At 43.0% G+C, this 144179-nt stretch overlaps 2 protein-coding genes and 1 long non-coding RNA gene across 17 annotated transcripts in view; 1 reads left to right on the forward strand and 2 right to left on the reverse strand.

The window, feature by feature from the left end:
* The first annotated feature begins 11313 nt into the window (after positions 1–11313).
* Positions 11314–80277, forward strand: LOC109867834 (inositol hexakisphosphate and diphosphoinositol-pentakisphosphate kinase 1). 14 transcript variants are annotated; one of them, XR_004204787.1, is made up of 31 exons: positions 11314–11439; positions 17017–17694; positions 18002–18209; positions 18628–18718; positions 18819–18904; positions 20269–20423; positions 20719–20820; positions 21953–22114; positions 22742–22863; positions 23073–23174; positions 28308–28394; positions 28672–28747; positions 29009–29118; positions 36152–36237; positions 39159–39284; positions 43696–43817; positions 44004–44186; positions 44952–45093; positions 46838–47061; positions 47467–47594; positions 50276–50399; positions 50677–50784; positions 50957–51073; positions 51164–51301; positions 54470–54560; positions 56048–56176; positions 61175–61363; positions 71440–71577; positions 72762–72881; positions 77481–79736; positions 79826–80277. XR_004204787.1 is itself a non-coding variant. In XM_020457156.2 (30 exons), the coding sequence occupies exons 2-30, from the start codon at positions 17527–17529 to the stop codon at positions 77579–77581; spliced, it is 3735 nt and encodes a 1244-aa protein (XP_020312745.1). In that variant the 5' UTR covers positions 11314–11439; positions 17017–17526; the 3' UTR covers positions 77582–80277. The 14 variants fall into 14 exon arrangements, 13 of the variants coding, with proteins under 13 accessions (XP_020312745.1, XP_031657025.1, XP_020312746.1 ...); XM_020457156.2 differs by having other exon boundaries at positions 77481–80277; XM_031801165.1 differs by having other exon boundaries at positions 50285–50399; positions 77481–80277.
* A 1996-nt stretch (positions 80278–82273) lies between these two features.
* Positions 82274–83222, reverse strand: LOC109867759 (uncharacterized). The gene is made up of 2 exons (XR_002251848.2): positions 83113–83222; positions 82274–82889 (listed from the first exon to the last, which is right to left on the reverse strand). It is a non-coding gene; the product is annotated as an uncharacterized LOC109867759 (long non-coding RNA).
* Positions 83223–85577: 2355 nt separating this feature from the next.
* Positions 85578–144179, reverse strand: part of LOC109866919 (microtubule-associated protein 1B) — a 66327-nt gene continuing 7725 nt past the window's right edge. The window contains exons 2-7 of one of the 2 annotated variants that reach the window (XM_020455829.2): positions 139318–139419; positions 104098–104180; positions 103658–103795; positions 92905–103411; positions 92363–92595; positions 85578–90888 (exon numbers count right to left, since the gene is read on the reverse strand). In XM_020455829.2, coding sequence (XP_020311418.1) covers positions 90733–90888; positions 92363–92595; positions 92905–103411; positions 103658–103795; positions 104098–104180; positions 139318–139419 — 11219 coding nt within the window. In that variant the 3' untranslated portion in view covers positions 85578–90732. Of the gene's footprint in view, positions 90889–92362; positions 92596–92904; positions 103412–103657; positions 103796–104097; positions 104181–124545; positions 124755–139317; positions 139420–144179 lie in introns of those variants that run through there. The other variant, XM_031801496.1, reaches the window with a different exon arrangement.

Here is a 144179-nt window from a genome sequence, read left to right on the forward strand (position 1 = left end):
CCAGTTCTCTGACCTCCTCCCTATAGGCCATCTCATCGTTGTTGGTGATCGTCAGCAAACTTAATGATGGTGTTGGAATCGTGTTTGGCCACGCAGTCGTGGGTGAACAGGGACTAAGTACACACCCCTGAGGGGCCCCAGTGTTAATAAGGATAAGTGTGGCAGACATGTTGTTGCCTTCTCTTACCACCTGGGGGCGGCCCGTCAGGAAGTCGAGGATCCAATTGCAGAGGGTGTTTAGTCCCAGAGTTCTTAGCTTAGTGATGAGCCTCATGGGCACTATGGTGTTGAACACTGAGCTGTAGTCATTGAACAGCATTCTCACATAGGTGTTCCTTTTGCCCAGGTGAGAAAGGGCAGTGTGGAGTGTGATTGAGATTGTGTCATCTGTGGAGCTGCTGGGGCGGTATGCGAATTGGAGTGGGTCTAGGGTGTCTGGGAGGATGCTGTTAATGTGAGCCATGACCAGCCTTTCAAAGCACTTCATGGCTACCGCCGTGAGTGCCATGGGGCGGTAATCATTTACGCAGGTTACCTTCGCTTCCTTGGGCACAGGGACTGAAACATGTAGGTATTACAGACTCGGTCAGGGCGAGGTTGAAAATGTCAGTGAAGACACTTGACAGTTGGTCCGCGCATGCTTTAAGTACACATCCTGGTAATCCGTCTGGCCCAGCGGCTTTGTGAATGTTGACCTGTTTGAAGGTTTTGTTCACATCGGCTACCGAGAGCGTTATCACACAGTCATCCAGAACAGCTGGTGATCTTGTGCATGCTTCAGTTTTACTTTCCTCGAAGTGAGCATAAAAGGCATTTAGCTCGTCTGGTAGGCTTGTGTCACTGGGCAGCTCGCGTCTGGGTTTCCCTTTGTAATCCGTAATAGTTTTCAGGCCCTGCCACATCCGACGAGCATCAGAGCCGGTGTAATAGGATTCAATCTTAATCCTCTAGTGACGGTTTGCTTGTTTGATGGTTCGTCTGAGGGCATAGCAGGATTTCTTATAAGTGTCCGGATTAGTCTCCTGCTCCTTGAAAGCGGCAGCTCTAGCCTTTAGCTCGATGCGGATGTTGCCTGTAATCCATGGCTTCTGGTTGGGATATGTACGTACAGTTACTGTGAGGACGACGTCATCGATGCACTTACTAACGAAGCCGATGACTGAGGTGGTGCACTCCTCAATGCCATTGGATGAATCCCGGAACATATTCCAGTCTGTGCTAGCAAAACAGTCCTGTAGTGTAGCATCCGCGTCATCTGACCACTTCTGTATTGAGCGAGTCACTGGTACTTCTTGCTTTAGTTTTTGCTTGTAAGCAGGAATCAGGAGGATAGAATTTTGGTCAGATTTGCCAAATGGAGGGTGGGGGAGAGCTTTGTATGCATCTCTGTGTGTGGAGTAAAGGTGGTCTAGGATTTCTTTCAATGGTTGCACATGTAACATGCTGGTAAAAATTTGGTAAAACTGATTTAAGTATGCCTGCATTAAAATCCCCGGCCACTAGGAGCGCTGCTTCTGGGTGCGCATTTTCTTCTTTGCTTATGGCCTTATAGAGTTGGTTGAGAGCGGTCTTAGTGCCAGCTTCGTTCTGTGGTGGTAAATAGACGGCTACGAATAATATAGATGAGAACTCTCTTGGTAGATAGTGTGGTCTACAGCTTATCATAATGTACTCCCCCTCAGGGAAGCAATACCTCAAGACTTCTTTAATATTAGACATCGCGCACCAGCTGTCATTGACAAATAGACACACACCCCCACCCCTCGTCTTACCAGAGGTAGCGTCACTGTTCTGCCAGTGCATGGAAAATCCCGCCAGCTCTATATTGTCTGTATCGTCGTTCAGCCAAGTCTCTGAGAAACATAAGATGTAACAGTTTTTGATGTCCCATTGGTAGAATAATCTTAATCGTAGGTCTTTTAATTTTATTTTCCAATGATTGCACGTTAGCAAGAAAAATGGATTCTCCGAAGGCTGCCCGATCTGCGGCCCCTTTTCCTGCGTCTTTTCTTCACGCAAAAGGTGTGGATCTGGGGCTGTTCCAGTGAAAGCAAGATATCCTTCTCATCGGACTCGTTAAATGAAAACGTTTATTCCAGTCCGCGGTGAGTAATCCCTGTAATCAAAGTTATTTTCGGTCATAAGAGATGGTAGCAGCAACATTATGTACACAATATTTAAAAAATAAGTTACACAAAACACACAAAAAATTACAAAATTAGCACAATCGGTTGGGAGAATGTAAAACGTCAGCCATGTTCTTTGGAACCATGTTTTCCACATAACATATATAGTTCAAACAAGTATGCACTCAATCCTGGTCCTGGAAACCCACAGGCTTATGTTCCAGTCTAGCACTGACACACAGGATTCAAATAGTCAAGGGTTTGATTTAGTTGATTCATGTAATCAGGTGTGTTAGTGCTGGGACATAACAACAGCCTTCACACCTCATAGGACCAACAATATCACAAATTAAATCTAAGAATAAAAACTGGAATTGTACATAATAACACAAAGTGAATTTCAATCAATGTCATGCACTCCAGACGGTAGATGGCAGTGACAAACCCCTTTGATTTTAAAGAACAAATCCTTTAAAAAAAGAATTAAACATACCCAGACCCACCTGCTCACACCCCCATCTCCAGCGACCGGATCACTCTCCGCCACATGACTTCAAACTGCACCATTTTGTTTCTCTCCATTGCCCTTTCAACAACTAGATAATAAACAAACATAATAATAATAATAATAAACATTAGACCTTTTTATTGTGTTAACGATGGAAGATTGGTTAATTTCCCATTTTAAATGTTTTTCAATACGATTGATAAGAAAAAGTATTGTCCAACCCATCAGGTACAGTTGAAGTGGGAAGTTTACATACACCTTAGCCAAATACATTTAAACTTAGTTTTTCACAATTTCTGACATTTAATCCTCATTAAAAAAATCCCCATCTTAGGTCAGTTAGGATCACCACTTTATTTTAAGAATGTGAAATGTCAGAATAATAGTAGAGAGAATGATTTATTTCAGCTTTTATTTCTTTCATCACATTCCCAGTGGGTCATAAGTTTACATACACTCAATTAGTATTCGGTAGCATTGCCTTTAAATTGTTTAACTTGGGTCAAACATTTTGGGTAGCCTTCCACAAGCTTCCCACAATAAGTTGGGTGAATTTTGGCCCATTCCTCCTGACAGAGCTGGTGTAACTGATTCAGGTTTGTAGCCCTCCTTGCTCGCACACACTTGATCTGTTCTGCCCACCAATTTTCTATAGGATTGAGGTCAGGGCTTTGTGATGGCCACTCCAATACCTTCACTTTGTTGTCCTTAAACCATTTTCGGCTTGCAAGCCTCCCCCTTTATCCTCCAAACATAACAATGGCCATTATGGCCAAACAGTTCTATTTTTGTTTCATCAGACCAAAAAGTACAATCTTTGTCCCCATGTGCAGTTGTAAACCGTAGTCTGGCTTTTTTTATGGTGGTTTTGGGGCAGTGGCTTCTTCCTTGCTGAGCGACCTTTCAGGTTATGTTAATATAAGGACTCATTTTACTGTGGATATAGATAATTTTGTACCTGTTTCCTCCAGCATCTTCACAAGTTAATTTGCTGTTGTTCTGGGATTGATTTGCACTTTTCGCACCAAAGTACGTTCATCTCTAGGAGACAGAACGCGTCTCCTTCCTGAGCGGTGTGACGGCTGTGTGGTTGCGTACTTGTGTACTATTGCTTGTACAGATGAATGTGGTACCTTCAGGCGTTTGGAAATTGCTCCCAAGGATGAACCAGACTTGTGGAGGTCTCCAATGTTTTCTGAGGTCTTGGCTGATTTCTTTTGATTTTCCCATGATGTCAAGCAAAGAGGCACTGAGTTTGAAGGTAGGCCTTGAAATACATCCACAGGTACACCTCCAATTTACTCAAATTATGTCAATTAGTCTATCAGAAGCTTCTAAAGCCATAAAATCATTTTCTGGAATTTTCCAAGTTGTTTAAAGGCACAGTCAACTTAGTGTATGTAAACTTCTGACCCACTGGAATTGTGATACAATGAATTATATGTGAAATAATCTGTCTGTGAACAATTGTTGGAAAAATTACTTGTGTCATTGTCACACCCTGGCCTTAGTATTCTTTGTTTTCTTTATTATTTTGGTTAGGCCAGGGTGTGACATGGGTGATTTATGTGTTTGTCTTGTCTAGGGGTTTTTGTAGATTTATGGGGTTGTGTTCTTTTAGGTGTCTAGGTAAGTCTATTGTTGCCTGGATTGGTTCTCAATCAGAGGCAGGTGTTTATCGTTGTCTCTGATTGGGAGCCATATTTAGGCAGCCATATTCTTTGGGTATTTTATGGGTGATTGTTTCCTGTCTTTGTGTTTTATGCACCAGTTAGGACTGTTTCGGTTTTCACGTTTATTGTTTTGTAGTTAGTTCATGTTAAGTGTTTCTGATTAAAGAACCATGAACTATAACCAAGCTGCGTTTTGGTCCGCCTCTCCTTCCCAGGAAGAAAGCCGTGACAGTCATGCACAAAGTAGATGTCCTAACCGACTTGCCAAAACTATAGCTTGTTAACAGGAAATTTGTGAAGTGGTTGAAAAATGAGTTTTAATGACTCCAACCTAAGTGCATGTAAACTTCCAACTGCATCTCACTGCACCCTCATATGCCATATCTTGAAATATGCAGACAGATGGATTCAAAGTACATTTACATTGTAATACTTCTGACAGACAACTTTCTAACTCTGCCCATCACTTTTGGATGTTATAGCATCCCAAAAGGCATGGATTATTGAGTAATTTTCACACTTTAGACATGAGTCTGCCATGATGCTGTAGAATTTGTGAATTTTGTCTCTTGTATAATAAAATCTATGCATTAGTTTATACTGGATTAGGCGTACATTTTCGTTAACTGTAATTTCGTTATTTATGTTCCAACATTCCCTCAATCTTGTGCCAATATCAGTTATTTTAAAGTTTTCGTTCCAGTAGGTTATATATATTTTTTCTAAGAGATTGTCAGTTGGATAGGCTCTCTGCAAGGTTTTGTATATCTTACCTATCATACCTATATCCTCTTCTGACTGAAATAGGATTCCCGCTGATGTCCAAAAGATTTATATCTTTTACCCCCTTTTTCTCCCCAATTTCGTGATATCCAATTGGTAGCAACAGTATTTTCCCATCGCTGCAATTTCCCTACGGACTCGTGAGAGGCAACAGTCGAGAGTCATTCGTCCTCCGAAACGCGACCCTGCTTCTTGACACACTGCTCGCTTAACCTGGAAGCCAGCCGCCCCAACGTGTCGGAGGAAACACTGGCCAGCTGGCGACCGAAGTCACTTTTTCTTTAGAAAATAAACACATAAAAAACTTCTGGGGATGAGCATAAGCTTCTACAATGTGTACCCATTGTTCCTCTTTAGTGCATTTAACTATATTTCACAAGTAAAAGACCTGGGTGGTGAGTTGATGCAATTCCAAGTCTGGAAGGTTAAAACCACCCTCAGACTTAGGAAGATGTAAAACTTTCCTTTTTATTCTATGACTTTTATTTGCCCATATAAAGTCTCCTCTGAACTAGTATACTTAAAAAAAAATATCTTTGGTGGGGTAATCAGTATTACTGAGAATAAATATATAAACTTTATAGTAGCCATGCCATTCTGAAGGGTTTATTTGACCTTTATTTAACCAGGTAGGCCAGTTGAGAACAAATTCTCATTTACAACTGTGACCTGGCCAAGATAAAGCAAAGCAGTGCGACAAAAAACAACCACACAGAGTTACACATGGAATAAACAAAAGTACAGTCAATAACACAATAGAAAAATCTATATACAGTGTGTGCAAATGGAGTAAGGAGGTAAGGCAATAAATAGGCAATAGTAGCGAAGTAATTACAATTTAGCAAATTAACACTGGAGTGATGATGATGATGTGCAAGTAGAAATACTGGTGTGCAAAAGAGCAAAAAAAGTAAATAAAAACAATATGGGGATGAGGGAGGCAGTTGGATGGGCTATTTACAGATTGGCTATGTACAGCTGCAGTGATCGGTAAGCTGCTCAGATAGCTGATGTTTAAAGTTAGTGAGGGAGATATAAGTCTCCAACTTCAGCGATTTTTGCAATTCGTTCCAGTCATTGGCAGCAGAGAACTGGAAGGAAAGGCGGCCAAAAGAGGTGTTGGCTATGGGGATGACCAGTGAGAGATACCTGCTGGAGCGTGTGCTACGGGTGGGTGTTGCTATGGTGACCAGTGAGCTGCGATAAGGCGGAGCTTCACCTAGCAAAGACTTATAGATGACCTGGAGCCAGTGGGTTTGGCAACGAATTTGTAGCAAGGGCCAGCCGACGAGAGCATACAGGTCGCAGTGGTGGTTGGTATATGGGGCTTTGGTGGCAAAACACATGGCACTGTGATAGACTGCATCCAGTTTGCTGAGTAGAGTGTTGGAGGCTATTTTGTAAATAACATCACCGAAGTCAAGGATCGGTAGGATAGTCAGTTTTACGAGTGTATGTTTGGCAACGTGAGTGAAGGAGGCTTTGTTGCGAAATAGGAAGCCAATTCTAGATTTAATTTTGGATTGGAGATGCTTAATATGAGTCTGGAAGGAGAGTTTACAGTCTAGTCAGACATCTAGGTATTTGTAGTTATCCACATATTCTAAGTCAGAACTGTCCAGAGTAGTGATGCTAGTCGGGCGGGCGGGTGCGGGCAGCGATCGGTTGAAGAGCATGCATTTAGCTTTACTAGCATTTAAGAGCAGTTGGAGGCCACAGACGGAGTGTTGTGTGGCATTGAAGCTCGTTTGGAGGTTTGTTAACACAGTGTCCAAAGAAGGGCCAGAGGTATACAGAATGGTGTCGTTTGCGTAGAGGTGGATCAAGGAATGACACGCAGCAAGAGCGACATCGTTGATATATACAGAGAAAAGAGTGAGCCCGAGAATTGAACCCTGTGGTACCCCCATAGAGACTGCCAGAGGTCTGGACAACAGGCCCTCTGATTTGACACACTGAACTCTATCTGAGAAGTAGTTGGCAGTCATTTGAGAAACCAAGGCTGTTGAGTCTGCCGATAAGAATGCGGCGATTGACAGAGTCGAATGCCTTGGCCAGGTCGATGAAGACGGCTGCACAGTACTGTCTTTTATCGATGGTTTATGGTGGTTTATTGGTTATGATATCATTTAGTACCTTGAGTGTGGCTGAGGTGCACCCGTGACCAGCACGGAAACCGGATTGCATTGCGGAGAAGGTACGGTGGGATTCGAAATGGTCAGTGATCTGTTTGTTAACTTGGCTTTCGAAGACTTTAGAAACAGTTCAGTCTAGAGTGTCCCCCCCTTTGAAGAGGGGGATGACCGCGGCAGCTTTCCAATTTTTAGGAATCTCAGACAATACGAAAGAAAGTTTGAACAATGGCGGCAGATAATTTTAGAAAGAGAGGTTCCAGCTTGTCTACCCAGCTGATCTGTACGGGTCCAGGTTTTGCAGCTTTTTCAGAACATCAGCTATCTGGATTTGGGTGAAGGAGAAGCTGGGGAAGCTTGGGCAAGTAGCTGCAGGGGGTGCGGAGCTTTTGGCCGGGGTTGGGGTAGCCAGGAGGAAAGCATGGCCAGCCGTAGAGAAATGCTTATTGAAATTCTCGGTTATCGTGGATTTATCGGTGGTGACAGTGTTCCCTAGTGCAGTGGGCAGCTGGGAGGAGGTGCTCTTGTTCTCCATGGACTTTACAGTGTCCCAAAGCTTTTGGTAGTTAAAGCTACAGGATGCAAATTTCTATTTGAAAAAGCTAGCCTTTGCTTTCCTAACTGCCTGTGTTCCTGACTTCCCTGAAAAGTTGCATATCGCAGAGACTATTCGATGCTAGTGCAGTACGCCACAGGATGTTTTTGTGATGGTAGAGGGCAGTCAGGTCTGGAGTGAACCAAGGGCTATATCTGTTCTTAGTTCAACTTTTTTTGAAAGGGGCATGCTTATTTAAGATGGTGAGGAAATTACTTTTAAAGATCAACCAGGCATCCTCTACTGACCGGATGAGGTCAATATTCTTCGAGGATACCCGGGCCAGGACGATTAGAAAGGCCTGCTTGCAGGCAATGAGGCAGTGATCGCTGAGATCCTGATTGAAAACAACAGAGGTGTATTTGGAGGGCAAGTTGGTCAGGATAATATCTATGAGGGTGCCCATGTTTGCGGTTTAGGGTTGTACCTGGTGGGTTCCTTGATAATTTGGGTTGGATTGAAGACATCTAGCTTAGATTGTAGGATGGACGGGGTGTTAAGCATATCCCAGTTTAGTTCACCTAACAGAACAAACTCTGAAGATAGATGGGGGCAATCAATTCACATATGGTGTCCAGAGCAGAGCTGGGAGCTGAGGGGGTCTATAACAGGCGCCAACAGTGAGAGACTTATTTCTGGAGAAATTCATTTTTCAAATTAGAAGCTCGAACTGTTTTGGCATAGACCTGGAAAGTATGACAGAACTTTGCAGGCTATCTCTGCAGTAGATTGCAATTTTCCCCCCTTTGGCAGTTCTATCTTGACGGAAAATGTTGTTGTAGTTGGGGATGGAAATTTCAGAATTTTTGTTGGCCTTCCTAAGCCAGGATTCAGACATGGCAAGGACATCAGGGTTGGCCGAGTGTGCTAAAGCAGTGAGTAAAACAAACTTAGGGAGTAGGCTTCTGATGTTATCATGCATGAAACCAAAGCTTTTATGATTACAGAAGTCAACAAATGAGAGAGCCTGGGGACACAGGGCCTGGGTTAACCTCTACATCACCCGAGGAACAGAGGAGGAGTAGGATGAGGGTACGGCTAAAGTCTATCAGAACTGGTAATCTAGTGCGTTGGGAACAGAGAATAAAAGGAGCAGATTTCTGGGCGTGGTAGGATAGATTCAGGGCATAATGTACAGACAGGGGTATGGTAGGGTGCGGGTACAGTGGAGATAAACCTAGGCATTGAGTGACGATAAGAGAGGTTGTATCTCTGGAGGCACTAGTTATGCTAGGTGAGGTTACCGCATGTGTGGGAGGTGGGACAAAAGAGCTATCTGAGACATGTTGAGTGGGACTAAGGGCTCCGCAGTAAAATAAATCAATTATAACTACCCTAAACAACAGTATACAAGGCATTTTGACATTAGAGAAAGACATAAAGCGAGGCATAAAGCAATCACAGGTGTTGATTGGGAGAGCTAGCTAAGACAACAACGCGTAAGACAACAACAGCTAATCAGCAAAGAAAACAACAACAGGTAAAATGGCAATGAATGGGCAGAGAAGGTCAGTTAACTACACACAGTCCGAGGCCGGGGCCGACAGATAAACACAATAAACAAAATGGAGTACCGTGATTAATGAACAGTCCAACAGGCATCAACTATGTAGCCAAGTGATCATAGGGTCCAGTGAACAGCAATAGCACAGGGAAGCCGATAAGTAGTCGTTACTACGCTAGGCGAGCGGGAGACACGGCGTTCAGAAAGTTAGCAGGCCGGGGCTAGCAGAAGCGTCTTCACCAATTGCCAATTGGTCCAGGCCAGTTGGAAAAATAATAATTGTAGCTGGAAGATTCACCTGGCCCGAGGCTAACTGATGCTAGCTTCGTGACAAGGGCGTTAGCCACTATAGCCACTCGGTAGCAGCTAGCTAGCTGCAATGATCCGGTGCAAAGGTCCAGAGCTTACAGTAGCAACCTGGTGATGTAGTGGCTTCTAGTCGTGTTAGTGTAGAGTCCAGGAGGCATCAGCTGTGTAGCCGAGTAATAATAGGGTCCACTGAGCAGGCTGAGAGATGGGCCTGGCTCAAGGCTAGCTTCGGGCTGGGCCACTCGGTAGCAGCTAGCTAGCTGCGATGATCCCGTGTAATGGTCCAGAGCTTATGGCAGGAATCCAGTGATGTAGTGGAGAAATGCAGTCCGTTATACTCATGGTTGATATCGCGCTGTGCAGACTGGCAGGTATTATCCAGGCTAAAAGCGGCTGGTGTCTGAGCTAAAGGTAAAGGCCGCTAGCAGTGGCTAACAATGACTTAATAGCTAGTAGCTAATTAGCTGGTTAGCTTCTGATGGCTAGCTCCTGATAGAGATTCTAGCTGTAAGGTATAAAAATAGCATATTCGTATCACATTGGGTGAGACGGTTTGCTGGAAGGTATATTTAATTTAAAAATGGAAAAAGAGATTGAAATATATCCAAAATGATGAAGAAAACAACAAACACGTCCACACTGCAATGCCATCTTGGATTGAAGAATGGGAAGATTGTTCCATTTAATTAGATCTGCTTTCATATTGTTAAGTGGTGGGATAAAGTTATCTTTATACAGTATATTTGTTGTTTGTTGTCACTTATTAAGCGTCCTGCTTCAAAGGAAAGTGGAAGCCCATCAACAACATTGCCGGCTACGTAGACCTGGTGAAGAGAGTGGTGAGACAGAGAAGACATTGTCTGTTCTTCTGAGTTTTGATGCAGAGTCTTTACCCGACAGAGTTAGGTTAGGATGTGAGAGCTTTTGTTTTCCGAAGCCACATCAGTGTTTTAGGTGACAAGCTTACAGTATGGTCATGTTGCAGTATGGTCATGTTGCAGTAGTGTGTTATAGGGAGATTCCTATATGTGAGGAGTGTGCAGGAGGGCATGAGACAATGGATTGTGTAATACCGGTGGAAGAGGTTTGTGTGTTAACTGTACGGGTACCCGTGGTGCTGGAGATCAGCAGTGTCGGTTGAGAGAAACGTATGTTGAGGTTGCCAGGATCAGAGTAGTACAGAAGGTGTCATATACTGAGGCAATGAAGAGAGTGGTAGAGGAAGATGCGTCCAGGGTGAGGAAGCCTAAGAGGCAGAGAGCAATAAAATGTGATATGAATAACATGTGCTACAGTAATGTTGAATATTTAGCATTCATAGCAATGGTTATCAACTGTCCCACAGAAATGGAATGTAAAACACGTAAATTGCTGTGGTGCTGGAAGCTGCAGAGAAGTACTTGGGGCTATCAGGTTTAACTACACAATAGTTACAAGCTGTGTTGAGCGATAGTATCCTGTCGTCCCAGGCTGCCGCCCCTGGTGTAGGATCAGATAGGGCCAAGTAGTGGAAACGGGTGTAGGGTTAGTTGAGGGGGGCAATTTTTCTACGAAGTTTAATATAGTCACACTCTGGAACAGTAGGTGTAAACAGCGCTAGATAAGCTGAATTGATGAATAGGGAGGCCGTGGCCGGCATCACACGCCAGTACAGTAGGTGGTGGTGTATAGACCTCACGGTTGCGATCCGCCAATACAAGTTTAAGAAGAAGAAAAACATTGCGGTGCTCAACTTTCGCGGTTGCACAACAAAACAACTATCAAAGGACAAAGAACTTGACAGCTGGTTATAACTCAAATTATCAATAAGTAAGTAACTGTATTTTAAGACCGCAACACTTCTTACACTATTCTTAATCGATATTGCGGTTGGCTGTAATGTGAAGTGTACTTAGTTACGTTGTAACGAAGTATAGGCTGCAGTGGTCTACGTTATAATATGTATTGCCAGGCTAAATAATTAACGTTAGGCACTGAGGCGAGGTTGTCACAGTGTACACAGTAGAGTTCATTGAAAAGCGGCACACTTTCTTGACAGGAACATACACGAACCATTCGTGACAGACCGCTTCCGAAGCGTATTTCCAAACGATAAAAAAAAAAAAAAGTTAAACATTCGTGGCTATTTTGACTTCTGTTTCAGTGTTCGACAATTTCCTTGCTTTTCTCTTGTGTAATGTAGGTAGGTCACTTCCTCTCAGACTGGCTTTTGAAACTGCAGTAACCGCAGTCAACTGTGATATATTTTGAATGCAGATTAACTGCACTTGAAATGCAGATTAACTGCACTTGAAATGCAGATTAACTGCACTTGAAATGCAGTTAACTGCACTTGAAATGCAGTTATACTGCAAAACAAACTTGTTTCTCACAAGTGAAGCATAGCTTGTGCACTCTGCAAACAATATGTCCACTCAGGCAATGAGAACAGGAAGACTGGAATAATACATCTGAATGCCTTAAAAATAATTACCTTAATTAACCAAAGTAGCAAACATTGTAGATTAGAAATGATAGGAATTAGCAGTAAATGTACTACTGGTGATATATGTAATGGGGAATTGATATACAGTCCTTTCGGAAAGTATTCAGACCCATTTACTTTTTCCACATTTTGTTACATTACAGCCTCATTCTAAAATTTGATTTAAATTATTTTTTTCCCCTCATCAATCTACACACAATACTCCATAATGACCAAGCAAAAACAGGTTTTTAGAAATGTTTGCTAATTTATTATAAATAAAAACTGAAATACCTTTATATACATAAGTATTCAGACCCTTTGCAATGAGACTTGACATTGAGCTCAGGTGCATCCTGTTTCCATTGATCTTCCTTGAAATGTTTCTACAACTTGATTTGAGTCCACATGTGGTAAATTCAATTGATTGGACATGACTTGGAAAGGCACACAACTGTTTTAAATATGGTCCCTGTGCATGTCAGAGCATTTCTATAGCATTGAAGGTCCCCAAAACACAGTAGCCTCCATCATTCTTAAATGGAAGAAGTTCGTAACCACCAAGACTCTTCCTAGAGCTAGAGCCGCCCGGCCAAATTGAGCAGTCCCGCCGCTGCTACTTATTTTAGGTCTCCCGAGTGGCGCAGCAGTCTAAGCCACTGCATCTCAGTGTTAGAGGTATCACTACAGACCCTGGTTAGAATCCTGGCTGTATCACATCCGGCCATGATTGGGAGTCCCATATCGCGGTGCACAATTGGTCCGTTGTAGGCCGTCATTGTAAATAAGATTTTGTTCTTAAACTGACTTGCCTAGTTAAATAAAGGTACATATGTATATAAATAAATAAATAAATAATTGGGGGAAGAGGGTCTTTGTCAGGGAGGTGACCAAAAACCCGATGGTCACTCTGACATACCTCCAGAGTTCCTCTGTGGAGATGGGAGAACCTCCCTGAAGGACAACCATCTCTGCAGCATTCCACCAATCAGGCCTTTATGGTAGAGTGGCCAGACCGGATCCACTCCTCAGTAAAAGGCACATGACAGCCCACTTGGAGTTTGCCAAAAGGCACCTAAAGGACTCTCAGACCATGAGAAACAAGATTCTCTGGTCTGATGAAACCAAGATTTAACTCTTTGGCCTGATTGTCAAGTGTCACATCTGGAGGAAACCTGGCAACATCCCTGTGAAGCATGGTGGTGGCAGCATCATGCTGTGGGGATGTTTTTCAGCGGCAGGGACTTGGAGAATAGTCAGGCTAGAGGGAAAGATGAACGTAGCAAAGTACAGAGAGATCCTTGTTGAAAACCTGTTCCAGAGCGCTCAGAACCTCAGACTTGGGTGCAGGTTCACCTTCCAACAGGACAATGACCCTAAGCACACAACCAAGACAACACAGGAGTGGCTTCGGGACAAGTCTCTGAATGTCCTTGAGTGGCTCAGCTAGAGCCCGGACCTGAACCCGGTCGAACATCTCTGGAGAGACTTGAAAATAGCTGTGCAACGACGCTCTCCATCCAACCTGACAGAGCTTGAGCGGATCTACAGAGAAGAATGGGAGAAACTCCCCAAATACAGGTGTGCCAAGCTTGTAGCGTCATACCCAAGAGGACTCCGCTGTAATCACTGCCAAAGTTGGTTCAACAAAGTACTGAGTAAAGGGTCTGAATACTTATGTAAATGTGATATTTCAGTTTTTTTTGTTCAATACATCAGCAAACAAAACCTGTTTTGAATTCATGGGGTATTGTGTGTAGATTGAGATCTTTCTATGCGTGTGTGTATGTATGTATGTATGTGTTTTTATTTTATATAATGTATATATAATTATTTAAAAAAAATCCATTTTAGAATAAGGCTATAACGTAACAACATTTTGAAAAAGTCAAATGGTCTGAATACTTTCCGACTGCACTGTACACTAACAAATGCAAACAATTCACACAATGAAGTTATGAAAATAAAGAGAGTCATGAGATTGAATGACCCAGAGGGCATCTTTGTTTGTACAGTAATTATTTGTCATGCATTCCTCATGTATTGTCTGTCCTCTGCAGTACTGCCCCTTCAGAGTGAGGGAGTGTTGGGATATGGAGAACTTGTGGGTTTTGGCTATTTTTGTGATTGGTGGCCGAGGATGGGGAATGAGGTATTGGCCTTCGACAGGTTCAGTCCTCCAGTCTACTCCAGACTATTGAACATAATCATTAACAGTTCATTTAATGATTTAGAGGCTTCGCTGATAACAAACTGATCACCTGCACTGACAGGCTCTTCAGTCTCCGTGCACTGATAGTAAGTGTTAGGCTATATGACTCACTAGGCATATGGTGGCATACTTTGTGTTTTCATTGTAAACACGTCCATGCTGGCTTCAAAATTCACAAGTAAATGGCAATTTGGCAGACGACAATACTCTGACTGTGCCTGTCTTTGCAGTCTTCTTCACTCCCTGTATGAAAAGGAAAGACCCTAAATGGACAGTATGTGGCTCCTCCTATTTGCAGAGACATTTCCTGTGTCATTGGGCCTGTTCTCACTGAGTGTGATAGAGGCTTTTTTTGTGAGCGCTCAGCTAATGATTCCACCCCTATCATAAACTGTGTGGCCTGACTTTCTACAGGATACGGTCTCAAAGGTTAAAGGCCTTTTTATTGGGGCCGCCCAAATTCGGGTGGCGGAAGTGACTCGCTGTCAGATGGTGGGTTGGGCGATGCCAAAGGGAGATGGGGACGTGTTCAATCAGGCCTTTTGGTTTGTTAGTCATAGGCGTCAAAGGACGCAGTGGCTTTTTTTGAATGAAGAATCCGAGAAACATTTGATGACGAGGCAAAGGGGATGACTGAAGCACAGTGAGGAACAGAGGATTGGAGATGAGAAACAAGGCAAGTGTTGTGCCGACAGACAGACAATGGGCTTAACACTCAAAACTCCTGACAAACTGTAGTTTTTATTTATTGTTATCGCTTCAGTAGTCCGATCTTCCCAGTCACTCAATGCCAAAATAGCCTTACTACTGTGTGTCTAGGGAGGATGGCGGCGCCGACTGTCTTTACACTGTTGTTGTAGCTGTGTATTTATGAGTTTGTTTATTTTCCCGAGTGTGTTTCCCTGACCCCGGGTGGCCAAGATGGGCTTCCACATGGTTTAGTGTGGCCTGTCAACGCCTTCGAGGAGAGCGAGGAGTTATGCTTGTTTGCCGTTACTAGAGTAGGCCTCTGCACCCAATATGCTCTCTACCGGCCACCCTCCTCGCTCCGCCTCCTCTTATGCCTCTTCCCCTTTCAACACACTGAGTAAAGGGCAGGCTATTCTGGGGACCAGACTTACCCATGTTCACACGTTTTGTGTGACGAAGTTGATATACGTGTGGACACGAGCTGTCTGTGCTAGCATTCTATAGCGTGATATAGTATATCGTGAAATTAGTTTTCTGTCCTGGGAGTGTGACTGGGATCTGACAATTTTTGGAATCTGTTCCCAACTACCAAGGCCCTATCGGTCATGGCCTTGTGTAGGAAGTGCCTTATGAGCCTCTTGGCTGGCTTCTGTGAGCGGTGATATGATCTAGGCTGGCTGTTTCTGGAGATTTTCCCTGGAAGTCAGCTGTTTTGATTGGTGGGCGGGGAAGGGCATTGCTAAAAGAGACAGGAACCAGTTCTGGCAGGCTACTGACTGAGGACAAGTCCTACTCTTGGTTATGTTTTTATTTACACTCAAGTCTACTTTTTTATTTATTTTTAAAAACCTGGTATTTACGAGATACAAGCCAAAATGTTTGATTCCCTGAGTTGTATTTTTTTGGGGTTAGTGTAGTCATTGAATTCTGTCATTGGAGGGAAATATTGTTGACTAAAGATGCACGTGACCGTGAGCCTTTTCAAGGGAGTCTGCAAAACCTCTGAAGTGAATACTATGGTATTTCTTCAAATTTGTCAGTGTATTTGTATTAATTTAGCCTTTTATTTTTACTAGGCAAGTCAGTTAAGAACGTATTCTTATTTACAATGATGGCCTACCAAAAGGCCACGAGAGGCAACACTACATAAAGAGAGACCTAAGACAACAACATAGTATGGCAGCAACACATGACAACAACATGGCAGCAGCACAACATGGAAGCAGCACAACACATGACCACACAGCATGGCAGCAGCACAACATGGAAGCAGCACAACACATGACCACACAGCATGGCAGCAGCACAACATGGAAGCAGCACAACACATGACCACACAGCATGGCAGCAGCACAACATGGAAGCAGCACAACACATGATCACACAGCATGGCAGCAGCACAACATGGAAGCAGCACAACACATGACCACACAGCATGGCAGCAGCACAACATGGAAGCAGCACAACACATGACCACACAGCATGGCAGCAGCACAACATGAAAGCAGCACAACACATGACCACACAGCATGGCAGCAGCACAACATGGAAGCAGCACAACACATGACCACACAGCATGGCAGCAGCACAACATGGAAGCAGCACAACACATGACCACACAGCATGGCAGCAGCACAACATGCACAAAACAGGGTACAAACATTTTTGGGCACAGACAACAGCACAAAGGACAAGAAGGTAGAGACAACAATACATCACAACAGCAGCCACAACTGTCAGTAAGAATGTCCATGATTTGAGTCTTCGAATGAAGAGATTGAGGTAAAACTGTCCCGTTTGAGTCGCTAGCTGCAGCGAACTGAGAAGACTGAAAAGTGTAATTCCGTTACTGTGGAATTGCCCAAACACATTGAGTGTAGAGAGACGAGGCAGCATTATTAGACAGCCTGCTGACGTTGTAACAAGCACTGAGCCATGTCTCTACAGGGTTTTATCTTTTACATGTTCTGTACCATAGTAGTGCCATTATCTGCTTCTGCCTTTCTGTGTTGTCCTGTAGGTGGTGACTGATGGTGAGACTGTGGAGGAACCTTTTGTGATCCGCTCATCTCATCCTCCTCAGGCCAGAGTGATGCCACTTTTCAGAATGAGACCGCTCTCCTGACACAGGGAGGTTACTCCTTCCCCAACTCGGGCTCTGTCCTCTACCTACCTCACCCCTGACTACTTACCTCACCCCAAGTCAACACCCTAGAGCTTGCTTCCTAACCCATGAGAACCCACCCCTCGAATTACTACCTCAGCACTGTCCTCTATATAAACCTGGTGCACCCAGACCACCGTCTCCACCCTCCTGAGTCTTTCCCCTCGCCCTACTCCAATTCGCTACACCTTCATCAACCCCTGAGGGGCATTTTAAAAAGGCATCACCAGTGCCTACTCCCTGTTGTCGGTAAGGTGATCTGAGCCTTCCCTCTTATTACCGCACACCCTCCTACTGTGTACTGGCACGCAAAGATGCGCCGGAACTTTGAGTGGCAGATGTTTGAGTGACGTCCCCACTCTGTCAATGTCAGAGACTGGAGGAGAGGGGTGGGGCCAGAGTGGGAATCCCACGTCTGTGTTTGCCTATGAAAGTCATCAAGGCCCAGAGGAAGGAGGCATGAAGAATGAGGGAGAGGTGCGAAAAGGAGAGGAGGAGGGGCAGGGAAAAGAGGATGATGAGGATTACGACTCGGTAAGTGGGTGCATGAAGGCGGCGAGAAAGAGGCCCTTTCCCAATTCGTCTTTACTTGATTCCTACTTTGCTTCCTCTTTCCTCGCCACCTCCTCAAACCGCATTGGAGATAAAGATCCAAGGTCCCTCTCCTCAGACCTTCTCCTTCAATGCATTTTGAGAAGAAGGTGAGGACAGATGACCCGGACAGAGGAAAGATGGAAAATTGGCTTAGGCTTCACCTCGCACAAGTAATCACATCATGTACAGCACATTACAAACAGTAAGATGCGGAGTGACCTCTTTCCCTTCCTCTCTGTTCGCCCAGCCTCCAGAGAGGCAGATCGTGGTGGGCATCTGCTCCATGATGAAGAAGTCCAAGTCCAAGCCCATGACCCAGATCATGGAAAGGCTGTGTAAGTTTGAGTACATCACCGTGGTCATCTTCCCCGAGGAGGTCATCCTCAACGAGCCTGTGGACAAATGGCCCCTGTGCGACTGCCTCGTCTCCTTCCACTCCAAAGGTACAAACGAACGTACGTATGTGCACCCACCGCATACGATTACGTGCATCAGGTACTGGCGTGCGCACGCCCATTGCACAGATTAACGTGTATAATGTATATGCACGCCAATATACAGTAAGTATACACGGAATACTATCTGTACATACCCAACACAGTCATTCCCGTCTTTCTCATGTTTAGTCATAGTGTACGTCTGACTTGTCCTGGTTTAAATGGGGTACATGGGGTAAATGGGGTACATGAGGTAAATGGGGTACATCTTAGGAGAAAAGGACAATAAACATGGGGAAATGGAAATATATTTAGGACACCAGTATACAGACCAATGGAACGACAATGTAATGGTTGAGGAATTTTCTTCCATATCCTGTAATTATATGGTTGTGTTCTGTGTATATGAATGCATGTATGGGGGGTGGCTTTGTAGGTTTCCCATTGGACAAAGCGGTAGAGTACGCCAACCTCAGAAACCCACTTCTCATCAATGACCTGAACATGCAGTACTACATACAAGACAGGTATACCGGGGAACACACACGCTCAACTTCTTGCTCCTACTTTGTCTCGGAGTCTGTTGACTTGCTCCGTCGTAAACGTTTTGTCTCACGTCCCCTTCAGGAGGGAGGTGTATCGTATCTTGCAGGAGGAGGGGATTGACCTTCCTCGTTATGCTGTGTTAACCCGAGACCCAGACAGACCTGAAGGTGAGTGTTACAACACAACTAGTCTCTTGTGACAGACTGTTACCGTTTAAAATCGATCAGCTGGCTTGCGTGGATGCACGTTTTGCTTCTGGGAGCCAAGATGAGAAAAGAAACAAACTTAAACCCCTTTGTCTGTAAATGTAGTTGTAACAACACTCTCACTAAAGCATACTTATCAAAGTCCACTCGCACAGTCGAATAAGAAATGGATGTGCATTGCGAGCAAATACGGCTCTGGGTAGTTAGCTCACAGTGGGAAGGCACTGAGTTCCTGACGCCTATTGCCGTGGTGTGCAAAGGAAATCTTTTGAAATTCACATTCATTGCGTGTTGGGAAGAAAAGTGCAATCATCGCCTTGAAGATGAGGGGCTCAATCCAACCCGCGTTGCAGTATTTACGCGGTAGCTCATTTTTCCAATGGTCAAATTCACACCGATTGCTCTTGTAATAAAAAAAAGTTACAACTACTACCGGGGCGAACCTTAGCACAGGTATGCTTGAACTTTTCCCGGGGTAGAGGTGTGGGATGAATATTGTAAATAAAGGATTTGAAAAATAAAAATGATCCTCCCAACCATTTTGAACTATCAGCCCCCTGTTTTAGTGGACTGTCACCCGATCAGTCGGTGGTTCGGGAAAAAATACTTGTTGACATGACAAATTTGTCATGTATTTCTTGTCACGATGGATGGAGCTAAGAATATAAATGTATAATCCTCATACATGTCCCCCCCCCCTTCGTAAAAGCACAGCTGCGTATGAAAAGGCAAACAAAAACATTGGCCGGACACGGAAATGGGCCTTACTGGCTTTTCAAACATTTTGTGTAACGTCAGTAGTCTAGTCAAGGAAGCATCATGCAAAAAAAAAAAAAAATTTGCCTACTCCGCTAACCGGGACCATTGCCAAATAAGGCATGCTGTCACCTGCTTTCATAGTAAACCTTGAGGTGGTACCACCCAGCACATCTAGAAGGGGGTGTATTTCATACCGTCTTGAGATGACGTATAGGAACTTTCTCAAGGTGCCTCTACGTCACGATTTCAGTGGAATGGATCCGCCAGGGGCAAAAAGAGCTAGATGTACTACTAAAATACCCAAATTATAGCACTTTTTCAACAAACTGTCAAAATGAAGACCAGAATTGACGGGTTCACCATAGGTTGGCGACCGCTGCTTTAAAGGGTTGCATAGTTGTAGGCCTGTTCTATTGAAGATGAAGGGTCCTTTCGGATCTAAATTGCGCCTATGAATAGGGTTTTATAGTCCAATTTGGAATGGGGCATTCATTCAAGTGTGCTTTTTTTAGACCCTGATTGAATGCTGTCTCTAAAGGACTGGTGTGTGTGTGTCTGCCTCCCAGAATGTAACCTGGTCGAGGGGGAGGATCATGTGGAGGTGAACGGGGAGGTGTTCCCCAAGCCCTTTGTGGAGAAGCCCGTTTGCGCAGAGGACCACAATGTCTACATCTACTACCCCACCTCAGCTGGAGGGGGCAGCCAGAGACTCTTCAGAAAGGTACTGAGGGACTAGGGCGGTACAGTTGGCTTCAAGTGGGTCATGCTGTTGAAACGATAGCGGAGGGGGCGGAAGCTTTAGGAGCCATGCCATGCAGAAAGGTCTGATACTCAATTATACCCACTCGGTACTCCAACTTTTATCCCTCCATTTGAAATATTGTAGCTGCACTTGATTGGTCTTGCCTGACCGAATGAAACCCATGGAAATCGTCCCAAAAGTGCAAACCCTGCCCATCTGTCAGGCGGAATCAAGCACTCTCATAAGCATATGAATGATCCCCTCTCTCCTGTAGATAGGGAGCCGCAGCAGTGTGTACTCCCCAGAGAGCTGTGTGAGGAAGACTGGCTCCTACATATACGAGGAGTTCATGCCAACGGACGGCACTGATGTCAAGGTATCATCTTAAGTGTGTGCTGGTGTGCGAGCCGTGTGTTCTCGTCTCCTGCTTGGACCTGTTTAGATGTAACAAATGATTTCCTGAATCATACCATGGCAATAGCAGTGTGAATGACTTCATAACATGATTCTTATTTTTGTTCTATTGCGTGGCCGTGATCATAGGCTGGCGCCATCATCTGAAAATGTTAGTGGCACGAGGGGGGAAATGTTAGTTGCAGCACGAGGGGGGAAATGTTAGTTGCAGCACGATGGGGAAATGTTAGTGGTTAGTGGCAGCACGATGGGGAAATGTTAGTGGTTAGTGGCAGCACGAGGGGGGAAATGTTAGTGGTTAGTGGCAGCACGAGGGGGGAAATGTTAGTGGCAGCACGAGGGGGAAATGTTAGTGGCAGCACGAGGGGGAAAATGTTAGTGGCAGCACGAGGGGGGAAATGTTAGTGGCAGCACGAGGGGGGGAAATGTTAGTGGCAGCACGAGGGGGGGAAATGTTAGTGGCAGCACGAGGGGGGGGAAATGTTAGTGGCAGCACGAGGGGGGGAAATGTTAGTGGCAGCACGAGGGGGGGGGAACTGTTAGTGGCAGCACGAGGGGGGGAAATGTTAGTGGCAGCACGAGGGGGGGAAATGTTAGTGGCAGCACGAGGGGGGGAAATGTTAGTCTGGAGGCCTACTGTATTTTTTTATTTAACTCGGCAAGTTGATTAAGAACAAATTCTTATTTTCAATGACGTCCTAGAACAGTGGGTTAACTGCCTTGTTCAGGGGCAGAACGACAGATTTTTACCTTGTCACCTCGGGGATTCGATCTTGCTACCTTCCGGTTACTAGTCCAACGCTCTAACCACTAGGCTACATGCCGACCCATGGTAGGCCAGCAGAATTTTTTTTTAAGCGAAAATAAGTGCACAATTAACAATGATCTCAGGGGAAATAGGCCTATGGGAGTTTTTAAAATGCTCGGGAGCTGAGAATACTGGTATAGCCTATCCAAAAAGGTGTTTGATGCAAATCAAAGAAATGATTCATACCCAATGATGTACTGCCCGTAAGGGCGGAGTACTGCTAGTATGATATGATATCAGGTGAGCACTGGGACCTGACTGTGTGTATAATAAGATGTCGTATCAGGTATACACAGTGGGTCCTGACTATGCCCATGCTGAGGCAAGGAAGTCCCCGGCCCTGGACGGTAAGGTAGAGCGGGACAGCGAGGGGAAGGAGATCCGCTACCCTGTCATGCTCACCGCCATGGAGAAACTGGTGGCCCGCAAGGTCTGCCTGGCCTTCAAGGTGAGGCTTTTCAACCGATCAGACCACTCTTCTCTCCAAATCAACCGGAAGCCTTTAAACTTCTTAAAACTATCCCGATAGTCTGAAGATGGTTCCTCTCCTCAACCTCGTCTTATTTCCTTCGTCTGCAATGATTGTGTAGGAGCCGGATAGGTGAAAGCCACTGATGTATTTTCTGATCAGTGCAGATGAATGAAAGAAGATGAAGGTAGGAGCCGTCTTTAAATATTTGGGGCGATCTGACCAAATTCACATAGAAATGTGAGTTTTATAGAACGTCATTCTCAGTCTAAGCAGTAGATCAGCACGAGGGGGGAAATGTTAGTGGCAGCACTGTGTGCTATTCCTATGCTTTTGCGTCTTTCACTTTTGGTGTTGTACACCAGCTTCAAACAGCTGAAAATGCTATATTTCACAATGGTTTAGATGGTACAATGATTTTCTACACTATGCATGGCTTGTTTTGTCACAGACTGAAATTAGACAAACTATTCCAATTTTTGCAACCAGGAAATGGCCAAGTGATTTTCTGCATATTGCAACTTTAAGAAGCACTTTAAGAAGCACTTGACTTGATTTGGCTACATTCAGTTTGAATGGCTGACTGACGCATTCTTCCACTCCCAGCAAACGGTGTGTGGCTTCGACCTCTTGAGAGCGAATGGCCACTCATTCGTCTGTGACGTCAATGGCTTCAGCTTTGTGAAGAACTCCATGAAGTACTATGACGACTGTGCCAAGGTCTTGGGGTAGGTGCGGCTAGCTGTCATGCTGAGGGGTCAACTATCGGTCATCCTTACAGCTTAACCCCTGATTTACACTTTGACACTCAAGGATCAGCTGGGTATCTAAAACCATATGTCATTCCTTGAATTGGACAGGTTACAAACTCACGCTCTATTCGTTTTCAAAACCCAAACACTGCTCTAGCTCACTCCATTGGTTGTACCCCGCACAGGAACATGGTGATGCGAGAGCTGGCCCCTCAGTTCCACATCCCCTGGTCCATCCCCATGGAGGCTGAGGACATACCTATAGTCCCCACCACCTCAGGAACCATGTGAGTACTCTTCTCATTTTCTTCCTCCTTTCCGCCTCCTGCTTCTTTCTCCTGCTCTTCTCTCTCCTGCTCTTCCTGCTCTTCTCTCTCCTGCTCTTCTCTCCTGCTCTTCTCTCTCCTGCTCTTCCTGCTCTTCTCTCTCCTGCTCTTCCTGCTCTTCTCTCTCCTGCTCTTCCTGCTCTTCTCTCTCCTGCTCTTCTTTCTCCTGCTCTTCCTGCTCTTCTCTTCCTGCTCTTCTCTCTCCTGCTCTTCCTGCTCTTCTCTCTCCTGCTCTTCTCTCTCCTGCTCTTCCTGCTCTTCTTTCTCCTGCTCTTCCTGCTCTTCTCTTCCTGCTCTTCTCTCTCCTCTCCTGCTCTTCCTGCTCTTCTCTCTCCTCTCCTGCTCTTCCTGCTCTTCTCTCTCCTGCTCTTCTCTCTCCTCCTCTTCCTGCTCTTTTCTCTCCTCTTCCTGCTCTTTTCTACTAGATGTCGTCTAACAGAGGTGGTTTAGTGAACTATACTCACGTGATGGCTAACCTCTCTTGAAACTTGAAGACTTGTGTTAGCTCCCGCAGCAAACTCCAAGGCTTTATAGCTCATTGGGCTAACACAGTCTTGAGTCACGTATTCCTAGAGGATCCTGCTTCATACCAGGTGTAACACTGTTTTCCATATCCATTTGCCTATGTTTTTTTTAACCCTCATCAGGATTTCTCCTGACTAAATAAAGGATGAATACAATAAAAAAATCAGTAATGTCACCTAGAGTTGCAAAGGGAGGGTACATTACTGGAAGCTTTCTAAGTTTACCAGTAAACTATCAGCATGTGATAACTTTCAAGGTTTTTGGGGGAATTTTATGACATGACTTCTTGTGGCCTTTTTGGGTACTTCAGATTATCACAGGTGTCTGGAATTATCTCTGGCCCTCTGTGTGGCCTGTAATATACAGTACCAGTCAAAAGTTTGGACACCTACCCATTCTATGGTTCTTCTTTATTTTTACTGTTTTCTACTTTGTAGAATAATAGGGAAGACATCAAAACTATGAAATAACACATGGAATCATGTATTAACCACAAAAGTGTTCAACAAATAGTTGGAAGAGTTGAAATTAAATAGTTGGAAGAGTTGTGGAATTATTTGAAAATAATTATATTGTTAATCATATGGTCTATCCACTAGAGACTCATGGACAGTATTGACACGTATATAATACATTTATACTGTGTGTGTGCGTTTGTATATGTAAACTATTTTCACCAACTTAACATGTGTAAATATTTGTATGAACTAGAGGTCGATTAATTAGGGACGATTTCAAATTTTCATAAGAATCGGAAATCGGTATTTTTGGGCGCCGATTTATTTTTGTACTTTTTTACACCTTTATTTAATCTTTATTTAACTAGGCAAGTCAGTTAAGAACACATTCTTATTTTCAATGACGGCCTAGGAACGGTGGGTTAACTGCCTCGTTCAGGGGCAGAAAGACAGATTTTCACCTTGTCAGCTCGGGGGATCCAATCTTGCAACCTTACAGTTAACTAGTCCAACGCAATAATGACCTGCCTCTCTCTCGTTGCACTCCACAAGGAGATTGCCTGTTACGCAAATGCAGTAAGCCAAGGTAAGTTGCTAGCTAGCATTAAACTTATCCTATAACAAACAATCAATCATAATCACTAGTTAACTACACATGGTTGATGATATTACTGGATATTATCTAGCGTGTCCTGTGTTGCATATAATCTGACTGAGCATACAAGTATCTAAGTATCTGACTGAGCGGTGGTAGGCAGAAGCAGGCGCGTAAACATTAATTCAAACAGCACTTTAGTGCGTTTTGCCAGCAGCTCTTCGTTGTGCGTCAAGCATTGCGCTGTTTATGACTTCAAACCTATCAACTCCCGAGATGAGGCTGGTGTGACCGAAGTGAAATGGCTGACTACTTGGCGCTCGCTAATAGCATTTCAAACTTCACTCGCTCTGAGCCTTGGGGTGGTTGTTTCCCTTGCTCTGCATGGGTAACGCTGCTTCTATGTGGTGGCTGTTCTCGTTGTGTTGCTGGTTCGAGACCAGGGAGGAGCGAGGAGAGGGACGGAAGCTATACTGTTACACTGGCAATACTAAAGTTCCTATAAGAACATCCAATAGTCAAAGGTTAATAAAATACAAATGGTATAGAGGGAAATAGTCCTATAATAACTACAACCTAAATTGATTTTATTGATGTATTATATTAAGTTAAAATAAGTGTTAATTTAATTGTCATTATTACAAATAGATTTTTTTTTTTATCGGCCAATTCAATCGGTATCGGCCTTCTTGGGCCTCCAATAATCGGCATCGGTATTGGCGTTGAAAAAATCATAATCGGTCAACCTCTTGTATGAACATAACAAGATTCAACAACTGAGACATAAACTGAACAAGTTCCACAGACATGTGACTAACAGAAATGGGATAATGTGTCACTGAACAAAGGGGGAGTCAAAATCAAAAGTAACAGTCTGTATCTGGCGTGGCCACCAGCTGCATTAAGTACTGCAGTTCTTGCTGTGAGATGTTACCCCACTCTTGGTGGAATGTTACCCCACTCTTCCACCAAGGCACCTGCAAGTTCACCGGACATTTCTGGGGGGGGGATGGCCCTAGCCCTCACCCTCCGATCCAACAGGTCCCAGACGTGCTCAATGGGATTGAGATCCGTGCTCTTCGCTGACCATGGCAGAACACTGACATTCCTGTCTTGCAGGAAATCATTCACAGAACGAGCAGTATGGCTGGTGGCATTGTCATGCTGGAGGGTCATGTCAGGATGAGCCTGCAGGAAGGGTACCACATGAGGGAGGAGGATGTCTTCCCTGTAACGCACAGAGTACAGGCCTCGGTGTAACGCTCATTCCTTCGACGAATCCGACCATCAACCCTTAAATGCGAATCCGACCATCACCCCTGGTGAGACAAAACTGCGGCTCGTCACTGAAGAGCACTTTTTGCCAGTCCTGTCTGGTCCAGCGACGGTGGGTTTGTGCCCATAGGTGACGTTGTTGCCGGTGATGTCTGGTGAGGACCTGCCTTACAACAGGCCTACAAGCCATCAGTCCAGCCTCTCTCAGCCTATTGAGGACAGTCTGAGCACTGATGGAGGGATTGTGCGTTTCTGGTGTAACTCGGGCAGTTGTTGCTGCCATCCTGTACCTGTCCCACAGGTGTGATGTTCGGATGTACCGATCCTGTGCAGGTGTTGTTACACATGGTCTGCCACTGCGAGGATGATCAGCTGTCCGTCCTGGCTCCCTGTAGCGCTGTCTTAGGCGTCTCACATTACGGACATTGCAATTTATTGCCCTGGCCACATCTGCAGTCCTCGTGCCTTCTTGCATTATACCTAATCCACGTTCACGCAGATGAGATGGGACCCTGGGCATCTTTCTTTTGGTGTTTTTCAGAGTCAGTAGAAAGACCTCTAGTGTCCTAAGATGTCATTTCTGTGACCTTAATTACCTACTGTCTGTAAGCTGTTAGTCTCTTAACGACCGTTCCACAGGTGCATGTTCATTAATTGTTTATTAGCATGGGAAACAGTGTTTAAATCCTTTACAATGATGATATGTGAAGTTATTTGGATTTGGAGTTATCGAAAGACTGGGTCCTGAAAAAGGGACGTTTCTTTTTTTGATGAATTTATGTGTATATAGGCACAGTTGAAGTCAGAAGTTTACATACACTTAGGTTGTAGTCATTTAAACTCTTTTTTTCAACCACAACAACAACAAACTATTGTTTTGGCAAGTCGGTGAGGACTTGCATGACACAAGTAATGTTTCCAAAAAAATTTTACAGACAGATTATTTCACTCATAATTGACTGTATCATAATTCAAGTTTACATACACTAAGTTGACTGTGCCTTTAAACGGCTTGGAAAATTCCAGAAAGTTATATCATGGCTTTAGAAGCTTCTGATAGGCTAATTGACATAATTTGAGTCAATTGGAGGTGTACCTGTGGATGTATTTCAAGGCCTACCTTCAGTGCCTCTTTGCTTGACATCATGGGAAAATCAAAAGAAATCAGCCAAGACCTCAGGAAATAAAATTGTAGACCTCCACAAGTCTGGTTCATCCTTGGAAGCAATTTCCAAAAGCCTGAAGGTACCAGGTTCATCTGTACAAACAATAGTACGCAAGTATAAACTCCATGGGACCACGCAGCCGTCATACCCCTCAGGAAGGAGACGTGTTCTGTCTCCTAGAGATGAATGTACTTTGGTGCGAAAAGTGCAATTCAATCGCAGAACAACAGCAAAGGACCTTGTGAAGATGTTGGAAGAAACCGGTACAAGACTTGTAAGCCGAAGAACACCATCCCAACCGTGAAGCACGGGGGTGGCAGCATCATGTTGTGGGGGTGCTTTGCTGCAAGAAGGACTGGTGCACTTCACTAAATAGATGGCATCATGATGCAGGAAAATGGATATATTGAAGCAATATCTGAAGACATCAGTCAGGAAGTTAACGCTTGATCGCAAATGGGTCTTCCGAAATGGACACTGACACCAAGCGTACTTCCAAAGTTGTGGCAAAATGGCTTAAGGACAACAAAGTCAATGTATTGGAGGGGCCATCACAAAGCCCTGACCTCAATCCTATAGAAATGTGTGGGCAGAACTGAAAAAGCATGTGCGAGCAAGGAGGGCTACAAACCTGACTCAGTTACACCAGCTCTGTCAGGAGGAATGGGCCAAAATTCACCCAACTTATTGTGGGAAGCTTGTGGAAGGCTACCTGAAACATTTGACCCAAGTTAAACCATTTAAAGGCAATGCTACCAAATACTAATACTGACCCACTGGGAATGTGATGAAAGAAATGAAAGCTGAAAGAAAACATTCTCTCCACTATTATTCTGACATTTCACATTCTTAAAATAAAGTGGTGATCCCAACTGACCTAAGACAGGGAATTACTACTAGGATTGAACGTCAGGAATTGTGAAAAACTGAGTTTAACTGTATTTGGCTAAGGTGTATGTAAACTTCCGACTTCAACTGTATGTTTGTGTGTTTTTCAAGTATAAATTACTGAGTGTTCCAGTAACTTTGGTAAGTTATCCAAAGCTTTGCAACCTTAATGTCACCTGTCCCGCAGGATGGAGCTGCGCTGTGTCATCGCCATCATCCGCCACGGAGACCGCACCCCCAAACAGAAAATGAAGATGGAAGTCAGACACCCTCTGTGAGTCTGTACATCTTCCTGTTTCCTGCTCCTCAAATGCCCCCTCTCCCCATTCCCAGTCGACACCACGCCTGCTCCTCAAATACCCCCTCTCCCCATTCCCAGTGGATACATCGCCTGCTCCTCAAATGCCCCCTCTCCCCATTCCCAGTGGACAGAATTTGACACACAACGTTTAATGACTTTCTGATCAACGTCATATAACAAATACAACTTGTAAATCACCTTCCCCAGTCCCGTTGTGTCTCAATGTTGTTTCCGTTGCGTCTTTTTTCAGGTTCTTTGAGCTGTTTGAGAAGTACGGAGGGTACAAGTCAGGGAAACTGAAGTTGAAGAAGCCCAAACAGCTACAGGTCAGTCCAAGTATCTCTTCTTTGCCTGTAACCCAGGAACCTGCAGTGTGTTCCTCTGTTGAGTGGAACTCTATTTACGACAATATGGTAGTGCTGTGTATGGCCTCTACTTCTAATCCTGTTCGTCAATGTCTCTTCCATCTGGAAGTGTTTCCTGGCCACTGTTGCCTTCACTTGCTCTTTGTTAAGGCTTTGGTTGCTGGTAAGCACTTTGACAAATTAGTTTGACTGATGTGTGTGTGTGTGTGTGTGTGTGTATAGGAGGTGCTGGACATTGCCCGGCTCCTACTGGCTGAGTTGGGGCAGCACACGGACTGTGAGATCGAGGAGAAGAAGGGTAAACTGGAGCAGCTCAAGACTGTCCTGGAGATGTGAGTGAGACGCTTATGGCTGGGTTATAGGCACACACACACACACACAGACATCATGCCCTGATCTGTCCATTTTATCGACCATGCATAAGGTAGTGATCTGCTCTGCTGTGTCTATGACGCGTTTGTGGCGAAACCTCCTGTGTCATTGCTGTGTGTGTCTGTAGCCCAATACACAGATTGAATTAGCCTTATTCACTAAGCCCACTCCAGCCTAGTAGATTTCACATTTACTTTGTGAACACCCCCCTCCTCCATGCGTCTAACTCTTTTCCTCCCTATCTCTTTTCCTCCCTCCTTTCTATCTCTCCAAAGGGAATCCAGCTTGAATGACACTCAGTACGCGCCTCCCCCCCCTGTCCCTTATAAAGGAAGAGGTTCACTCCTCCTTGTTCTCCGCACTCACTGTAACCACTGCTGCCATTAACCCCTATTCAGAATGATGAGGGATGTTATACTGCACTTAGAATCAGGGAACACTAGCCACAACAGTGTGCCCGCGTGCGTTTGGGAGAGTGCTTTGTTGTCTGCAATGCATGTCGTTCTGAAAGTAATTCCTCTCACTATCCCTATCTCTTCTCATCCTCTGTGTACTATATGTAGGCTTACTGTTTGAGCCCGTTGATAATGGTATGGGATTGCATATTAACCAGTTACCATTAGCACCTCATTGACAATAACCAAGGACAACATTCTTGGTTGGATCAAATACAAAGGCCCAGAGTCATTTCAGTATGTTAAAAAAATATACAGTTAAAGTCGGAAGTTTACATACACCTTAGCCAAAGTACATTAAACTCAGTTCTTCACAATTCCTCACATTTAATCCTAGTAAAGATTCCCTGTCTTAGGTCAGTTAGGATCACCACTTTATTTTAAGAATGTGAAATGTCAGAATAATAGTAGAGAGTGATTGATTTATTTCAGCTTTTATTTCTTTCATCACATTCCCAGTGGGTCAGAAGTTTACATACACTCAATTAGTATTTGATAGCATTGCAGAGCTGGTGTAACTGAGTCAGGTGTGTAGCCCTCCTTGCTCGCACACGCTATTTAGTTGTGCCCACAAATTCTCTATAGGATTGAGGTCAGGGCTTTGTGATGGCCACTCTAATACCTTGACTTTGTTGTCCTTAAGCCATTTTGCCACAACTTTGGAAGTATGCTTGGCGTCATTGTCCATTTGGAAGACCCATTTGCGACCAAGCCTTAACTTCCTGACTGATGTCTTGAGATGTTGCTTCAATATATCCACATAATTTTCCATCCTCATGATGCCATCTATTTTGTGAAGTGCACCAGTCCCTTCTGCAGCAAAGCATCCCCACAACATGATGCTGCCACCCCCGTGCTTCACGGTTGGGATGGTGTTCTTCGGCTTGCAAGCCTCTCCCTTTTTCCTCCAAACATAAAGATGGTCATTATGGCCAAACAGTTCTATTTTTGTTTCATCAGACCAGAGGACATTTCTCCAAAAAGTACCATCTTTATCCCCATGTGCAGTTGCAAACCGTAGTCTGGCTTTTTTATGGCAGTTTTGGAGCAGTGGCTTCTTCATTGCTGAGCGGACTTTCAGGTTATGTCAATATAGGACTCGTTTTACTGTGGATATAGATACTTTAGTACCTGTTTCCTCCAGCAGCTTTACAAAGTCCTTTGCTGTTATTCTGGGATTGATTTGTACTTTTCGCACCAAAGTACGTTCATCTCTAGGAGACAGAACAAGTCTCCTTCCTGAGCGGTATGGCGGCTGCGTGGTCCCATGGAGTTTATACTTGCGTACTATTGTTTGTACAGATGAACGTGGTACCTTCAGGTGTTTGGAAATTGCTCCCAAAGATGAACCAGACTTGTGGAGGTCTACAATTGTTTTTCTGAGGTCTTGGCTGATTTCTTTTGATTTTCCCATTATTTCAAGCAAAAGAGGCACTGAGTTTGAAGGTAGGCATTGAAAAACATCCACATGTGCACCTCCAATTGACTCAAATGTTGTCAATTAGCCTATCAGAAGCTTCTAAAGCCATGACATTATTTTCTGGAATTTTCCAAGCTGTTTAAAGGCACAGTCAACGTAGTGTATGTAAACTTCTGACCCAGTGGAATTGTGATACAGTAAAGTGAAATAATCTGTCTGTAAACAATTGTTGGAAAAATTACTTGTGTCATGCACGAAGTAAATGTCCTCACCGACTTGCCAAAACTATAATTTGTTAACAAGAAATTTGTGGAGTGGTTGAAAAATAAGTTTTAATGACTCCACCCTAAGTGTATGTAAACGTCCGACTTCAACTGTATATATACATACACACACACACACACACACACAGAAAGTGTACTAGTCAAAAGTTTTGCACACTCTTGGCATTTTCTCAACCAGCTAAATGAGGTAGTCACTTGGAATGCATTTCAATTAACAGGTGTGCCTTGTTAAAAGTATATTTGTGGGATTTATTGATTGAATTTCTGCAAAGAAACCACTACTGAAGGACACCAATAATAAGAAGAGACTTGCTTGGGCCAAGAAACACGAGCAATAGACATTACACCGGTGGAAATCTGGCCTTTTGGTCTGAGTCCAAATGTGCGATTTTTGGTTCCAACCGCCGTGTCTTTGTGAGAGGCCTAGTAGTTGAACGGATGATCTCCGCATGTGTGCTTCCCACCGTGAAGCATGGAGGAGGTGTGGGGGTGCTTTGCTGGTGATGCTGTCTGATTTATTTAAAATTCAAGGCACACTTAACCAGCATGGCTACCACAGCATTCTGCAGCGATATGCCATACCATCTGGTTTGCGCTTAGTGGGACTATAATTTGTTTTTCAACACGACAATGACCCAACACACCTCCAGGCTGTGTAAGGGCTAGTTGACCAAGAAGGAGAGTGATGGAGTGCTGTATCAGATGACCTGGCCTCCACAATCCCCTGACCTCAACCCAATTGAGATGGTTTGGGATGAGTTGGACCGCAGAGTGAAGGAAAAGCAGCCAACAAGTGCTCAGCATATGTGGGAACTCCTTCAAGAATGTTGGAAAAGCATTCCAGGTGAAGCTGTTTGAGAGAATGTCAAGAGTCTACAGAGCTGTCATCAAGGCTGTCATCAAATATGTTTTTATTTAACACTTTTTTTTGGTTACTACGTGATTCCATGTGTGTTATTTCATAGTTTTGATATCTTCACTATTATTCTACAATGTAGAAAATAGTAAAAATAAAGAAAAACCCTTGAACGAGTGAGTGTCAACTTTTGACTGGTACTGTGTATATACAAGTGCATTCGGAAATTATTCAGACTCCTCGACTTTTTCCCACATTTTTGTTACAGCCTTATTTTGAAATAGATATTTTTTTAATATATATTTTTTTTATACACACACTACTCCATAATGACGAAGTGAAGAAAAAAAAGATACCTTATTTACATAAGTATTCAGACTCTTTGCTATGAGACTTGAAATTTAGCTCAGTTGCATCCTGTTTTCATTGATCATCCTTGATGTTTCTACAACTTGATTGGAATCCACCTTTGGTAAATTCAGTTGATTGTACATGATTTGGAAAGGCACACACACCTGTCTATATTAAAGGTCCCATAGTTGACACTGCATGTCAGAACAAAAACCAAGCCATGCGGTTGAAGGAATTGTCTGTAGAGCTCCGAGATAGGATTGTGTTAATGCACAGAACTGGGGAAGGGTACCCAAAATTGCTGCAGCATTGAATGTCCCCAAGAACACAGTGGAAGAAGTTTGGAACTACCAAGGCTCTTCCTAGAGCTGGCCGCTCAACCAAACTGAGCAATCGGGGGAGAAAGGCCTTGGTCAGGGAGATGACAGATGGAAGCGTCTCCTCAGTAAAAGCCACATAACAGCCCGCTTGGAGTTTGCCTAAAGGACTCTCAGACCATGAGAAACAGGATTCTCTGGTCTGATGAAACCAAGATTGAACTCTTTGGACTGAATGCCAAGCGTCACACCTGGAGGGAACCTGGCACCATCCCTATGGTGAAGCATGGTGGTGGCAGCATCATGCTGTGGGGATATTTTTTTGTGACAGGGAGACTAGTCTGGATCAAGGGAAAGATTAACAGAGCAAAGTACAGAGATGGTAGTGGTTTCTTTGCAGCAATTCGACCATGAAGGCCTGATTCTCCTATGATCAGTTGATGTTGTTAGGTCTGTTACTTTTTATTTGGGCTGCAATCTGAGGTGCAGTTAACTCTAATCAATTTATCCTTTGAAGTTGAATAAAAGTTCAAAGTTCTTGACATTTTCTGTATTGACTGACCTTCATGTCTTTTAAATGAATAGTGTAATTTATTTGCTTATTTTGAGCTGTTCTTTCCATAATATGGACTTGATCTTTTACCAAATAGGGCTATCTGTCATTGTAAATAAGAATTTGTTCTTAACTGACTTTCCTAGTAAAAAGGTTAATTAAAATATCTTCTGTAAACCACCCCTACCTTGTCACAACACAACTGATTGTCTCAAACGGATTAAGAAATTAACTTTTAACAAGGCACACCTGTTAATTGAAATGCATTCCAGGTGACTACCTCATGAAGCTGGTTGAGAGAATGCCAAGAGTGTGCAAAGCTGTCATCAAGGCAAAGGGTGGCTACTTAAACAAATCAAAATATATTTTATATTTGATTTTCTAACTCTTTTTTTTTTTGTTTCTTTTTTGGTTACTACATATGTGTTATTTCATAGTTTTGATGTCTTCACTATTATTCTACAATGTAGAAAATAGTCAAGATAAAGCAAAACCCTTGAATGAGTAGGTATGTCCAAACTTTTGACTGGTGCTGTATATTTTTATTTATTTCGTAGTTTTTTTTATACATACCCTTGATTTTTTTCTCGCCACATTTTGTTACGTTACAGCTTTACTCTAAAATTGCTTAAAAAAAATTCTCATCAATCTACACGCAATACCTCATGATCACTAAGGTTTTTAGAAATGTTTGCAAATTTAAAAACTGAAATATCACATTCACATAAGTATCCAGACCGTTTACTCAGTACTTTTGAAGCACCTTTGCTAGCGATTACAGCCTCCAGTCATCTTGGGTATGACGCTACAAGCTTGGCACACCTGTATTTGGGGAGTTTCTCACGTTCTTCTCTGCAGATCCTCTCAAGTTTTGTCAGGTTGGATGGGGAGCGTTGCTGAACAGCTATTTTCAGGTCTCTGCAGAGACTCAGACCATGAGAAACAAGATTCTCTGGTCTGCTAAAACCTAGTTGAACTCTTTCGCCTAGCACTTATCCCTACGGTGAAGCGTGGTGGTGGCGGCATCTTGCTGTGGGGATTTCTTTTCAATGGCAGGGACTGGGAAACTAGTCAAGATCGAGGAACAGATGAACAGTGCGAAGTACAGAGAGATCCTTTATGAAAACCTGCTCCAGAGCGCTGAAGACCTTAGACTGGGGTGAAGGTTCACCTTCCAACAGGACCAAGAACCTAAGCGTCAGCCAATATGATGCTGGAGTGGCTTCGTGACAAGTCTCTGAGTGTCCCAACCAGAGACAGGACTTTAACAGACACAATGTAGTTGAGTACGGTTACATGCACACAACGTGATTATTGTGGATAGTCAGATTAATAATAATGGTTAGATTAAAACGTTTACATTCTTTGCAAGAACGATTTCCATAATAATCCTGTTTACATGGACACATCTGAAATAAGGCTACCTGATGGCACTCTGATAAATTCCCGAAAATCAACCATTTAAAATAAACTTTCTACCACAGTCACCATGTTATTTTAGGTAAACATACATATGAAGTTTGCATGTGAAAACCTACTTCTAAGATACATTTCAGTTGTTTCAAACTCACTTCACTCGCACTAAAGAGGGAGGCTTGCGCTACCTGTGCTGGCTCTGTTAGATTCGATGAGAAACACTGCTGGAATGCCAATTTTTATAATTATTTTTTAACTGTTTAGTAATTTTGAAAGATTGCGCGGGAAAAACAGGTTTCAATTGGCGTATGCTTATTTAGAAATGGACCTTATGCCGATTATGATAACCAAATTTAAGGCGTTTTACATGACTTTTAAATAATCTGCCGTAATCTGTTTTAATATGGAATTATTCCTGCGCATGTAAACATACTCATTATCTGTTGGAGCAGGTCCTCCTACTCATTTGATCTGTGTGCGTTGGGCTAAAGCTATGGGGAATCCAGGATCAGTCGTTAACACTGATCGTATCGCCTATCAAATCCATTTTCCATCACGGGGCCATCATGTACTTGGTCTGTAAATCTTGTCATACTACATGTTTGTCCCAAATGTTTTCCAATTAGAGGACAGTATGTTTCTATTAGTGTCGGATATGCAAAATTATTATCATAGCCGGTGCATTGAACAGCTGCTGTAACATAGCGCAGCCCTCACTATTGCCACAGCACTGTATCCACAGGGGAGGCCGAGAGACAATTTTACACAACCGGGTGGGTGGAATCCCAATGGTGTCGTCTTTCACCCCTGAGTGCTATGCACTTTAACCAAACGCCTGTCACATCCCAAAGGACAGCGCTGGTATGGCACATGAGGGTTTAATAGTGACACACAGTGACAGCGGGTGTCCAAAGTTCACACACAAAAACAACCCAAAACATGTTTCCAGAAACATGGTAGGCAGCTAGTTTAGCCTAGCCTAACTAGCCACTTACTGACTGACAGACTGAGCACCTGCTAGCTAGCATTTGAAGCTAGTGGGAGACTGTTCTCAACCATGGTTCTGAAATTAAACGTGTCCAGCAAGGTTGGAGTCAATTCCATGGGAGGGAGAAAAATAAATAAATTCAGGTGATTCATTGAAATATAGTCCAATAAATAATTGAAATCAATCCAAGAAAATATTTATATTTAAAAAATGTGGGTCTTTTTTTAAATGTACTTCCTGACTTGACAGATTTAGATTGGAGTTGAGTTCAATGTCTGGGTTTGTGTGTGTGCTGTACATGTATAATGATGACTGAAGCTTCATTAAGTGAAGATATCCCGTGTGTCTTCCAGGTATGGGCATTTCTCAGGCATCAACAGGAAAGTGCAGCTCACCTACCTGCCCAATGGACAGCCCAAAGCCTCCAGTGAGGAAGAAGGTAGGGAGTCACAACCGTACACTCTATCTGGTCATGTTCATGATTACACATGCACTATACAGTTTAAGTCGGAAGTTTACGTACATCTTAGACAAATACATTTAAATTCAGTTTTTCACAATTCCTGACCTTTAAATCCTAGTAAACATTCCCTGTATCCGGTCCGTTAGGATCCTCACTTTATTTAAAAATGTGAAATGTCAGCATAATAGTAGTGATTTATTTCAGCTTTTATGTCTCTCACATTCCCAGTGGGTCAGAAGTTTACATACAATTTAATTAGTATTTGGTAGCATTGCTTTTAAATTGTTTAACTTGGGTCAAACGTTTTGGGTAGCCTTCCACAAGCTTCCCACAATAAGTTGGGTGAATTTTGTCCCATTCCTCCTGACAGAGCTGGTGTAACTGAGTCAGGTTTGTAGGCCTCCTTGCTCGCACACGCTTATTCAGTTCTGTCCACAAATGTTCTATAGAATTGAGGTCAGGGCTTTGTGATGGCCACTCTAATACCTTGACTTTGTTGTCCTTAAGCCATTTTGCCACAACTTTGGAAGTATGCTTGGGGACATTGTCCATTTGGAATACCCATTTGCGACCAAGCTTTAACTTCCTGACAGATGTCTTGAGATGTTGCTTCAATATACGCACATAATTTTCCAGCCTCATGATGCCATCTATTTTGTGAAGTGCACCAGTCCCTCCTGCAGCAAAGCACCCCCACCACATGATGCTGCCACCCCCGTGCTTCACGTTGGGATGGTGTTCTTTGGCTTGCAAGCCTCCCCCTTTTTCCTCCAAACATAACGATGGTCGTTATGGCAAACAGTTCTATTTTTGTTTCATCAGACCAGAGGACATTTCTCCAAAAAGTACGATATTTGGTCCTATGTGCAATTGCAAAACGTAGTCTGGCTTTTTTATGGCGGTTATGGAGCAGTGGCTTCTTCCTTGCTGAGCGGCCTTTCAGGTTACGTCGATATAGGACTCGTTTCACTGTGGATATAGATTCTTTTGTACCTGTTTCCTCCAGCATCTTCACAAGGTCCTTTGCTGCTGTTCTGGGATTGATTTGCACTTTATGCACCAAATTGCATTCATCTCCAGGAGACAGAATGCGTCTCCTTCCTGAGCGGTATGACGGCTGTGTGGTCCCATGGTGTTTATACTTGCGTACTATTGTTTGTACAGATGAAGGTGGTACCTTCAGGCGTTTGGAAATTGCTCCAAAGGATGAACCAGACTTGTGGAAGTCTCCTATTTGTTTTCTGAGGTCTTGGCTGATTTTCTTTTGATTTTCCCATGATGTCAAGCAAAGAGGCACTGAGTTTGAAAGTAGGTCTTGAAATACATCCACAGGTACACCTCCAAATTACAGAAATGTTGTCAATTAGCCTATCAGAAGCTTCTAAAGCCATGACATAATTTTCTGGAATTTTCCAAGCTGTTTAAAGGCACAGTCAACGTAGTGTATGTAAACTTCTGACCCACTGGAATTGTGATACAATGAATTATAAGTAAAATAGTCTGTACATTTTTTGGGGCAAAATCACTTGTGTCATGCACAAAGTAGATGTCTTAACCAACTTGCCAAACTATAGTTTGTTAACCAGAAATGTTTGGAGTGGTTGAAAAACACTTAGGTTGGAGTCATTAAAACTTGTATGTAAACTTCTGACTTCAACTGTATATACAAAAGTATGTGGATATGGCAATTTAGCCACAACCGTTGCTGACAGGTTTTTAAAATCGAGCACACACCCATGCAATTTCCATAGACAAACATTGGCAGTAGAATGGCCTTATTGAAGAGTTCAGTGAATTTCAACATTGCACCTTGTTCCAGTAGGATGCCACCTTTCCAGCAAGACAGTTCGTCAAACTTCTCTTGCTAGATCTGCCCCGGTCAACTAAGTGCTGTTATTGTGAAGTGGAAATGTCTAGGAGCAACAATGGCTCAATCGTGAAGTGGTAAGCCACACAAGCTCACAGAACAGGACTGCTGAGGCTCGTAGCTCGTAAAAATAGTTTGTCTTCACAAACTGCCTCTGGAAGCAATGTCAGCACAATAACTGTTCATCTGGAGCTTCGTGAAATGGGTTTCCATGGCCGATCTGCCGCACACAAGCCTAAGATGTGCAATGCCAAGCGTCGGCTGGAGTGATGTAAAGCTAGCCGCCATTGGACTCTGGAGCAGTGGAAACGCTTTCTCTGATGAATAACGCTTCACCATCTGGCAGTCCAACGGATTCATCTGGGTTTGGCAGATGCCAGGAGAACAGTACCTGCCCCAATGTGCATCCAACTGTAAAGTTTGGAGGGGGAATAATGGTCTGGGTCTGTTTTTCATGGTTTGGGCTAGGCCCTTTAGTTCCAGTGAAGGGAAATATTAACCCTACAGCATACAATGACCATTCTAGACAATTCTGTGCTTCCAACTTTGTGGCAACAGTTTAGGGAAGACCCTTTCCTGTTTTAGCATGACAATGCCCCCGTGCACAAAGTGAGATCCTGGTTTGTCGAGATTGGTGGGGAAGAACTTGACTGGCCTGCACTGGGCCCTGACCTCAACCCCATTGAACACCTTTGGGATGAATTGGATTGCTGACTGTGAGCCAGGCCTAATCACCCAACATCATTGCCCGACCTCACTAATGCTCTTGCGGCTGAATGGAAGCAAGTCCCCGCAGCAATGTTCCAACATCTAGTGGAAAGCATTCCCAGAAGAGTGGAGGCTGTTATAGCAGCAAAGGGTGACCCAACTCCATATTAATGCCTATGATTTTGGAATGAGATGTTCGACAGGTGTTCACATACTTTTGGTCATGTAGTGTACTTTTGACCCTTTCAGCTTTTTTTTGTGATTTAACTGCAGGACCTAATGCAGGTGTGTGTGTGCGTGCATGTGTATTATTGTTGTACAGAAGGTCCGAAGGAGGGTCCGTCTCTACTGCTGGTGTTGAAGTGGGGAGGGGAGCTGACCCCGGCAGGCAGGGTACAGGCTGAGGAGCTGGGCAGGGCCTTCCGCTGCATGTACCCTGGAGGACAAGGTGCAGTACTGTACTACTGGACACGCCACACCTCACCACTACACTGGACTGTATACTAATTCTATATACGGACCTAGGGCTAGATGGGAGTTTGTATGGGGACAATTTAGTCAAATCCAAATAATTTTAAAGCACCTCTGGTTTCAATGTAAATACATTCAACTACTGCTATAAACAGCAGTTGAATTACATGTAGATAAAGCTGTAAAGTGATAAGAAAATGTCTCTGCATATTCTGTCTCACAACATCCAGTAACACATTTACAGAGCCCCTAATTTCTCTTTGTGAAGTCACAAGGTCAGGAAAAACTCAGGACTTTACACAATGTCCCAAAGGCTAACTTGAGATCCATGTGCTTAACTCAGTTTTATTTTTGTAAATCATGAATTGAGGTCAATGGGAGATTTGGAAAGTCTCAAGTCTCAAACACATTATGATCTGGTGAGGATTTGTGCCAGCGTCACTTATGCCTGCCTTTCTCATTCTGAAGGGGGATCCAATCTCAAACAAAGACAAACACCTTTCTTTCCGTTTGACATTTACACTCTGATTTCACCTCCTCCAAAGGCTCTCTACCATGACCTCACGTGTTACTGTTCTTTACATACTGGGTGTCATTGACACGTTTTGTTTTAGGTTCAGAGGAGGAGTCCGATTTTCTGAATGAAAGGGCATATGGGCATTTTAGAAGATGCACTGTCATGATCGTTAATCACACTGAATTTCGAACAAAAATTAAACACTAAGCACAAACACACTGCAGGATTATTCAACATGGAATTTGCCAGGTCTTGTTCATTAGTCAAGCATGTTTTACACATGAGGATTTTGAAATATATATTTTTTGTATTTTGAATTGTCCACAAATGTACAAGGGAGGTCCACTCTCCCCTTCCTGCCTAGTGTCATTTTCATACCCAGGTTTATTGTAATGTTCTAATCCCAAGGTACTGTAGTAACATCACTATATCTGCATTAGGCTTTCCCTTTCCATGTATGCTTTCTAAAATAATACCTACACTAGACAATGCATGATAAACTACTCTTCCAAGCAAAGCCTAGCAAACTAAGTGGAAAGTGACTATTTTTAGATGACTAGACGGCGGGCCGATATGATTTTTATATATATGCTTCCAACTATATATATATATATATACACACACACACACACACACACACACACACACACACACACACACACACACACACACACACACACACACACACACAGTGAGAGGAAAAAAGTATTTGATCCCCTGCTGATTTTGTACGTTTGCTCACTGACAAAGAAATGATCAGTCTATAATGTTAATGGTCGGTTTATTTGAACAGTGAGAGACAGAATAACAATAAAAAAATCCAGAAAAACCCATGTCAAAAATGATATAAATTGATTTTCATTTTAATGAGGGAAATAAGTATTTGACCCCCTCTCAATCAGAAAGATTTCTGGCTCCCAGGTGTCTTTTATACAGGTAACGAGCTGAGATTAGGAGCACACTCTTAAAGGCAGTGCTCCTAATCTCAGTTTGTTACTTGTATAAAAGACACCTGTCCACAGAAGCAATCAATCAATCAATCAGATTCCAAACTCTCCACTATGGGCAAGACCAAAGAGCTCTCCTAGGATGTCAGGGACAAGATTGTAGACCTACACATGGCTGAAATGGGCTACCAGACCATCGCCAAGCAGCTTCGTGAGAAGGTGACAACAGTTGGTGCGATTATTCGCAAATGGAAGAAACACAAAAGAACTGTCAATCTCCCTCTGCCTGGGGCTCCATGCAAGATCTCACCTCGTGGAGTTGCAATGGTCATGAGAGCCATGAGGAATCAGCCCAGAACTACACAGGAGGATCTTGTCAATGATCTCAAGGCAGCTGGGACCATAATCACCAGGAAAACAATTGGTAACACACTACGCCGTGAAGGACTGAAATCCTGCAGCGCCCGCAAGGTCCCCCTGCTCAAGAAAGCACATATACATGCCCATCTGAAGTTTGCCAATGAACATCTGAATGATTCAGAGGACAACTGGGTTAAAGTGTTGTGGTCAGATGAGACCAAAATGGAGCTTTTGGCATCAACTCAACTCGCCGAGTTTGGAGGAGGAGGAATGCTGCCTATAACACCATCCCCTCTGTCAAACATGGAGGTGGAAACATTATGCCTTGGGGGTGCTTTTCTGCTAAGGGGACAGAACAACTTCACCGCATCAAAGGTTCGATGGACGGGCCCATGTACCGTAAAATCTTGGGTGAGAACCTCCTTCCCTCAACCAGGGCATTGAAAATGGGTCGTGGATGGGTATTCCAGCATGACAATGACCCAAAACACATGGCCAAGGCAACAAAGAAGTGGCTCAAGAAGAAGCACATTAAGGTCCTGGAGTGGCCTAGCCAGTCTCCAGACCGTAATCCCATAGAAAATCTGTGGAGGGAGCTGAAGGTTCGAGTTGCCAAACGTCAGTCTCGAAACCTTAATGACTTGGAGAAGATCTGCAAAAAGGAGTGGGACAAAATCTCTCCTGAGATGTGTGCAAACCTGGTGGCCAACTACAAGAAATGTCTGACCTCTGATTGCCAACAAGGGTTTTTCCACCAAGTACTTAAGTAATGTTTTGCAGAGGGGTCAAATACTTATTTCCCTCATTAAAATGCAAATCAATTTATAACATTTCTGACAGGCGTTTTTCTGGATTTTTTTGTTGTTATTCTGTCTCTCACTGTTCAAATAAACCGACCATTAAAATTATAGACGGATCATTTCTTTGTACAAAATCAGCAGGGGATCAAATACCTTTTTCCCTCACTGTGTATATATATATATATATCATTATATATCATTTTTTTCCGTTTTCTTTGCTATGCTTTAAAAAAATGATTTATATAAAATATAGTTTTTGTACCAGGGCCTCCAGAGTGGCACAGCGGTCTAAGGCACTGCATCGCTAGAGGCCTCAGTACGGTTCCGGGTTTGATCCCGGGCTGTGTTGCAGCCGGCCACGACCGAGAGACCCATGAGGCGGCACACAATTGGCACAGCGTCGTCCGGGTTAGGGCAGGGTTTGGCCGGCTTGGATGTCCTTGTCCCGTCGCACTCTAGCGACTCCTTGTGGCGGCCGGGCGCATGCACTCTGACTTCGGTCACCAGCTGTACAGAGTTTCCTCCGACACATTGGTGCGACTGGCTTCCGGGTTAAGCGAGCATGTGTCAAGAAGCAATGCGGCTTGGCGGGGTCGTGTTTCGTCAGACGCACAGCTCTCGAACTTAGCCTCTCCCGAGTCCGTACAGGAGTTGCAGCGATGGGACAAGACTAACCACCAATTGGATACCATGAAATTGAGGAGAAAAATGGGTAAACATTACCACAAAAAAAACAATATGTACAGAGGAGTGTTAAGAGTAGCAAACGTTTTCTGTTAATTCTGCTCTTGTGTTCTTACCTCTTGCACTGTATACTAGAAGGTAGCTGCGGGGGCCTTGGCTTCGAGTCTCTTATTGGTAAGAAGGGCTTGGACTTCCGCTGTTAACTGTCACGAATGGATCCATTCAAACTGCATCGTCCTCATTACACTACTCACCCATTCCACTGGCTAACCTGGGAACCTTGGGAGGTTTGGGTTTTATCATAAGAACGATATGTCTTTTGCTGTAGGTTTGTGTGAAAGGGTCCATGAGGTGATCCGACGATCCAAGGACGCAAAGGTGTTTGGTCATCTGCAAATGCAGTTTCATGACTCAGCAAGTTTTGAAGCCGTTCAGTGACTGCGGGATCATCTCCTACTAACAATGCTCCTGGCAATTCTCCATGGGTTGGAATTGTTTGTCTGAATTGTTTACCAGCAGCGTAGCTTCGGTTTCACTTTCGAAACGAAAACGAGCATGATAACTGAATTGGTTAGTTAAGGGTTTCGACCACATTCCATGTGTTTTTAACCATTTTTCATCCCAGGTATGAGATGTGAAGGACTTGCTTTCCTTCCTTTTCAGGTGAACAGAATCCAGTTGACTGATATTTTTATTTGATTTTTTTGTCACAAAATCAACACGGTTTCCTCCCTCCAACTGCAGATATATACTACCTATATGTTTTTGTGCACATACAGTCTGTGCTGTTACGTAGGCGCGCACCAGAGGATGCTGGTGGGAGGTGCTATAGGAGGACTGGCTCATTGTAAATGTCTGGAATGGAATTATTGGAACCGTATCATATGGAACCCACATGTTTGACTCGTTCCCAATAATTCCGTTCCAGTCATTACAATGAGCCCATCCTGCTATAACTTCTCCCACTAGCTTCATCTGGCAGGCATCCTTTAATTCTCGCTCTCCCTTCCTCTGTGATGTCCTGTAAGCCTGATGTTCCTCACTCTGTGTGTGTGTGTGTGTGTGTGTGTGACCCTGTAGGGGACTATGCCGGTTTTCCTGGCTGTGGTCTGCTTCGTTTACACAGTACCTACCGCCACGACCTCAAGATCTACGCTTCAGACGAAGGCCGTGTACAGATGACCGCTGCCGCTTTTGCGAAGGTATGTTTACAGTACAACGTGTGTGTGTGTGTGTTTGTGATGCATGCTCGCTGTATATGTAAGCCTGGTTCCTTTCATTTGTGTTCAGTGTCAATACATCTCTCCCTTTGCATGTATGAACACTTTCTGTGTACAGAACATATTGTTGCGTGTGTGTGTATATCTCATAACTGTCTTATTGTGTAGGGTCTGCTGGCTCTGGAGGGGGAGCTGACTCCCATCCTGGTGCAGATGGTGAAGAGTGCCAACATGAACGGCATGCTGGACAGCGACAGTGAGTCTCTGACCGACTGCCAGCAGAGGGTGAAGGCCCGCCTCCATGAGATCATGCAGAAAGACCAGGACTTCACTGAGGCAGACTACCAAAAGGTACAGTCTGTAGATTCCGTCATCGAGACCACTGCTACCCACCCAGTCGTTGTTTGGAAAGGCCATAGGAGGAAAGCCCTGTTTTTGAAATGGTTAACATTTAACTCGGGGCTCCCGAGTGGCGCGCCAGGCTAAGGCATTTCATCTCCGTGTTGGACCAGCGTCGTCTGGGTGTAGGCCGTCATTGTAAATAAGCATTTGTTCTTAACTGACTTGCATAGTTAAAGGTTGAATAAAAAAAGCCTGCAGGTGTAATGCCTTAATAGTTATAATAAGCATGAATGAGCCAATAATAATAATGTGCATTCAACTAAGAATCATTATGACATGCTCATTTTTATTTTTAATTTTTATTTTTTATATTTTTGAACGCTCTAACCACTAGGCTAACCTGCTGCCTCATGACGAGTATTTCAATACATTATACAGTAACTACATCATAATGTATTATAGCTGCTGGCGTTAAGTAAACTATGGTCACCCGTTACACTGATGTGAGGCTCCATTGGCAATTCCATCAACTTGAGCAGTCCTTGAAAAGTGTTTTTGAGATTTGATTGTTTTTAATCTACCATCCTGTTTCCTATCCATTCCTTACTGTACCGCCTTCAACTGATCATGCCATTGCTGTCAATATCCAGAGTCTCACGTAACATTTCAACACTACCTGTTATGGATACCAACAGTGGCATTGCCACCAGTTCCATTAAGTGCTGCACGATTTGTACCACTGTAATAGCATGTGACTGTTACTATGTGCTGCAGCTGGCCCCTACAGGCAGCCCCTCTCTGGTTAACTCCATGAAGATCATAGGGAACCCAGTGAGGACGTGTGACCAGGTCTACGCCCTCATCCAGAGACTCACCTCCCAGATCCGCAAAAGGCTCGAGGACCCCAAATCTGCAGGTCTGTTCTCTGTTTAGACTTGAATGGAATTTAAATAGTTTATTGTCCGATTATAAGACTTTTTGACCCATTCCTAATAGGTCAAAATGTAAACATTAGTGGAGACTGCTTTCCAGGTTTGGATTCACTGTTACATTTGCTACCAAAGAGCGGTGCGGAAGCTAACTAGCCAACTGTAAATAAGTGAATTGTTTTACCTCCGTTCGATAGAGAAGTTACTTGGCTAGCTAGCTAAAGTTATTGACGGTTAGTTATCTACCGCTCCTACACTCTTTTGCTAGCTATCGGGAATGCCGTTGTGTCAAAAATATACCTCAAAATGACTAGGTTTCTCCAGTTTTGTTTACATTTTGCTAATGTGATATACACTGAACAGAAATATAAATGCTACATATAAAGTGTTTATTTATCCCTGTTAGTGAGCATTTCTCATTTGGCAAGAGAATCCATCCACCTGACAGGTGTGGCATATCAAGAAGCTGATTTAACAGCATGATCATTACACAGGTGCACCTTGTCCTGGGGACAATAAAAGGCCAGTCTAAAATGTGCAGTTTTAAAACACCTTTCCACAGATTTTTTGAGGGAGTGTGCAGTTAGCATAGTGACTACAGGAATGTCCACCAGAGCTGTTGCCAGAGAATTTAATGTACATTTCTCTACCATAAGCCGCCTCCAACATCGTTTTAGCTAGTTTTACAGTATGTCCAACTGGCCTCACAACCGCTGTCATGTGGTTTGCTGATTATGGTTTTTTTTGGCATGCATAAGCTTCAATAAACACAATTGCATTTTATTGATGGCAACTTGAATACACAGAGATACTGTGACAAGATCCTTTGGGGCCCTTTTTTAAATTATTTTTTATTTTTTATAAAAGTATCTGTGACCAACAGATGCATATCTGTATTCCCAGTCATGACCCAAAACACCTCCAGTCTGTGTAAGGGCTATTTGACCAAGAAGGAGTGTGATGGAGTGCTGCATCAGATGACTTGGCCTCCACAATCACCTGACTTCAACCCAATTTGAGATGGTTTGGGATGAAGGAAAATCAGCCAACAAGTGCTCAGTATATATGGGAACTGTTGGAAAAGCATTCCAGGTGAAGCTGTCTGAGAGAATGCCAAGAGTGTGCAAAGCTGTCATCAAGGTGGCTACTTTGAAAAATATAAAATATTTTTTGATTTAACACTTTTGTTCTGGTTACTACATGAGTCCATACATGTTATTTCATCAATTGAATTCCTGTCTAGTGTAAGCTACGCTAACTGTCTAGTGTAAGCTACGCTAACTGTCTGCTGTAAGCTACGCTAACTGTCTAGTGTAAGCTACGCTAACTGTCTGTTGTAAGCTACGCTAACTGTCTGCTGTAAGCTACGCTAACTGTCTGCGGTAAGCTACGCTAACTGTCTGCGGTAAGCTACGCTAACTGTCTGCGGTAAGCTACGCTAACTGTCTGCTGTAAGCTACGCTAACTGTCTGCTGTAAGCTACGCTAACTGTCTGCTGTAAGCTACGCTAACTGTCTGCTGTAAGCTACGCTAACTGTCTGCTGTAAGCTACGCTAACTGTCTGCTGTAAGCTACGCTAACTGTCTGCTGTAAGCTACGCTAACTGTCTGCTGTAAGCTACGCTAACTGTCTGGTGTAAGCTACGCTAACTGTCTGGTGTAAGCTACGCTAACTGTCTGGTGTAAGCTACGCTAACTGTCTGCTCTAAGCTAAGTCCTTTCCTGTTCCCAGACCTGCAGCTGTACCACAGTGAGACCCTGGAGCTGATGCTGCAGCGCTGGTCCAAGCTGGAAAGGGACTTCCGGAATAAGAGCGGCCGCTACGACATCAGTAAGATCCCAGACATCTACGACTGTGTGAAGTACGACACGCAGCACAACGCCACGCTGGGCCTGGAGGACACACTGGAGCTGTTCAGGCTGTCCCGTGCCCTGGCCGACATCGTCATACCTCAGGTGAGGGGAAGACGAATACCCACACGTTCACGTTTACCTGCGCAAACGGGGACTATGGCAGTGGTCTCGACCTATCAAGCGGGGAGCATGACCCCTGAACATTTCTTTGCTCCTTGTTGGATAGAGAAACGTGAACACACACACACACAGAGGAAAGAATTTTTGACCAGCGTGTTACTTTAGACTCCCGTCCCCTCAGTCTATGAGGATGATTATGGCTCAAGATGCTTCTTTCGTACTCTTTATCGTTTCCTTTTCAAGTGCGTAATGCCGACTAAGCTTACTTTGCTATCCCTTCAAGTACAGTAAGCCTGGCTATGAAATTACAGTTTTAGGAACCTGCCAGAAAATGTTCAACACGAAGTAACATCTTTGAGCATGAAATTGTTCTGTTTCTCTCTCCAGGAGTATGGCATCAATAAGCCAGAGAAGATGGACATTGCCCAGGCCTACTGCTTGCCCTTGATGAAGAAGATCCAGCTAGACCTGCAGAGGACCCACGAGGACGAGGCCGTCAACAAGCTGCACCCACTGTGAGTTGCAGTGCCACCTGTGACCATGGTCTGTGGCTCGGTGCCACTGATCTAGGATCAGTTGTTGTTATAGATACTCATCACTGTGCTGCAGTTGGTCCCACACTGTCTTTGTCCATTGTCTGAGCCCGAGTTCTTATTAGATCCCTGTTATAATGGGTGTGTACCGCTGGACAAAGATTTTTTTTTTTTATCATAATATCTTATGTTTCCCCGAGTTGTGGCTGAACGACGACATGGATAATATACAGTTGGCTGGTTTTCCAGGGCTCCCGAGTAGTGCAGCGGTCTAAGGCACTGCATCTCAGTGCTAGAGGCGTCACTACAGACCGTGGTTCGATTCCAGGCTGTATCACAACCGGCCATGATTGGGAGTCCCATAGGGCTGCGCACAATTGGCCCAGCGTCGTTAAGGTTAAATAAGAATTTGTTCTTAACTGACTTGCCTAGTTGAAATAAAGGTAAAATACGTTGTTGTTTTTAAATCCATGCAGCTGCAAGACAACCGCTACGTCCCAGTAAGACGAAGGGTGGTGGTCTGTGTCTATTTGTCAATAACATCTGGTGCGTGATCTCTAATATTAAGGAAGTCTCTAGGTTTTGCTCAACTGAGGTAGAGTACCTCATAAGCTGTAGACCACACTATTTACCAGGATAATTTTCATCTGTAGCTGTCTATTTACCACCACAAACCGATGCTGGCACGAAGACCGCACTCAACGAGCTGAATAAGGCCATAAGCACACAAGAAAATGCTCATCCAGAAGAGGCCTGGCACTTTAATGCAGGAAAACTTAAATCCGTTTTACCTCATTTCTATTAGCGTGTCACATGTGCAACCAGAGGGGACAAAAGCTGGACCACCTTTACTCTAAACACTGAGACTCTTACAAAGCTCTCCCTCGCCCTCCATTTGGCAAATCTGACCATAATTCCAGCCTCCTGATTCCTGCTTAAAAGTAAGAATTTAAGCAGGAAGCACCTGTGACTCGCTCAATACGCAAGTAGTCAGATGACGCAGATGCTAAACTACAGGACTGCTTTGCTTGCACAGACCGGAATATGTTCCGGGATTCTTCCGATGGCATTGAGGAGTAGACCACATCAGTCACCGGTTCGTCAATAAGTGCATTGATGACGCCGCTCCCACAGTGACCATACGTACATATCCCAGCCAGATTGTGTGATTACGCTCTCTAGCTGATGTGAGTAAGACCTTTAAACAGGTCAACATTCACAAGGGTGCAGGGGCCGACCATGCGCTGACCAACTGGCAAGTGTCTAACTGAAATGTTCAACCTCTCCCTGAACGAGTCTGTAATACCTACATGTTTCAAGCAGACCACCATAGTCCATGTGCCCAAGAACGCCAAGGCAACCTGCCTAAATGACTACCGACCTCACTCGCGTCTGTAGTCATGAAGTGCTTCAAAAGGCTGGCGATGGATCACAACACCATCATCCCATAAAACCTAGACCCACTCCAATTCGCAGTGTGGTGCCAGGACGAAAACTTCTCCTTCAACATGAGCAAGACAAAGGAGCTGATTGTGGACTACAGGAAACAGAGGGCTGAGCATGCCCACATTCACATCGACAGGGCTCTAGTGGTCCAACCATACCAAGACAGTCGTAAAGAGGTCACAACAACGCCTATTCCCCCTCAGTAGACTGAAAAGATTTGGCATGGATCCTCAAAAAGTTCTACAGATGCACCAACGAGAGCAACTGGTTGCATCACCGCCTGGTATGGCAACTGTTCGGCATCCGTCCGCAAGGCGCTACATATGGTAATGTGTACGGCCCAGTACATCACTGGGGCCAAGCTTCCTGCCATCCAGGACCTCTATACCAGGCGGTGTCAGAGGAAGGCCCTAGTCATAGACTGTTCTCTCTGGTACCGCAAGCCATACCGAAGCTGCTGCTACTCTGTCTATGCATAGTCCCTTTACCCCTACCTACATGTACATATGACCTCAATTACCTCTACTAACCCGTACCCCCGCACATCGACTCCCTGGTTATTATTTTATTATGTTACTTTTTTTGAAACTGTAGTTTAATTAGCATTTCCTTACTCTGCGTTGTTGGTTAAGGGCTTGTAAATAAGCATTTCACAGTAAGGTCTATACCTCTTCTATTCAGCGACTGGGGCCAAGCTTCCTGCCATCCAGGACCTCTATACCAGGCGGTGTCAGAGGAAGGCCCTAGTCATAGACTTACTCTGCGTTGTTGGTTAAGGGCTTGTAAATAAGCATTTCACAGTAAGGTCTATACCTCTTCTATTCAGCGACTGTGACAAATAAATACAATTTTATTTGATAGTTGAATATTTTTAAATGATTTCCAAATGCATTTCAAATACCCCTAGGACCAAACAGAGTACTTAGAAAATACACTTATTTCCAATATTCTACTTGTATTTTCTAATTAAATACATACCAAAAAATTTATGTGAAAGTATTTGCAATCAATAGTATGAAATAGTATTGGAACCGCGGTCGCCCTAGGAGCAGTTCTTATAACACCATGTTGGGGAGTGAGTTCCACTTTCCTAGGACCAGGTCTGGCTATGTACCACTGCCACTGTCCCAGGTTCAGTTTCTATCCAGTAAACCCGCCATTGAGGTGTGTCTCTAGAGCCCCCGTAAGTGATCACCCTTTGTCTTTCATTCCCTCTGGTGGTTCAGGTACTCGCGGGGGGTCATGTCTCCAGGGCGTCACGTCCGGACCCGCCTCTATTTCACCAGCGAGAGCCACGTCCACTCGCTGCTCAGCATCTTCCGCTACGGCGGACTCCTGGATGTACGTTGTCACTGTTAAAGTAGCCTGGTCCCAAATCTAGTTGGCATGATAATAGTGACAATGATCATAGCTTAGGAGTTGTCAAGATGGCACAAACACTGGGGCCAGGTTAGTTGTTGTAAAGGGATTGTTGTAAAGGGATAGTTCACTTGAAGTACCAATTGTGATACTACACTTAAGGTCATGAATATTGCAGACTAGGGTTCAAAATCAGAAAATATTTTTTTCCGGTGTAGTTTTCTCTGGTTATAATGTCGTGTGTTTGCGTGTGTGACAGGAGGTGAAGGACCAGCAGTGGAAACAGGCCATGGATTACCTCAGTGCCGTCTCTGAACTCAACTACATGACTCAGATAGTCATCATGCTGTATGAGGATAACAACAAGGTCAGTTAGGCCTCTCTGTCCCTATGTCAGTCGTCTTTTCTTTCTGAAGTATTACTGCACCTGGTACCATTACTGTACCATCCTGTCGGTATGTGTCTCTTCCTCTCACTCCCTCGCTCTGTCGTATAGCATCAGTGCTTCTGTTTTGTGTTTCGGTGTGTGTGTTGAACAGGACCCTGGCTCAGAGGAGCGTTTCCACGTGGAGCTCCACTTCAGTCCCGGGGTGAAGAGCTGTGAGGACGAGGAGAACGTCCCTCTGGGCTTTGGCTTCCGCCCAGCCTCCGCTGAGGTCTGTGGGGTGTCTGTGTGGGTGGGGGTGGGTGTGTCTGTCCACAGCCCCCCCCCCCTCCCCCTCATCGGTCTCTTTAATCCAATCCAGAACCAGGAGAAGCAGACCAACCAAGGCAGTCTGGAGGACCTATCACAGGACGAGCCTGACCGGGCCCTGCCTCTCTCTGAGCTAATCAGCATCAGAAGATCACCCATGATACGCAACCGCAAGACTGGCTCCATGGAGGTACTTGATCAGGGCCATGTCAGTTATTGTGTCCCCTGTCCCAAATTGAGTGTATTCCACATTTAGGGTGGTGTCTTTTTGGTGCACGCAACGGAAAACAGTTTGCAATGGAAAATATTTTGTTGTTGTTTCTGATTGAATAAGTCCAGGTAGTTCCTACCTGTTTGAGTTAATAATAATAAACATAACCCAGGCACAGCTTTCATCTGTTCAGATATTGTATTGCTGGGATAGGCCTGGTTGAATCCAAACCCACATAGAAAGAGACAAACCTTAATTTTGTAATACTTTACGGAAATCCAACGCTTCTCAGGCTACATAGCATTTTAACGCCCTGTGTAGCCCGTCCCTATTAGTGGATTCTTTAGTAAAGTAATGCGTCTGTTTTTACAAATGAATGGAGACCAGTTTTACCTAATTTCTATCAACATGTTAAATGTGCAACCAGAGGGAAAAGAACTCTGGACCACCTTCACTCCTCACACAGAGACGCATACAAAGCTCTCCCTCGCCCTCCATTTGGCTCATCTGACCATTATTCTATCCTCCTGATTACTGCTTACAAGCAAAAATTAAAGCAGGAAGCACCAGTGACTAGATACATTTTTAAAAAAGTGGTCAGATGAAGCAGATGCTAAGCTACAGGACTGTTTTGCAGCACAGACTGGAATATGTTCTGGGATTCCTCCAATGGCATTGAGGAGTACACCACATCTGTCACTGGCTTCATCAATAAGTGCATCGATGACGTCGTCCCCACAGTGACCGTACGTACATACCTCAACCAGAAGCCATGGATTACAGGCAACATCCGCACTGAGCAAAAGGCTAGAGCTGCCGCTATCAAGGAGCAGGACTCTAACCCGGAGGCTTATAAGAAATCCCGCTATGCCCTGCGACGAACCATCAAACAGGCAAAGCGTCAGTACAGGACTAAGATCGAGTCGTACTACACTGTATCTGACGCTCATCGGATGTGGCAGGGCCTGCAAACCATTAGACTACAAAGGAAAGCACAGCCGAGAGCTACCCAGTGACACGAGCCTACCAGACGAGCTAAACTACTTCTATGCTCGCTTTGAGGCAAATAACACTGAAACATGCATGAGAGCACCAGTTGCACCGGAAGGCTCCTGAACATCTAGTCAAATGGCTACCCAGATTATTCACATGGTCCCCTCTCCACACCACTGCCTGCCACTCTGTTGTCATCTATGCATAGTCACTTTAATTAACTCTACCTACATGTACAGTTGAAGTATGAAGTTTGCGTACACTTAGGTCGGAGTCATTAACTCGTTTTTCAACCACTCCACAAATGTATTGTTAACAAACTATAGTTTTGGCAAGTCGGTTAGGACATCTACTTTGTGCATGACACAGGTAATTTTTCCAACAATTGTTTAGACAGATTGTTTCACTTATAATACACTGTATCACAATTCCAGTGGGTCAGAAGTTTACATACACTAAGTTGACTGTGCCTTTTTCAGAAAATGATGTCATGGCTTTATAAGCTTCTGATATGCTAATTTACAACATTTGAGTCAATTGGAGGTCTACCTGTGGATGTATTTCAAGGCCTACCTTCAAACTCAGTGCCTCTTTACTTGACATCATTGGAAAATCAAAAGATATCAGCCAAGACCTCAGGAAAAAAATGTGTAGACCTCCACAAGTCTGGTTCATTCTTGGGAGCAATTTCCAAATGCCTGAAGGTACCACGTTCATCTGTACAAACAATAGTATGCAAGTACAAACACCATGGGACCACACAGCCGTCATACAGCTCAGGAAAGAGATGCGTTCTGTCTCCTAGAGATGAACGTACTTTGGTGCAAAAAGTGCAAATCAATCCCAGGACAACAGCAAAGGACCTTGTGAAGACGCTGGAGGAAACCGGTACAAAAGTATCTATATCCACGGTAAAACGAGTCCTATATCGACATAACCTGAAAGGCTGCTCAGCAAGGAAGAAGCCAGACTATGGTTTGCAACTGCACATGGGGCCAAAGATCATACATTTTGGAGAAATGTCCTGATGAAAGAAAAATAGAACTGTTTGCCATAATGTGTTTGGAGGAAAAAGGATGAGGCTTGCAAGCCGAAGAACATCATCCCAACCGTGAAGCCCAGGGGCGGCAGCATCATTTTGTTAGAGTTCTTTGCTGCAGGAGGACTGGTGCACTTGACAAAATAGATGGTGTCACGAGGCAGGAAAATTATGTGGATATATTGAAGCAACATCTCAAGACATCAGTCAGGAAGTTAAAGCTTGGTCGCAAATGGGTCTTCCAAATGGACAATGACCCCAAGCATACTTCTAAAGTTGTGTCATAATGGCTTAAGGACAACAAAGTCGAGGTATTGGAGTGGCCATCACAAAGCCCTGACCTCAACCCTATACAATGTTTTTAGCAGAACTGAAAAGCGTGTGCGAGCAAGGAGGCCTACAAACCTGACTCAATTACACCAGGTCTGTCAGGACGAATGGGCTAAAATTCACCCAACTTATTGTGGGAAGCTTGTGGAAGGCTACCCAAAACGTTTGACCCAAGTTAAACAATTTAAAGGCAATGCTACCAAATACCAATTGAGTGTATGTAAACTTCTAACCCACTGGGAATGTGATGAAAGAAATAAAAGCTGAAATAATCATTCTCTACTTTTATTCTGAGATTTCACATTCTTAAAATAAAGTGGTGATCCTAACTGACCTAAGACAGACAGGGCATTTTTACTAGGATAAAATGTCAGGAATTGTGAAAAGCTGAGTTGAAATGTAATTGGCTAAGGTGTATGTAAACTTCCGACTTCAAATGTACATACTACCTTAACTAACCGGTGACCCCGCCCATTGACTCAGTACCGGCGCACCCCCCTGTATATATTGTTATTTTTTACTGCTCCTCTTTAATGACGTGTTACTTTTATCTCTTATTCTTATCTGTATTTTTTGAAACTGCGTTGTTGGTTAGGGGCTCGTAGGTAAGCATTTCACTGTAAGGTCTACCTATACCTGTTGTATTCAGCACATGTGACTAATAACATTTGATTTGATGTCTCCATTAGTGACTGCTTGGTTATTTCGCTACCTGTCTAAGTGTCAGCTGTTTGTCCCTCTGTCTCGGTCTGTCGCACTGTGACAATCTCCCTGTCCCCACCCAGGTCCTCTCCGAGACCTCCTCCAAGGGCGCCTCCTACCGCCTCTTCCCCTCCTGCTCGCGCCAGTCCCCTGAGATCAAACCGACTGGCCTAGGTGGGTATCTGGTTTCTGCCAACCACTGCTGCCACTGTCATATTTCAGCAACGCTGTCATCAGCGCTCACTAATCTCTTTGGGTCATGTGTATGACCTCTCTCTCTGTGTCTCACTTGCTCTCTCGTTCTCTGTCTCGTTCTGTTGCTCTCTCGTTCTCTCGCCCCCCTTTCTCTCTCTCTGTACCTCTCTCTTTCTCTCTCTCTCGTTCTGTCTGTTTTCCCTCCCTCTTTGTCTCTCTCTCACGCTCTCCCTCTCGCTCCTTTTCTTCCTCTCTCTTTCTGATGGCTGCATAGCTGCCGTGACTCCATAGTGGTAGGTAGGTACGGCAGCCAAAGCTCCCAGGCTTAGACTATGTAGGCCAGAGGTCAATGGAGAGTCGGTGGAGAGAATGCATCTTAGGGTGTGTCCCAAATGGCCCCCCTATTCCCTTTATCATGCGCTACCATGGGCCTGGTCAAAAGGACTGGACTATGTAGGGAATAGGGGGCCATTTGGGACGTAGCCTTAGAGCCCCACCACCAAGGACCTCTCCTGCCAATAGGGCTCTATATATGGGGGTCTGGGCTCCGCAGAGCCCCCCCCCCCGGATGCTATTCCAGTCTGTCTCCATTTACATGAATCTGTCAAGAGAAGCAAGGAAACTTTCACAAGTTGATTCAATATAACCGCAGATACAATTAGGATTTTGGAGGTGCTTGTTACCCCCAGCCACTTTCTAACACCGTGATAATCACACCTTACTATGCCCTTATAAAACACATAAAAGTGTGCAACGGATTCTTCGGGGCTGAGGTTGGTTTGACTCCTGCGTGCGTTTTCCACTGCTTTCCCATACTCCTACTGTACTGTATGCACCACACTTGTTCAATTATGTCAACCTGTATTTGAAATGACCATTCAAATGTTGCCGCTGTCCCTGCATCCCACCAAAAACCACCGATTCCAGCACAGCTCACTTTAGACCAGAATAAAGGGGTAAACAAATGCGCATTCTTATTCTGCTGTGACTATTTCTATAACCAACTGCTGTAGGAATAGTGGTTATAGAAAAAACTATGTTCATTGTGACAATAGCAATGTTTCTGTCCCCACAGTCCTTGACCACTTTGTTAATTAGGTTCTCATAAGTCTCGTATTGCATTGTATTCACACTAAAAAGACCCCTTATTTCTTAAATCTATGTCATCCTTTGTCTGTGGTCCTACCAGTTGTCGATATAAGTGTAAAGCCTTCAGGCAGTCTCCTTTCCCAGGAGACCTTAAGGAGAGGCTTTATCTATTTTTCTTTTAGGAGGGGTTAGGGGCCGGTGTTAGGAGTGGTCTCCGTTTGTGTGCTCCACTCTATTCATAAACACACACAGGCACACACACCCCTTAGCAACACTGAACTGCTCTTATTAAGAACCGCATGGTGTGCAATGAGTACTAACAACCCCCCCCCCCCCATTTCCCTCCTCTCTCCCACCCCGCGGTTCTTCCACAACAGGGTCCCTGTGCTCGGGCCTCTTCAGTGCCTCTGTCCTGGGGGTGTCCTCTAGCGCCCCCAACCTGCGGGACTACGTCCGCACCCACCACCGCAAACCCCCCCTGTCCCCCGGTTTGCCTTTTGGAGATGGTACGTCCTTCCTCTATCCATCTCTCTCTATCGACCGCTATCTAACTCCTGTCTTTTCAAATGGACGCTGAAAATGCCAAACGTTGCCCGTAAAAAAAAGAAAAATGTTAAAAATTTCAAATGTCTGCCATATCTGCCATTTTTAGTTCCTGCTCAAACACTCTTTACTCTCCTTCCCAACCTTGGTGGACAAGACGTTATTTGATCACCCAAATGATCCGTGAGCCCTCCTTTCCCCCCTCTATCCTTCTGCCTCTAGAACAATCCTCTGCTCGAGTGGTCCCCCCCCCAACAGCATGAGCAGGGACCACAATTGTGATTATATGCTAAGAATTTAGGTTTTATACATTGCATGCATGGATTGGTATTGGATTGCGCACAATCAAATGCGTTACCCATGACCAGTAATCCTGCTTCTCCTAATCAAAGCAACATGGGCTCCCTTTGATTACATGACATAACCGGTGTGTGATTAGGCTGCTAAGTAAATCTCGTCTATACAATTGTATATATTCTGTATCAGTGTGCATGTCATAACTAGGGGGTAAAATGATGTGTTAATCAACAGGGAACTTTCTGTATTAATCCCTTATTTAAGGAAGCGAAGGCTTGAAATCTACCTTGAGATCCATTAATCCAGCATTGCATAATTCCCACTTGCATACCACAATTTCCTGGTTCACTATAGAGTGAAATGGTGAGTTGACTATTATTATAGCCACCAGGGGGTCCTCGTCTAAATTGAACTCTGATTATCGCACATGTTTTCGTCAGGGCATATGGCTTGAAATGTTGGAGCACAAAGATTGGCTTAATTTAATCCAAAAGCTGACACCTACCTCTCGTCATCAGATCAGCGAGCGCCCTGATAGTAACTGCACAGTATGTAATATGAAGACCAAATGACCTGCCACCTGCATGTGAAGAGGAACGATTGTTCCAATGCAGATTGAATTGAAGTGCACGTTTTGTCCAATGGGTGTCACTGTGCACTTTGTTTTCACCGTATACTCGATATTAGATACACGTTAAGAAACGGTCGCTTTGATATTATGCTTGAAGATGTTACATCTTCTGCTTGTATGAGACTAGAGATGTGCGGGGTTTAGAATAACACCAAGGCTTTTCTCTGGTGATGGGGGTTTTGTCTCTGTTTTTGCAATCTCTCTCTCTCTCACTCACTCACTCACTCACTCACATACACATAATGCTGGCCAAAGGCAGTGGTATGTTACAAAGACAAATGAGCAATGATTGTGTTTACAGTCACAGCTCTCAAATCCAGATGGTTACACTATTGTAATAGAGGTGGATGTTAAATCTCAGTTGCCATCACTGGATGTTTCCTTTCCAGATCATTTTGTCGTAGCATATTCTTTAGAGAGAATAGACTCGAAAGACTGTTCCAGAAAGATTTAAGATTTAAGTACATTTTAGGCTATTGGTGACTTGCGCAAATGTCAGTCCTCTGTCTCCATTCAAAACAACCACAATTGAGTTATCATTCGCTTTTCCATCCCATCCACGTTCTCCATTGTTCCTTCATTACCCCTTCTTCCATGCTGCCTTCCCATGCTGCATATCACTGACCACACACAGGCACACATACACCGTACATAGCTGCAGCATTTATAGAGAGGAACTACTTGGGCTCCCGAGTGACGCAGCGGTCTAAGGCACTGCATCTCGGGTACTAGAGGCGTCACTACAGACCCTGGTTTGATTCCAGGCTGTATCACAACCGGCCGTGATTGGGAGTCCCATATGGCGGCGCACAATTGGCCCAGTGTCGTTAGGGTGTGTGTAGGCCGTCACTGTAAATAAGAATTTGTTCTTAACTGACTTGCCTAGTTAAATAAATAAATAAATAAATAAAATATATTTGTTTAAAAAGACAGGGGTCAGGAAAACTCACACGTAGGTACATATGCACTCACACTAGATACAGGCATGTGCACAGGTAGCATGTATCCCCAGTAACGCCAGTTACCCTTCTTATTTCCTCAGAGCTGTTCTCTATGCCGGCAGTAAAGAGATTTTCTGTGTCGTTTGCCAGGCATCCGACTAACGGTATGTCTGCCTTTTTTCAAGTATACCTCGTCCCTCCTTAGTTTCCCTTTTATATCTTGCATGTCTTTCGGGGGGGGAACTATTTTGGGTTTGAAATTGGCTGCGTAATTACATCCATATCAAGATCTCGATTTCTCTTGAGTTTCTACTTCACAAGACGTCCTGTCTCCATCTGTTTGGTTTCAACGTTCATTCTTAGCGACATCTGTGTTTACCGGCCTCTACACTGCATTTATCTGTTAACATCTGATCCACCATTTTCCTACAGGATGGATATACACTGAGTGTACAAAACATTAGGAACTCCTTCCTAATATTGAATTGCAACCCCTTTTGCCCTCGAACAGCCTCAATTTCTCGGGGCATGGACTCTACAAGGTGTCGAAAGCGTTCCACAGGGATGCTGGCCTGTGTTGACTCCGATGCTTCCCACAGTTGTCAAGTTGGCTGGATGTCCTTTGGCTGGTGGACCATTCTTTATACACACGGGAAACTGTTGAGCGAGAAGCCCAAGCAGCGTTGTGGTTCTTGACACAAACCGGTGGCCTCAAGCACCAATTAACTACCATATCCCCGTTCAAAGGCACTTAAATCTTTTGTCTTGCCCATTCACCGTCTAAATGGCACACATACACAATCCATGTCTCAGCTCTTTAAAAAAAAATCCTTTGTTAACCTGTCTCTTTCCCTTCAACTGCACCGATTTTGAAGTGGATTAAACAGGTGAAGTAAATAAGGGACCATAGCTTGTCACCTGGTCGGTCTATGTCATGGAAAGAGCATGTTTCGTACACTCAGTGTTTGTATATGGAATATATCCCCTCCGATATATCACCATGTGTTGCTGTGTACACATTCCTATTTGTTCATTCAAACCCATTCTCTGGCGAGACGATTAGCCCCTCCACCATTCCTATTTGTTCATTCAAACCCATTCTCTGGCGAGACGATTAGCCCCTCCACCATTCCAGTCTACTTTTAGATTAGGATAACCTGTGTTTAAAGCAAATGAATAGCCTTAAACTACTTTTTACTCATGAAATGACTGTCAAATCTCTTGTTCGACTCGCGATAGACCTTTCAGTTTGACCCACTGAAAACGGAGTTTGTGCTAAACCTACGGAATAATAGTATCCAAACGATGGGTGATGGAGGGTTGAGTCTATTCCTTTAATTTTAATTCATGTTTTGGTGTTCAAATGTGGCTGTACCACTTGGTGATTGACAGAAAGGGGCATTCACATTACATCTGTGGAAGAGAGATTGCCGTATGTGTGTTGCTTTATGTGTCCACGTCACTTAATCATCGGAAACTTCTGTTTTCAGGAATGCCCACCTTGGGGGGGTTGACCTACCGTTCATTTCACCCATCTCTTTTCCTGGTCTCAAGCTAGTCTTGTTGCTATGTACTTTGCTGTGCGCTATTAAAGATATTGGTACTTGGCATGGCCTAGGTGTCCAGGCAGCAGTGTACCATCCAGTGGGTTGGATGGGCTCGTCATGCATGGATGAACCCTTTGATGGCAGTCAGATTTGTCCCAACCTATTGGAGCTGAGCTGGGGGAAAATAACAGTGGTGAGCATTTGTGCACAACATTGTTCGACAGTCAACAAATATACATGTGTTGGGACTTCTTCTGTAGCTTGGTTTATGGAGAGACCCATTCAAACTGCCGACTCTGGGCCTTGCTCTTCCTTTCGCTCCGTTGAACAGATTGAGGATTGAGGGAGTTTCCCGAATAGTATATTAGAATATTGTATGTCATCCAAGTGCCTGGATCATCTGACTACGAGGAGCAGATGGACTATGCGTCGCCTCCGTAATTGAGAGATTCCACACATGGTTTCTGTGTCTGTGTTGACAGAGATCTGCTGGTACTCACTGCGATGGCTACGGTGATCAGTGTGTGTTTTTATAGGTGGCCTTAAACAGTGCAGCCCATGCAGTATGTAGAAAGGTGGGTTTGGATACAGTACGGTCTGGACCTGCATCGCAAATGAATAGCTATATAAACTGGCAGTACTTAAAAGAGAGGTGGGGTGGATAAATAGCTTTTCTGTGTCTCTTTGGTCTGATTATGTTTTTCAAGCGGGCGCTAAACAGGGATTTCCCGTTACTGATGCACAGTAACTCTTCTATTCATCCGAACTACAGTACTCAACAGACAACAATTCATGTAACCAACTCACTCCATCTGCCCATTAACACCTGTTGCCTTTGTTCTGACAAAGACATCCACAGTCGCACAATACTGTGTTGCCATGAATGATGCATTAGAACAAAGGAGCTATTTGAGATTGACATTGGGCCAATCTTTGTCTCCGGTAGATATCGTTACGTCTGTTCAATTGTTTACAGTATTTCTGTAAAGGCGATTTATGAGGTACTACTCATAGGGTCTTCAGGTGTGTTCCCATTTTCTATGGTCTGACATCCCCCTTTGAGGTAAAAATGCTTTTTCTATATATATTCCACATGAAAACATTGATTCCTTGTTTTGTAGTTCAGTGTTTTCTTGAAAGAAAGAATCGCCCTTTGATCTTCTACACTCCTGAGACAGGTGTGGTGTTGGGAGTCCAAAAAAAGCCTTGTGACTACTGGTAACTCGTGGAGATGATGAGAGGCATTATGACTGACATGCCTGTAAGCATTTTGACCATTTTTAGGCTTCCAATGTGCATTACCCATTACCCAGCATTATCCTGTGATAATCAGATGGTGAGAACTGTAGCTGGACAGTTGTCCAGTTTCCTTTCTCCATGTGTCAGTTGAGTGGATGAGAGCCTGGGACCTGTAGCCTTGTTTCTTTAGAATGAAAACGAGCGCCTGCCGCTTTAGCATTATGCACATGCTGGCCCACCTACAGTCTTTTTCTTTTGCTCCTCTTCCACTGTGCTCTCTTCCTCGCTCTGCCTCTTCTTCCTCAGAGCCCCTAGACGAGCATCTTGTAGCCCAGCTGCTGAAGGGGCTCGTCACTGACCCGGCCCTCCTGTGTTGCCCCCCTCTGGCCTCTCTGGACAGGGCCATGGCCCACCACCTGCACCAGTGCCCCTACCACCTGCGCCTCCTCAGGAACTGGCTGGTGTCCGGCCAAGACCTCCCCGAGTACCTCTACGGTCAGCCCTCTGTAGACCTCCCGTGTCCTCCCCTCCACCCCTTCATGCAGTGCTGGGGTGCTGCCAGTGCAGGCTTGTTGTTTTGCTTTTCCCTCTCCCCACTTTTTTCTTATTTTTTTCCCCCCCGTCTCTTCTGTCTTCATTTAGTTTTGAGTTTTTTTGTCTAACTCAGTATCACTGTCTACATGAGAATGGCATCAGTCTAATTTGTTGCCCTACTCCTTCCCTGTCTGTCTCTTAACCCGTCTCTTGCTCTGTCTATCTGCATGCCTGCCAGAAAATGCAGCAGTGGCAACTACAAAGGGAGTGTTCATTCTCCTATCGATGGATCGATACCCCTTACTCATTTTGCTACTGAGGCTTTTCATCCAAAAGGATCTTTTGCCAGCTTTCATTTCATTTCGAGATCTTTTTTTTTTATCAGGCTTGACAGGAAAAGAAAAGGCAATCCTAAGGCACTGTGGCTGCTGTACCTGATGCCGTATTCTGTGCAGCCCCTGCTCTGGAAACTGCACGACAACCAGCACTGCCTCTGCATGTTGGCAAGTCTACATGGCTTTACTATTGAATGACCATGGACAAACCTCTTCTAGAAGGGTTTCTGCTGCTGAGTGAAGTGCAATGCATGCTACCCCCTAGGTTGGGGGTAACACAGCAAACACTATGAACAGGTGGGGATGAATGGGAAATGGCACCAACAACTATTGTACAGTCCTTTTGGGACTGCTGCCTGTCAATATTGTTGCTTCAGATATACTTAATTGGAATGATGGTGACACTGCACTATGGGAGGTCATGACTGGGTACCATTTGAGAATCCATTAATGATATGTTGGTCTTTTGACAAGATTCAAGATCTAAGATCTGTCTGTGGTGAATATCTAGGTCGTTAGCTAATTAAGCGGTGGTCTGTCAGTAAACTACCGATTTTCAGGGGAGTTTCTGGAGCTTGAATCGATGTCCCCCTTTTGTGCCTACGCATCTCCACCCTTGAGAGTACTAGACATCAGTCCAGAGCTCTGTAGCTGTACAGGAAATCACTTGAGTTATTTTAGGAAATACTTCATACTTTATTACTATTCTCCTTAGTAGACATGGAAGAGAATGATACTCCATTTACATGAATTTGTCAGCCTGATGTCTTCTCGCGCCATCTTTTTATTTTGATCTCCCTCCTCTCTACCACTAGTCCAAATGCCACCCACACAAAAAAAAAAGCCTTCAGAAATGGCATTTTGTGACCCAGGAAACAAAATAGCAAAGTTTCTAAATCATTATGTGGATAGTGAATATGAACACTGAGGGGTTCAAAACTAGTGAAGTTGCACAGTTAAATATTATAAATCTAAGGTACTATTTCAAAGTCATTAGTGCATTTTGGGTCATTTACCGCTAGCGACATATGAGGCTGCCATGTTACAGCTTGGTTACAATTGTTACACACGTTCTGTTGGCCATGCTTGCAGAAAGCAACGTACAGTGCCTTCAGAAAGTATTCATACCCCTTGACTTATTCCACATTTTTTAGTTACAGCCTGTATTCAAAATGGATTCAAATGTTTGTTTTTCTCTCACCTGTCTACACACAATACCCCATAATGACAAAGTGAAAACATGTTTTCAGGTTTTATACAAAAGTATTGAAGAAAATGAAATTCGTATCTCATGTATTTAAGTATTCACAACCCTCTGCTATGACACTCCAAATGGAAAGACAAGGGAAACGGGAATTTCTTGATTTCACTACAACTTGGAGTCCAACTGTGGTCAATTCAGTTGTTTGGACATGATCTAGAAGCAAACACAACTGTCTTTATAAGGTCCCACAGTTGACAGTGCATGTCAGAGCAGAAGCTGCACCATGAAGTCCAAGGTACAGTCCATAGAGCTCCAAGATATATGCCTCATCACAATTATATCTGGGGGAAGGGTATAAAACAATTTATGGAGTGTTTGAAAGTTTCCAAGAGCACAGTAGTCTCCATCATTGGGAAATGTAATTTATATATATCTCGAACTTCCTAAAGCTAGCCGTCCGGGCAAGAAGGACCATTTGAAAATCTGTGGAAAGACTTGAAGATTGCTGTTCACTGCTGCTGCCCATCTAACTTTAACATAGCTTGAGAACATCTGCAAGGAAGAATGGGAGAAAATCCCCAAATCCAGATGTGCAAAGCTGATACAAAATGACTCAAAGCTTTAATGGCTGCCAAAGGTGCTTCTTCAAGTATTCACAACCTTTAGGCAATACGTTAGGTAAATGAGATTTATGCATTACATTTTTGTACATTTGGCAACATTTCAAAATGTTTTCATTATGGGGTATTGTGTGTAAATTGGTGAGAAAAATATTTGTAATACATTTTGAGTTCAGGCTGTAACACAACAGTTTGAATGGGCCAAGGGGTATGAATACTTTCTGAAGGTACTGTATGTACCAGACCAAAAGAATCCCGAAATAATACGAGACTGTTTAAAGGTGCTCTGGATTTTTTTAAAGATGCCAAACCAGCTATTTTTGTAGCTGTCGGGAACTTGAATTCTTTGAGAGTTGTGTTAGCTAGCAAATGATGTTGTCTTTAGTTTGGCTTGTAGGCAAAAGAAATTATGGCCTTTGAAAGCTAAATACAGCTGCCATGATGTCTTATATTAACTGAGAGAACCTCCGTACATGGTTAAAACACATTTCAGGGTTTATCCGGATCAGTGAAAGACCTGTAACCAGGGTTGGGTAGGTTTAGTTACCTGCCACATTGTAATCAGTAACTTAACTTTTGGATTGCCCAAACTCAGTAACGTAATCTGATTACATTCAGTTACTTTTAGATGACTTTCCCCTTAAGAGGCATTAGAAGAAAATAAAAATACCAATTTAACCACTTCGATTGCAGGATAAGTCCATGTTAAAGTTTACATAGCTGCCATAAATGGATGTTTGACTTCCTCTAACCCATTTGCGTTCTACTACATATAATACGATTACATTATATCTTTACATTAAAAACCAAAGTCTATCAGAATTCCAGTCATTCCAATAAATGTTATACCCTTTGATTTTCAAGAATAGGACTTGGAAGTATAGATGAACCTAATTGTTCTCTGAGCATAACCCCCAAACTAAGGACTTATTACCCAGCCCTACTCTGTTTATGATTTTGTTGTCATGGATGACTGATTGGGCTCATTGATTTCAGTTGAAAATGAAATGCTGCGCTCATGGAATGACATGCTTTGAGCACTACTGAAAAGTGCTATTTACATGTGTGAAATGAATGCTATATGCTGCATTTGCTATAAGCCTATTGTGTAACTGTTTTAATGGGCAAACCCTCAGATGAAACGATAACAAAACAGTTGTTTTTGGTGAAAAGCTGAGGGATGGATGTGCCTGGAGAAATGTAGTCACACTCAGATGAATAGACAGAGCTATGGATGCAAGGACTGAGCATCCATGATAACAGGGTTAAAACAATCATTTTGATATGAGGCTATACAGTGTTAACATTTACAATGTTTGCCAACATTGGAGTCAAACAAGCTTATACTTTGGGTTCTCATGGAGTGTGACAGTTGAACTCATGAGGTGTTTATAAAGATATCTTTGAAGAATCAATGGAATATAAACCCTTTTTCAGGACTCTGTCTTTTAAAGATAATTAGTAAAAAACTGAACAGATCTTCATTGTAAAGGGTTTAAACACTGTTTCCCATGCTTGTTCAATGAACCATAAACAATTAGTGAACATGCACCTGTGGAACGGTCATTAAGACAGCTTACAGACGGCAATTACGGTCACAGTTATGAAAACCTAGGACACTAAAGAGGCTTTTCTACTGACTCTGAAAAACACCAAAAGATGCCCAGGGTCCCGGATCATCTGCGTGAACGTGCCTTAGGCATGCTGCAAGGAGGCATGATGACTGCAGATGTGGCCAGGGCAATAAATTGCAATGTCCGTACTGTGAGACGCCTAAGACAGCGCTACAGGGAGACAGGACAGACAGCTGATCGTCCTCGCAGTGGCAGACCACGTATAACAACACCTGCACAGGATCGATACATCCGAACATCACACCAGCGGGACAGGTACAGGATGGCAACAACTGCCCGAGTTACACCAGGAACGCACAATCCCTCCATCAGTGCTCAGACGGTCCGCAATAGACTGAGAGAGGCTGGACTGAGGGCTTGTAAGCCTGTTGTAGGGCAGGTCCTCACTAGACATCTCCGGCAACAACATCCCCTATGGGCACAAACCCACCGTCGCTGGACCAGACAGGGCTGGAAAAAAGTGCTCTTCACTGACGAGTCTCGGTTTTGTCTCACCAGGGGTGATGGTCGGATTCGTGTTTATCGTCGAAGGAATGACCGTCACACTGAGGCCTGTACTCTGGATTGGGATCGATATGGAGGTGGAGGGTCTGTAATGGTCTGGGGCAGTGTGTCAGCATCATCGGACTGAGCTTGTTGTCATTGCAGGCAATGTCAACGCTGTGCGTTACAGGGAAAACATCCTCCTCCCTCATGTGGTCAGGATGAGCCTGCAGGAAGGGTACATGACCCTCCAGCATGACAATGCCACCAGCCATATTGCTCGTTCTGTGCGTGATTCCTTGCAGGACAGGAATGTCAGTGTTCTGCCATGGTCAGCAAAGAGCCCTGATCTCAATCCCATTGAGCATGTCTGCGACCTGTTGGATCGGAGGGTGAGGGCTAGGCTATCCCCCCCCTAGAAATGTCTGGGAACTTGTGTGTCCAAAAATGGATGGTGCAACTACAGATGGCCCCTTTTAAAGTCTATCAAAAGTTTGAACGTGTCCATTAGGCCTATGGATTACATTTCTATCATCATTAAATAAATAAAGCAATAAATTCCCCAATTTGATTCCATAGGAATAAATGAGAGAGCAGCAGTGTGATTCACATCAATGCGCTATGTAGATATCAATAATAAGTGATATCTGTATCGCCGTAGACTACACCACTACTGTCATCCTTTACCTCCAAGCGTTTATTCAAGTTGGATAATATTTGGATGCCGACAGCAGTCGTACCATTGGAAGGCATAGCTTGGACTGTAGCCTACAAAAGCCTATTCCTGCAATCCATCAAACCCATTTGGTATGTCATCATAGTGGTCTTCTGGCCAGACTTGATCAGGTGGAACAAACTTAAACTTGTGCCTTTTTTTTCAACGCCGACTAGAATAGAATGTCATTGAGAAAAGAGTAGTGTCAACAACAACAACATTTTTTTTTTAAGTAATTTAGTTTTTTAAAAGTATATAATCTGAGTACAATAATTTAGCTTGTAACGTAAGGGATTACAGTTACTATTTTTTTGTAACAGATTACAAATCTGTTACTCCCCAACCCTGCCTGTAATGTGTTGCTTATACAAGGATAAAAACCGACCGCACAAATACACTACATAACCTAAAGTATGTGGACACCTGCTCGTAGAACATCTAATTTCAAAATCATGTGCATTAATATGGCATTGGTCCCCCCTTTTTCTGCTATAACAGCCACCACTCTTCTGGGAAGGCTTTCTACTAGATGTTGGAACATTTCTGCAGGGACTTGCTTCCGTTCAGCTACAAGTGCATTAGTGCAGTCAATGTTCCAATTCATCCCAAATTAGTTCGATGGGGTTGAGGTCAGGGCTCTGTGCAGGCCAGTCAAGTTCTTCCCCACCGATCTCAACAAACCGTTTCTGTCTGGAACTCGCTTTGTGCACGTGGGCATTGTCATGTGGAAAAAGGAAAGGGCCTTCCCCAGACTGTTGCCACAAAGTTGGAAGCACAGAATTGTCTAGAATGTCATTGTATAGCGTTAACATTTCCCTTCACTTGAACTAAAGGGTCTAGCCCGAACCATGAAAAACAACCCCAGACCATTATTCCTCCTCCACCGAAAAGTTGCCACTATGCATTCGAGCAGGTAGCGTTCTCCTGGCATCCGCCAAACACAGATTCGGACTGCCAAGATGGTAAAGCGTCTGGAGCGAGCTTTACACCACTCCATCTGACGCTTGGCATTGTGCATGGTGATCTTAGGCTTGTGTGCGGTTGCTCGGCCATGAAACCCATTTCATGATGCTCTCGACAAACAGTTATTGTGCTGACGTTGCTTCCAGAGGCAGTTTGGAACTCGCTACGCGCTTCAGCACTCCACGTTCCCATTCTGTGAGTTTGTTTGGCCTACCACTTTGCGGCTGAGCCGTTGTTGCTCCTAGACGTCTCCACTTCACAATAACAGCACTTACAGTTGACCGGGGCAGCTTTAGCAGGGCAGAAGTTTTACGAACTGACTTGTTGGAAAGGTAGCATCCTATGATGGTTGAAAGTTACTGAGCTCTTCAGTACCGGCCATTCTACTGCCAATGTTTGTCTATTGAGTTTGCATGGCTGTGTGCTCGATTTTATACACCTGTCAGCAGCGGGTGTGGCTGAAAATAGCTGAATCCACTATCTTGAAGTGGTGTCCACATACTTTGGAATATATAGTGTAGTTCTATGTTGTGTGCTCTTCCACGATGTCTCACAGGTAGTGAATGAATGGTGCAGTGTAGATTCAGTCTTCTCCTCTCACTGCATCTGGTATGTGAGCTCAATTTGATATCCATATGGAGGGGAACTAGAGGTGCAAAGACTGGGAGAAGAAACGATGGAGCTAGACAGACCGTAGCAAGCAGAGAGAGAGGGGAAAGGCAAAGAGAGCTATAGATCAGGGGCCGTATCCACGAAGCGTCTCAGAGTAGAAAAATGGTCTTAAGTGATGAGAATAAAGCCTTTTACCCCTACTCTTAAGGGTAAAAATAATAGCTATATATGTCTCTTTAGTCATACGAGTCCTACTTATTTTACAGATGTTTGTAACCTCATGATTTGGCCTAAAAGGCAACATGTCCGTGGTTCCTGTGCCATATGCTATTGCTTTGGAGTTGTTGAAAGAACGCTTTGATATTTCCATATAATCAAGCCATAAATAATCTAGACCTACAGTTCTTTCAGAAAGTATTCAGATGGTTTGTCTTTTTCCACATTTATTATTCTAAAATGGATTTATATATATTCCCCCCCTCCCTCATCAATCTACACACTACCCCCCATGATGACAAAGCAAAACATATTTTAGAAATGTTTAACAACTGAAAATATGACATTTACATAAGTGCTCAGACCCAGTACTAAGTACTTTGTTGAAGCACCTTTGGCAGCGATTACAGCCTAGAGTCTTCTTGGGTATGACGCTACAAGCTTGGCACAACTGTATTTGGGGAGTTTCTTCCATTCTTCTCTGCAGATCCTCTCAAGCTCTGTCAGGTTGGATGGGGAGTGTCGCTGCACAGATATTTTCAGGTCTCTCCAGAGATGTTAGATCGGGGTCAAGTCCGGGCTCTGGTTGGGCCGCTCACAGATATTCAGAGACTTCCCGAAGTCAATAATGACGGTTTATGATGGTTTTGGAGCAGTGGCTTCTTCCTTGCTGAGCGGCCTTTCAGGTTATGTCGATATAGGACTCGTTTTACTGTGGATATAGATACTTTTGTGCCTGTTTCCTCTAGCATCTTCATAAGGTCATTTGCTGTAGTTCTGGGATTGATTTGCACTTCTCGCACCAAAGTACATTCATCTCCAGGAGACAGAACGCGTCTCCTTCCTGAGCAATATGACGCTGCGTGGTCCCACGGTGTTTATACTTGCGTACTATTGTTTGTACAGATGAACGTGGTACCTTCAGGCGTTTGGAAATTGCTCCCAAGGATGAACCAAACTTGTGGAGGTCTACAAAAAAAAATTCTGAGGTCTTGGCTGATATCTTTTGATTTTCCCATGATGTCAAGCAAAGATGCACTGAGTTTGAAGGTAGGCCTTGAAATGCATCCACAGGTAGACCTCCAATTGACCCAAATGATGTCAATTAGCCTATCAGACGTTTCTAAAGCCATGATGTCATTTCTGGAATTTTCCAAGCTGTTTATAGGCACAGTCAACTTAGTGTATGTAAACTTCTGACCCACTGGTGATACAGTGAATTATAAGTGAAATAATCTGTCTGTAAACAATTGTTGGAAAAATTACTTGTGTCATGCACACATTAGATGTCCTAACCGACATGCCAAAACTATAGTTTGTTAACAAGAAATTTGTGGAGTGGTTGAAAAACAAGTTTCAATGACTCCAACCTAAGTGTATGTAAACAACGACTGTATCTTGCGCTTTTGACAATTTATTTCACAAGGACTATTTCACATGATATGCCTAAATACTTATAACTCATAACCATTAGGCTAATAAATGGTCACTTATTTTGACTATTTCTTTAAATAACATGTTATTTCAAGTTGTCCCTTTTGGAGCGCAATATTACATTGTTAAAAAATGTGCTTAAATTGGGCATTTGAAGGCATCTATGTTAACTTTGATTGTGTTAGAGGAAAATGATAGACCCTTCCAAATGCTTTGTGCAAGTGACTTGATGCCTACTGTGCCCAAGCGATTTAGACTTTTTAAACGGGAGTTGACGAGTGTGTTGATATAACAGTAATACTATCAAAATTCTTCTTTAAACAAGTATCAGAATTGGTTAAAAAAAATATTTAAAAAATTAAAAAAGGTTATGCAAGCCAATATATTAGGGAAGAATTAAGAGTAGGCAAAGTGATCGTGTCAAACTAAAAATATGTCAAACGTCTTACATTCACTGTGGAAAATCTGTCGGTGGCCTTTAGCAAGGCACTTATCTTTAATTGCTCCTGTAAGTCGCTCTGGATAAGAGCGTCTGCTAAGTGACTGAAATGTACATTTTGTCTGAAGCGTGCAATAGAGTTCACAGCTGACGATGCCTCTGCGATTGGTTATTCCCCATATTTTCAACATTGTCAACAATCACAATTCTTCCTTTGCGGTTCTTCAAACTATCGTAATTACCAGCTGAGAGAACCTTTTTATGAATTGATTTTACATCTGACGCCGTTTCTGAGCAGTGTCTTATCCGAAAACCTACTCTGAGCTGGAAGTTTTTGTTGTTGTCTTAGAACATGTTTTAACAGGATCCCTAGGACCTTTTTTCTGAGTTTCTTTGTGGCTACAGGCCTTTTCCACAGGAGTCACGGTCGATATTCTTTAGCGTTGTCATCTGAGACTTTGGCAGGGCAAAACCCTCTCATGTTCTCCTCTGACCTTGGCTTGCCCAGATTTAATGATGATGTTGGAAATGCTTATGGCTGAAGCTCAGCAAACTCTCTCATGTTCTCCTCTGACCTTGGCTTGCCCAGATTTAATGATGATGTTGGAAATGCTTATGGCTGAAGCTCAGCAAACTCAGAAGCTCCAGCAAAGCTTCCCCACAGTGTAACCGTTGGGGTTGGTGGCAGTCCGTCCTGACCAAGTTGATTGGTTACTTGTGGGCCTATCTCTTGAGAAATCACATGAACACATTGATTAATCTCAATTAAACTGTCAGTCTGGTGGGGGAAGATTTAACATATCAGCGGAAGACTAGAATGCGCACCGTCGAAGCTGTTTGTGCGGATCATTTAAAAGTACTGTTGGGATTTAATGTACAACACGTTGGACAGTTCGGGGAGAAATGCATGGCTGACTGCATGTATTCTGGGAAATGGATGGATGGATGATGGATGGATGGATGATGCATTGCTTGACCTCATCCATTCCTTGTGTTTGTGTGGTGATATCGCTTCCATCATGGTGTTCTTTTGGGCTGCAGTGTGTGTGTGTGAGAGAGAGAAAAGGCTGTCGTCACACAACACTAGGCCTCGGCGCAGGACGTGTACACCGGTCGCAATGCAAAAACAGAGTCTCTATGGCTTGCTACTTTAGTGTGAATGACTTGGCTGGATTTTGGCATGGTCCTCGCACGGTGCCCTGCAGGACGCCCATGTCTACCTTTCTCCATCAAGTGACGTCACATTGATGTCAGATGGTTTAGTTACCAGAAATGGTGGCCCGGGCCATTGGGGAAGGGGCTACGTGCTGTATTACTGTATCACCACTTCTCCTTGATCAGATGGAGGGGTGGTGCAACTGTGTGTCTCCTCTCCGCTGCAGGCTTTGAAGGCTGCTCCATGGTGCCCTCTATCTACCCACTGGAGACGCTGCACAACTCGCTGTCCCTCAAGCAGGTGGACGAGTTCCTCAATGCTGTGTGTGAGGACAGCAGCGACGCCCACGCTAAGACCATGAAAGGTAGGTATTCTAGTCATGGTAGGTATTTGGTGCTTTCCAGAAGCAACATGCCTAGCTTGCACACTACAGACCTGATCCACGTTCTGTTTGTGCTGTCGTGCAAAATCCTATGCTCATTGGCATGATAATGACCATAAGAGTTGGCAAGACCGTACAAACAGATCTGGGAACAAGCTAACAAATATATACACTACAAAAGTATGTGGACACCCCTTCAAATTAGTGGATTCAATTATTTCAGCCACACCCGTTGCTGGCAGTTGGATCAAATTGAGCACATAGTCATGCAATCACCATAGATGTGCTACCTTTCCAACAAGTCAGTTCGTCAAATGTCTGCCCTGCTAGAGCTGCCCCGGTCAACTGTAAGTGCTGTTATTGTGAAGTGGAAACGTCTAGAAGCAACGACGTCTCAGCCACGAGTTGGTAGGCCACACAAGCTCACAGAACGGAACCCCCTATTGCTGAAGTGCTTAAAACCGTCCTCGGTTGCACCACTCACTACCGAGTTCCAAACTGCCTCTGGACGCAACGTCAGCACAATAACTGTTCGTCAGGAGCTTCATGAAATGGGTTTCTATGGCCTAGCCTAAGATCACCATGTACAATGCCAAGCGTCAGCTGGAGTGATGTAAAGCTGTCCGCCTTTAGACTCTGTAATCACGCTTCACCATCTGGCAGTCTTATGGACGAATCAAGGTTTGGCGGATGCCAGGAGAATGCTACCTGCCCGAATGCATAGTGCCAACTGTGAAGTTTGGTGGAGGAGGAATAATGGTCTTGAGCTGTTTTTCATGATTCGGGCTAGACCCCTTAGTTCCACTGACGGGAAATCTTAACACTACAGCATACAATGACATTCTAGACAATTCTGTGCTTCCAACTTTGTGGCAGCAGTTTTGGGAAGGCCCTTTCCTGTTTCAGCATGAAAAAGCCTGGTACATACAGAAATGGCTTGTCAAGATTGGTGTGGAAGAACTTGACTAACCTGGGGGGGAACAACTCCATATAAATTCCCATGATTTTAGAATGAGATGTTTGCTGAGCAGGTGTCCACATACCTTTTGGTCATGTAGTGTGTATTTTGTGTCTGAGTCATCACTGTCTTTCTCACTGGCATGTGAGCTAATATAATGTTTAGTAGTGTACATCTTATATAAATACCATTTATCGTTTCCCTCCAGCTCTCTCTGTCTTGTTCGACACATCAAGCCAGGGGTATGGCCAGGCACACACCTACCCCCCACCAAAGGCCCTCTCCTCCTCAGAAACTCCTGTTCGGCCCCCCACCCACCCACTATGCTGTGAGTATACTGACCCCCGTGTCCGTCCGACCACTACCCCTTACCCAGATGGGTGTAAGCAATATGGTGGATGCTCCTCCCAACCTCATGGGTACATCAGATCTACAAACATGAAAATGATGGTAGGGAAAAGGGATTTTTTTTTAGGACCCAACACCACAATAGCAATGCTTAGTCTTAGCCACACTTACATTGTCTTAGAGCAGAGTTGTGTTCAATAGGGTATGCGATATCATACATTTTTTAAAACATAATAAATCCCATTAGTACCTCCCCATTTTCAGTCTGTTTTCTTGCGTTTGTTGCCTATTACTGCCTAATGATCATGACACAGGCTAACAGCCTAACCAGCACCCATAACCAGGCAGAGAGAGAGTTTTCTCCCCCTCCACAGCATGAGATATAAAAAGCCTGCTTTGCTGGGCCTTAATCTGTCAAACTAAACGAGAGCCTTGTGTTTTTGTCTTTCATCGCCAAGAGGAGAGGCGCGATCAATTATGACTTCTGTAAAGTAGGACTCGGCATAATAATACCACTTAGTTTTGCCGTCTCCGACTCGCCACCGGGATCTGTCTGTTGTCGGTGCCCCCCTCCCTCTTCCCTCCCTTCCCACTCGTTGTGCCTCCAGTGGGCTACATGGTGATTCATTTGGCCCTTTACCAGTATTTTAGGATTGCTTCAACAGCTGCTCTGAGCTGCTTTCTCGGTCTCTCTTTCTCTCCTTATTCCTCATAACCCATTTAATGTCTATTATGGTGTGGAGGAGGAGTAGAAAACATGCTGGATGTTAGAAGTGTCGCTTGGATGAATAGCAGTTTTGTTTTCATTTGAGGTGGCGTGACATTGTTTCTTTTCCCAATAGTCAGTGCAACGGAATTGAGTACAGAAGTTGCTATTAAAAGTATTGCCTAGTTAGACCATTATTACTGGTCCAGCTGGCTGACAGGCGTTACTAGGTAGGTAATGTTAAACGTAGCATAGAGATTTTCAGGACAACCTTTTAAATTGGCAATACTACCTCAATTCTCAACTTGAAAGACAACGCGTCTTCTAAACTTCCATGTCTAAAATTCTCTATTATTCAGTTAAATCCATTTTTGGCTCTATGTACAATCTTCTCTCATTGATTGAGACAAGTGGGTGTTCACCCCAAAGTGCCGCAATGTCATGATGACACTCGCCCGTCTGTCAATGAGAGAGAATTTGACATGTGACGACCGCCTCGATTTGGTCTTATGTAGCAAAATCTGAAAATTGTGTTTTTTTACATTGGATAAAAGTAGAGACTCAGAATGGTATATCATACACTCCAGTTGAAGAACAATGGGAAAGTAATTCTGCTTTGAAAGTTGATAAACTTGTAACGTACTTTTGAGAAAATGGCCCTTGAATGTTTTGGTACACCTACTGGAAAGTTCATCTTTGTCTACACCCATTCAGCATCATTCACACCATCTCAAGTCTTAGCCCCACCCATCTCTTTAAGGATTCACACGTGAGGCCATGTGCTAAACAGAGTGAGTAAGGTAGTGTAGTAAACAACCAACGATTTCAAGACTAAAAGTGGTGAAAGTAGTATCTTACAATAAGGAAAAACTGCAGGTAAAAGTACACTATCTAATCCTTGGCCTATATCCTAATCTGACTTTGGTGCAGGTCATGCTCTTCACATTACAGTCTCTGGTAAACACAATGTCAAATAAAATAAAATGTTGATTTGTCACATGCACAGGATTACACAAGGTGTAAACAGTATACTGCAATGGTTACTTGCATAGTAGCAATATCAACAACAAAGTGTCCAGATAAAATATTTTATAGTTATTAGATGATGCTTACCTGACACACTTGTCTAAATTGATGGGTCATGTGAAGGAAATGCTATAACCCCCAGCCACATCTACCTAAATGGGGCGCCAGGTAGCCTCGTGGTTAGTGTTGGACTAGTAACCGAAAGGTTGCAAGATCGAATCCCCGAGCTGACAAGGTTAAAAATAACATAAAAATCTGTCGTTCTGCCCCTGAACAAGGCAGTTCCTAAGCCGTCATTGAAAATAAGAATTTGTTCTTAACTGACTTGCCTAGTTAAATAAAGGTTAAATAAAGTGGATGGGTCACTATTGTGTAGACAATTGTACACATGTTCATGAAATACAAGAGATGACAGTAATCACCCCAGACACACCTGGCTAACTGGTTGCGTCATGTAGCTAGCTAAACAATGAACTGGCATAATCCCAACACGTACTACTACTAACCAATACAAACATTGTCATAGCTGTAGTATAAATCTGCAGGTGGCTAAAGCTAACCAACCAGGTTCAATGTTAGTTAGCTATAACTAAGAAGGAAAATGGATTTCTGATTCAAATTATATTACTACACATCCCACACGTAACGTTCGCTAGCTAACAATACGCTTTAACTTGCAATGAAAACGACTTTGACAAAATTATAATATCAGAAAATGTAGCTAGACTCCATTTAAAAAAAATGTAACCTTTATTTAACTAGGCAAGTCTGTTAAGAACAAGTTATTTTTTTTACAAGGACTGCCTACCCCGGCCAAACCCTATCCTAACCCGGACAACGCTGGGTCAATTGTGCCCTATGGAATTCCCAATCACGGCCGGTTGTGATACAGCCCGGGAACGAACCAGGGTCTACAGTGACGTCTCTAGCACTGAGATTCAGCGCCTTAGACCGCTGCACAACTCTCAACCGTATACAAGGATGAATGCTTCACTGGAACCATTTAACTCAGTTTTGTTTGTATCTACATCTTGTTTGGCCAGCGTTGTCAAGTTACTCCGGTTCACACTGACCGTGTCGTGTGCAGAAAGTAGCTAATCACTTTTTTTCCAACTGATCTGTCTAAAGCACCTGCTACATTCAGGGCATTCATGTTTAGAAAAGTATCAAAACTTTTGTAGTTCTCGATGGCTAACGTCATAAATATATTTTAAAACGGCGCGGTAGAAAGGACTCAACACTGAACAGCTCACGTAATAAACAGAAATGTTCAAATGCCTCTCCTGTGAAGTAGTGATGTGCGACCATACGCCTAGTTTCCTGAAACGAGTCAACGAGTCACATATACAAGGAGCTGGCGAAATTGCTATTAATCATGTGCTGCGCTTAATGTTTCATACCTAATGTAGCCAGCTGGAACAGTAATAACGGTCTGATTAGTTACTCATTCGAATAGCTAGTACAGAACAGTAGGGCAACTTAGATACACTACATGGGCAAAATGATGTGGAAACATATTAGTGGATTCGGCTATTTCAGCCACACCCGTTGCAGGCAGGTGTGTGTATATAACCGAGCACACAGCCACGGACTCTGTATAGACAAACATTGACAGTAGAATGGCCTGTACTGGAGAGCTCCATGACTTTCAGCGTGGCACCTTCATAGGATGCTACCTTTCCAACAAGTCAGTCATATTTCTGCCCTGCTGGAGCTGCCCTGGTCAACTGTAAGTGCTGTTATTGTAAAGTGGGAACGTCTAGGCGCAACGTTGGCTCAGCCGCGAAATGGTAGACCACATGAGCTCATAGAACGGGACCGCAGAGTGGTCAAGTTCGTCTGTCCTCGGTTGCAACACTCACGACCGAGTTCCAAACTGCCCCTTAGAAGCAACGTCAGCACAATAACTCTTTGTCGGAAGCTTCATGAAATGGGTTTCCATGGCCGAGCAGCCGCACGCACACAAGCCTAAGATCACCATGCGCAATGCCAAGCGTTGGCTGGAGCTTTAGCTCGCCGCTATTGGACTCTGGAGCAGTGGAAACGCGTTCTCTGGAGTGATGAATTACGTTTCACCATCTGGCAGTCCAATGGACGAATCTGGGTTTAGTGGATGACAGGAGAACGCTAGCTGACCGACTGCATAGTGACAACTGTGAAGTTTGGTGGAGAAATAATGGTCTGGTCTGTTTTTTTATGGTTCAGGCTCCTTAGATCCAGTGAAGGGAAATGTTAACACTACTAATGGCATTCTAGACAATTCCGTGCTTCCAACTTTTTGGCAGGCCCTTTCAGCATGACAATGCCACTGCACAAAGTGAGGTCAATACAGAAATGGTTTGTTGAGATCTGTGTGGAAGAACTTGACTGGCCTTCACAGAGCCCTGACCTCAACCCTATCAAACTCCTTTGGGATGAATTGGAACGCCGACTTTGAGCCAGGTCTAATCGTCCAACGTCAGTGCCCGACCTCACTAATGCTCTTGTGGCTGAATGGAATCAAGTCCCCTCAGTAATGCTCCAACATCTAGTGGAAAGTTTCCCCAGAGGAGTGGAGGCTGTTATAGCAGCAAAGGGGGGACCACCTTCATATTAATGTCCGTGTTTTTGGAATGAGATGTTCGACAAGCAGATGTCCACATACTTTTGGCCATGTAGTGTTTTTGTATGTGGTTGGATGGAGATATATGGAGTCAAAACAGATTAAACACCAGTAGTTGAGTTTCACCCAGGACTATGCCTAATATTGTAATATCCCCAATTTCAATCACAACTCAATTACTTTCACCTAATATTTGCCCTGTTTGTGTGGGTCTCTCTCTTTCTCTTTTCATTGTGTGTGCGCAGTAAGCAGTGGCCCCCCCAGCACAGTGTCCAGTGCAGGGCCCTCCTCCCCCACCTCAGTGAACCCATCAAACCCAGCCATACACTTCAGCTTCAGTGAGTAGTCCGGAACCCCCTCACCGGATCCCACAGAGGAACCGCAGGACAACCCAACACCTGGACCTTCAGAGGAAGCCATTATTAATCCATCCATCCACACTGTGCCCGTCAACCTCTGAGTGCCTTCAAACTCTTGTTAGTAATCACAGTCGCATACAGTGCTGGACCCTGAGGACCGTTCGTCCTATTTTGTGGACAAAAACAAACAAAAACCCTCAGGCGGATTGTCTGTCCAACCAACACTGCCCCATTTGAGCGACAGCCAGGGGAGCCTATGACCAGTGTCCTCGGCAGGGTATAGACCGGCCTGAGGCTGGATGGAATCACTACAGCCCATCTGTCTGTCCTTGATTCAGACTGCCTGCTGATGTTGTTGCTGAACAGAGACAATGGGAGACTTCCTTTCACAGAGACGGGAGGCAGGTTCAGAATATTCTACACCAATCCTTGCAGACAATTATTGGCATACAGGTATAGTTGAGCCAGTTGATCAAATACGGACTGCTTTCTCAGTTTTGTTGTGTGTCTCTCTTTTTATATTCTGTTTTGGGGTGGCTGTACTTTACGTGATTGGGGGGGGGGTACAATACGATACAACAGGAATACTGTACACTGAGTATACAAACACATTAAGAACACCTGCTCTTTCTATGACAGACTGACCAGGTGAAAGCTATGATCCCTTTTTTGATGTCACTTAAATCCACTTGAATCAGTGTAGATGAATGGGAGCAAACAGGTCAAAAAGGGATTTGTAAACCTTGAGACAATTGAGACATGGATTGTGTGTGTCATTCAGAGGGTGCATAACTCAATATTAGGGAGGTGTTTCGTTCTGGTGTACTCAGTGTATGTTTCCTATCATGTCTACACAGCATTTTGTCATGAAATAATACACAATTCATATTTTATATACATAATTGTTTTTATGTTGGAGTCCCATGTGAAATATATTTCATATCCTGATCTCAATATACCAAAAAATAGAAACAATACACGTGTCTCAACACCTTACATAAAATACTGTGTTAAATATATATTTTTTACAGTATTTCAAGGGTAAACCACTCCAGAGGAAAATAGCTGTGCCTTTAGCCTTCCTCAGTCTATACTGGGTTGGGTCCTCAAACTATTTTGTTTTTAATGTTAATTTAAACAATTGTGTATCAAATGGTGTAATACATATTATTTGGGCATTTGTATTGTCCCAGTGGGGATAAATAAAGTTGAATATGTATTTATGGATAATAAAATAAAAAATTTTAGATGGAAGGTATGCATTGAATCGTTTAACAAAAACAATGGTTTTCTTGTACAGTAATTCTCCAAATTGTAAAACCAAAAGGTTTCTATGGATTCTGAAAAGAACATGAATGTCATTGTATTTGTAGTTGGTATAATAGTAGTCTATGCTATTTCAAGGATGCTCTCAACTGCACTAATGTAAAACTAGCACTGCTGAATCTGTAGAACAAAGCTTTATTTTTCTTTCGAGTTTTCTTCACATTGCTTTTCGTGATAGTAATGATCTATTTAATGACTGGTGTTTATAGGTGAAATTATGACTTTTTTTTGGTGGTTATTTCATGTGGTTATTTCATGTGCCATGTAATATCAGCCAAAGATAGTTGATGCAGTATAGAATCCTGTCCTTAGACATTGTCTTATTAAGGTCTAGCAATAAAACACCAAGGTTGTTTTATTAAAAGTAATATCTGATTTCTGAAGGTTGTGGTTCTTCATTAGTCTCAGGCAATAAAAAAATATATTTTAACAAGTCTAATAGGGGCACTATTGTGTGGGGGGGGGGGGGGGGTGGCCAGGTTCACTATTACAGTATGATATGCTCAGTGGCACCACACATTGGATCAAAGACGATCGTTTGCTTCAATTAGTTGAGTGGATAGTGAATGACGGGAGAGAAACAGATCTTTTAACAAGCCTTCATTGTACAGTTCAGCAATGCCCATACCGAGCTTAAATGCGAAATCACAGAATCCATAGAAAGATACTAAGATGTTATTTCTTCTCGCATAGGGAAGAGCAGAAAGCCACAGAAGTTGCTGTGTTTTATTGTGATTTATCAAAGATGGTGAAGACTGAGGAGAGGCCCACGTAGACTACATCCTCCAGCTCCAGAGTCACTGCATTGGATACATAGTAATGACCCCCACTATTATACTAACCTGCCCACATTATTTTCTGCCATTGCCCAGCCTGTTTTCTAAAATGGCGTTCTCTCGCTTCAGCTCATCCACCTGGCTGTCACTCTGGCCTCCAAGTACCTCCACGCTCTGTTGCACCACCATGTCTAGCAACGTCCTCAGCCCAGGTGTCAGTTTGCGTGGTCTCTGTAGTTTCGGTCCTGTGACTGAACAGTGGCGTAAAAAAATAATTCAAGTCGTTTTTTGAGGTATGTGTACTTTACTATTTAGCCTATTTTTAAAAAAAAGTTTAAAGTTCTCTACATTCCTAAAGAAAATATGTACTTTTTACTCTCTTACATTTTCCCTGACACCAGAAAGTACTGGTTACATTTCGAATTCTCAGGCAGGACAGCAATATGATTCACGCACCTGTCGATATAACACGTTGTCATCCCTACTGCCTCTGATCGGACTCACTAAACATAAATACTGCATTTGTAAATTATGCCTGCATGTGGGAGTGTGACCGTCTGTCCATTAAATTTTAAAAACGAGACAATCGTGGCGTCTGGTTTGCTAGTGTATATATAAGTATATATATGTATATATAAGTATATATATGTATATATAAGTATGTATATATAAGTATATATATGTATATATATAAGTATATATATGTATATATATAAGTATATATATGTATATATATAAGTATATATATGTATATATATAAGTATATATATGTATATATATAAGTATATATATGTATATATAAGTATATATGTATATATAAGTATATATATGTATATATAAGTATATATAAGTATATATATGTATATATAAGTATATATATGTATATATAAGTATATATATGTATATATAAGTATATATATGTATATATAAGTATATATATGTATATATAAGTATATATATGTATATATAAGTATATATAAGTATATATATGTATATATAAGTATATATATGTATATATAAGTATATATATGTATATATAAGTATATATATGTATATATAAGTATATATATGTATATATAAGTATATATATGTATATATAAGTATATATATGTATATATAAGTATATATATGTATATATAAGTATATATATGTATATATAAGTATATATATGTATATATAAGTATATATATGTATATATAAGTATATATATGTATATATATGTATGTATATGTATATATAAGTATATATATGTATATATATGTATATATATGTATGTATAAGTATATATATATATGTATAAGTATATATATGTATGTATAAGTATATATATGTATGTATATGTATATATAAGTATATATATGTATATATAAGTATATATATGTATATATATGTATGTATATGTATGTATGTATGTATAAGTATATATATATGTATGTATAAGTATATATATATGTATGTATAAGTATATATATGTATGTATGTATGTATAAGTATATATATGTATGTATATGTATATATAAGTATATATATGTATGTATATGTATATATAAGTATATATATGTATGTATATGTATATATAAGTATATATATGTATATATAAGTATATATATGTATATATAAGTATATATATGTATATATATGTATATATATGTATATATATGTATATGTATATGTATGTATAAGTATATATATATGTATGTATAAGTATATATATGTATGTATATGTATATATAAGTATATATATGTATATATATGTATATATAAGGAACATTCTGAAACAGAAAATATGCATCTATGAGGCTCAGTCCGCTTCTTCTCATACACACTGGTCATGGTGAACTAATACATGGGAATTTCAACAGGTGTACTCAGAGGAACATTTGGAGAACATAGCCAGGTATGGTGGGTGATGTAACAGAACACGGGTTAATATTACTCCTTGACATGTCATTCAACTTTAAGGCCATGGGAAAATCCAAACCGTCGTTTTCTTTCGATGGACAGTATTCCTGCGTGTGAATGTGGATCTGTGTGCGCGGTTGTGCGTTTGTGGGAGACGGGTTCCATCTAGTTGTCCAGTCTAAACAGGGCGTTTTGTCCCTGGTCTATCAACAGGCTGCGTTGTGTTAATTGTCCTTATCGTGGTGAAGGTCTAGACTGACGGAGCCTGTGTTATTGATGTAAAAAGAAAGAGAGGGGTGTTGTCTGACAGCTGAGTCACTGCTCTTGGCTGGGACGCCTCTATCTCTCCCTCTTTCCTCTCGCCATCTCCTCTCCTTCTCTTTCCTCTCTCCCCCTCCGGCAAACTACAATGATGACTCCTTCCTTGGCTCCAGCTCTGAAGTGTTGCTATGGAGACCACTTCAATTCAGCTAGCCCCCCACCCCCCTCTTTGTAATTGACTTCTCCTAGAGACGGGGTGAATGGAAAGAGCTGCGTCACCCTACAGGGAGTGCGACGGGAAAAGCTGCGAGTCTGCCTTCTCACCGATTGCCAAACACTGATGTCATTCATACCCACCACCGTTGGCCACACACACACACTGGTGCACATACACAAACATGCACACACACTGAATACATTTAGATAGATTTGATCATTTAAAACACAATACAACCCCAAGTGGATAACGAATTTAAAATCATCTACGATTATGCAAAACAAGTTTGAAAATGTATTTCCATTTTTGTCCTCTTAAAGCAATGGCTCAAAAAATATTAAGAACACAGTAGACCTAAGCTACAACACTAGCCATACTCGGGTTACAGATCTAATAATTCATACATTTTTTAAAGCTGTTTGTACGCTTTCCAAAATCTCATAGCGCATAAAAAGTAAAAACACAACAAAATGTAAATAGAGATTAAAAGTCTCTCTGCTTAGTTTTAAGTTGAGGCAATTTGTATTTGATAGGCAATGTAGGTTCAGTGTAAAGGGCATCGACGGGACAGCCAATGAGAAACAGACAGTCTGATAAAAATAGGCCCGGAGCGCTTCTTCAACAGCGCACTACACCTGCTTCTCTGAATGGTCAGTCACTCCATTGGATCCACTCCTCTGGTACTGGTCCTCCTTTGCCATGAATGTAGCACCCACCTGGGTGATGCCACAGCTGCTGAAAAGCACACGAAAAGCCACATCTCGGCAGTGGTCAGGAGCATTCCCTGAACAGTCCCTGAACTTCCTCTGCTACCTATGGACATAGCATGCAGTCGTGGGTTTAATACTCCCAAACAGATGAAACAAAAAGTCACATTATTTGAATCCAAACAGCCAGCTAGCTATCAAGCCCGAATACTTTTCATCACAATCCTGAAACTCTTGAGAGTCAAGAACACAAGATATAGAGCCAAAACCCTGATTTAGAAATGCAACAAAAACCACTTAGATATAATACAAATATGTACGGTACTTACAAAGCTTTCTGCCTAGGCTACTTTACAGTGCCATGGCAACCACAGAACCCACACTGAATACATGGAATAGACACTGGTGCGCGCACACTTCTCTATCTCTCTCACACACCAGTGTTCATTTTGGCACTCTTTTTTTTGGGGGGGGGGGGGAGTCTTAGTCATTTTGACTAAAATATAATGAAGTCTTAGTCACATTTGTCATTTGAATAATGATTTAGTCTAGTTGTCAAAATGACAAACAGTGGGCCATTTTAGTCAACTAAATGCCCTTTCATTTTAGTCACATCACATTTGTATTGCCTCCTTACTTCCATGTGCACACACATACAATACCTTGTCCTACCAACATGCACAAAAATATAACATCCTATTCTCTTCCCAGCAGCAGAAATATGACATGTACAGGAGCTGTCCAAAGTTACAACACACCTACTCATGCAAGGGTTTTTATTTGTACTATTCTCTACATTGTAGAATAAATGTAGTAATACATAAATGTAATAAAAACTATGAAATAACACATATGGAATCATGTAGTAACCAAAAAAGGGTCCATCAAATCGAAATATATTTTGGATTCTTCAAAGTAGCCACTCTTTGCCTTGATGACAGCTTTGCACACTCTTGGAAGTCTCTCAGCCAGGTTCTTGAGGAATGCTTTTCCAACTGTCTTGATGGAGTTCCCACATATGCTGAGCACTTGTTGGCTGCTTTTCCTTCACACTGTGGTCCAACTCATCCCAAACCATCCCAATTGGGTTGAGGTCGGGGGATTGTGGACGCCAGGTCAACTGATGCAGCACTCCATCACTCTCCTTCTTGGTCAAATAGCTCTTACACAGCCTGGAGGTGTGTTGGGTCATTGTCCTGTTGAAAAACAAATGATAGTCCCACTAAGCGCAAGCCAGATGGGATGGCATATCTCTGCAGAATGCTGTGGTAGCCATGCTGGTTAAGTGGCTTTGAATTCTGTCACCAGCAAAGCACCATCACACCACCACCTCCATGCTTCACAGTGGGAACCCCACATGCGGAGATCATCCGTTCACCTACTCTGCGTCTCACAAAGACACGGCGGTTGGAGCCAAACATTTCACATTTGGACTCATCAGACCAAAGGACAGATTTCCACCGGTCTAATGTCCATTGCTCGTGTTTCTTGGCCCAAGCAAGTCTCTTCTTATTATTGGTGTCCTTTTAGTAGTGGTTTCTTTGCAGAAATTCGACCATCAAGTTGTAGAAACATCTCAAGGAGGATCAATGGAAGCAGGATGCAGCTGACCTCCATTTCGAGTCTCATAGCAAAGGGTCTGAATACTTAAGTAAATAAGATTTTTTTTTTTTTACACTTGCAAACATTTCTTTAAAAAAAATGTTTTTGCTTTCTCATTATGGGGTATTTTGTGTATTTGATCAATTTTAGAGGAAAGCTGTAACACAACAAAATGTGGAAAAAGTCAAGGGGTCTGAATACTTTCCGAATGCACTGTATACTCTCTATATATAGTTGTATTTTGATCAAGAAAGTTTGATTAGAAGTGAGACTAGAGATGACGAATGGGTCATCAACTGCCAACCAGTCAGCCCACATGTTTAGTTTTTTGCGTGTGACTTTCTAAAAAAACAGCTCATCGTTGACTTGTGTGTGGTCAATGCTAGCTTTGTTCTTAGACAAAGAGAAATATGCAGCATTCACTCAACCCCATAGTAAGGGCATAACTGTGTAGCTAAATGGCACTCCTCTCTTAAGTTTGAATCCATGAGCCTGAAATGTAGTACTAGAATATGGGGAATGATTTGCCCTACTCTCACAGATGCCTAACTCTGATGATATGCATCACAGCCCTGTAGAAAATGTACATGAGACACACCGACATGCCCCCCCCCCCCCCCCATTTCCTTTCCTCTATGTATCCCTTCTCAAGCATTTCAAACCTTCACGGATTTGTGAAGGAATGGATTCATTCATTGTATGGTGTCCATAGTGTATGGTGTCCATAGTGTATGGTGTCCATAGCGTATGGTAATCATCCATTAAGTAGATTCATCCACGGGCCAATTTTTTTTTTGGTGGGGGGGGGTTGAGCGAATGGTCAGGGGGTCGGAACAAAATTACAAATCATTTGTAGACTGCAAATTGACTTCGCTTACATTTATATATGATCACGGGTCTCCATTATGGGTTGGAGTACTTGGGAACAGATTTCCACATTTAAAATCACTTGGAAAAATCCTCAGATAACTTGGAGCGACAAATATAACTTTTTGTATGGTGTCCATTTTAGGACAGCTTCAGAGTATAATACATTACATTTTCAGTTATTTGATTCATTTCTCCTTTTGGCTACATTGGAACTAATACATCTTTCCCCATGTGTTCGGTTTAGTCTGCATATGCCAACCCTTCCTCCTCCCCCTCATTTACATGGGAGTCACAACGAGACACAACACTGACTCACAGAAGAGACAAAGATCCCAAAACAACCACAGAGGCTCATGGTCTGATTTCAATAAATGTATTTTTATTTGACAAAGATCCCAAAACAACCACAGAGGCTCATGGTCTGATTTCAATAAATGTATTTTTATTTGACAAAGATCCCAAAACAACCACAGAGGCTCATGGTCTGATTTCAATAAATGTATTTTTATTTGACAAAGATCCCAAAACAACCACAGAGGCTCATGGTCTGATTTCAATAAATGTATTTTTATTTGTCATCACCAGGCTGTTTCCCTTTTACAATGAATCTGCGGTAGTTCTAGTTTTTTGCATTTTAGATTTAAAGAGAGAGAGAGAGAGAGAGAGAGAGAGAGAGAGAGAATATTGCACTGAAGATAGTAACAGACCTATGATTAATACAGCTGCAGTAGTACAGCGTTTTTCTTATAACAACAACATCTTAGGGAAAAACAGTAAAGCACAGCCCAGTAATAGTATATGCCATCCCAATACCAGTTAAACAATCGCCTGTTTCAAATATACGGTTTTAAGAGAGCATGTCTTGATTTATTTCCACGTTAATCAATTATTACATTCAGGATAATAACTAAATAGTTCACATGCAGAGAGATGAGATGGGAGAATGACAGAGAACTTGTGTTCAAATGACTTAATTGTTTCGTAATGAGAGAGATGGAACTGAAATATATTAGTTGTTTTTCATCTGTACTTTACAGTAGTCAGCATTGACTGTTTCTTTGTGCCTAGGATTTTGATACACTTGATTAAAATCCTCTATGTGAACGTATAACAAGTAGGATCATATGTTTCATAACATGTCTATTTAGATTTTTTTTTAAGGTGTAAATACATATTTGTGTACCGCACATGAATGTACATGTATCATTCATTTCACTTTTAATTGTTTTTGTTTCTATGTTTTCAAGTCATATTCAGGAAAGGAAAAAGCTGTTGTTGGTACTTTTTCTGCGTTATTGTAAGTGTGTTTCTGTACGTATTGGACACCAACTGTTTGTGTTGTTGGGGAATCGCAGTTTTTTTCCTCTTGGACATAACTGAAAATTAAACAACAGCCACTGCAATATGGATAAAAACGAGATATCCATTTTGAGTTCAACTTTTGTTCTAGAAATTCTATCCGAATACAGTAGTCCATCACTTCCTTCGGCTATCCTCCACTGATTTCGCATATATTTGTGTACAATTGTATGTTTGTTCGTTTTTTTTTTTATCCAGCAGCATTGAGTATTCAATGCCGGGACAGCAGGGTAGCCTAGTAAGAGCGTTGGACTAGTAACCGAAAGGTTGCAAGTTCAAATCCCCGGGCTGACAAGATACAAATCTGTCATTCTGCCCCTGAACAGGCAGTTAACCCACTGTTCCTAGGCCGTCATTGAAAATAAGAATTTGTTCTTAACTGACTTGCCTGGTTAAATAAAGGTCCAATAAAATGTCAATTTAAAAAAATCCATGGGTTGCACGTTTCGTCACCGTATTGTTTTGAACGTACGTTTTTAGGACTGATGCCCAGCTGAGAATTCTACTCAATGCAGTCTCAACGGATACTGATGAAGATTTAATCTTAAATGCATTACTGTGGCTTGAAAACACGATGACATTTCAAAAGGAGTAGGACAAGCTTTTTGTCGTCATTGTGATGTCGCCAGATTGACTTCGGATGCAGTATAACTATAGCGAAGTTAGGATTGAGGGGAGAGCACTGACATTTTTTGCTAGCTAAAGTTAGCATTGCTAGCTTCTTCTGACCGGCTGGGCTGATTGCTTGATCAATGTATTGATACATTTGATTCATACATGCCCTCCCTCTCTCTAACCTAGGTGACTCTAAACAGTATTCAACATGACATGCATATCAACGCTATCGCAGTGCATAATAAATCTGTAGCTTACACATTGAGTATTTTAATGATACTAAAAGGAAACATTCACTCGGAGCGAGTCTGGCTAGCTCTGCTGCCGGTCTAAGAACAGACCTGGGGGGAGGCTCTCCTGCATACTGTTATATCAGCTTACAATACAGTATTTTCAAGCATATTTGAGTAAGTTCAACAAAAGGACAAGGATGGCATCCTTCCCAGGGTAGCGCAAGATCGCTGCAGACTGTGGGTTAATGGTTTCAGCCTATAAGAGGAGACTGTTTAGGTTCTGAGTCCGATAGAGGGAGAGAGTGTTGCCCTTGCAGGTTGATGTCTTGTCTGTCTGCAGTCTTGGATTCTGCAGCAGACTATGAGTCAGAGACAGTATCTCCAGCAATACCAGTCTGCCCCACTCAGTCCACTCTCTCTGACCTCAATTTAGGAGCCCCAAACACACAACGCAGCAGTTCTAATAAGAAACACATTACATAAAAAAAAAAATCTATGACAATCAGACGCCTATTATAAAATAAATGTTCAGTAATCTTTTTGAAAATACAATCTAAGAAATGTAAACAAAAGAGACATTCATAATTGTGTTAGTCCTACATGTACTGTAACTGATATTGAAAAACAATTTTTAAAAATAAAGAAATCTAATACTGATCATGTATACATAACTGTAAATTAATTTGATAAATACAACTACCAAAATGTAAGAAAACAATATAACATCAGTCAAAAAGTGACTAAACTCTATGGAATTTAATGTGAATCAGATTTGTAATGAGCTCCAATGAACAGTGCGACAATTTTAAGAAGCTCCACCTCCTGATTAACCAACAAAAATACACCCCGCACTGGCTAACTCGACATTAAAAAAACAACAACACTATGATGCATCTTCAAAACCCAACCCTGTCTCCGTGTGTACCACTCATGCACATACTTCAACACACAACTTAATGCTACTTGACTGTGGTACACATTGCCACATCACTACCCACTACAATCAACAACATCACATTCATGCTCGTCTGATAAATATTTTTCTTAGGGTTGAAAAGTCCGTTTTTTTTTTAACCTAATAAATAGCTACCTGTGTTATTATTATTTATTTTTTTACCTCTTCAATTAAGAAATCATTCTGAAGAACAAGTCTTATTTATTTATTTACATACAGTATGGAGTACTTTCGCTAGGTACTTGTCCTAAAATCAAACGCTACCATAGTTCACATTATGGTAAAGAATGATAATTGTATATTTTCGGTGCTTCTCTCAACAAGAACCGCAGCCCGACTCCTAAACCCCCCTCTGGAAAAGTGCATTCTTGCTTGGTGCAATACCTTGCTCTTTGATCATGTTATTGTTTGATACATTTGCTGGGTGACACTTTAAGATAGGGGACAAATGCTGACCAGCATATCAGTAACTGAATCTAAATGTGCTGGCTAAGCTGGCTAATTAGCTTTTCACCTACCAACCTTGTGCGTATACAGCATCCATCCATATGGATATTAGGCTAACTAGATATCCCTGGACAACGACTATCGATTTGTCCGTGTGGCATTTTCTCCACGGTTTCTCGACTTATCCCTGGATCCAAGTTCACCGCTCCACAATGGATAGTAGGAAAGAGGAAGCCCTCATCATACTCCTCTCTAATCCTTCTCTCTTGCCCAATATACCGCAACCAGAAGGCACATGAGAGCGACCGCCTACCACCGCAGTCATTTTTGCAAAATAACACCCACACAACCTCCACACAACCCGGTCTCACAAGGACTGAATAGACTCTATTGCTACATTCTCCACGGAAGGCCACTGCAGTTTCCATCGCTTCATCCAATCGTTTCATACAGACAAGTACAATATAAATAAGTAAATAATACGTCAAAATGTACACGGAAACTGCATTTAACATCCTCCTCTGCTGTGTTATCACAAAATAGCATACCTCTAATACAATCTCTCCCTATATCAATATAGAATGTTTATACTGTATGTTTTGAATTGAGTATTCATCTAATGCAACCGACAAAAGACGACGATAAGGACTTCAGATATTTAGAAAGAACCATTACGCCCAGCAGAAATATGGCGAATATAGAAATGCCATCCCATTGCCCGGCACCTACAGTATAACGTTCACTTCAGCCAAACGTTTAGGTATCAGAACACGTTTGTACTCCATACTTGGAGACTACAAGGACTAGACACATAGTCAAGGACCCTCTACCTCTTCAAGGAAGGAGTCTGAGCTAAATGCAAGCATCATACTTCAGCCACTGAGGGAAATAACCCATAAAAGCTAGTTCTTTCAATAAAAGTGGCACCTTCAGGCGCCTCCTAAAGCTTCACAACAAGCAATGTGGTATAGTCATTTTTTTTGTTGGAACATCAGTTGACGTAGTTAAGAGTACTGAGAAAGCCAAACGCTATAGAATAGAAAGCTGCATCTTACGTAATATCCCCAAACAGGAATAATATCTCATATCGAAAAACAAAGCCTCAACTTAAGATACTTACAAAAATACTACCATCATACAACATTGTGCGTAGTCTGCGTACAATTGAGATCAACTAACTGTTCACCTCTTAAAGGCTTTGGACTTATTTCGGAGAGTGTTAAACACCTCAAAAGTGTTTTGGCACTTACTTTGGCCCTCCTGGATGTGCAATTTTTAAATTGTATTTCATATTGTTGGGTATTTCTCTGAGTTCAAGACGATCAGTAAGACTGCACAACTGTGCACCGTCTTCATTGACTGGGAGTTGACATTGTTAAGATGGCTCTTTTGGTTGGAAAGTGTTGTCCATTTAGATGTGGATTTGGGTTTGAAGCTTGGAAATAAATATTGAGAATTACCCTCTTCACAGATGATCACAAAATGTGTGTGTTTGGGGAGGTTATTTGTGAAAAGCAAAATGAATTAAGATCAAATAAAGAGGTGGTTTTATCGTGCGAGTATGTTGTTTAAACCGAAAGCGTGCTAGAAATGAATGCACCTCACACCTTTTTACAGCTACCACGGACCCTATATCAATGTTTCTGCCTGAGTGGTGGCTGTTCTCAGGTGACATTGACCAGTTGGAAGCCAGTACACCAACCGAAGACTACAGCAAATGCAATGAAGTCTTACACCATGAGAGAGCAACATGTAGAGCTGACAGAAGAGAAGGCTTTGGGAGGATAGAGAGTAGCAAAGGACCTCGCTCTACCTGCCAAATATGGAGTGATGAGGGGAGGAGGGTAAAATAGCAAGCGGCGCAGAACTTAGAACTCAATCTTGCAGGCAGGGAAAGACTCGTCCTGCATGACCACTGTGCTGCTGCTGGCCAGGACCATAATGTTCAGGTCCTGCTGTTTTTCATGTGTCTGTTGGTACCAGTCCCGCGTCACCTCCGTGTCATGAGTAGGGATCAGAGTCACCTAGAGTAGAGAGGAGGACATGTATGAGTCAAAACTACCAATACTGTGCATCAATACATTAATCAACCAATCAGCCCAGACGGTAAAATTAGGCAGCATAATGTTATGTCTTGTTCTTAACAGTTTTCTTCTGTTCAAGAATATTTCATATAAGCAGATTATGACCAACCAGGATAATTTTCCTGGCAATCCCAAGACGTCATATTCTAGATGTTATCTGGTCAGATTACAACCAGATAATGTTTTGCCAGATGCTAATTCATGTTTTTCAAAATGTTGTATTAAAACCAGTATACAACCGGACAAAAGATGCCATACTGATGTCATTGCAACCAGAGCCATATATTTAGCGTGTGTTCGTAAATTCAATCTGGAGTGCCAGAGTGCGCTCTGGGCATTCATAAATTCAGAGCGTTGTCAGCGCATACTGAACACTCTGGCCGGGGAGTAGGGTTGATCCGAGCGTTCTGACCTCACAACGGCAGTCAAGTACCCAAGCTAACTGGCTAGCATTTGCTAGCTTCTTAGCTTCTTCCGGACACAAATAAGAGAACACCTCACTCTAACCATTTTAAATCGCCCGAGAAGAGCTGGTTAGGCTGTTTTCATGACATCCGGAGCGTTTGGTGACTATAACTGGCTGCTGCTGACAACAATTTAATCCCGCTTTTTTGCCGTTTACTGACACCGGCCATATTCAATGGGTGTTGAGCGTTTGTAAATTCATCAGTTATTCACACTCAGACGAGAGTGCTCGGAAATCAGAGTAGATAGCCAGAGTGAATTTACAAACGCGCCCTTAGAGAGTTGGGCCAACTTTTAGAATTTTGAGTATTGTTCTAATTCTAAATGTTCAACTGCATAGCACTGTTTAAATATTCACCATGTAATGTTAATGGGGAGCTAATATGGCTGCCATAGAATGTTGAAGTGTCATGTAATTGCGTCATAATGCAGAAACCGCATTGGCCCAACTCTCTAAATACATTGCTCTGATTGCAACCAGCTTTGCCCACTGGGAGTATTTTGCGATACTCAACAGAAAATGTTAATTACATCATTGTCATTATTCTGCCGGAATGCAAATTACTGTAGAACAACATTGACAGTTACATCGTGAATGTTACAATCTGACTGCTCATAAATAATGACTGTATGTCAGTCTCAGTGTCTGGCAAACATTGTCAAGCATCTGTTGGCAATACCAAGTGTGTAATTTTCTATTTTACAAGTGATTCAGATCAATGATTCTGAATATATCCCGGTGGATCCTGAGATTAGCAGTGGTGCAGAATGCCTCCGCAGCGAGAAAACACAGGCTAATGGACATGTGGAGAAAAGTCCAAACAAAATGAATTAACAATGTGGAGAAAAGTTTAACAAAATATGTTACAATGTGGAAAAAAAGTCTATCAACATTGTACATAACAGCAGAGACTGCATGTATGCAGACGAAGAGAATGAGAGTAAGCACCTGTAGATTGGAGCCCCACGCGGCCTTTCCCTCGAGCAGGGAATCCAGGACTCCACGACTAGGCTCTCCACCAGCTGGGTCGTTGCCGCTCACCACGTAGTACGCAGCACGTACCCGCTTGAAGAACTCCTGGTCCACGTTCTTAGCACTGCAGTGGTTGGGCACGTAGGCCAGGTCCACATAGATTGGAGGACCAGGGGGGACAGCTGAACTAGATTTCTGGGAGTTGGTACCTGGAGGAGGAGGACCATAATGTAAAATTGTATAAGTCTCTAATGACCTGAGAATGACTAATGACTTTTCCTCTGCTTGATTGGGGGGGGGTTCAGACTTATATGTCAGACTTATATGTCTATGTAAATCAAGGGTAAATTAGAATGGGGAATTGTGTGTCATAAAGTCCTGGGGAATCTTTGAACGTAAATTACGTTTTTAAAGTTTCCTTAACTTTTTACAGGCGTGAAAGTGTCCACTACTGAATATGGAATCACATCATCATATCTAAATATTGAGTTGTATCATCATACTTTATTTTTACCTACCCAAATTGCTCTTGACGCCATTCACAAGGCCTTTCCCTGGAGCGTGTAGGTCCACCTTGGATCCCTGACCCTCGGACATCCATGTCAGCCTAGAGCTCCTTTCCGTGTCCCTCCTCCTCAGAGAGACCGAACGAGGCGAGGAATCCTTCGCAGGGGTGGTAGACCTCTTCCCCTTCCGGGCTGGGGACGCAGACTTAGGCTTGCCCAGGCCCTTCCGCAGGATCTTGGTGGTCTTGTGGTCCTTCTTGAGCATTTTCTCTGTGCTGCTCTGGTTGTCAGGGAGGGCCTCTGGGTCCACCATGCACACATCAGGGTGAGGCAGGTGGGGGAGCGGATCCTTCATGGGGGCAGGTGGGGGGTCATGGGCCTTCGCAGCTGATCTGGGGGAAGGGGGTTGAGTGCCCCCTCCTGTGGCGGAGGCAGATAGTTTATCCACCGGCAGGTGTTCTGCATCTTCGTCAGAGTCCAGGTTCCCCTCTGCGGTTATCGACGGGCACTCCTCGGTCTCGGGAGGTACGTCAGAGTCCGACTGGGACGCCAACGAGTCACTTGCTGATGTGGGGGGCGTCTCCTCTCCAGCTAGCACTATCCCATGTCCAGTTGCCATGCCACCAGGAGGCATGGAAACTGGGTGCGATCCCGCTCCAGCTCCAGCAGCTCCACTTTGAATGTGCTGTCGCTTCTGCTTGTGATACCTCTTGACCGAGTGTTGCTCCCGGTCATCTTCATCCCCCTCCGGAGAGTGGTCACTCCCTTTGTCCTCTTCGCCATCATCGCTGGAGAGGGCGTGTGGACTGGGGTTAATGAAGGATGGGGAGATCTCCCCTTTGCGGTGTTTGAATTCACACGAGGAATAGCCAGGGGGGGAGGTGGAGGTAGCCTCCATATGCAAGTCAGTGGGGCAACTGGATTCTCCATCTGCTTTTGCAGATGCCTTTGTATGGTGGGCATGTTCTGCTGTGGACAAAGGGGTGGGCTCGCCTGTGGATACACATTCTTTTTGAACATACTCTTCCTCTGCTTCTTCCATTTCATACGCTTCTTCCTCCTCGTCTTCATAGCCTGGAGGAGGGGCACTTGGGCATGCGCCCGGCCCTTGTAGGAGTTCCCAGTCAGATAAGCTACTCCTCCTCCTTTCGACAATCTTCTCTTTTTTATCCTCTACCTTCTCTTTCTCTCCCTCCTTCCTCTCCATCTCTTTCTCACTCTCCTTCTCAACAGTCTTGTCTTTCTTCTCCTCTGCCTTCCCGTCTTTCTCCTCCAACTTATTTTCCTCTACTTTCTCCTCTACCTTTTCCTTCTCTCCAGCCACCTCTTTCTTCTCGTCCATCTGTTTTGTCTCCTCCTTATCCTTCTGCTCTGGCATTTTGGTGTCCTCCTTTATGGTCTCTACCTTGATCTCCTTCATTTCTTCCTCTTTCATTGCCATCTTGTCTTTCTCATCCTTTGTCTCTTTTTCCTCCTTTTTCTGTTCTGTTTTAGGCAGGTCTGCTGTTGTGACACAAGAGGCTTTGCTAGCTCCACTGAGGACTTCTTGGGGACTTGTGCTAACCTCAGTAGCCCCGTTGGAAGAGGCTTCAGTTGACTGCTGTGGTTTTGTCACCCCATCAGATTGGGACACTGTTGTGGTTGTACTGGAGTTAATAGTGACCATGTATGTCTCAGCCATGGACAGCATGCGTTCTTCTTGTTCTGTCACTGCAAATTTCTGGCATTCAATGCGGCATGGAAGAGTACTGTCCTCCCTTTTGCAAGTGTAGGACTCTTTGCTGACCGCTGAACCCTGGGATTCTCTGTCAGAAGAATCAGCTCTTTGCAATGGGGAAACCTCAAAGAATGCCCTTGAAGTGGATATGGTTTCAGCGGGTTTGGACAGCTGGGAACATGGTGGTTCTGAAGCTCCAGCAGACGTTATGGTTTTGGTTTCAACAATGCCCTCAAGTTTATGAAAGTTATCTGAGGTTTGACCCTTGTCCATCTCAGGGCTTGATGATGAGTCTTGTTCTGTAATGTCTTCGGCTGGAGTAGCTAAGACTGGAAAGACTTTTGTCAGACTGAATGTAGCTGAGGTTGTTGACGTAAGCTTTTCAGATGCCTCTAGGTACTCATCCTTAAACATGACCCCTGTGGTTGAGTGCATGGCTGAGGAGTCTTCATCTTTGAATAAAGAATACTCAAAGGAAGCACCCTCAGAATCGGTCCTGTAGGGGTCACTAGACATTCTGACGGGGGTCTCTAACTCCTCCCCCAACTGGTGGCTGGTTGATAGAAAAGCTGAGGCAGATGAGAGGTAACACGAAGGATCTTCCTCAGGTTTTCTACTAGTGGTATCTGGGGTTCTCTGCCTGTCAGCTTCAATGTCTCCCTGACTGTAATGTTTATCTTCACTGGACTTGGTGGGCAAAGAGGGGTTAGGACTGTCAAACCTCTCCTCCTTTAACCCCAGTTGGCTGTCCTCAGAATACTCTGAGGATTCAGAAGGATATCCTTCAGATCCTGTTTGTTCTATTGCAGTGGAACTGCCAGACTGGAGTGGCGAGGCCCCAACTACATTCTTCAAAAGGGAATCTGCAGTATCTGCTGGTGGAGGGCTGCTTGTGGCCATTGAATGGGAAGGCTCCTCCTTTTTGAGGAGGCTGGGTTCAGGTTCGGGTGAGAGGGTCTTCTTATCCTCTTCCTTTGTCACAGGACGTTTAGAAGTAGTGGTATCATCCAATATAGATTTACATATTTCTTTTTCAGACTGCTCTCTCGCTCCCTTCTCCACATCTAGATCACTGGCTTCTTCTTCTGCATCATCTTCCTCATTAGCATAATCCTCTCCCACCACCAGTAGCCTCTTATCTACACTGTCCGGAGTGCCTTCTCTCTCAGAATAGCCCATTGTAGATTTACTGGTGATAGTGCTTCCAATTTGAGTGCACTCAGATGCAAGAACATTATCGTCTAGGAGCTGTCCTGAATATCTGGCCAAGGAGGCAGCAGTGGCCTGATTGTCCTTTTCCTTAGGCAAAGCTTGATGAGGTAACATGTCTTTTTCCGTTGGTGAGTAGCGACCACAGGGAGAGTCCCCTCTCACACTGTTAGATGAATCCATATAGTCTTTCACTGGCTCATCTTTTTCCTTATCTTTCTCTGTGGTCTGCTTCTCAGGGACGTCTTCAAAGGGCATGGCTGTAGCTGAGGCTTGGGCATCGGTGTTGGATTGACTCCATGAGGAAGAGGCTGTTTCCTTTCTGCCTGACTGGACTGGTATATACTCCTCTACACCGGGAGATGCTCCAGTCTTGTCCTTCATTTCATCCTTCTCAACTTTTTCAGGTTTATCTTCTTTGAGACTGAAAGCAAATGAGTATTGCTCTGCTGCTGGGGTGGTCTTGTTGTCTTGCGTCTCTATATACATAAAGCTGTTTTCCACGTGTGGTGTAGATTGCCCCTCCTTCTTATCACTCACTTCCTCTTGACCTTTCTCTTTGTCATCGTGTTCAGTGAAGGCACTTGAGCTGCAATGGAGACTTCTCTCGCTCTTGGGGAAAGGTGGAGGGGTGTAATCAACTCTGCTGAATGACAGCGGTTCCTCTTTCTCCTCGTCCTCTGAGTAGAATGCAGCTGCACCAGCATCTGCCTGGCTAACGTTCCTATTATCATCAATGCCAATTTGTGTTGACCGATCAAACTCTCTAGATACCTCACGGTCTTCTTTATAGTCTGATTCCTTTTCTTTTGAAATGGGCTTTTCATAGGGTTCATACTTAGACACATCAAAGCCCCGGTCCTCTTGCAATCTCACACTGACAGTCTCCGCTGTTATTTTGTCAAAGCCTTTCAATTTTTCAGAGGCACTGTCTGCTTTTGTGGCATCGACGTGGCTCACTTTCTCAGGAACCTTCTCAGAATCTTTATCCAAGACAAAATATGAACAAGGTTGTGTATGCTCTGGGGAAGCAACTCCCCGCTCTTTTTCAATTTCCATCTCAGCTTCCTTGCCTGGTTTCTCATCTTCTTTTGGAGAAACATGCTTTGTCTTTTCATCCGTATTAAATGCTTCTTTGCTTGTTGTCATAGATAGCAGCAGTGTTTCATGCTGGGTGGATACCGTCACACTGGCCTTGCTGTCAGTGCTTAATAGCGTTGAACCTATAGACTGTTTGTCTGTAGTGGTGGAGTCAGAGGCTGGCTCTAATTTGGTGGTAGGCATAGCAGAGACTGGTTTCAAGGTAGGGAAACCAATGGTGGACTCTTGACTGGGATGGGTTGCTGATGTGGTCTCAGTTGTCTTGATGTCCTTTTCTAGTTCAGGGGAGAGTCTATGTTGTCGCTCTTTATGCTGCTCTTTGAGGTCTTTATCAGGAGAGGTCTCCCATTTTGGTAATGTAGACACAAGCCCAGTGGTCTGTTCAGAGTGGCTGTCCTTCGTCTGGTTACTAAGCACATTCTCTGATGACTGAGTAGAGAGCAGGTCTTGAGAGATGATCTCGTGTTCTGATTGTCTAGGTTCCACTGATAAAGGTCTTGAGCCTGCACCACCCATGCAAATGGATTCCTCTTCCTCTTCCTCCTCCTCATCTCCGTCTGAGTACTGAAGCTGAAATGTAGGTTCAAGCTTTGTTGCAGAAGTCACCTCTACCTTTTCTATCATTGCTGTCTGTACGCTGTGTCGTAAAGCCTCTTTCAGATCTTTCTCTTGCACCTCCTTTTTCTCTTTCTCCCATTTCTCCTCTCTAGTAGGTTCAATCTCATGAGAACCATATTTTCCTGTCTCTTTCACGCTCATTTCATAGTTGACTGTGTCAGCTGTTTCACTTTCTTTTGCTCTTTCGTCTCCTTTTATGGGTTCAGCTTCATAACTGTCATCTCTATCTTCCTCTCTTTCCTCATCGTTGATGTCTTCGAAATCACTATCTTCTTTTTCTTGCTCCTTTTCCATCTTCTGTTCTTTACTGAATTCAGCCACATAAGTATCATCTTTCTCTATCCTCTCTTCCTGGCTCACTTCAATCTCAAAAAATGTATTGTGGTCTTTTTCTCTCTTGCCCCCCGTGGTGGATTCCACCATACATGTATCATCCTTTTCTTTCTCTCTGTGCTCTCCTTTAGTCGGTTCACTGTCAAACGTATCTCTCTCTTTTTCTCTTTCCTCTTCTTTCATTGGTTCAGACTGAAGAGGATGTTCTCTCGCCATCTTTTCTTCCTTGATGGCATCAGTCTTACAAGTGTCATCCTTCTCATCTTTCATGGGTTCTTTCTCTTGCTCTATTTTTTCTGTAGTGGTGGAGTCTGAGGCTGGCTCCACTTTAGAGGTAGAGCTACAAGAGCTTAGCTCGTCTTTAGAAGTGACTATACTCCCTATTTCTTTCTGTTTTTCTTCTTTCGTAGGTTCAGACTCAAAGGTATGATATTTTTCCTTCTCATTCTCCTCCTCTTTGATGGGCTCAGCCCCACAAGTATCATCTTTCTCTTTGTCCTTTTCCTTCTTCTCTTCCTTGGTTGTACCAACTTCCTTGGTTGTACCATCTTCCTCAGTTGTACCAACCTTTTCTGTTTCTTTCTTCTCTTCCTTGATGCGTTTGGCTTCATGAATGTCATCTTTTTCCTTCACTTTCTCATCTTTATCTTTCTTGATTAGTTCAGTTTCAGTGGTACCAACCTTTTCTGTTTCTTTCTTCTCTTCCTTGATGGGTTTATCTTCATGAATGCCATCTTTATCTTCCTTGATGGGTTCAGCATCAGTGGTACCAACATTTTCTGTTTCTTTCTTCTCTTCCTTGATGGGTTCAGTTTCAGTGGTACCAACCTTTTCTGTTTCTTTCTTCTCTTCCTTAATGGGTTCAGCTTCAGTGGTACCAACCTTTTCTGTTTCTTTCTTCTCTTCCTTGATGGGTTCAGCTTCATGAATGTCATATTTTTCCTTCACTTTCTCATCTTTATCTTCCTTGATGGGCTCAGCTTCAGTAGTAGCTTCAGTTGTACCAATTTTATCTGTTTCTTTCTTCTCTTCCTTGATGGATTCAGCTTCAGTGGTACCAACCTTTTCTGTTTCTTTCTTCTCTTCCTTGATGGGTTCAGCTTCATGAAAGTCATATTTTTCCTTCACTTTCTCATCTTTATCTTCCTTGATGGGCTCAGCTTCAGTAGTAGCTTCAGTTGTACCAATTTTATCTGTTTCTTTCTTCTCTTCCTTGATGGGTTCAGCTTCAGTGGTACCAACATTTTCTGTTTCTTTCTTCTCTTCCTTGATGGGTTCAGCTTCATGAATGTCATATTTTTCCTTCACTTTCTCATCTTTATCTTCCTTGATGGGCTCAGCTTCAGTGGTAGCTTCAGTTGTACCAATTTTATCTGTTTCTTTCTTCTCTTCCTTGATGGTTTCAGCTTCAAACACGTCTTGTTTTTCTTTCTCCTCTTTCTCTTCCTTGATAGTTTTCGCCTCATGTGTGTCATTTTTTTCTGTATCCTTCTCCTTCATGTCCTGTTTGATGGGTTTTACATTATCGTTATCATCATCCTCACCATCGTCATAATCTAAGAAACTACTCTCCTTCCCCTTTGGGAATTTAGCCTTACTGCACACTTTGGATTCTTTCTGTTGATGGTCATCATCTTCCTCGTCACTGTGTTTGAGTATAGCCTTACCACTAGAAATGTCTACTGTCAGAGATTCCTTTCCTGATATGGAAGCTTCGTCTTTGCCTGTGACTGACTCAGAGGTAAGAGGAGTTGTCTTCGGTTCCTGTTCCATCTCACCTTTGGAAGGGGAGAGACCATGTTTTTCTTCCGCTTTTGTAATGGGCAAGTCTTTTTGAAATGATTTCTCCACCGAGGGTAGTAGGTCCGACTCAACTTTCTTGACGTCAGCATCCAATTTATTCTTATCCACTTTATCTTCCTTTTCCGCTTGTTCTTTCTTTGCATCCTTATCTTCTGTGTTGGTGGCAAAATCATGAAGGTCCCCCTGTGTTTGATGCTCCAGTCCTGGGAAGTCCTTGGTCTTTTCCTCCACAGGCGACTGATGAAGAGGAGAGTGAGTTGTAGAGCTGGTTGCACTGGGGTGGGAAGATTGTGTGGGGGAGGCCATTTTCACAGTGCTATCGTCTGGACTGCAGCATCGCTCTTCATCTTCCGAAGTAATTGAGTCTGACCTAAAAGGCTTTGAGAAAGAGGGTGGGGGTGAAAGGGGTTTTGAAGGCACCACTGTTAAGATGTCTTCTTTGGACTTAAAGAGTTGTACCTCCTCAACTGGTAGGTGATCCTGCTTCAAATCCTGAACAAGTTTGGAGACAGGAGCCTCAGAAGCAGGGAGCTGTTCCACATCCGTATCTCTATCCTGGAGCATTTGAGGGGAGGCATAGCTCTCCCCAAGTGAAATGTCAATGTTCGGAGTTTGGTCCTGATCTTCTTCCTCTTCCTCATGAGTCTTGTTGACCTTAGCCTCGGTCTTCAAATCAGAGATAACTGACAGGCACTCTTCGGATGGAACTGACTTCATGTACTTGTCTTCCTCTAAGGAGGATGTTGGTGAGATGGTCCCAGCAGAGTGTAAATGTTCTTTCCCATGTGTGGCCTCCGTTGGAATTGCCAGGGGAACGCTATTAACAGTGTCAAGAAGCAGAGAGCTTTTGCCTGTTTCCTCAGTCTGAGGTGTAGCGACAGAGGCCACTGATTGGTCCTCTGCAATAGAGGTGGGGAAGGAGGACAATTTATCATACTCTGTGATGGATGTGGCTGAGGAAACATGTTCCTCCTCAGCCAAGGGAGCAGCAATGATGTTAGTGAATACCGATACTTGCTCCTGTCCACAAATAAAACCTTTGGCTGTTACATCAGCCATAGCTAATGCTTGCATCTCCTTCATCCCATGGATGGTGTCAAAGGAGCCTGTCTGATCTGGGACAGAGATGTCATATGCACCCACTTCGTATTGGAGGTTTAGTATCCTGTCATCAGCCTCTTCGTGAACTTCCTCATCAGAGATGGTCTGTTCAGTTTCAGAGTGGCCTGGAATGGTTTCGTCTTGAATGAAGGGCTCGGCTGCAGCAGTTCCTTGCAGTGTTGACACTATGTCGACGGTAGCGCCTCCCACATTTGACACGTAGCCCTCTTCATCTGCCTCATCCTCCTCTTTAGCTCCAGGAGTATGTTTAACTGCTTTGCTTTCCCCATTCTTGGCCAATGTCTCTTTCTCTCCCGCTCCAGGTTTGATTTTGACCTCTTCATCTGCTATCATGTCTAGAACTTCTACCTCTTCCAGCTCAGCCTTTTCAACAACATGTCCATCTTCTTCCTGTTCCTCCTCCTGGGATGAAGCTCTTCTGCTTTCCTCTTTTGTTACCGCCATATCTGTGGGCTTTTCAACTTTCTCCATTTCCTCCACCTCATGTTTCCTGTCTAGTTCATTATCCTTCACATCATCTTTTGCATCATCTTCTTCCTCCCCTATCCCCATATCTTCCTCTTCCTGAAATGTTTTCCTCTCTGCAATCGGGCCTTCTTTTTCTTCCTCCTCCTCATCTTCAACTGCAGCTCCCTCATCCTCACATAGTTCCACTTTCTCTGCTTGTAATTCTTCTTTATGCTCTTGTGTTAATTTGTCCTCTTTGCTTTGAGACTCAGTTTCAACTTCCATTACTCCCTTCTCAGGAGACGTTGTGCCTGGTGGAGTTTTAGAGACCGTTTCCTGTTCTTTCTCCTCCTCCTGGGTAGGGGATTCGGCCATGCTTTCCTCTGCTGGTGTCTCCACTGCACTCTCTGGTGGCTCTGATGATACCTCATCTTGTTTTAACTCCTCAAAGTCCTTGGTAAGATCCTCTGGAGTGGAGGAAGCAGATATGCCCTTAATACCCCCATTCTGTAGTGGCTCAGGTTGAATGTTCTCTGCTGCTGGTTCCTCCGGTTTGGGTTCAGCCGGCTCTGCCTTGGCCGCTTTGCCTTTGCTTTTGTCGGTTTTGGGTTTACTTGACACTTTTGCCCTGTGCAGGGTCCTTCTGACCTCTGGTGTGAGGGGTTTTAAGTCAGGTTTTGTTATCTTTCTCAACTCTGACTTAGACGCATCTTTTTTCTTGTCAACTTTGGAGTCTTTTTTCTCTTCTTTTTTAGCCGTGTCAACTTTCTTGACTTTCTCTTTCTTTTCCTTGTCTTTTTTCTCATCCATCTTGGATGCCCTTTCCTTTGAATGTTTTCTCAAGGATTTCTCCTTCAATAGTTTTTTCTTTTCTGGCGCATCAGTCTTGGATTTTATTATTTTTGTGGGTTTTTCATTCTCTTTCAGTTTCTTCTCCTTTTTCTCTATCTTGTTCTCCTTTACAAAGTCACTCTTTGCCTCTGTGACTGCCGATACCTCATCATCTGCTTCTTTCTGAAGGGGTTTTGTAGTCTTGGGAGATGATTTCAGACTTTCTTTGCTGTCTGTCCTTTGCTTTAACTTGGTCTGTTTTACAACAGAGGGAGGAGCCCCTGAGGCTATGTCTTTTTGTGTGGCTACTGGGTATCGCAAGAAGTCAAGGTGCTTTAATTTCTCTAGTCCCTCCAGGACTTTGTTTTGTGGTGCGTTTCCAGGGAACAGCACTCTGACAATCTTTTCGGCAGGATTGGCAGGAAGCCACACGACTAATGCTGTAACTGACGTCAGGTAAGGTACGGATATTTCTCCCTCTTTTCCATTGGGGAGAACAATGCCTGTTTTGGCCTTGCTGTTACCAGCCCACTTCTGCATGAGAAACTGCATCTCCTTACTGTCCTTGACTGGGTTCAGAACATACATGTCTAACTTGCCCACCCCCATCTTATGGAAAAGAGTGAAAGGCTCAATAGTGTTGCTGACCAGTCTACAGAGAGGCTCCGGCTTGATTCCCAGTTTGTTGAGGTACTGCAACGTGAGGGAGGCCTCCTCGATGCTGCGCTTGACCTTTAGGTTTGATTCTGGCATACGTAGCTTCTCGGGTACATTGAAGAAGATCACACCAAGCTCTGGAGAGATCAGGTTCTTCATCCAATCACTGTAGGTGGTTGAGCCTTGTGACTGCTCCTCTTCCTGCTCTGCTATTTTCCTCTGAAGGAGCCCGTTGATGCCTGGCAGATTGTCTGCACCAATGTGAGTGAGTAGAATTGAGTCGATGCGGTCCAAGTGTCTGACCAGCTTCCAGAAGCATGATTTACGTTCAGAGCCTCCATCCACTAGGATGTTGAAGCCATTGACCGCAAACAGGGCCGAGTCGCCCCTCCCCCCAGGGAAGATGTAACAACAGGGCCTGGACAGTTTCAGGAAGCCTCCAGATGTGGGCGGCTCCAGGAGGTCAAAGGGAGAAGGCACATCCACCGTCTCGGAGATGTACTCCGTGAACTCTGTGACTCCCTCCATCTTGGGGAGCACAGGCTCAGTGTTCAGTCTGTACTCAAGGAACTCCCGTAAGTGCTGTTGCTGACCCAGGGAGCTCCAACCCACCTCCGATCGGCAGGACACAGTGAGTGTGGCCCGCTGCTTGGGGGCTGCTTCGCCCAGCAAATCACTGACCTACAGGAGAATGACAGACAGAGACAAGCCAAGGTCAGTGTTGATGTGTAACAATGACATTATTGTTTTCATGTTTATCCACAATTCCAGTTCATGGGGGGGTATATAAAATATTTGTAGTTTCATTGGTAATCTACTCTTCATTAGAAAAACATGAGCTCATGAGCCAGTGCTAGAGACGACAGTAAAGTGTCAGAAAAGGCTGTTTGGAATAGGATTTGACTGTTCTGAACAGTCATATCTTACCCCAGGATCAGCAAAGACTTGTGAGAAGCTCTTATAGGTGAAAACCCCACTTTGGAGAAGCAGGTCACCGTGGTCTGAGTTCTGCCCACTCAGGACCAGGAGTTTGTGTCCTGCTGAGTCTGTGACTAGAGACTGGATCTGGGGCAGAGAGCAAAACAGAGCAGTTATAGGAAACAGCACAGAACAAAGAGTGTGTCTTTTTATGGGCTACACTATGAAATGAATCAAATGTATTTACATTTTGTTATGCCATTATTGTATTCCATTTAAAGCACAGTGAGAGAAAAGTTTGTTTTCTTATAGGGAAAAAATGAGATGCATTAGGTTTTAAATCATAATGACAAAATGTATACAAAAATGTATACAATGATTTGAAAGGTGGTTTAAATATAGTAACAAACCAGAAAAAATATATATATATTTGAAATCTTGAAACACACCTCTGAAGCAACTGTATCCTCTGATGGGTTGACCAACACGACTGTCTCTAGGACATCACTCTTGTGGTGGAGAGTCCTTTGCCCTACAGGGGCCAGAAAAATCGAACAACATGAGAGAGAGGCCAGACGTGTTTTGTCAACATCTTTCATGCACTTGCTTTGAAGTATTCCTTTCAAACCCTTGTAGACATAACCAACATTGGCACAGGTCAACAGCTTAAAAGGCTACTGAGAATCTTGCCAGAGTCTGAGCAGTCTGCCCCAAAGACATCCTGCTGGAGAGCATCCAGAGTTTATCTGTGAAAACCTTTTTCAGTCGGGGAGATTTAGTACTCTGTACTGCGTGGTGCCTGTTATGTGGGGCAGACACTTAGAGAGAGCACACACCACAGTGAGTCAAGGCAAGAACAAAAGTTGGAACAGGAAGTAGGTCACCAATGTCTACTACTGGTTGCGGCTTGAAATCAGAGCTAACAGGTACAGCTTTTTAGAACAGAACAAACCCACTGGGCACACACTGGTTGAACCAACGTGGAATAGATGTTGAATTGACGTCTGTGCGCAGTTGGAAGTGGAGAACAGCTACTGACATTTTCATGCAAGAGAATTGAGAATTGGATAATACCTAAGCTAGAATTACATGGCTTTGTAACATATACATATTGGGCCAATATATCCAAATGTTTGGCAATCATCATCACAAGGACTTCAAGCATATGATTTTCAGGTTATTGGTCAATATCACAGACACTGAAAACAATGCAGTGAGCTGGCATAATTGGTATGAAATCACTGACGTAAAGAGAGAGCAAACATAATAAATCATAAATGATTAATTAGTGAATCTAATGCTGAATATCCAGGTCGTTCCACCAATTCGGCGCCTTTTGAGAAGTATAATTTGGTCAAAAAAAAACATTGGATTTCACCTAATTTTAACATTCTGTCATAAAGAGCACATGTCCAACTTCATAAACACATTTTCCCCATCTCAAGAGGTTAAATAAAAATAATACTATAGCAAGTGCCTGTTTAGTGCCAGATAAAGTAACAGGGTTGACCATAACAGAGTGGACGATTTCATCTTAAATCAGCCAATGTTTATGTTTTGTAGAATAAAAATGAATTGTCTACTAATTGGTTGATGATGTCATTGGAAACACTTATCTTCCTCTATCTTTTTCTTATTACAAACCATAGAAATGCAACATTCTCACATATGTTGATGTCGGGGTGGTGCAGGAGAAGATGAACATGAAGTTGTTAGATTTTCTTTACATTTAATATACCAGGCTTTTAAAATTCAATATTGTTGCACAATTTCTAATTAAAATATCAAAAGGGATGCAAAAGGCCCTCTTTTCACGGAAGGACCCACTCCTGTGCGGATCTGATATAATTAAGTGTCAGCATTTCTACCCATTCAGTTCACTTTACCTTAATAAAATGTTTCAGTTGTGTACATTACATTTGAATAGGATTTGACTTGGCCACGCACGCCTCCAACTCAATCATCAAGTTTACGGACGACACAACAGTGGTACACTTGATTACCAACAACGACGAGACGGCCTACAGGGAGGAGGTGAGGGCCCTCGGAGTGTGGTGTCAGGAAAATAACCTCACACTCAACAAAACTAAGGAGATGATTGTGGACTTCAGGAAACAGCAGAGGGAACACCCCCCTATCCACATCGATGGAACAGTAGTGGAGAGGGTAGCAAGTTTTAAGTTCCTCGGCGTACACATCACAGACAAACTGAATTGGTCCACCCACACAGACAGCATCGTGAAGAAGGCGCAGCAGCGCCTCTTCAACCTCAGGAGGCTGAAGAAATTCGTCTTGTCACCAAAAGCACTCACAAACTTCTACAGATGCACAATCGAGAGCATCCTGTCGGGCTGTATCACCGCCTGGTATGGCAACTGTTCTGCCCACAACCGTAAGGCTCTCCAGAGGGTAGTGAGGTCTGCACAACGCATCACCGGGGGCAAACTACCTGCCCTCCAGGACACCTACACCACCCGATGTCACAGGAAGGCCATAAAGATCATCAAGGACAACAACCACCCGAGCCACTGCCTGTTCACCCCGCTATCATCCAGAAGGCGAGGTCAGTACAGGTGCATCAAAGCTGGGACCGAGAGACTGAAAAACAGCTTCTATCTCAAGGCCATCAGACTGTTAAACAGCCACCACTAACATTGAGTGGCTGCTGCCAACACACTGACTCAACTCTAGCCACTTTAGTAATGGGAATTGATGGGAATTGATGTAAAATATATCACTAGCCACTTTAAACAATGCTACTTAATATAATGTTTACATACCCTACATTATTTATCTCATATGTATACGTATATACAGTACTCTATATCATTTACTGCATCTTTATGTAATACATGTATCACTAGCCACTTTAAACTATGCCACTTTGTTTACATACTCATCTCATATGTATATACTGTACTCGATACCATCTACTGCATCTTGCCTATGCCGCTCTGTACCATCACTCATTCATATATCTTTATGTACATATTCTTTATCCCCTTACACTTGTGTCTATAAGGTAGTAGTTTTGGAATTGTTAACTAGATTACTCGTTGGTTATTACTGCATTGTCGGAACTAGAAGCACAAGCATTTCGCTACACTCGCATTAACATCTGCTAACCATGTGTATGTGACAAATAAAATTTGATTTGATGATTTGATGATTCTTCTGCCTCTTCCGTAGCAGGCATAAAAGAAACACAGACCAGACAAGTAGCTCCACAATGGATTATGGTCATTGTAGTGAATTACGTTTTATGCGCTAAACTATGTATAATATTGGCCTCCCTACTACATCGCACAGTTCAGGCTGGATCTGATTTATCTCTCGAGAAACTGTGCAATGTGCGAATTGAGCTCACAGAAGAAAAAAAACAGAACGACAAAACGAAATCAACATTTCAGTTAATTTCAGTTAATCGCTCAGCACAGCATTATTTGTATTTATGCTTGCCACGTGCAAGGTAGTGATTACTGGATTGTGGACTGAGAAAGAGGAGAACAGTAGAAATAGTTCATTAGGGGATAGAAGGTACAGGCCTAGGTGATGAGAATGACAACTTGGCCTGACATGACAGACAGTGTACACTTTTGACTCACAATCAGGATGGATACTTTTGATTCATTTCCAAAATATAAAAAGTTTGCGTTTGAACAGCTACTTGGAGTGACAGCTCAAACTCTCTGTGATTGGTTGGAGTCAGTCAGTTGACTCAGTAAGAGGAACAGAATAATTGGCTGATATGATGCAAAAAAAGTGAAACCTCATTCAAATCATCATATACATCTATATCATTACATAGAAATTGGAAACCGACCAGCATGGATGTAAAGTGTAAACTAACTGTTGTACGGTGAGACGCATTGCAGCATTAGTCTGTGAGAGATGAAAGGTGATTGGACCTGGGGCTTGAGAGAGGAAAGGTGATTGGACCTGGGGCTTGAGAGAGGAAAGGTGATTGGACCTGCTACAGAACTGGTCAAATGCTGCTATTAGCAGCAGGAAAAAGCAAACTGTTAGTATGGTCCCAGATATGTTTGTTCCGTCTTGCCAATTACCATAGAAGCTGGTTAGACAACATAAACAGATCTGGGACCAGTCTAGGCAAACTATGAGAGGGACAGTGACGTTTTACCGCGTAGGCCTACTATAGTTGGAGCAGTGGGGTACCAAAAGAGAACCCTGTTCACTAGAGCATACTGGAAGAACCGTTGACGAGAGTTCGCCCACTTCAGCCTAGCTGCCCACAGACTGTGGAGAAGGAGACTCACTGCATCGTGACTAAGCCATTGACATTAACATTAGTTAGTTTGGATATCTTACGTTGTAAGAGTACAGAATATGGGGACATGGGGGAATATACAAAACATGGGCGTAATAGAATACGAGAACAAAGGCATATGATATCAGACGCAGGCAGAATAAGGACAAGTAGGATTACAGTCTATTCCCAGAGAGACGGCGTGTCCCTTTACCCTCCTGATATGCTTTCTCAGGTGAAACAGCAGAAAGGAGACTGCGTTAGCTGCTAGTCCCGGCAGGACGACCCCTCTCTGACATTGCAGACTGGTTCATTGTGATACTTGAACAACAGAGAGTCTTTGTCAAGCAGGGGCTTGACAGGTGAATAATACGCCTACGGGATAGAGACTTAAGAGGCTACCATTGCCTTCACTTCTCAGCATCATCTCGGTGATGACCATGTTGGTTATAACTCTCTGTTTCTTTATTCAGAATAAAGTAGGTTGAGAAAACAGCAGGAAGTTAAACAGGAAGGTTTACTTCAGTATTTAACATTAGAGTAGGAAACCACTGTAAGTAGCAGCACTGCTACTAACGAAGAACGGCACACAGTAGAATTTACAGTAAGTGGCCTATGTCATTGCTACCAGTAAGTAAATATGTTCAGATAACAGAATAATCAAATGTGTAGAAAATCTGATATGATTATACATTACTCATGAAGGCAAAGATGAGTCCGTTAATGATGTAGGCCTAAAGCATGCCCATCAACCTCCAGCCACTATGATGAATAATATAAACACACACGTCTCGATCCTCAGGACTGCATCTGTAGTAGCCTCCACGTCAGACAGCTCTGTTTCTCTGCTTTGCTGTTTTGTTTCTACAGTCCTTTGGAATAGCAGGATGTTCTGCCAAGTTTCCCTCCTCTATTCATCCCCCTGGCTTTTCCTTTAACCCAGAAACATGAAAGCATCCAACTTCATGGAAACTGACATCCCACCAATATGGAACGCCGTTTGGGTCTTTGCGTGTGAAAAAAAAACAACACTATTTGACATGTCAAGTAACACTATTTGATGTGTCAAGTAACACTATTTGATGTGTCAAGTAACACTATTTGATGTGTCAAGTAACACTATTTGACGTGTCAAGTAACACTATTTGATGTGTCAAGTAACACTATTTGATGTGTCAAGTAACACTATTTGATGTGTCAAGTAACACTATTTGATGTGTCAAGTAACACTATTTGATGTGTCAAGCAACACTATTTGATGTGTCAAGCAACACTATTTGATGTGTCAAGCAACACTATTTGACGTGTCAAGTAACACTATTTGACGTGTCAAGTAACACTATTTGATGTGTCAAATAAGCTTGGTCAGGACCTGAATATGACTGCACGTCACTGGTAAAGTTGTCTCGCACACCTACAGTGCTGGTCATTAAAAAAAAAAGTTAGCGAGCACATGGATGCAAACAATGTTCTTCCCCAGAAACATAGAAAACAACATCTGTCTCAGTTGCTATAGTTAGTTAGCTAGCTAACTATAAAGCTAGGTGTCATCTAAAATAACCCTAATTTATAACACTGCTTTTTTTAAATTAATGGTGGTCGGATCCATCTATTTAAAGCTAGCCACAATAAGGATTAGCCACAATGGTGGACTTTGCGGTTAGCCTTCAAAATAAAAGTATGTAATTTGACAGTGATGCAAATGAATAAAAATAGTAGAATTATGCCATAATTGAATGCTAAACGAGGTTGGAATGTTGTTATATAAAATCAACAAAAGACAATAATTTGTTAAGTTGACAAAAATCTGTTGAAATCACACTGATTGTATTATTATACTTTAGAATTGCATTGGAGGCATACTTATTTTACTGTACTTTACTGGATTGTGGATCAATGGCATGGGGAATCAGTCTACTCAGTGAAAAACAATACTGCGTGGATGTTTTGGAGTTTGATTTCTCTGAGGAGGATGTTAGGAAAAAAACATATTGGATATTGATTAGACTGATACCCCATTTCATTGATCCCCAATCCTTAGGTAAAGCTGCAATATAAATGTCAATACACACAATATGCTGACTGGGGAGGTGATTTCCATAGTCACAGTCCCGCGATAAGAGGTACAACGCTAATATTTGCGTAAACTCTTCACAGTTGTGTTCTGTGAGTGTCGCCGAGTAGACTGATACCCGATTTCATTGCTTCACATTCCAACCTTGTTAAACACTATCTTGTCTAAATATGCCATGATTCCACCAATTGTAACCTTCTGCATCACTTTCAAATAGGTACTTTTATTTAGAAGAAAAACCGTAAATTCCATTCATCCTTATTGTGGCTAGCTTCACAACACATAACCCGGTCCGGTCGAGCCTCACTAGATGAAGCAAGCTGGCTGCTTATAACGTTAGCTTTGGGCAACAGAGTTAAGTAGCTGGCTAGCTAGTTCAATTTCAATAGGCAAACAACAAGTGGCTACCTAGCTAATACTTACTCACAAGGATTCCTAAATCATTGTTAAGAATAATGAAAATGACTGCAGTTTCTACTAGCCATTGTTTTCAGGCTGGTTGTATTGGTGCTAGCTAGGTACCAACCTAAAGCTAGCTACCCCAGAAGTTGCAGTCGAACAAATAATGCCTTATTATCAACGCGGTATTGTAAACACATCGTTCGTGGCCGGTGATTAGTTGTTTACAGACTTTTTTTTTCTACAGCTTTGACAGCGCTACCGATAGTAGTGGTGGCGCTTGACTTGTACGTGCAAATTCAGAACACACAACATTCTATAATAGAACTGTGTTATTTGACATGTCAAATGAAAAGCTTAGTTAGTGTTATTTGACGTGTATCTTTTTTTTTTACATGCAAAGACCCAAACGGCGTTCCATACACCAAAGGCATGTCGAAAATCCACCTTTCCTATATTTTAGCTATATTTCTGATTTTTCACTTTCATTTTCACTTATAAATGTAGCTAGCTAGTTTAGCTTATTCAAACACCCGGCTCAAACAGAGGGATGCTATGTTAGCTAGCTATCCAACACTGGAACTCTTCCAAGTCAAGGTAGGCTTTGGTTTTACAAATCTATTGCCACCTGATGTAACTGCTAAACTGCTTACTGACTGTACACTGTGATCAGTGGTGTATTCATTCCGCCGATTCTGTTCAAAAACGTTTCTTAAACAGAAGCAAGCGGAATGAAATGGGGATAAACATACCTGAATTTGTCCAATAGAAACTCTTGTTTGCAACTGTTGGACTAATGATTACACCCTAGATAAGCTAGATGCAGGCTAAATCTTAACCAATGCATTTTATTGTTGAGTTTCCTGCGCAATATCCCCAGACTGCTCTTATTTCACCACTTGTGTATAATTTTCTGACAGCAGCTGTGAACTTCTGAAGCAGCCTCCCTAACGCATTCAGCAATAGGCCTGTTTTAGCAATGTCAAAGAGGCTCACAGAGGAGTTAATTACCATATAATTAGCTTGTGTCCTCACTTCTCTGTACAATGGTGGTCCTGACTTCTTGAAGATACCCATGATACACATGATAAAACCCAAACCACTCACAGACACCCACATCCACACATAATTAATGTGGGAAGCCAGTGAAACCTCAGGAGGAACTAAACTCTTAGCTCCAGACTCACTTGACTTGGCTCTCCATCAGTGGAGGCTCCACAGAGGAGGAAGGGGAGGACATTCCTCCTCAGTGAATTTCCCAAAAATAAAAAGTGAAACTTTTAAAAAGTTGTTATCCTTTTTAGATAAAATTCTACAAAATATATTCACGTCACCAAATAATTGAGTAAAGCACACTGTTTTGCAATGGAGGTCTACAGTAGCCTCAACAGCACTTTGTAGGGTAGCTCCATGGTGTAGCCAGAGGACAGCTAGCTTCCATCCTCCCCTGGGTATACTGACTTCAATTCAAAACTTAGGAGGCTCATGCTTCTCACCCCTATTCCATAGACTTACACAGTAATTATGACAACTTCTGGAGGACATTCTCCAAACTATCAGAGCTCTTGCAGCATGAACTGACATGTTGCCCAAACAATCAGAGAATCAATCTGCTACTGAAAGCATAGCTAGCTAGCACTGTACTGCATAACATGTGGTGAGTAGTTGACTCAGAGAGAGAAAGACAGTTCTGAACCAATCATTTCTTCAAAAATGAAGGGAGAGAGATCACTACCCTACTTAGCAAATGTAGCTAGCTAGTTTAACCTACTCAAACAGAGGGATGCTGTGTTAGCTAGCTGGCTATGACTATCCAACACTGGAACTCATCCAAGTCAAGGTAGGCTTTGGTTTTACAAATGTATTGCCACCGGGGCCCACTGGTGTAAATGTTAAACTGCTTACTGACTGTACATTGTACTAACTGTTTGTTGATCAGTGGTGTATTCATTCCGCCGATTCTATTGAAAAAAAAACTTAAACTGAAGCAAACGGAACGAAACTGGGATAAACCTACCTGAATTTGTACAATAGAAACTCTCATTTGCAACTGTTGGACTAATGACTACACCCTAGATGAGCTAGATGTAATAGAAATAAGGCCATGCTCATAAACATTTTTTGCATCATCCCTCATCTTAAACGGCACCGAACGCCACAGGTTCCATACAGTAGTCCGGGACCCAAAGGAGAGAAGGTCGTTTTCAGACAGAACTGACTGTTACTCTCCTCAGTACTCCTTTACCTGAGCTGACCTGCTTGATATAAATACCCGCATCTGAACTCTGGAAATGGGAGCGCTCTGTTAAAAAAACTGTTAAAACAGAGCACTGATCTGATGATCGACCACGGCCCAGTCACTGCACTGCTCCAAATAGCCTGCTCCACATTTAGCAATCAGGGACTGTGAGGAGGTTGAAGGAATTTAAAACGATCACATCTTCAATTCAAGAGTTTCATTCCAAAACGCTATATATCCATTTTCAGAAATGTTGGTAAATTTGCTTTTATTTTTTAAAGAAATTATGAAAGAGATTGCTGTGTTTTTCACTACCTAATCATGGCATGGGGTTGTTCAATGACATATGTATTTGTTTAAAATCTATCACTTTATGGTTTCATTTCAAAGATACAAATAATCATGTTTCTTTTGTTGCAAAATGCTATATATCCGCCTCACTCTCTGGCACCCTTTTCACACTACCGTGCCCAGTACAGTTGGGCTTGGGCTTGGTTTGGCTCAGTAGTGTGTGAAGGGTATGGATGAGAGATGGTTGACTTACCCAAAGACATCTTCAAAGTACACAAAGCAAGCAGCTGACCATCATGGAACCCCATGGTGCTAAGCTATAGATATAGCTCTAAGGGCTACACCTGATGATGTCATTTCTGTTTACTCCAGCAGTCACTCCTAAGTAACTGAGACAAGGTGACGAAGGTGAGCTTTTAAGCAACACTGACACCCAACAGGGAAGCATAAGAAGGCAATTTGAACCTGATGCCTGCATGGGCCATCTTATCGAAAGACACCCATCGCAGTAAACAATGGTAGCGTGGAGAGGCACATGAAAACAGGGTTAGCGCCGCTAATCTCATTTAGCTAAAGTGACTTCATCCCATTCTGAGGGTAGAGCTTAGTATAACTTTTAGATAAAGAGGAGCACATTGAAATGGAAAATGACAGACCAGGCTATAGTCTCCATAAAAGACAGACCACCAAGTATGAGTCAAAATTCCTGTGTTTGTATCATATTGTACAACAGCTGATGAAACAAACTAAAAGTTTTTAAAAAATTAAATATCAGTGTTATTTCATGATAGTTGCTGGTTGAAAATACAATCTACAAAGGATCCTCGAATAAGCATATTTTGCATGGGTGGAGTTTCAGCTTGCCTGGTGACATCACCAGGCGGTAAATAAGTTAATAGACCGATAACAAAGAGCGTTTCAAACCTCTCTGCCGATAACAGCTAGTTTTCTGTTTCCAGGTGATCTTCCCCCCTCCACTCAGACCACACCTCCACAGCAAAATTCTTGCTTGAGAAATTGTTTTTTTCTAAAAAGCCATGTTTTCTTATTTTTCGCAATTTTTTTGTGGGGAATTTTACCCCCTTTTTCTCCCCAATTTCGTGGTATCCAATTATTAGTAGTTACTATTTTGTCTCATTGCTACAACTCCCGTACGGGCTTGGGAGAGACGAAGGTTGAAAGTCATGCGTCCTCCGAAACACAACCCAACCAAGGAGCACTGCTTCTTAACACAGCGCGCATCCAACCCGGAAGACAGCCGCACCAATGTGTCGGAGGAAACACCGTGCACCTGGCGACCTTGGTTAGCGTGCACTGCGCCCGGCCCGCCACAGGAGTCGCTGGTGCGCGATGAGACAAGGATATTCTTACCGGCGAAACCCTCCCTAACCCGGATGACGCTAGGCCAATTATGTGTCGCCCCACGGACCTCCCAGTTGCGGCCGGCTGCCCTTTTTAGCCATTTTAATGGAAAACTAGTACATTACATTAAAGCTGCAACATGTAACTTGTTGTGTCTTTTCCTTTCAGTTTTGTACACCAGCTTCAAGCAGCTGAAAATACAACATGTTTGGTTATTGAAAATATATTTCACAGCGGTTTAGATGGTCCAACGATTCTCTACACATTGCTTGTTTTGTCACAAAAACTGAAATTAGGAAATGGCGGAGTGATTTCTGCATATTGCACCTTTAAGGCACTTCATTGTTCCTGAGAAATTATTTGATATTTATATAAAATGGCTGCACTTTCATGTAGGCTTCAGTATCAGATTTTGAATCATTGCAGTATCATATCATTACTGCAGACTTGGCATAACAAAATGGCTCCCTCAAATTCAGCCTTTTCTATCCCTGATTCTTTAGAGCCCCTTTACCCCACAGGCTTATTCAGCAGGGTGCAAAATATATAGTCCATTGTAGTTAGAAATGTAAGAGCAGACAGTTGTGAAACATGTCTTAAAAACATGTTGGTAACATACAATACAACTCTGTCTGAATGTTCTGTAACGTGTCACCCTAAACAACTAAACAAACCCCATGCCAACACCACCCAACCATTTCCTGGATGTCAGTTGGCTCGCCACCTTGAACCTGAACAGTAGGTGTATATCCCAGTTCCTCGCTGTAATCCTAGTCCTGTGATTTGGTTGCGCCGGATGATTGTGCTGCTAAGCCAGATAAAGCCTCTCCACGTTAATCGCAGCTGGGCCTCCGAGTACCAATCTCAGACCTCGACCTCGGAATGGTTGTGGCCAAATCACTGAGTCCAGGGGTGTGTTCATGAGGGCACAACAATGGACAACATAAATGAGCATTTCTAATTGGACAAATTCAGATACTACCTTCCCACTTCACTCCATTTCAGACCATGTTCATGCCTAATGAATACCACCCAGATCATCACCTGGGGAAATGAGGCAGGACTATCTGTCTGAGTCTCTGTGTGGGTCTGTATTAGAGATTATGATAACGATTATTGGAGGACCCCAAAAAATGTATACTGATTTAAAATGGGCTGAATTTTATATATATATATATATATTACAATACTGAATGAACAATGAACACTTATTTTAACTTAATATAATACAAATAAAAATCAATTTAGTCTCAAATAAATAATGAAACATGTTCAATTTGGTTTAAATAATGCAAAAACACAGTGTTGGAGAAGAAAGTAAAAGTGCAATATGTGCCATGTGAAAAAGCTAAAGTTGAAATTCCTTGCTTAGAACATGAGAACATATGAAAGCTGGTGGTTCCTTTAAACATGAGTCTTCAATATTCCCAGTTAAGAAGTTTTATGTTGTAGTTATTATAGGAATTATGACCTGTCGACTATTTCCCTTTATACCATTTGTATTTCATAGACCTTTGACTATTGGATGTTCTTATAGGCACTATAGTAATGCCAGCCTAATCTCTGGAGTTGATAGGCTTGAAGACATAAACAGTGCTGTGCTTCAAGCATTGCTAAGAGCTGCTGGCAAACACAGTAAAGTGCTGTTTGAATGAATGCTTATGAGCCTGCTGCTGCCTACCATCTCTCAGTCAGACTGCTCTATCAAATATCAAATCATAGACTTAATTATAATAAACACACAGAAATACGAGCCTCAGGTCATTAATAATATGGTCAAATCCGTAAACTATCATTTCAAAATCAAAACGTTTATTCTTTCAGTGAAATATGGAACCGTTCCGTATTTTATTGAATGGGTGGCAACCCTAAGTCTAAATATTGCTGTTACATTGCACAACCTTCAATGTTATGTCATAATTATGTACAATTCTGGCAAATTAATTACAGTCTTGTTAGGAAGAAATGGTCTTCACACAGTTCACAACGAGCCAGACGACCCAAACTGCTGCATATACCCTGACTCTGCTTGCACAGAAGAGAAGTGACACAATTTCCCTAGTTAATATTGCATGCATTTATTGAAACTAATTATGCAGGTTTAAATATATACACTTCTGTGTGTTGATTTTAAGAAAGGCATTCATGTTCATGGTTAGGTACATTTGTGCAACGATTGTGCTTTTTTCACAAATGTGCTTTTGTTAAATCACCACCCGTTTGGTGAAGTTGAAGTAGCCTGTAATTCAATGGTAAATTAACAGGCACTGCTTTGATCATATGCAACGCAGGACAAGCTAGTTAACCTCGTAATATCATCAACCATGTGTAGTTAACTAGTGATTATGTGAAGATGGATTGTTTTTGATAAGATAAGTTTAATATTAGCTAGCAACTTACCATGGCTCCTTGCAGCCACAAGGTCCTTTTGATGCTGCACTCGCATAACAGGTGGTCAGCCTGCCACGCAGTCTCCTCGTGGATTGCAATGTAATCGGCCATAATCGGCATCCACAAAAGGCAGATTACTGATTGTTATGCAGATGACTGATTATTATGAGAACTTTGAAATCAGCCATGCCGATTAATCGGTCAACCTTTAGTCTATATACTACTCTAAGAAGGCTCCCCTTTCTAAGGCTTCTTACCCTATCTGCAGGGACCAGACAGAATAAACTCCAGGAGGCAAACGGTGGGATATAGCCTGGGCTGGCATCATAGTGCTCTGAGATCTATAGCCAATCATCTCTGACCAGTGAGGAAGGATGTGCTATAATATACAACAAAGGAAAGGATGAAACTAAGTATATTCACCCTCATTAAGTACAGGGCCGGCTCTAGCCTTTTGGGGGCCCCAAGCGAGATTTGGTTGCCCCCCCCCCCATACAAAAAACATCTGTTATACAGTTAATTTCAATTCTATCAATTTTGCCATGAGGTGGAATCAAATAAAATGTTATTTGTCACATGCTTCATAAACAACAGGTGTGGTGTTACGTGAAATGCTTTCTTTTACGGGTCCTTCCCAACAATGCAGAGAAAAAAAATAAAGAGAGAAATGTTGCAATTCTACTAATTTTGCCATGACTTAGGCCATGTTAATAATATCTGAGTGAGAGTGACTAACAAAATCAATGGGGGCCCCCTGGTGCACCCTTGTGTGTTCTACTATTCCAACTCATACCAGTAATTTGAGACACCAACTGAGTTCCTATTATTATTAGAATTATTATTATAATTCTTTGCAGTTTTAAAGCAAGTTTTCTGCAGTTCTACACATTTTGCCATGGGGCGGAGAGAAAACATGGCAATTTTATTTTAAGAAGTACATGCACTTCTAAAAATGTTGACATGGGGCAGAATGTTTTTTGTTTGTTGTTTGACAGCTAATTTCCTGCAATTCTACCCCATTTGAAATGACTTATGCCATGTTATTAATGATATCTGAGTGAGAGGGACAAAAAATGTATGGGGGCCAGCTAGATGTCAGGGTCCCTTGGGAACTTGCCCGACGTGCCATGATTACTACAAGTTTAGTTAGCTGGCTAGACTAATTTAACAATATAAGAATGGTTAGCTGACATGGCTAATTGAATGACTGTCAGTGACTGACATAACAATATAAAAATGGCTAATTCACAACCAAATTTTGAACTTGCACCTTGTGTATTCCACTATTCTAACTCTCAACAGTAAGTTGAGACCTAGACTGAGTTCCTACCGCCTGGGGCCCTAGGCGACCCCTTATGTCGCTTCTGCCTGGAGCCGGCCCGGATTGAGTATCAGGAGATGAAGAGACAAGGAGAACAGAGAAGACACATCGGTGAAGGTATAATAATAGACAATTAAAATACAAGAGGACATAAAGACAGAGAGAGAGAAAAAAGGCAGTAAAGAAAGTGAGGAGACCGCCAGAAAACCAGACAGCCATAAAAACAGACATCCAGAAAACCAGACATCCAGAAAACCAGACAGCCAGAAATCCAGAAAACCAGACATCCAGAAAACCAGACAGCCAGAAAACCAGACAGCCAGAAAACCAGACATCCAGAAAACCAGACAGCCAGAAAACCAGACAGCCAGAAAACCAGACAGCCAGAAAACCAGACAGCCAGAAAACCAGACAGCCAGAAAAGGGCAACAGTAGGGGTTTGACGCTGTGTCACCGTCTCCTAGAGACCCGGGATGCCCACACTGTGCCAACCATGACATCACCACTGCCATTCAGGGGGGCCTACAGCCATTCGGGGGATCCACTGCCACCCGGGGAGGCCTACACTGCCAATAAATATCTCACCTCCAACTCTCCTGACCAAACCATCTTTCACTCTTGTTTCACTATATTGCATCCAAAACCATTGCTTCGTTTTCCTTTTACAGTATTCCATCTAGCTCCATGTAGGCTACGGAGGAGCTTGACTCTTAGGTAAGAGGCTGTGAGGGGAGACGGAACAGTCATTTCTCAAAAATCATTAAGAATTAGGGAAGTGAATTGTATGATGCCGCAAGACGCAAACGATTAGAAGTTGGTAATGAACACTAACTGCACCACAACTTTGTGCTTGTGTAACCACAACTCATCTACAGCCCACACAGCCAGTAACACATCAGAATATCTCTTCTGCATATTGCATGGCAAATGCTCTCGGGGTAGCCAACACACACACACACAATCCTAAGGTGGGCATATCCTATCCATACTTATGTCCAAGAGGTGTCAGTGTTCATGTAATGATTATAAAATGGCGGTCACAAATGAGTCAGATGCACAGTGACATGTCATCCATCACCATGACAAACCCAAGACAGGGTCACAGGGTTGAATAGACAACAACCAGGGGACACGAATTATGAAAAATACCTGTCAAGGTGACCTTCAGCACAATGACAAGTGATACCATGATACCATTGCTTAAGGTGAGAAAACCCAGAGAGAGAAAGAACATTCTCCGTCCTTTTCCATCTCACAAATCTTATTTTGGGAATCCAGCAAGCAAGGAGGTAGAAATTCCCATAAGATATCCCATAGATATTCCTCTTCATGTGAATGTTAAGTATGTAACATTTTTGGACAACGGATTTCCATTATGGAGGTTATTCATTCAAAACTTTTCGGCCCACTCATGTTTTGTCCCTCACTGTATTTGTGATTTGGATTGTGTCCTTACTTGGAGTGTTGAAATGTATGAGTATGTTTGTTGAGGCTTGAGGCATATGTCTTCCCTTCAAGACAAAAGCTCACACAATACACACAACAAAAAAAGAATCAAGAATAGCTGCAACCCATATCATGAGAATGACACCAAGCCAGCATGGTGACAAATCTAATCCTTTCGTTTCCTCGGGGAGAATTTTAGTATGGAACTCTACGTCAAAAAAAAAATGCAGGGATGTAGGCTACATGAAATTGAGCCCAAGCACCTCAGTGCCTAAAGGTGTGTCAGGCCAATTGGATGCCTGGTACTCCAGGCCTAGTCAGCAGATTTGGGATCAGGATGGGAGATGGAGCAGGACGACCATTGGGGACCAGTGGGAATAGAAGCCTTCAGTAGAGGACCAATGTTTACTGCTGTACTGCGCCGTTCAAGGGAAACATCACATCAGCCCAATATTCCTGCTTTCAGCAATAATTGCCTGTCTGTGCTGTGACTGCTGTCTGTTCGCTCGTTCGACTGCTCGTACTCCCGCTCTGTCTCTCTGATAATGAAGATAAAACTATCTGTCCTTTCTCTTTGCTCATTTGAGCTGCTCTTGACATAACATGGACTTAGTCTTTTACCAAATAGGGCGGTCTTCTGTATACAAACCCTACCTTGTCACAACACAACTGATTGGCTCAAACGCATTAAGAAGGAAAGAAATTCCACAAATTAAATTTTAACCAGGCACACCTGTTAATTGAAATGCATTCCAGGTGACTACCTCATGAAGCTGGTTGAGAGAATTTCAAGATTATGCAAAGCTGTCATCAAGGCAAAGGGTGGCTACTTTGATGAATCTAAAATCTAAAATCTATTTTGATTTGTTTAGCACTTTTTTTGGTTACTAAATGATTCCATAGGTGTTATTTAATCGGTTTGATATCTTCACTATTATTATTCTACAATGTAGAAAATAGTACAAATAAAGAAAACCCTTGAATGAGTAGGTGTGTCCAGACTTTTGAATGGTACTGTGTGTGTGTGTGTGTGTGTGTGTGTGTGTGTGTGTGTGTGTGTGTGTGTGTGTGTGTGTGTGTGTGTGTGTGTGTGTGTGTGTGTGTGTGTGTGTGTGTGTGTGTGTGTGTGTGTGTGTGTGTGTGTGTGTGTGTGTGTGTGTGTGTGTGTATAATTAATGACACTGTATGTTCAGATTATAAACATAATTGTATATGTTCCAGCACACATATCAATAACTGTGCTAAACCATGAGTCATGCATTCACCGGACTTTGGGTATATGAACAGGAATAAGCAATTAAGCAACTTCCGCATGGTTGACTTAGGGCTTGATTCAATCAAATCTGCTTTAGCCAACATCCGCATAGCGATTGTTTTGGCAGTGTCTGTTTTGGAGGGTAAATCAGACCGAGTGCTGTGTGAAACAATGGTGACACAGTACTCAGTCTGGTTAAACCAAGCTAGGCAATCTAGCTAGCTAGACTAAATCGCAGCTTTATGTAAGGCAACACACATCTTTGAATGGTGGATTGTATTTTAGTCAAGCTATTCCGAGCCTTATTACTGTTATTATTGTTGTTATTATTATTATTTTTTGTCTGTGTGTTTGCGTGTGCATGTTTGTTTCTTTGTTTGCATGGAATCCTTCATGGAATCCTGCTGTTATTCATAGATTGCACTTCGCTTCAACCAATTAGTTGATCTAAACAAAAGGTCTCCGTGATTACATTAATTCGAACATATTTCCCCAGACGTGCAACCTGTCAGCCAGGTCATGAACCAACACTCCTAATCCCGGTGTGAGAGTGGTTCTTTGTTTCAAACCCAATCCCAAATCCTGACAGATTAGGAAGTAAGCACCCTGTTGAATCAATAATGCACAGTCCAGACGCTAAATTTATGGCGAGACGAACTGACTAGAAATTAAGATACTGTTCTCAACACTTCCTCGTTGGTTTTGGGTCAAATTCAGGAATAACAATGACCTCTTGTGTTAAAGAAACCAGAATTTGTATTGCACTAAATAGCGATATTAGGCAACATAATGTTCTATTTTCTCCCGAGATTGCCAAACAATTTGTATGTTGATGTAAAGCCCATCGGTCATTAATGTTTCAACCTCTGTGTTGAGAAGTCAGGTTTTTACCATCATTTCCTGGTTTTAAAGTGCACCAAAAATGACACTAACCATAAGTCTTAGCATTTCTGCAGACACAAACATACCCTGGGTCTGTTCTAACGTGACCACCTGCAAATCTAAGGCTGATTGTTCTTCTTTTGTGGGAGTGGTAGCAAACCAACCTTTATTTGCATGCAATTAACATATATTAATATGTATTACCATTTCTCCCAACAATTAACATATATTAATATGTATTACCATTTCTCCCAACAGTGGAAGAACTGTTCCGGCGTGATGCATGAAACAGAGGCTAGTTCACCCGCACCACGCACAATGAGCGGCAGAGGCTCCCAAACTAGCATCAAAAGTCTGGCGAGGCACACTGCAATGTTTCAGACAGCACTCAATCCCCGCTCTTCCAGATAGAAAGTGAGGTAGTGGTGTTTGAACTAGGGCTAAGACTCCATCGATTTGAAACTATTAAGTAAGTCGTTGTAGCAAATTATACACGCATAATGACGACGGTAATCGCAACGTCCTTCAATTAGAAATGTATTTAAAGGGGATGAAGTTGGATCACCTGATCGTGCCTGTCTGCCAGTTTCAACCAGAATGCTTTGGCAGACCACTACTGTTTATTAAGCTTATGTCTATGGATGTGAAATGGCCAGATTTTTATGGATATGGTTATTTAAATCACTAAATTTCCTATAAACTTGGTAATACGAATTGAATGAATGGGACCGTAAATAAAACGGCAACACACTCCATAATCTATGTTGCCTACAGCTATGGCAAATGTCTCTATTTGCCTTGGAGGTTGCGTCATGAAATTGACAACCAAAGGGCTTGATTCAATCTGTATCGCAAAAGTTCAGCGCTATAGCGCGATTGAAATTGAAAGGCAATGATGCGGGAACATTGCCATTCACGGTAAAATTGGCACATGACGTCTCAACTGGAAATTACCTTTACATTTAAACTGCCCTAACTACAGCGATAGAGATTGAATTGAGCCCAAAGCCTTCCCAAAGCACACCAGAACACATGTCTTGTTTTTCCTACAGACCATTGTCCAGTCTACATATCTGCTCAAATTACCATAACCCTATCAGGAAACAAAGCATTTATCCTAGTAAAGTGTATGTAGGCTGTGTGGGTTGAACAGTGGGTAGCAACGACAGTGTGACTCAACGACAGTGTGACTCAGGCTAAACCTAGCCTTGCTAAGCTAGCCAATAGCTCTACAAAGCTCGATGAAATGCTATATGCTACGACTGATATAGCTAGCTCCTAGAGAGCACCCAAACAGGTTTATCTAATGCACATTAGCTTTGACTTTTGCCCATTTAGCTGACTGTCAGGCTGGTGCACTTTCACTTGACTCTGGTGGGTGAGAGAGCTACATTATGTTCAAGTTGTTCTTCGTTGGGATTCAAAGCATTACCCCAAAATGTGTGCCTGCGAGCCTGATTATTTTATTGTAAAAAAAATAACAAATAAAAATCCCAATGGTAGCCCCTCCACTTTACAGTCATACTAATGGCTAATTCATTAATTTACATAAACGTTCATTATATTACAGAAGGAGAATAAATGCAGTATCCTATCAATTCGCGTAACATCATTTGAATCCCTCTTTCATCCCTGCTATTCCTCTGTTGATCAGTATTTCCATTCATCATCACTGGTCGTACAGTCGGCAGGCGCAAACAGATTAATGTGCACGCACGCACACACGCACACACACACACACACACACACACACACGCTGCGTCTGAGTCACACAGACCATTGCTGAGTCACTGGAGGCCTGGGACAGTCCCAATTCACCCAGCACAACACTAGTATCCATAGGTAACAACATTGCTACAGAATCTCAAAGAAAAATGTACTAATCACATCGTATTAAACAGCAGAACAAATAATCTTCATGACACGTTTCTTTACAACATTCACAATAACACAGAAAGCATGCTGCCCTAGGCAATAGCTGAACAAAGAAAATCAGTACCAACATTTCTGACATTGACAAACGAGACTAATTCATCCAGTTTACGATTAACGATCTTAAAATCTTTAGAAAATGCACCCATTCCTAAGTGACGTAAACTTTATTATAGTCTATTTGGGAGTTTAGAGGGACGTTTGTGCGTGCTTGTTTTGATTCTCAATATTGTCCTCGATGTACCGAGAGGTAAACACACGTAACGTCGTTCTCAACAACGTATCCATATCACGCCCGCTCGCGGTTAAAACAACATACATCATCCAATCGAGCGGAACGAATCGAACTACAGCTCAAGGCGCCCAGTGGAAACAAACCAGCATTCTATTGCGCCGATTTAATTACATTTCTATCTCAATATATTCAATACTACATCTTAATGAATACCACGGCTACATTTTTTTTTAACCTGATACAGTTCAATATTAAAACGAATTATGCCACATGCGCGTGTGTAATCTTCACTTCATAGTGCATTAATCTAGTTACTTTGGACAAGGCAAAGAGTGGTTAAACTCCGTCACCTGAGCGTTCTGTACCGCTCTCCCATATGTCAAGGTAGGTTTAAATAAGTGTCTGATTATTTAATGACTTAGTACTGTCTGGCATTATTTTCAACAAATTACTGTCACGGCAAATATGCTATTCAAACAATAAGAATTAAATGTGAATTAAAAAGTCACCCTGTGCATGGGAATACGGTGGATAAATCAGATGCGTCTAAAAATGGGCTCATAATGTTTCTGATGAAATACATTGAAATGTAATGCAGTCATCTGAGGATAAAGGGAGAGGAGTCAGTCGCCCTACGTCACAAGTCTATCGGTACACATCTAGTCTACCATTGATCAATTCCATGCAAACATAAGGATAACGGACTCCATTTTAGGAACGGCTGAATATATAGCCTAATCATTCGGCATATTTTATGTAAAACCGATTTGCCAGGATTACTTGTCATAGACAGATTTACATACCGTTACCGATGCCGAGCCACTTAAGCGTAGAGTCGTGTGTCTAGAAACCAGAGAGGAGCATTGGTGGTGTGCGCGTCAGGCGCGCGGGCGGGGCGAGAAGGAGGAGGATGAGGGAGGGATTGGAGAGAAGATTGGCAGATTTTGATACGAATGCAGGCCTGTGGCAAAGCGGAACGGGATGCGGCAACATCATCTGCAGCCACCAGCCGTCTATGGTTCAGCTACGACTTTTTGGACCAGTGAGGGGCGCTGTGCGACTCACATATTGCACCAGCTTTAACTCTTCCACTGCTAAGACTAAGCACAAAACATTCTGGTGAGTAAGACAGGGTCGGATTGGGACAACAATTCGGCCCTGTCCGCACCACCAACTCATCCTAAAAACGAAAATCCTACAATATATATACTGCAATTCAGAAAGTATTCACACCACTTGACTTTTGCCACATGTTGTTGTTACAGCCTGAATGTAACATTTATTCAATTTAGATTCTGTGTCACTGACCTACACACAATACCCCATAATGTCAAAGTGGAATTATGTTCATCACACATTTTTACAAATTAATAAAAATGAAAAGCTGAAATGTCTTGAGTCAATAAGTATTCAACACCTTTCTTATGGCAAGCCTAAATAGGTTCAGGAGTAAAAATGTGCTTAACAAGTCACATAATGAGTTGCATGGACTCACTTTGTGTGCAATAATTAAAATGATTTTTGAATGACTACCTCAACTCTGTACCCCACACATATGTAAGGTCCCTCAGTCGAGCAGTGAATTTCAAACCCAGATTTAACCACAAAGACCAGGGAGGTTTTCCAATGGGTGAAAAAATAATAATAAGTCAGACACTGAATATCCCTTTGAGCATGGTGAAGTTATTACACTTTGGATGGTGCATCAATACACACAGTCACTACAAAGATACAGGCGTCCTTCCTAACTTGGCGTCCTACACAGGCGTCCTATACAGGCGTCCTTCCCAACTTCCTAAGTTGCCGGAGAGGAAGGAACCACTCAGGGATTTCACCATGAGGCCAATGGTGACTTTAAAACAGTTACAGAGTTTATTGGCTGTGATAGGAGAAAACTGAGGATTGATAAACAACATTGTAGTTACTCCACAATACTAACCTTAATGACAGAGTGAAAAGAAGGAAGCCAGTACAGAATACAAATATTCCAAAACATGCACCCTGTTTGCAATAAGGCACTAAATTAAACTGGAAAACAATGTGGCATTTTTTAAAACTTAATATCCATAATGCAAAGCGTTATGTTTGGGGCAAATACAACACATCACTGAGTACCATTCTTTATATTTTCAAGAATGGTGGTGGCTGCATCATGTTATGGGTATGCTTGTTAGGATAAAAAATAAATTGAATAGAGCTAAGCACAGGCAAAATCCTAAAACACCAGGACTGGAGTTGCTTACCAAGATGACATTGAATGTTCCTGAGTGGCTTAGTTACAGTTTTGACTTGAAAATGGCTGTCTGGGAATGATCAACAACCAACTTGACATAGCTGGAATAACTTTAAAAAGAATGTGAAAATATTGTACGATCCAGGTGTGCAAAGATCTTAGAAACTTACCCAGAAAGACTCACAGCTATAATCACTGCCAAAAGCTATTCTAACATGTATTGACTTGAGGGTGTGAATACTTCATTTTCAATAAATTAGCAAAAAAAACACGTGGTGATCATCCGTTCACCTACTCTGCATCTCACAAAGACATGGCGGTTAGAACCAAAAATCTCAAATTTGGACTCATCAGACCAAAGGACAGATTTTCACAGGTTTAATGTCCATTGCTCTTGTTTCTTGGCCCAAGTAAGTCTCTTCTTATTATTGGTGTCCTTTAGTAGTGGTTTCTTTGCAGCAATTTGACCACGAAGGCCTGATTCACGCAGTCTCCTCTGAACAGTTGATGTTGTTACTGTTACTTGAACTATGTGAAGCATTTATTTGCCTCAATTTCTGAGGCTGGAACTTCAAAGAACCTATCCTCTGCAGCAGAGGTAACTCTGGGTCTTCCTTTCCTGTGGTGGTCCTCATGAGAGCCAGTTTCATCATAGTACTTGATGGTTTTTGCGACTGCACTTGAAGAAACTTTAAAAGTTCTTGAAATGTTCCAGATTGACTGGCCTTCATGACTTAAAGTAATGATGGATTGTCATTTCTCTTTGCTTATTTGAGCTGTTCTTGCCATAATATGGACTTGGTCTTTTAACAAATAGGGCTATCTTCTGTATACCACCACTACACAACTGATTGGCTCAAACGCATTAAGAAGGAAATAACTTCCACAAATGAACTTTTAACAAGGCACCTCTATTGAAATGCATTCCAGGTGACTACCTCATGAAGCTGGTTGAGAGAATGCCAAGAGTGTGCAAAGCAGCAATCAAGGCAAAGGGTGGTTACTTTGAATAATCTAAAATATATTTTGATGTGGTTTACACTCTTTTGGTTACTACATGATTCCATATGTGTTATTTCAGAGTTTTGATGTCTTCATTATTCTTCTACAATGTAGAAAATAGTCAAAATAAAGAAAAACCCTGGAATGAGTAGGTGTGTCCAAACTGTATATATACAGTGCATTCGTAAAATATCCCGACCCCTTGACTTTTTCCACATTTTGTTACGTTAGTCAAAAAACAAACAAAAACTTCACACAATTCTGTCATATACGCAAAATGTTTAGACTGGGAAGCATGCAACAGGCTTAAGATAAGTGTTTAACATGTCATTAACCACATCAATATGATTTTGTAATTTGATCCCCATATGCAATGTAGATGACGCTGCATTAAATCATTCATTTGTGCAGCATGACTGATTTACAGACGATCTGGAACTTAGCCAAAGATTGCCAGCTACAGAGTCAGACGTGGCACCAGTGTAATTCTGAGGGTCATCCAAAACTCATTGTCATTAGCATCTCTTTTGTAAATGAATTAGGGTGAAGTTTCCCCTAGGTACAGATCTAGGATCATCTTCCCCTTCCCCAATCCTAACCTAACCATTATTGGTGGGAATGCAAAACTGGCCCAAGGTCAGCGTCTCTGGGCAACTTAACACCTACATCTCACAAGGTATGCTACATTTCACTGCTCAGCAGTGCTCTTTTTAGACCTCACCTAATAACACACACACCTTCAAAGTAAACATTCCTGCCATGGACTATGTTCTGTTACAGTATGTGTCCAGGGCTGATACGCCCCCCGTCAACCCAGGGTTGGATTCTGTTTGGCCCACCAGGGTACCATTGATGTGTGTGGTGTGGGAATGGTCTGAGAGATCAATGGGATGATGAGATGGTTTTCGTCCCTCTGACCTAAGCTTTATCTCTCTCTCTCGCGCGCTATCTATCCTCCCTCTCACCTTTCCTTCTCCCCTTTTTTCTATGTTTTTTTCTCCATTTTCTTTCTCCATCTTTCTCTCTCTCTCTCTCCATCTCTCTCTCTCTCTCTCTCTCTCTCTCTCTCTCTCTCTCTCTCTCCGAACCAGACTACAGTGATATCAGGCCCTGGGATCAATATGAATGTTTTGAATAATTCAACATCTGCTTCAATAATGCATGATGTGCGCACACACACACACGCACACACAAACACATACATACACACCGTTTTGGAGAGATGGTGCTCTTACACCAGGGTCTGTGCTATCCAGGATCCATGGGATGTACATACCCCATTGAGGTTTACATTTAAATTGGTTAAGCTTATGGTAAAAGTTATGGTTAGGGTAAGGGTAGGGGTTAGGGTTAAGGTTTAGTGTAGGGACGTCCCAAGGATACCACAGACCCTCACGCCAGGTGCCTCTGAAGCCACTTTTTACTCTTGGCTATTTGATTCTCTATTTGTAATCATGGGATTTTTTCCCCCATTCATAGTATACATTTGTGAGGTTCCACAACTGTATGAAGTCTACATGAAACAAATCTAATCAGTGACATTGCCTTGTGCTTTTGGGTCTTGTAGATTTTCATGTTGTACTGAATTAACACAAAAGGGAGAGATTTAAAAAGAGTAGAAAATATTGAAACAACTGATACAGTATGCTCCGTAATTGGCCATTAGGCCTGCACCAAAGATCATTCCTGGGTTTCTAAGATATACACTCACCCTCTCCTGCTGGCTCAAGAAATGGTCAAATCACAAGGATCCATATCCCGCAGTGCCCGAAGCGCTGTCTGAGTCTTTAATCTGAGATGCTAAATATCCGTCACCAAAGAGAATACTCTTACCTTGCAAAACCTCACCATTCTCAATATTCTTTCTACAGTGCCCCACAACAGATAAAACACTCCACCTATTTCTGTGGGTGAGTACAGGGAGGAAGATTGTACCTCCGAGAGACTACATGAACTGTCGAGAGTTGAACATGAAAAATGGACGCTGGCAAAAACCTTGATCCATGTATTGCTCTTTCTGAAACATTTTCAGTGAAACCTCAGCGAAAGAAAATGAAACCTTACAGAATGAGACCCCAGCAACATTTCTGAAATATGACCCAACATTTACACGCTGACTATTTTATTTCACCACTCTTCCCATTGGGAGAGTTAGCGTGCACTAATATGCCTGGTGAGTGTAAATGGGATTAACGGACAGTCAGTCCACCATGATGACACTGCATTTTACTGCTATTGGATTAGCATAGCAGCAGCAGATTGGATGTACTGTAGCTAGTGACTATGGGCCATTGAGTACTTCCGTGTGGTAGCATATGCCTATTTCCCAAATAGCACCCTATTTTCTGTATAGTGGGTGGCACCCTATTACCTTCATAGTGTAGCACTATGTAGGGAATATGGTGCCATTTTGAGCACAGCCTATAATTTATCGGCATAAGCCTAATACTCATAGTTAATGTCAGCCCATTGTTAGCCTTTTACAACGTTCACTGGATTCTCCCTACAGTATGCACTCCTGTGTATCTCATTTTGACTTCCCTTTCTCAATCTGTAGCCCTGTACACTCTTTCTCACCTCCTGCTGAGCTGTAATGCACTGTAGTAGAGCAAAAACGCTTCCTAGAGAGCACAAGTCAATCCAATGTGCAGGGAGGTGGAAATAGAGAAGTCAAGTGCAAGGCCATGTTCTGTTGGTTTAGATACTACTGACATGTAATGGAAGCTGGCAACTCTTCATCCTCCATTCAAATAATGGCTATTTTTATGGACTCGTTTGCAGTGCGCGTGTGCCTGTGTGTGTGTCTTGACCCCGGCCTGTGCAACTGGGTCCTGGACTTTCTGACGGGCCGCCCCCAGGTGGTGAGGGTAGGAAACAACATCTCCACCCCGCTGATCCTCAACACTGGCGCCCCACAAGGGTGCGTTCTCAGCCCTCTCCTGTACTCCCTGTTCGCCCATGACTGCGTGGCCATGCACGCCTCCAACTCAATCATCAAGTTTGCAGATGAGACTACAGTGGTAGGCTTGATTACCACCAACGATGGGAAGGCCTACAGGGAGGAGGTGAGGGCCCTCGGAGTGTGGTTTCAGGAAAATAACCTCACACTCAACGTCAACAAAACAAAGGAGATGATCGTGGACTTCAGGAAACAGCAGAGGGAGCACCCCCCTATCCACATCGACGGGACAGAAGGTGGAATGTTTTAAGTTACCCGGCGTACACATCATGGACAAACTGAAATGGTCAACCCACACAGACAGTGTGGTGAAGAAGGCGCAAAAATCGCCTCTTCAACCTCAGGAGGCTGATGAAATTTGGCTTGTCACCGAAAACACTCACAAACTTTAACAGATGCACAATCGAGAGCATCCTGTCGGTGCTGTATCACCGCCTGGTACGGCAACTACTCCGCCCACAACCGTAAGGCTCTCCAGAGGGTACACCTACACCACCTGATGTCACAGGAAGTCAAAAAAGATCATCAAGGACAACAACCACCCAAGCCACTACCTGTTCACCACGCTATCATCCAGAAGCTGAGGTCAGTACAGGTGCATCAAAGCTGGAACCGAGAGACTGAAAAACAGCTTCTATCTCAAGGCCATCAGACTGTTAAACAGCCATCACTAACATTGAGTGGCTGCTGCCAACATACTGACTCAAATCTCTAGCGACTTTAATCATTAAAAATTGGATGTAATAAATGTATCACTAGTCACTTTAAACAATGTCACTTGATATAATGTTTACATACCCTACATTACTCATCTCATATGTATATACTGTACTCTATAACATCTACTGCATCTTGCCTATGCCGCACAGCCATCGTTCATCCACATATTTATATGTACATATTCTTATTCATTCCTTTACACTTGTGTCTATAAGGTAGTTGTTGTGAAATTGTTAGATTACTTGTTAGATATTACTGCACGGTCGGAACTAGAAGCTACACTCGCATTAACATCTGCTAACCATGTGTGTGTGACCAATACAATTTGATTTGATTTGTGTGTGAGTGTGTGTGTCACAGGAAAAAGTGGGTACCACACGTAAGTGTAAGGGTTGTTCACAATCAACTCCGACTATCAAAACACTACCATTCCTCCAAAAAAGTAACCCACAGCTCAACCTGGGCTACTACTCAGGGAGACTCAGTGTGCAGGGTGACCCAGTCAGATCCCCCGGGGCTAGCAGGGTAATTAATGGCAGTGACAAGAAGCAGAAACCAGTTTCAGGGCCCTAAATGAGGTCAGAGAACTGGGCTGCACAGAATCGCAGGGCACTAATAGGACCAGGAAGTGTCGGTTATAGAACATGGAAGTGTCTCAGGACCTCTTGATGACTCTATCACACAGTGTTATAAAGCAGTGCTCTACCACTATGGTCTGACTTGAAGATTTAGAAAGACAAAAGGGTATAAACAGGAAGAAGAACAGCCTAGATGCTTGTTAAACAATAAGTAACTATATAGTATTTATGGGTATTTTACTATATAGTATTTAACACTTTACTGTACCCCTCCCCGTATGTATTCATGAAGTCTTTATAACAGCTTCGTAAGACATAACATTTACCATAGTCAGTCATAAACATTTCTAATAAAGCTTCAACTTTGACAATCAATGTGATTAAGGCTTGATTACTTGTTGTTGCTGTTAGGTCATTAATACAATACATTCGGAATGTATTCCGACTCCTTCACTCTTACCACATTTTGTTGAATGGAGCAGGGTACAGAGAGATCCTTGATGAAAACCTGCCCCAGAGCGCTGAGGACTTCAGACTGGGGAGAAAGCATGTATTGTTGTGTGCATTGTGCTTCACGTCCCACCCCATTAGTTTCTTATCATGTGTGTGTGACTGCCTGGCTTAGTTAGAAAGTTCACATGAAGTAAGGCAGCTCCAAAATGTAGGTGTTTCAGCCTAGCATAGTGTTGATGGGGCAGCCAGAGGAAAATACAGAGCTTAGGGGTTAGTAGTGCTATCTAGATTGGCTCAGTGTTCTGTCACTCAAGAGGAGGAACATAGATGCAACTAAGAAAATTGGAACCATTGACCCTGGATCTAATTAATGATCATCTACCCACTACCCTCAAGCCGCCTCTAACCTCTGTCATGTCACACAATGTATGAATTTTCACATACATTTTTAAGAGGTTATTTTGAAGTCGTAAAGGCAATTTTGGCGTCACTGTACTAAAATGTTTTATTATTATTGAATTGGAGGGGATATTGTGCAGTGGGATATGGTGCAGTGGGATATTGTGCAGTGGGATATGGTGCAGTGGGATATTGTGCAGTGGGATATGGTGCAGTGGGATATGGTGCAGTGGGATATTGTGCAGTGGGATATGGTGCAGTGGGATATGGTGCAGTGGGATATTGTGCAGTGGGATACGGTGCAGTGGGATATTGTGCAGTGGGATATGATGCTGTGGGATATGGTGCAGTGGGATATTGTGCAGTGGGATATCGTACAGTGGGATATGGTGCAGTGGGATATTGTGCAGTGGGATATGGTGCAGTGGAATATTGTGCAGTGGGATATGGTGCAGTGGGATATGGTGCAGTGGTATATGGTGCAGTGGGATATGGTGCAGTGGGATATCGTGCAGTGGGATATCGTGCAGTGGGATATCGTGCAGTGGGATATGGTGCAGTGGGATATTGTGCAGTGGGATATGGTGCAGTGGGATATGGTGCAGTGGGATATTGTGCAGTGGGATATGGTGCAGTGGGATATGGTGCAGTGGGATATGGTGCAGTGGGATATGGTGCAGTGGGATATGGTGCAGTGGGATATGGTGCAGTGGGATATGGTGCAGTGGGATATGGTGCAGTGGGATATGGTGCAGTGGGATATGGTGCAGTGGGATATGGTGCAGTGGGATATTGTGCAGTGGGATATGGTGCAGTGGGATATTGTGCAGTGGGATACGGTGCTGTGGGATATGGTGCAGTGGGATATTGTGCAGTGGGATATGGTGCAGTGGGATATTGTGCAGTGGGATATCGTACAGTGGGATATTGTGCAGTGGGATATTGTGCAGTGGGATATTGTGCAGTGGGATATGGTGCAGTGGGATATGGTGCAGTGGGATATGGTGCAGTGGGATATTGTGCAGTGGGATATGGTGCAGTGGGATATGGTGCAGTGGGATATTGTGCAGTGGGATATGGTGCAGTGGGATATGGTGCAGTGGGATATGGTGCAGTGGGATATTGTGCAGTGGGATATGGTGCAGTGGGATATTGTGCAGTGGGATATGGTGCAGTGGGATATGGTGCAGTGGGATATTGTGCAGTGGGATATTGTGCAGTGGGATACGGTGCTGTGGGATACGGTGCAGTGGGATATTGTGCAGTGGGATATGGTGCAGTGGGATATGGTGCAGTGGGATATGGTGCAGTGGGATATGGTGCAGTGGGATATGGTGCAGTGGGATATGGTGCAGTGGGATATGGTGCAGTGGGATATGGTGCAGTGGGATATGGTGCAGTGGGATATCGTGCAGTGGGATATCGTGCAGTGGGATATCGTGCAGTGGGATATGGTGCAGTGGGATATGGTGCAGTGGGATATGGTGCAGTGGGATATGGTGCAGTGGGATATGGTGCAGTGGGATATGGTGCAGTGGGATATGGTGCAGTGGGATATGGTGCAGTGGGATATGGTGCAGCGGGATATGGTGCAGTGGGATATTGTGCAGTGGGATATTGTGCAGTGGGATATTGTGCAGTGAGATATTGTGCAGTGAGTTTTCTGACATTTTGTCTTCTTGTTGTGCCATCCTAAGATAAAGAATGGCGCATAAAAGTAAAATATATTTTATTTAATATCCTATAATTTCTTACCACATGTTCTGTGTTATCATTCGGGAACCTTCTCATCTAATGATCTAATTCCTTTTTTACAGAGCATTACTGTCTCATATGAATCCATCTGATTGTGGCTTACCGTATCTGACAAACACACACACTATCCCAGGTCATCTCGCCTCCTCCTCCTCTCCAACTGTGGATCGTGTTGGGGAGGAAGTTCGATATGGTGATTACAGCTGCTTTACGATCCCACCGCTCTCTTGCTTTCCTCCCATATCCCCCTTTCACAGAAATAATAAACGGCCTCACTACAAAGTAACCCATAGGCCTTTTGGGCATTGAAGCCCACATCCGCCCTCATTTCCCATAGCCCACTGCACCTAGCCCCAATTAACACTGAATGATCTCTGTGTTCTGGGAAGAAGTAACCGGTTGCTTCCCAAATGGTACCATGTTCCCTTTATAGTGCACTGGTCAAACGTTATGCACTTCATAGGGAATAGGGTGCTATTTAGGATGTAGACTCTGTCTGCTTGTACCATTACTAACTGAGAATAAAATGATCGGGAAAAACAAAACAGTTGAAGGATAGAATAGTGGTTTGTTTGATAGTTTCGGTGGATATTGAGCCATTTCTGTTGATGGGAACCCGGTGAGCACCATCGATACTCCCCATGTGACGTTCAGCATACGCACCTCTGTGTGTATCGGTGACTTAACTAAGCCTAGAAGGACTTAATCAGGGTAAATTGCTGACGGTAATCCATGCCTCATGCCTTGCTTCTCTGCTGGGTGTTAGAAGGGATGTGTTAGAGACCACCAGAAAGGATACTGCACATCATTGCGGTCAAATCCTTTTTAGGTCCGTCAGTGGGAGGGAGAAAGTGTGTATGTGTGTGAGTGCGTGCGTGCGTGTATGATACACACCCTTGATGCTGTGTGTGAGTATGTTCATTGTTTGTGAGTGTCAAGTACAGATGACAAAATGAATAAACGGATGGAGCAAAATGTAGAAAATGCAGACAGGCACAAAATTCGCTGCAGACATCCTTTACAACTGTGGAGGCGAATCATGGGGGTTCGCTGCAGACATCCTTTACAACTGAGGAGGCGAATCATGGGGGTTCGCTGCAGACATCCTTTACAACTGTGGAGGCGAATCATGGGGGTTCGCTGCAGACATCCTTTACAACTGAGGAGGCGAATCATGGGGGTACGCTGCAGACATCCTTTACAACTGTGGAGGCGAATCATGGGGGTTCGCTGCTGACATCCTTTACAACTGAGGAGGCGAATCATGGGGGTTCGCTGCTGACATCCTTTACAACTGAGGAGGCGAATCATGGGGGTTCGCTGCTGACATCCTTTACAACTGAGGAGGCGAATCATGGGGGTTCGCTGCTGACATCCTTTACAACTGAGGAGGCGAATCATGGGGGTTCGCTGCTGCACTTCCACCATTCGACACCTGAGTGTTCAAACTCCAAGCTCATTTAAGTAACGTACAGTATTGAAGAAGTCAGTCAGGAAGACTGCACTAAAAGGACCAGACATTGGAAAGGTTAGTGCAATAAGGGTTCCTTGGGATGTCCCTACACCAAACCCTGACCTTAACTTCTACCCTTACCAGGATCACCCAGGCGCATCCCAAATGGCACCCTATTCCCTATAGGGCCCTGGTCAAAAGTAGTGCCCCATAACCCTAACCTTAACCGTTTTAAACTTCAATGGGATGACCTCAGAGTTCGGACGCCCCAAGGATCCCGTTTAAAATGGTTAAGGTGAGGGTTATGGGGCACTACTTTTAACCATTAGGGAATAGGGTGCCATTTGGGATGCGCCTGGGTGATCCTTTATGGAACAAATGAAACATTTTGATAAAATAAAGAAAACACAGGCTTCAAAGAGACACATGAATGACACACAGTCTCAATAGGCTTCAAGGCCACACGGCTGGCAACAGGAGTCACATACACCGAGTGTACAAAACATTAGGAACACCTTCCTAAAATTAAGCTGCACCGAATAGCCTCAATTCATCGGGGTGCGGACTCTACAAGGTGTTGAAAGAGTTCCACAGGGATGCTGGCCCATGTTGACACCAATGCTTCCCATAGTTGTGTCAAGTTGGCTGGATGTCCTTTGGGTGGTGGATCATTCTCGATACACACAGGAAACTGTTGTGCGGGAAAAACCCAGCAGCGTTGCAGTTCGTGACACACTCAAACCGGTTTCCTGGACACAGATTAAGCTTCCTGGACCTAGAAATATTTTTTATGGAGTTTCTCCATTTGAGCTTGCTCCAGGACTTGTTGTGTCTTTCCATCGACTTTGAGCAACATGATCCCATTATCTATTTCAGCAATGCAGGTGTTGAATTTCCCTCATCATTCAGTGCCATTGATCTGCATTGTAGCCTATCTAATGCTGAACAGAGGAGTGCAATTGATAGCCCCAGCCCCAGCCCCCCCCCCCCCCATCCCAGCCATCCCCGGCCCTCCAAAGCAGCCCCAGCCTCACTCAACCTGAGCTGCCTCAGAGAACCAGCAGTCCCTTTGTCTCCACCACAAAGCTCAGAATCAGCACAATCTGATTTCGCTCTCGAGTGCCCTTGGCTGGGAACGGTGGCCTCGCTCACCCCCATTTCTGCCTGGAGGACCAGCATGCAGACGTGAAGTAATGCAGAGGTGGTCTAAAATGAGAACCACAAGCTCGGTTATGAACACACCGTTTTTCAACCCTTTATTGTGCTAGTGTTTCAAACCTCAGCGTTTGACAGAATAAACCCATAATTATTGACGTGAGCAACTGCACAAAGCCATTGGAGGTGTTTGCATGTTCTGACTCTTCTGCATTCATTCCGTTTCTGCAAAGAGCACGAATCGATGAAATCTAAGCCAGAGCTAAGTGGGAAACCTAGCTGTTGTTTGAATGTCAAACAAAAAAGTTGTGAGAGGTGACGGCATGGTCCATTACCTCATCACCACTGTTGTGTCAAGTCCAGTTTGCCACTGCCATTGAAGTAAATGACTACTAAAGGGCCTGTATAAAACCTTTCATTGTTCCCTTGGGCTTAAACCACGTCTTTAAAAAAAAAAAAATCACATTCAATTACAGCACATTGTTATGAGATTCTTAAGAGCAACGGTCCTGGGATACTAGATCACTAAGAATAGATCGAAGCTGCCCACACAAGCAGGACACAGGGTCACTGATAGAGCAGATGGCTTTATGCAGCACAATGTCTGTGTGCATTTGGTAGCCATAGCAACGCTTTCGACACCTTGAAGCGACCTGGAAAACACGGAACGGTTGAAACCGGGAAAAAAGTTACACCGCTATAAAAAGAAGCATTCTTTTAAGATAGAACGTCCTCTGGATGTTTATCCTCTCGAAGGAATGCTGTGTCATTTCTGCTTGCTCTGATACGGCTCAGCACTTACTGTCGGTGCAGTGTAATAATCTATCCTGTAGTTTGTTTGTGTGTGTGTGTGTTCTCAAGTTACCTGGCAGGGAATTTACTCTCCTCCCCTCTCTCTAAAACCTGACTCTGCAGTACCCCTGCCCCTGACACAGCTCCCCAATAATAACCATGGTGATTATATATATATATATATTTTTATTTAACCTTAATTTAGTCAGTTAAAAAACAAATTCTTATTCACAGTGACAGCCTTAATTCACGTTAACCTAGTGGGTTCACTGCCTTATTCAGGGACAGAACGACAGATTCTCACCTTGTCAGCACGGGGATTCGATCCAGCAACCTTTCGGTTATTGGCCCGACGCTCTAACCACTAAGCTACCTGCCGCCCCAAAAGATAAAGCAATGAAGAATGTGGAGGCTATGGGATGCCTGTCAAGCCTGTGAATACCATGCAGAAATGTCAACCACCATCACAGGACTAAGAAATGTTGGTGTGTCTATAACATGTCTACTGTAGCAAAGTGGGGCTCATCTTCAATGCAATGAATTCAAATCGCAGTCTCAAACCCTTAGGATCGTGTTTCACAGCTCATTTTATGTGACAAAGATGAATGAAGTAAGTAAGGATTACTATCATTATTCCTAGGCAACAGGTAACAGGGATTACGTCTAATGTTCAAGGTGAATGAGGTAATAGACTTGTTCCAACATTAAAGAAATGCATCCTTACCTCCATCCTCATTTCATTTAATCACAGACCTGAAAAGGCTGGATTGGTGACCGCAATAGGGGGATACTACAAACGTGTCGTGTCTCGTCGTTCCCGTGTCGCTAATCGTTCATAGATCAGTGAGGTCCTGAAGGAAGTGAGGGAGGAAGGATGTTTTTTAAAAGCATTTGAACAGGACCCAAGTCTCCATAGAGTACCTGGCCAGTCACCTCGCCTCGCACCAGAGTACTATTACCGTACCCTAGAATTCAGGCACGTGCACAGACAGGGTTTCCAGGCTCCAAAATGTCCTTTTCAGTGGTAGTATAATGTCCCCAAAAATGTATACTTTTTTGTTGTTGTTGTCATTGTTGTTGTTCTGAACCCAATGCCCGCAAGTCGTCGCAAAATTCTCATCTCAGCATCGAAACCCAAAAAAGTTGAGCATCTCGATTGTTGGCCAATGAACAGTCATCAGCATTGGCGCGGAAAGGCGGGCACGCATATCCAGATCAGTGGCCAGAAAGAACTTGTTCAATTTCCTCCAGTTTTGCCTGGCAAAACAGAGTAGGCCGACGTTTTGAAAATCCATCACTGTTTTTGCCTGTAATGACAGGCTACATTTGCACAGCGATTGTGCGTGCGTGGTCGCGTGTTTTGTAGCACTCCTTTATTGGGGGTGATGGGTCAAAGTTTGGGATACATGGGAGTGGCAAGAAATGGAGCAAGCTATAGTAATGGTAGGCTACAGTATTTCTGACAATCTTCTCTTTTGACTGGAATTGAAGAAATGGAGCTAGCTATAGTAATGGTAGGCTACAGCATTTCTGACAATCTTCTCTTTTGACTGGAATTGAAGAAATGGAGCTAGCTATAGTAATGGTAGGCTACAGTATTTCTGACAATCTTCTCTTTTGACTGGAATTGTGTAAGTCCTTGGTTAATAAGTGCAGCATTTATTTCAGTTCGAAATAATTGAGCAAAATACTTTACTCATCGGTCAACATGTCCATTTTCATGGTTTCAGGATTTGTTTTGTTTGATAACATCCCCCCCCCCCCAACAGGTTTGTGCAAGGCCCTGATATAATTATATAACTTCATTTAATAGGATCTCTGTGTACTCTACCTATTAATGAAGTAGAATCTTATTTATATGAACATGAATTCTTGTCAATTGGTGTTAGAACATGGCCTCGTCCCAGATCTGTTTATGCTATCTTGCCAACACCTATGTCATGGCCATTGTTTGGCGTGACAAAGACAGGAGGTGGCAAGATGGCACAAACAGATCTGGGACCAGGCTAGTTCGAATAGGACCCATGTATTCCAATGCCGTAGTGTGTGATGTCACACGACCCAGGTTTGACTGACCTCTGACCTCTGCAGAGAACTGGGCGGAGTGGCGCGTCACAAATAGCTGCAGCTGCTGGTCCAGGTCACATGACTTGAGGCTGATGTCCCAGGAGCGAATCCCTGGTGAAACAACACAGAACAAGAGGGCAAAATATGTTACATTAAAGGATAAGTTCTGTATTTTAGACCTTACTGTTATAAGTTCCTTACCCTGACAGTAGTCTATGGGTCAGAAGGAACCATAGTTTCTTTAAACAGCCACTACTAGCTTCTGTGGAAGGGATAGGGGCAAACGTACAATAGTGGCCCATAGACTACATGCAGGGCTAAGAAACACATAACATTAATTTATACTTCCCCTTTAATGGATTTCTTATTCACTGCAGATCCTTATATCATTCAATAATGTATGAGGGGACTGAGCAAGAGCACAGGGGGAGCAAGGCAAGGAAATATGAAAACAACCAACGTCTCTGAAATCTCTGTAACCTTCATATTTGTAATATTTCAGTGGGATTTTTTTTTCTCCATTTCATGAGAGACTTTATTTCTCCAAAACTTAATTTAACGCTAACTGATACTGTATCTAATTGGAATGAATAAAAGTTGTTCCAGACAAACATGATGTTTTCTATCTAGGTATTTTGTATGAATGTACTGGACTAGAACATATGGTAATTTAGTTAAGGAACTGCATCATAAAGCATTCTATGTGGATTCAAACTAAAGTGTTGCCAGAACAGGCACACTGATGAAGAGCAGTGAGTTCAGTACAAGCAAAAGCGCTTCTCAATAATGTTCCCGTCAACACCCTCGTTCCACTAGGGAGAGCCTTTTGTCAGATCGGATTCAGGCTAAGATTCTCTGAAGTTCAGAGAGAAGCCTGCGTCAGATCTCATTCAACAGGGCATAAACCGCAGGAGAAGCCTGTCTCTGATCCTATTCACTGGTAGGGAAAGGAGTCTGGGATAGGAGATTAATGTAATTTACTTTCATCCACCCCCTCATCCTCCCCTTCATATCTCCCCATGTCTCAAAAATAATATGTACTGTACTCTGTATATGTCAGGTCGTTGTTTTCCAGGTTCTGTTTTTGCTTCACTGAGATCGAGAGAGAAACGTTCCTTCCCCCACTGCAGACAACTGTGGTCTATTCTCTGAAGTGCTGTGTCACTGATACTAATTCTGGTAAAGGGCTCAATGCTCCTCGCTCAATTAGGTATTTTGTGTTTGGACTGACAAAACACTTCACAAAGAGGTGACAATGACATCTGTCATTATGGCAGCCATTTTGACATGTTTTGACCAATGATGTATACAAACTCTGGATTGCTGATGTATTGGCCAATGAAAGGCTTTGAAGCCACCGGTCGGCCATATTGGCACTCCCCAGAAGAAGGACAAAATAACACATATTTAAATATTGTTGTTGTTGTAGTGGGGAGAGTAACATTAGTACTTTAGTACATTAGTACTTACAAAATTGTACTTTAAGGAAATTATTAGTATTATTTGTATGTTTAGATCACATAATATAATTTAAAAGTATGCATTAAGGTGTTCCGTAATAGAAAATATACAGTGCCTTGCGAAAGTATTCGGCCCTCTTGAACTTTGCGACCTTTTGCCACATTTCAGGCTTCAAACATAAAGATATAAAACTGTATTTTTTTGTGAAGAATCAACAACAAGTGGGACATAATCATGAAGTGGAACGACATTTATTGGATATTTCAAACTTTTTTAACAAATCAAAAACGGAATAATTGGGCGTGCAAAATTATTCAGCCCCTTTACTTTCAGTGCAGCAAACTCTCTCCAGAAGTTCAGTGAGGATCTCTGAATGATCCAATGTTGACCTAAATGACTAATGATGATAAATACAATCCACCTGTGTGTAATCAAGTCTCCGTATGAATACACCTGCACTGTGATAGTCTCAGAGGTCCGTTAAAAGCGCAGAGAGCATCATGAAGAACAAGGAACACACCAGGCAGGTCCGAGATACTGTTGTGAAGAAGTTTAAAGCCGGATTTGGATACAAAAAGATTTCCCAAGCTTTAAACATCCCAAGGAGCACTGTGCAAGCGATAATATTGAAATGGAAGGAGTATCAGACCACTGCAAATCTACCAAGACCTGGCCGTCCCTCTAAACTTTCAGCTCATACAAGATCAGAGATGCAGCCAAGAGGCCCATGATCACTCTGGATGAACTGCAGAGATCTACAGCTGAGGTGGGAGACTCTGTCCATAGGACAACAATCAGTCGTATATTGCACAAATCTGGCCTTTATGGAAGAGTGGCAAGAAGAAAGACATTTCTTAAAGATATCCATAAAAAGTGTTGTTTAAAGTTTGCCGCAAGCCACCTGAGAGACACACCAAACATGTGGAAGAAGGTGCTCTGGTCAGATGAAACCAAAATTGAACTTTTTGGCAACAATGCAAAACGTTATGTTTGGCGTAAAAGCAACACAGCTCATCACCCTGAACCTACCATCCCCACTGTCAAACATGGTGGTGGCAGCATCATGGTTTGGGCCTGCTTTTCTTCAGCAGGGACAGGGAAGATGGTTAAAATTGATGGGAAGATGGATGGAGCCAAATACAGGACCATTCTGGAAGAAAACCTGATGGAGTCTGCAAAAGACCTGAGACTGGGACAGAGATTTGTCTTCCAACAAGACAATGATCCAAAACATAAAGCAAAATCTACAATGGAATGGTTCAAAAATAAACATATCCAGGTGTTAGAATGGCCAAGTCAAAGTCCAGACCTGAATCCAATCGAGAATGTGTGAAAGAACTGAAAACTGCTGTTCACAAATGCTCTCCATCCAACCTCACTGAGCTCGAGCTGTTTTGCAAGGATGAATGGGAAAAAATGTCAGTCTCTTGATGTGCAAAACTGATAGAGACATACCCCAAGCGACTTACAGCTGTAATCGCAGCAAAAGGTGGCGCTACAAAGTATTAACTTAAGGGGGCTGAATAATTTTGCACGCCCAATTTTTCGGTTTTTGATTTGTTAAAAAAGTTTGAAATATCCAATAAATGTCGTTCCACTTCATGATTGTGTCCCACTTGTTGTTGATTCTTCACAAAAATATACAGTTTTATATCTTTATGTTTGAAGCCTGAAATGTGGCAAAAGGTCGCAAAGTTCAAGGGGGCCGAATACTTTCGCAAGGCACTGTATGTGACAAAAACAAATGTAGACATTAGTACATTTAATATAGCTTCCAAAATATATTTTACAGGAGTGGTGGCTTTGAAACTTTGCCACCTGTCAGTCATCTAGTGTATATATAAATCATTGGTTTTGATTTCCTCGACTGGTGGAAGGTGAGATAAGATAGTGTGTATCCATCTTTCAATACCTGACTCCCCACTGACCACAAACGGGTTAAATCAACTCTTTGTTTATATGTAATTTGTCAAAGTACAGTATTGTGACATGGAATCTATGTGGAAAATACATTGGATTTGGAAAGACTGTTGTTTTCAGGATAACATTTTAACCACAGGATTATGTCATCATGGTAACCAATTTTCAACATAGACAACCCTTGTATAAAATAAGTTGAATTTGTACCTTTGAAACAACGTCAAATCTTCAACGTAATATCCACTATAAGGAAAAAAACAGTATGCTGGGAAATGCCTCCTACTGGAGAGTCGATCTGTCTACAGCTGTCCCTTCGGCACGGACGGCCCGCTCATTAGGCTGGATTAGGTGGCCTCCTGTGGTGGCAGACTTACGAGGGCGGTATTTTCTGAGCTAAACTGACCAAGATGTACAACACATAAAACCTCACATAATTCGGCCCCAAAACCATGACAATATTTCTCTCAACCAGTGGCAAAAGGTATTTTTTTAGGTGAGCGTCGATGCCGCCCTGTGATAAGCAGTACCCACTCTGTCAAAGGCAGGGGCGCAAAATATTTTGCTTGTCCATTCACAGCGTGCTTCTCCAGGGTGCTGTTGGAGAGACGCATCGCTGCGGCATTCCACCAACGTTCCATCAAAAACACCATGTAACATAAATCATGTAGCAGATATAGGATATGGTAGAAAGAGTATGCGGGGCCTCCCGAGGCCTCCCGAGTGGTGCAGTGGTCTAAGGCACTGCATCGCAGTGCTAGCTGTGCTACTAGAGATTCTGGGTTCGAGTCCAGACTCTGTCACAGTGACCCGGGAGACCCATGTGGCGGTGCACAATTGGCCCAGCGTCGTCCGGGTTAGGGGAGGGTTTGGCCGGCAGGGATGTCCTTGTCCCGCTTACATGGTTACCAGGCGTACAGTGTTTTCTCCGACACATTGGTGCGGTTGGCTTCCGGGTTAAGTGGGCAGTGTGGCTTGGTTGGGTTGGGTTGGGTTGTGTTTCGGAGGACGCACGGCTCTCGAACCTTCGCCTCTCCCGAGTCCGTACGGGAGTTGCAGCGATGAGACAAGACTGTAACTACCAATTGGATACCACGAAACTGGGGAGAAAAAGGGCAAAAAAAAAGTCTAAATAAAAGAAAGTCTATGTAGCCTACAGGACACTTTTTTACATCGTGCAGGTTTCTCAGACCAAATAGCCTCATCTAAACGGCGCAAAATCAAATTTAAAAATGCACTGTCATGTTAACAAACAACACGTCCTAAACAGGTCGAAGTCATATCTACACTTTGTTGCTTTTATGAATTTTTACTTGCTGCTTTTCGTTCTATGCTGCTCTGTCTGTATGCTACGTCTTGCTTGTCCTATGTTGCTATGTCTTGCTTGTTCTATGTTTCTATTGTCTATATTGTAATTGTTTTTAATAACCTGCCCAGGGACTGCGGTTGAAAATTAGCCGGCTGGCTAAAACCGGCACTTTTACTGAAACGTT

Source organism: Oncorhynchus kisutch, linkage group LG22 (assembly GCF_002021735.2).
Source record: "Oncorhynchus kisutch isolate 150728-3 linkage group LG22, Okis_V2, whole genome shotgun sequence".
Lineage (NCBI taxonomy): Eukaryota > Metazoa > Chordata > Actinopteri > Salmoniformes > Salmonidae > Oncorhynchus > Oncorhynchus kisutch.

Bases quoted from the DNA above. Each gene is read 5' to 3' on its own strand.
- LOC109867834 (XM_020457156.2), top strand. From the start codon at position 17,527: ATGTCAGAGACTGGAGGAGAGGGGTGGGGCCAGAGTGGGAATCCCACG. The intron at 28,395-28,671 runs GTGAGTCTGTAC...GTCTTTTTTCAG, and splicing joins ATGGAAGTCAGACACCCTCT to GTTCTTTGAGCTGTTTGAGA. The intron at 50,785-50,956 runs GTCAGTTAGGCC...TGTGTTGAACAG, and splicing joins TGTATGAGGATAACAACAAG to GACCCTGGCTCAGAGGAGCG.